A 105,805-nucleotide genomic window follows, 5' to 3' on the forward strand; every position below is an offset into this window, starting at 1 on the left:
TCTGCAGTACTTAGATTGCTATCTTTTATTCTAGCTGTTATTATTTTTTTATTAGGTTTATAACTCTCTCTTTTCCTAGCTAAGACCGGGCTCAGAACAGCTAACAGCTTTAGTCAAGTCAGCATTATTACATGAAATTTTAAAAAAAACATAATACAATTAAAACCATAAAAATAACATTACCGTATCATCTAACTGTCCTTGCTTAGTAGGCTAAGGCCCAATTTTTGTGCAGCAAATCACAGCGCCTGTTTTACTTTTGGGAATTAAAAAAAAAATTGTGTTAGTGCACAGAGTCGCCATTCTTGATGTTTCAACCCCAGTTCCTGGGGACATTTCTGTGTGCTGGGGGATCCAACGCATGTTGCATCCAGGTCACCTAGAGTCGGGCTGCGTAGCATTAACCAGCGCACAGCCAGCCATTTCATGCACCGCAGATGGCAAAGTCCATTTTGGACGGTGAAGTACGGTAACCTGTGACAAGAGCCGGCAGGCTTTCTGAGTTACCCCAGCGGAGGCGGCTTCCCTTCTTCCTCCGCACAGTAAATGCAGCGTGCTTTAAAGGCGGCCATCGTCCTAATAGGTTCAGTCGGATTCACGACAAAATGAAACATATATAACAGAGTGATTCTAAACAGGAGTCTGGCGGCCCCTTCAAAACTAACATTGCTCCCAACTTCCGCACTGAGCATCCCCGGTTGCATCTGAGCCCCCACAGCAAACACTGCTTGCTCGCCACGCGCTCTGCCCTGGGTGTCGGGATACTGCACCTTTCCGACTGATGCTGTCTATTTCCATCGACTTTAGCCCAATAGCAGAAGGGTATTCAAGAAAACAGTTTATCCTGGCAGCTGCGACCCAGAGGCCCTAATGGGCAGAAATCTCTGAGTCCCGATTGTACTGAGGAAAGGATATTTATCCAAATGCAAGTTATGACGGTACATCAACATTCTGTACAAATCTGATTGTATCACAGACAGAAAGGCAACTCAGCACAGTTGTAGTTTCATCCAGTTTCTCCTATCATTGTTTATCGTTCACTCTGACACTCCATGACTCTTAACCCACTTACTCAAAGCACACAGAGAGCAAGCCTGCACCTAGGTAGACCTTCCTTCCCCCAGCTTCCCTAGCAGTCTGGATGCCAATTATTACCGGGAGACCTTTTGGGCCACTGTTACAGTACCGCTGGACTTAGGGACGCCAGCCTCCAGGAGGGCCCGGGAGGCTCCCCCAGAATGGCAGCTGATCTCCAGACTACAGAGCTCAGCCCCATTTATTCATGGAAGGTTTTGCATTGGATTTGTCACTCTATCGATGCACATTTCCCCCATCTGAATTCTCAAAAAACTGCACGGCGGCTTATTGTTGAGTTTTGAGAATATGGACGGGGGGAAAGTGCATCTAAGGAGCGGCAAACCCAATGCAAAACCTTCCATGAATAAATGGCCGGAGAAAAGGGATGTTTGGGAGGGCGCTGGCCCCTGCTGAGGTCGCCTGCCCTCCAGCTCCAGGGGTTTCCCAACCCGGAGCTGGCAACCCTTCTTGGACTTAGGGCGAGGACGCACGGGCGCTGGAGCCTCCTTTCTTCCCTGTTCCAGCCAGGATCCAGCCAGGATCGAACGCCCGTGCGTTCGATCCCGGCTGGATCCTGGCTGGAACAGGGAAGAAAGGAGGCTCCAGCCACCGTGCGTCCTCGCCCTTCGGCTCCCCCAACAGAAACCCGGTTTGCATTTGGTGCGGGGATGGGGGGGCGCCTTTCTGCAAAGCGCGTCTTTCTGCAAAGACAAAGAACAGCGGTCGGGGAGGGGGGGGGCCGCCAAGGCTGTGCGCACGCGCGCGCCCCCCCCCCGCCCCACCGCAGGGAGGGGTCCTGGGGGGGGACCCGGGCGAGGATGGCGCGCCTGCGCGCTCCGAGGCGGGAGCAGCCCCAGCAGCAGCAGCCACCGCCCCCGAGGGAGGGGCTGCGGGCCGGCTGAACGCCCCGCGAAGGTTCCGGAGCCCGCGCGCGCCCCCGAGGCCGGCCCGGCGCGCGCTCCCCCCCCTCCCGCCACTCCCCCTCCTCCCGGCTTGGCTGAGCGAGACTCTCCGGCGAGCTTCTCCCTGCAGCGGCTGCAAGCAGGCGCGGCGCCAGGTAGGGGCTGCCCGGCCCCGGGGCGAGGGGTTCCTTGCAACGGGGGGTTGCATTGGGGCGGGGAGCGCCTGGGCGCGTGCACTTGCGCTGGGAAGGGGCTGGTCGTGGCTGGGGCGGGGGGCGGCGTGCAGGGCGGCCGGCGTGCCCTTTGCATGGCTTCTTTGCACAAGTGACGGCTGAGCGCTTTGGATGCTGTTCTGCGCAGCTAGCCTGGGTGTGTGTGTGTGTGTGTGTGTGGGTGTGTGTGTGCGTGTGTGTGTGTGTGTGTTAAGTGCCGTCCAGTCGCTTCCGACTCATGGCGACCCCCGCGAACGAAAGCCCTCCGAGATGTCCTGTCTTTGACAGCCTTGCTCAGATCTTGCCAACTGAAGGCTGCGGCTCCCTTTATCGAGCCAGTCCATCTCTTAGCCTGGGTACAGCAATTTATATAGATTCCTCCCCCCCCCTCGCTTTTAACCACCACTCCCCCTGCCTTCTGCAGGGGAGAAGCCCCTCTTGCGGAGAAATCCGCCCTTGCCCCAGGCCGGGGCTGGCCACAGTGCGAATCAGGCGCCCCTCGCCTTGTTCTTCGGCCTCCTTCGCGTCCCCGGCACTGGTGGTCCTTGCCACGCACAATGGGGGAGCAGGGGTGTGTCTCCCGGAACCTCGAGGGTAGGATGGGAAGGTGCCCAATAATGCCTCTCCGTGAAGGGTTTTTACACTTGATTCCTGTCTATTGGGGGGGGGAAAGCAGCAGCGTGGCATATTTGGGGGGCAAGGCGGTATGTCAGGGCAACGTGCTTTGCAGTCGACGAAGAGTGTCTTCTTCGGAAAGGGAGGCTGCAGGGATCTGAGATCACAAATGCCTCCCGTTATCCTGCCCGTTGCCGCTCTCCGGGCTGGGAGTGAATGGGAAGGCTGCCTCCGCTTGCCTGACCCTTCCTTCCCTCCCTCCTTGGAGACGCCCCCAACCTGAGATCTCCCGTAGCTTTGGGTCCCTGTGTGGAAGACCGATTTTCGATTGTGGAGGTGATGGGGAACGACAGGCTGTCGGTGCTGCAGTAGGTGTGGATCTTGGATAAGGAAGGATGGGCTCCCCCCCCCCCGCCTCTCCGGTGCCATGTTTTGCAGTCGGTGTCATACCTACAGTATTGCTTAGAGAATTATGGTGATATTGTGTGTGTGTGTATGTTAAATAGACCATTGAAGAAAGGATAAGGTATTTTGTGTTAATGTCTTTTCCAAAGAACTCTGCTTAAGGCTACCACAGGTCTTCTATCTATCCTGGGAGGTGTGTTGCTTTGTTACATGGTAAAGTTAAATATTATGGCATTTGTCCTTTGGGCTCTAAATTCTTGGGTGTGCCCGCAGAACCAGGCGGGTTAGTTGGGGGAGACTGAAAGCGGCTCTCTCTCCTGGCTGGAAATTGTCTGATTCTCCTTATGTGAATGAAACGACGTAACTGCTATGGACAATACATAAGATGTGGCCAGATGCTTCTTCTGGATCTAGATGTGGCGACGAAGTGCCTTTTTTTTGGCTCTGCTTTCTAGAGATCACAGCCATGCAAGGATCTTCTGCCTGATTATTCTCTGCTTTCGTTGTTTATTCCCCACCCTCATTTGAAATGATTTTTCTCGAAGAAAAAATGGACCGGGAGTGTTACAGCAGCGGCTGGTCACGCCCCTGCGAGGCTGGAATCCATGGATGCAAAGTGCAGCTCTCATTGGGTGAAGACTGTAGTATGCTTCTGTAGTTTTGGGTGGGGATGGAGGGGGGGAAATCCTCTTTTGTCTACTGACAGAATTTGCATTTTAAAAAGATGTTATGCTAGAATTAATATAGAAATACCCTTTGTTATAGATTTTTGCCATAATTGCCTTTCTCTCAATGAGACTGAAACCAATAACTAATTCTGAATAAGTGAATATGTCAATATGTAATACCATTGATGATTTGTCAGCGAAGGCAATGTGGTAAGAAGGATGAGATCATAAATTTTCAGGGTCGAAAGGCCTTGTGGGATCATCTGTTGTTCTTCAACAGATTTAAATAGCTGCTGTATGTGCTGAGATCTTTCCTAATCTGTGGATATAGCTGTTCGGTTTAGAGAGATAACCGACTTGAATAATTTGGGCTGCTTGATTATGAACATTCAGTAGTATTAAATATAGTGCTCGAAGGCTGTTTCAGCTGATTCCTATGTAGTCTGGTCAGTTGTTACCCGCATATTCTAAGGTGGAAGAGAGACTAAGGCTGCAATCCTAAGAACACTTTCCTGGGAGTAAGTCCTATTGAACAAAATTGGACTTACTTCTGAGTAGACCAGTTTAGGATTGCTCTCTAAGAAAGCCAGTGTAGGGTAGTGGTTACAGTGTCAGAACTGGGAGATGTGAGTTCAGAGTTCCACTCTGCCTTGAGATTCGCTGGGTGACCTTGGACCGATCAGTCTCTCAGCCTAATCTACTTCACAGGGCTGTTGTGAAGATAAACAGTGGAAAGGAGAACCATATGTGCTTCCCTGAGCTCCTTGGAAGAGCCATCATGGTGTAGTGGTTAAGAGCAGTGGTTTGGAATGGTGGACTCTAATCTGGAACGGTGGACTCTACTCTGATTCCCCACTCCTCCACATGAGCGGCAGAGTCTAATCTGGTGAACTGGGTTATTTTCCCCACTCTGACACATGCAGCCAGCTGGGTGACCTTGGGCTAGACTCACAACTCTCTTAGAGCTCTCTCAGCCCCACCTACCTCACAGGGTGTCTGTTGTGGGGAGGGGAAGGGAAGGTGATTGTAAGCCAATTTGATTCTTCCTTAAGTGGTGGAGAAGGTCGGCATATAAAAAAGAACTCTTCTTCTTGGAGGAAGGGTCGAAGAAAAATGTACTAGAAAGGCTACTTAATGCATTCACTGTTACAGTAAAGGTTTGAACCATGAATAGTCATTAATAGCAGCCCTTGAATAAATTGTTTACGACTTTCATATTCTGCTGTAATTCAGGCATGAATAGAGTCTAATCTAAGCCCATTGATTCCAGACTGAACTAATTCTGCATAGGATTACACATTAAGGAAGCGTAGCCCCTCTCCCCTTTCCAAATATGGCAACGCTTAATAATTTAAAATTTTCTCAATTACTGTGGTACAAATAATGGTTTCTTTAGAACACTCTTCTTGGAGCATGCTGTTTTATCTCACTGGTGGGCATGATTTGCACCTTGTAATAGGGAAGAATGCCAAAGCATTTGTAGTCTGATCTTTGTTAAATCTTGTAATTATCCAAGGAAAATGCATCTTTTTGGGAAACAAACTTTGTACCCCAATTAAGTGTTGGCTGATTCAGGGTTTTAGTCAATGAAAATAGACAGCATAAGTCAGAAAAGTGCAATCTATCTATCAGGGTTGATTCAGGGTTTTTTCTTTGCCGTTCCTAAAATAACCAAGAAGAAGAAGTTGGTTTTTATATGCTGACTTTCTCTACCACTTAAGGGAGACTCAAACTGGCTTACAATCACCTTCCCTCCCCCTCCCCACAACAGACACCCTGTGAGGTAGGTGAGGCTGAGAGAGCTCTAAGAGAGCTGTGACTAGTCCAAGGTCACCCAGCTGGCTTAGTGTGTAGGAGTGGGGAAACAAATCCAGTTCACCAGATTAGCCTCCGCTGCTCGTGTGGAGGAGTGGGGAATCAAACCCGGTTCTCCAGATCAGAGTCCACCACTCCAAACCACCGCTCTTAACCACTGCACCACGCTGGCTCTCATGTAGACTTCTGCCTCGCTGTCAGTGTGCAGGATCCGTAGGCTGTTGCCAGAAATGACTCGAGTTGAAGACTTCCTTGGTAAAGCCTCATGTGGCTTTGACAAGATGTTACGTTGGATCGTTTCAGTCTTTGCTTTCGAGCAAAATCTCTTCCAGCATGAAGAGAACCCAAAGGAGAGAAAGAAAGAAAATGTTGAGCAGTACTTGGGCACTGTGGTTCCAGTCGCAGAAACTACAATAAAAGTAGAGCGATGCGCTATTTGAGACTGTAAACAACAACAGTAACCGAAGGCCACCTTTACAATTCATGGAGAGTATAAACCAAAACAATGATATAGAGGAAATCCCTCTTTCCATTTGTGATCAGTTTTGTGGAACTGTGCCAGGCAGCAAAGAGAAACCACATACGGCTCTCATTCCATCCCTCACTTTTACAGTGAAATACTTTTTCTCTGGTCTTGCCTGCCCACTGTCTAATTCATCTGAAGCCTTCATAAGAACGTAAGAAAATCATGCTGGATCAGACCAATGTCCATCAAGTCCAGCAGTCTGATCACACAGTGGCCAACCAGGTTCCTCTGGGAAGCCCACAAACAAGACGACTGCAGCAGCATTATCCTGCTTGTGTTCCACGGCCCCTAATATAATAGGCATGCTCCTCTGATCCTGCAGGGAATAGGTATGCATCATGACTAGTATCCATTTTGACTAGTAGCCGTGGATGGCCCTCTCCTCCATGAACATGTCCACTCTGCTCTTAAAGCCTTCCAAGTTGGCAGCCATGACCACATCTTGGGACAGGGAGTTCCACAGTTTATCTTGATTGAGGAGTTAAAAAATGGTGCCACCCCAAGGAATGTATTCCTTAAGTCAAGGCCAACTTCAACCTAGAAATCTACAGTTTATTCTAATGCCCCTCAATCCTGTGTGCGCATGCGTGCAGGGAGGTTGCTGCTGCAATATGGACAGCTGAGATTTGTCTTTTCATGGCTGTTATCAGTGCTGCCCCTCTGTTCCACCACTAGCTACCCTTTCTACCCATCTTATGCCCTTATCATCATCATCATCATCATCAAACCTTTATTGGCATAGAAGCAAAATATTGACATACTACCATTTTTCACGACCCAAGCATCTCGCCGGCGAATTCCACTGATCAAACACTACATGGGAACCCTAACTGGCCGCCGGTAACAATCGATGAGGTAAAATTGCTAATTGCTAAACTCAAACCGGGCAAATGATACAGCAAATGCTGGCCAGATGATACAGGACTAGGCAGTGGTCCATGGTAGATCTACCTTTGGAAAAGCCAATTTGTTCTTGCCCAATTTGCAGTGTAGCCCAATCGAGTAGTTTGGGAAGTAAGTGGTTGTCATAAAGCTTGCCAACCACTGAAAGAAGACTGATCAGTCGAAAATTGGCCGGAATAGTGGGGTCGCCTTTCTTGAAGATGGGTGTCACTATCACCGAAGTCCAGGAGTCAGTCAGGACTCTACTCTCATCGATTTTAGTAAAGAGGGCTACTAGCATAGGTGCCCATTTGTCAGAAAATCTAGAAAGGACTTCGGATGGGAGGCCATCAGGGCCCGGGGCTTTGTTCAAGGGTTGGGTTAAACTGACTTGCAGATTTTCGCGACCTTCTGTACTGAAAACACCCTTGAAACTACAACAAGTCTAAAGTTTTGGTCTTCTCCAAATCTTGGAAACCTTTATCCTGGAAACTAAATGGACACCAAATCGAACAGGTGAAAGTTTTTAGCTATCTAGGTGTAAATTTTCAATATAATCTTAAATGGACCAGTCAGGTGAAGAGGTCAGTAAATTCACTGAGACACAAATCCGACGTTATCCCCTTCTCTAGACCTGATACTGTGCACAAAAACCTCTTGAGAGTTCTCCCTAGTCCTGTGGCCTTCCCCTTTGGTTCCTGTCCTTTCCTGATTCGTATGTATGCACAGCCAGCAGCAGACACTGCTGGGGCTCTGCCACCAACACTTTTCCATGGAATGGATTGACCCCAGAGAGAGAGAGAGAGAGGGGTTGTCTCTTGCTCCTCCTGGCTGCCTGTCCATCAGTCTCTGGCTGTGTGTGTGAGACAGTGTAGGCATCAGGAGAGCGGAAGAACCAGACGGAGGGGAAGGCTGTAGGTAAGACTGTTGTAGCCTTGGTATCAAGAGTTGACGCTGAGCCCTCTGCTGGTGCTTGGGTCTTGGCAGTGATGCTGACTGCTCAAAAACCAGAACCACAACTTTGTTCGGTCTCAAGGATGAACTTGACTGGAATCCCTCTAAGACACAATAATAACACAGAGAAGCTTTCATCTCCTCCCATGTAGCTGGATTAAGGGTGATAGGCAAGGAGGTGTCTCTCCTCCCAAAGAACTGAGGAAACTGGGTATTTTTTTTACTGTAAAGAGCCCCTTCTGCTTCTGCTTTGGTGGCCATGGAGGTGTTTATCACAAGGTTATTTCCTTGAAAGATTTGGGGTCACCCACGGAAGAAGAATACGGATGCTCCACCCAGATTCCATGGATTCCAAGTAAAGTGATACCATTCTCTGTAATTGGATGGAAATAGTTCTAAAACTGAATACTCTGGTTGCATTGATTCAGGAGACTTCAGGAATCTTGACAGACTAGTGGAAGAACGATGAAGAATGTAGGTTATTTATGTTGCCAACAGCCAAACTAAAGTGGAAGATCCAGGGTTTTCTGCATGAAAATTTCCGGAGGAAAGTGATCATCGTTTTACATCATCCTGAATATGGCATTGCAGCTTGTGGGAAAAGCCAGCCAGAAGTGGTTCCTTCCTGTTACGAGGAAAGCCTGGGTCATACCAGAATTCTTAAGACCAAGACCATATTCTTATAGATGTACCGCTCTCCATATTTCTGAAGCCAAATTAAGAAGCCTGAGTCATCCTGTCTGGAGCCAAATGAGGCACACAACTGCAGATGGTATGGAGGCTTGGTTCATCAGCAACCTTTTTTATTTGCAGTGTTGACCACCTTATAAGGACAAACATATAAGGACATTAGAAAAGCCCTGCTGGATCAAGGCCCATCAAGTCCAGCAGTCTGTTCACACAGTGGCCAACCAACGTGCCTCTAGGAAGCTGTGTTCCGCAGCACCTAATATAAGAGGCATGCTCCTCTGATCCTGGAGAAAATAGGTTTGCATCATTGCTAGTATCCATTTTGACTAGTAGCCATGGATAGCCCTCTCCTCCATGAACATTTCCACTCCCCTCTTAAAGCCTTCCAAGTTGGCTCTTTCTTTCTTTCTTTCTTTCTTTCTTTCTTTCTTTCTTTCTTTCTTTCTTTCTTTCTTTCTTTCTCTTTCTTCTGCCTTTAAAATATGTGTGTGTGTGTGTGTGTGTGTGTGTGTGTGTGTGTGTGAAGTGCCGTCAAATCGCAGCCGACTTATGGCGACCCCTTTTTGGGGTTTTCATGGCAAGAGACTAACAGAGGTGGTTTGCCAGTGCCTTCCTCTGCACAGCAACCCTGGTATTCCTTGGTGGTCTCCCATCCAAATACTAACCAGGGCTGACCCTGCTTAGCTTCTGAGATCTGACGAGATCAGGCTAGCCTGGGCCATCCAGGTCAGGGCTTAAAATATCTAGCTTTCTGTTAAAGTGAGTCTGACGGGTAGTCTTGTAGGGCAAAGTCAACTTTTCTGACCTACTGACAAAACACGCCAGGGTCTACATTTTTATTTTTAAAACAAACATCTCCCTCTGAAAACTCGCTGCCTGGTCTCTCACTCTTGGTGTGCTCGTGTGCGCACAGGCAGATGTGCTCCCCCTTGAGATTTCTGAACTCAGGATGTGAAACGGGTAGACTTTTTAGTAATGTTACGTGTGGGGAATATGCACTGAACAACAAATTGGTATTTATCCTTCTTATAGACAAATGGGCTGTGAGTTAGTGTGTCTTGTAATTAACCACTTCAGTGCTTTGAGAGCCAGCATTGTGTAGTGGTTTGGAGCGGTGGACTCTGATCTGGAGAACCGGGTTTGATTCCCCACTCCTCCACATGAGCGACAAAGGCTAATTGGGTGAACTGGGTTTGTTTCCCCACTTGTACACATGAAACCAACTGGGTGACCTTGGGCTAGTCACAGCTCTCTCAGCCTCACCTACCTCACAGGGCGTCTGTTGTGGAGATGGGAAGGGAAGGTAATTGTAAGACAGTTTGACTCTGCCTTAAGTGGTAGAGAAAGTCAGCATATAAAAACCAACTCTTCATCTTCTTTGGGGATTTTGAGATAACCCAGTCCCATCAACCATGTTTTCCCCCAAAATTTGAATGGCGAAGAAAACAATAATCGGTGGGTTTTGGAGATGCTTGAAAGAACCGAACAACAGGCTTGAACTAAGTTTGAGTACACAGTCAGATATATAGGGAAGCATTCACATACACCCAAGGATTCTTGTTTCAAATATGTCTTTGGGCACCATCTTGATTTTGCATGGTGACACAGAGGACTAAAGAAGGAAAGAAATGTGGTGGTGGGGAGGTAGTTGTGAATTTCCTGCATTGTGCAGGGGGTTGGACTAGATGACCCTGGTGGTCCCTTCCAACTCTATGATTCTATGAAATAGCCTTCATGGTTACCAGAATGTTAATGGAAGTGGTGGCAGTGGTTTTGGATGGGCGTGCGTGAGGTGACAAACAAATTTGCCCCATAGGCATTAGTCTGCTTAGCCTGACAGTTGACAGCCCATCAGTTGTTCAGCCTTACTGTTGAGAACACTGCAACTAGAAGACGTCAAATCCCTTTTTATTCTGGCACTGTGAAATCCCTTCTTATTCTGGCACAGTTATTCTGGCACTGTGTTGTACACAGAGAAACAGAGGGAAATTGCTGAAGGCACGCTATTTAAATTGGTCTTTGGGATCTCGCGCATTATGTACTACTAGTTACGGGACTGGAAAGAGGTTAAGGGGTTGGGAAGAGGAGGGGCCTCCTTTGCAAAGGCTATTCAGCTGAGTGCAGGCTTTTTTCTGTATTTCTTTGCTTCTGAAAGCTTGCATTCATTGGTGACAGGCATCCAAGAAGTGAACTGTTCATTGATTTTTTTTCCTGTTGCGGAAAGATGCAAGTGTGGCTGTTGGAGTAAATCAGAAGTGTATTTTAGTGGTATCATGAGTGCATTTTAGTGATAAAGTGCTATTGTAAAAAAATGAGGTTAAAGCCTGTAGAAATTGGTCCCCCTTTATTTTGAAATATGGATAATGGTCTGGAAGTCTTTTTGTATGAATGGTGAAATGATTTGGATTTGGAGTTCACAACTGTGGGGTAGGGTTTCTGGCTCAGATTTTGCAATCAAAAAAGCCTTATGGATTTTACTTTAAAAAAAAAGATTTTATCCATGATAATTTTATTTCTTTGTGTGTTATTTACAGTCCAGCTTTCTCACTGAGATGCAAGACGGACTGCACCGTGTAAGTTAATACAGTTAATAGGATGGGGCATACAGTAAACAGTGCAGTAGGATTTGGATTGCAGAAATCTGGAACCAAGATCTGAACAGAGCTGAAACCAAGCATAAGCTTTAACAGGTCACATTAAAACTATGGAGAGATTACATAGTAGGATCCTACTTACAGCAACAGACAGTATGAACTATCCACAGTAGTACAGTATACAGTCACTAACCCTCTCCCAAGCTAATGTGAACCTCTTTGTTACAGTATACAGCCCTCTTGTGTGTGCGTGTGCAAAGTGCTGGCAAGTCACAGCTGTCTTATGGTGATCCAGTTGGGTTTTCAAGGCAAGAGACTAACAGAAGTGGTTTGCCAATGCCTTCCTTTGCATAATGACTCTGGTATTCCTTGGTGGTCTCCCATCCAAATACTAACCAGGGCTGACCCTACTTAGCTTCTGAGATTTGACAAGATCAGGCTAGCCTTGGCCATACCAGTCAGGTCCTCTTACCTGTGTAGAAAATCACACAGGGTGGATTTGATTTAAATCACTAGTCAGTAAGACTAGATTTAAATTATGTTTTTTTACAGACAGACTCATTCTTGCTGGTATAATCTTAATATTTACAACCAGGTGAAGGTTTCCTTTTTAGAATAATAACTTTTCAGATTAGTTTTACGGTTATATCAAAAATTACTGGTTTGGTTTTACTACTAGTGCACAGATAGTTCACCTTGCAATAATTTCATACCAGTTTCATTTGGGCAATCAGGCCTTGCATTTCTTTGTTGCAATGTTTCCATTTTGTTGCGATTTTGTTTCCATTTTGTTGCAATGTTTCGATTTCTTTGTTGCAACGTTTCCATTTTGCAAGCATGCCTGCCTTGCCCCTAGGTACAGGAACTTCATTAAAATATTCCCAAACTGGGTCTCTTTTACGGTCTGGTGCCATTTAGATTTTCTCCTCCAGGGAGAGAATAATATGATAAACCTCAGGCTGCTCACACAAAGATCCCAAGATTTGTGGGGTGTTCCGCTCAAAAGGTTTCACATTCATTTTTACTGCTTGGCCCCCTCCCTCCTCAGACAGCCCTTGTGCAGATCTGCTCCTTCCCCCCCTTTTTTAAATTTAAAAACTTTATTACATACATAAAATATGGGGAAAGAAAAAGAAACAAAAAATATCAATCACTAATCCTTAGCCTATAAACTACATCTTCTTCACTAATCCTTAGCCTATAAACTACATTTTCTTTAAAAACCCAGTACTTTAAGCAATGATTTGTACATAACTACCTACTAAATGGCCCAGGCTAGCCTGATTTCATCAGATCTCAGAAGCTAAGCAGGGTCAGCCCTGATTAGTATTTGGATGGGAGACCACCAAGGAATACCAGGGTTGCTGTGCAGAGGAAGGCACTGGCAAACCACCTCTGTTAGTCTCTTGCCATGAAAACCCCAAAAAGAGGTTGCCATAAATCGGCTGCGACTTGAAGGCACTTTACACACACACAAATAATTCATTAGTGCTTTATAATTACAGATAAAAGTATTATTATTATTAGTAGTAATAATAATAATAATAGATCACAAACTCAGCTACGCATATTAAAGCCAGCAAAAACATTACTCGTCTTCCTCTCCATGTTATAGATTTTTGAAAGTTTTTTCCATTCTGGGGATTATTGGGATCCAGACAGCATCTAGATCTTCCATATCTTTATCATTTTTATAATAAGTCAGCTTAATTAATACATAAGCTTGTTTGATCTTACCTATCCAGTTATTTATATCCGGGAAACAAATTCCCTGTGCAGACTTATTCCATTCCAAATAATCTTACATGAATGAGCTTGACATTGTGAATGGATTAATGGAATTCATTTACCAAAAAAATTAAACATTGCATGAATATACAATCTCATGCTACATAATTAAAAGCGAATCCTTATTTCACAATGAATAACCTTTGGACTATAATGCATCTTAAATAGAACGGGAACCTTGACAACTTACCATGAAACTGCATGTGGAGTGTAAAATACTATTTTTTAAAATAATCTTTTTTATTTATTATCAGAAAAAAAACACAAAAAATATACTCACACAAACCAGACATATAGTATATCCATCCTTCCAAGAAATGCCGTATGTTAACTGCATTCTATATCAGCTAGGATAATAAAGGTATCAAATTTGGAAGACCCCATTATAGAAAGTTTCTAAATCTCTTAATTAATTCTCTAATCAAAACATGATAAATAACCTAATGGTTTATATGCTTAATCCTACTTATTTCACGAATCCTTAGCCTATAAACTACATCCTCTTTAAAAACCCAGTACTTTAAGCAATGATTTGTACATAACTACCTACTACCTACTACCTACTACCTACCTACCAGGCCCAGGCTAGCCTGATTTCGTCAGATCTCAGAAGCAGGGTCAGCCCTGGTTAGTATTTGGATGGGAGACCATCAAGGAATACCAGGGTTGCTGTGCAGAGGAAGGCACTGGCAAACCACCTCTGTTAGTCTTTTGCCATGAAAACCCCAAAAAGGGGTCGCAATAAGTCGGCTGCGACTTGAAGGCACTTTACACACACACAAATAATTCATTAGTGCTTTATAACCATTTAACATATTTATATAGTTACTCTAGTTATTTTCTTGTTTAATCTATCAATGATTATTACTGAATCGCTAATTATAACGCTACAAAATATTGAAATTACATACTCTAAAATACTATTGCTGGGCTAGCCATGTAGATTCTAAGGGGAAATGTTCAGTTTCGAATTCAGAGGTATATGTGGCAGAGAAAATCAGTGATCAGGGAAAAGATGTTAAGAAATGGGGGAACTGAACCTTGTTTCTTCTATTGTCTGTACATCAAAACCTGCTTAGAATATGTGGTCAAAATTCAGAGTAGAGAAATCTTGGTCTTAAGGACAGAGTGCAAATTCTGTCTTTTAAATTGGCCCCTTTAATCCAGGGAGGGCAGAGAAAATATGTGTTCATGGGTATGGAGTCCTGATGCAAACATTGGATTGTTTTCCTTCTCTGATGCATGGGTAACATCTTGCCATGCCTCCCGGTTTTTGTAGTGTATTTACACACTAACAAACCAATTTCGTCCTCTTTCATGTTGCCCGTTCTGACAGTCATGCAATCTTACGAATAACCATGAATGGATCCTTAGTAACTTGAGATGTAGATGTATTTTTAAGACAATCTATAAATTGCCTTTCATTCTAAATATAAATCTTATTTCATAGGTTTTTATTTGAGATTCTCTAGCAGTGAAATTATATACACTTAAGTCGTCCATCTGCCATTGGTAAGGCTAATGTCACAATTGTCGGGGCCTTTTAAAATGACCTTGTGCCTTAGGAAACTGAAAAGAAGAGACCTCGTCTGTTCCATAGAGGATTTCAGGGATCCTACAAAGACATTAAGTGGGATCTTATAGCTCTAAGTGGCTGATGTTGGACCTCATTTTATTCTTTCTAATTTTTGCTGAAAGGCATATCCATGGAATTACTCCCTGTCTCACTCCAGCAGGGTGGAAGCTGAAGCTAAGCCGTTACTATGCAATTCTCGCTCTGAGGGAGAGGGCATCTTCAGAGTGGTTATTCCATTTGCATGCTCAGGAGGCAGGAACCAAACTACGACTTCCTGTCTCTCTTGGTGGACTAGCCCCTCCCCCTCCTCCGTTCTGTTCCTGCCTCGCGAAGGGAGAGCAGAGTCTAGCAGCCTTTCTGCAGTTAGAGTAGTTTTTCAACCTTTTCTACTTAGAAAAACTGAAGATAGCCGAAATTCTATCGACCTTTCCCTTCTGTCCGCCTTCCACCCCACTCCTCTGTGTTTTCTATCCTTCCACCCTTCCTTTTTTCCTTTCTTTCTTCTTGGAGTGCTGAGCATTTCCCGCCAAAACAAAATGGCGGACGGATCACTTGGAGTGGACAGAGGAAGGGACAACTTCTTTGCTCCTGAAGATATGGACCCGGGGCTTCTCTCGACATTGCCGAGCCTAGCTTGCCCTCCTACAGACGATCAACATCGCAGTCAGGTGGAGGGACAGGCAAAAGGAAGCCCCGGCAGTGAAGAAGAAGGGCTCAGGAAAATCAACTGGGCAAAGACTCATACGGCGCTCCCAGCTTAAAAGAGCCTGCGAAGCAGCAAAGTCCGCTCTATCGGAGCACGCGGGCTCCAAAGACTCTAAAGGTCGGGATCCCTCCCACCAGCCCGGGTCCTCTGCTGTCGTTTCATAGGAAGCTGGTAATGTAGCTTTCTCCTAACTTGCGCCCTGAAGGCAGTTTAGAGTTCTTGCGTGCAGAACTGGTGGAGCTAGTGTGAAGGGCTTTTATGGAGGACTTACAATCCCTACAAGTTAATTCTCTGCCCCCCCCGCCACGATTAGAAGCAAGCAAGGGGTTTCCCTCTTGCCTCCTTCCCAAGCAGCTTGTTCTGCTCTTGTTCATGGCTGCCAGGAGGATTCTTGGCCACTAGAGGGCAGCCCTCAGGAGCCTGAACCACGCAGCCTCTGGCTCACTAAGGCAGCCAGGAAGGTTGTTCCATCTAGCCCTGATCTGCACGCTTCTGGCAGCGTCTCCCCCCAATCCTCAGCTGAGGAAGATAGGGAAGAGGGGGAGTTCTCATCTGAGGAGGATGATCCTAAAATAGAGGAGAAAAAGGCTAGATTATTTAACAGTGATGAATTTCAGTCTCTCCTGGCCAAGGCCCTGGCTGCCCTAGATCTCAGTGAGGAGGAGGCCCAGGCAAAAAGGGCCAAACTCAGGGGCACTACGGAATTCTTTCAAAGGCATTCCAATCCCTCCTTAACTGTGCCTTTCCCGCGTTACTTTGAGACCCTTCTCAAGACTGAATGGGAGAAATCTATGTCTAATAGACAATTCCCACCTGTTACCAAAAAAAACTTATACAACATGACTCCCCACCTTCCTGAGCTTCTCTAGTGGACGCTCCTATTGCTGCCCTGCGTTCTTCGGACTTCGTTGCCAAGGATGGCTTAGGTATTATTAGAAACACTTTAGATAGGAAAGCAGACTTTGCTATTAGAAAGGTGCATGAGGCCTCCACCTTGGCTCTCATTTCTAGAGCAGCAATCCTCTGGCCATGCAAGCTGAGTCAGCTAATTCCTCCTGAGAATAGGAGGGCCATGGAGGAAGTCAACCGCTTCTTCAAAGCAGTTACCTTTTTAGCAGACTCCACCCTGGACACGCTGTCCTTCTCCTCCAGGGCCATCTCAGCTGCCATGGCAGTTAGGCACTCCCTCTGGCTTAGTGTCTGGCAGGCCGACACCCGCTCCAAGACAGTTCTTATGGGTTACCCCTTCCAAGGTGGTAAGCTAATTGGGGATAAATTCGAGCCCCTCCTAGTGGAAACAAAAGATAAGAAAAAGGCCATGCCCAGATGTATCCAGAGGGACAACAGGAGCTATTCCCAGCAATCCTTTCGTTCCTTTCATTCCTTACCCAGATTTAGGTCTGACCAAAAGAGGTCCCACTGGTCCTCTGGTAGGGGTTCCTTCCGCAGAGGTGACCTTTTTTCCAGATCCCCTCGCTTCTCCAACTTCCAGTCGGCCCATGCTGACAAGAATCCACGCCAGAACAAGCAGTGATACCTGAGCCCCAAAGGTGGGGGGCAGGCTCAGCAACTTCCCGCAATGCTGGGAAGCTTCCTTTCCAGGCGCCTGGGTACTCAGCATCATCCAGTCCAGTTATCTTCTAGAATTCAATCCCACCAGACCGCTTCCTGAGGTCCCCAAGGTCCCTGAACAGAGAAAAAGGGTCACTACGCAGAGGCAGGCAAAGGCAAAACCACCACTGTTCATCTCTTGCCTTGACCTGGATGGCCCAGGCTAGCCTGATCTCATCAGATCTTGATGCTAAGCAGGGTCAGCCCTGGTCAGTACTTGGATGGGAGACCACCAAGGAAATCCAGGGTTGCTATGTAGAGGCAGGCAATGCCAAACCACCTCTGATTGTCTCTTGCCTTGAAAACCCCATGGGATCTCCATAAGTCATCTGTGACTTGATGGAGCATGGATTCATAAAGTGAATCTTTAAAGCTCTGCAGGCTTTAAACGGAGGGTGCTTAGAGGCCAACACATGTATGGAGTGAATTGTGGACTCCATTTCAGGTTCCAAAATCCATTACTTGGTTCTGGTGGGGCAAAATGTATTAATTCAGCTGCCTTCCAGGTACTTCTACTATGAGGTTTTGTTTTGTTCATCTCTAAGTATTTGCTCTTGGTCCTAGACTATAAAGTGGTTTCATTGACAACTCCTTGATATTTACCCTTCCCACAATCCATGAGTATAGTAGTGTTGGACTCATTAATATCATTTCTAATTTCTTGTAATGTATAGGTGACTAACTGGATCATTTTATATTCCTGAGAGTTGTTGTTGTTGTTAATGATAATGATAATAATAATAATAATTCTAGCCCCATGTGGAAGAGGAAGAGTTGTGTAGTGGTTAGAATGTCAGTTTCAAGTCCTTACTCAGCTATGACTTTGGTGACTTTGGACAAGTCTGTCTCTCAGCCTAGCCTACTTTTTGGGGTAGTTGGTATGGATAAAATGGAGGAGAGGAAATCCAAACAGGTCTCCCTGAGCCGTTGGAAGAGCAGGTTAAAAATGTAAAGTGGAAAGTGCTGAAGAATGGAAACCAAGAAGAAAATGAAGAGTTATTCTTAGGACTTCCGTTTTCCATTTATGTGGTTTGCGCATATATATGCATGTAACTAATAGGTACTCTCTGTGTGTATTTATATATAGATCTTTTTCAAGCTTGGAAGGAGTGATTCCATAGTAGATATTTTGTAGAATAAGCTCAGTACATGTAGTAAAATTATGTGCAGGTTACATTACTTTAGCTATTATGTGCAAACATATGATTTGCCCTAGGGAATGCTACTTTAGTCCTACGCACTGAATAGTTGCTCTCCCCTGCACTATACCCAAATGCTCCAGGGTACTGAATCTATGTCAAGCAGTGGTACTCCGTCTATGGCTTGCAGAGATATATATTCACATTTACCATCAACAGAAAGAGCCATAGTTAGTTCCATCACTGCCATGAGACTGCCTGAACCTCGAAGAGGCGTGCACCAAACCTGTTACCCCAACGGTGGCTGTTTCAAAGAGGGAGCGACCTGCCAACCACCAGCCCCACAGGGCAAGTGTCTGCCCACATTCCTAAAATATGGGGCAGACACCACACTGAGGAACAGTGCTCAGAAGAACCACAGGTGGGGCAAGTCAAAGAGCCACGCATGGCTCCCCAGCTACTTAGAGAGTACAGGTTGATAGTATCCCTTATCCAGACTGCTTGGGACCAGAAGTGGTTCATATTTTGGATCTTTCGTATATTGGAATATTTTGGATTTTTTGCATATATGTAATGGGATAACTTGGGGATGGGACCCAAATTCATTTATGTTTTATATACACTTCATACACATAGCCTGGATGTAATTCTAAACAATATTTTTAATTATTTTGTGTACATCAGAAAGCAAAGGTGTAACTATCTCACCAGAATACCTGTTATCAGCTGTTAAATAAGAGCAACAACAAACTAACAATGGCAGGCTTTCAGTCTCCACCTAAAATGCAGTGTGTACACTGTATTTTATTTGTTTAGGTGAGAGGAAACACTGTAAGCAGGCAGCACGTATCTGCCTGCATGCCGGCTCAAAGGGTCTGGTTTTCGGATCAGTCTGGATATGGTATATCCAGGGATACTCTACCTGTATCATTGCTGTAGAAGCTATGTGAACCACAGAAGCAGTGCCTGAAGGGAAAAGGATGACTCCAGTGAAATGTCAGGTGGCTTAATAGCTGCTGTCATATACTGCAAGAGAAGCCAGACAAAATAGTCTGTCTTCACTGGTGTGATCTTCGGAAAATTACTTCCTTTCCAAATATGTTGATCTTTTATCTGTAGTAGTTTCCCCCCCCCCCCAGAACATAGCCCATGTGGTGACTCTACAATAATTAAACGAAATGGAACACTTCAGCAACTGTCACTAGATTTTCTAGAAACGATTGGATACCCAAAGAGGAATGTAAAAAGCCATTTCTTCAAGCATTTGTTGAATATTAGACTATATTGTCATTAATTATGCCAAAGAGAGATGGGTGAACCTGTCTTCAATGTGAAATGAAATCTTATTTAAGGTCAACTTTTTAGACTTTCCATTTCCCTTTTCTTGTCTTAGTCCATTTCTTTATCAGATATCCATTACCTATTCTGGCCTTCATGGACCTCCCTGTTCCAAAAGATAACATTGTTCAATTGCTGGATGCTAAAAACAACCACCAAGTGTACAAATGTGTCTGTTTACTCTTAGTGATCACAGAGGTCATTCACAACAGATTTGAGTCCAGTAGCACCTTATATTAGAGACCAACAAGAGTTTCAGGGTGTAAGCTTTCAAGAGTCAAAGCTCCCTTCGTCAGACTCAGTAGAATTAGGGTTGCCAACCTCCAGGTACTAGCTGGAAATCTCCAGCTATTTCAACTGATCTCCAGCCGATAGAGATCAGTTTCCCTGGAGAAAATGGCCGCTTTGGCAATTGGGACTCCATGGCATTGAAGTCCCTCCCCAAACCCCGCCTTCCTCAGGCTCCACCCCAAAAATCTCTGCCGGTGGTGAAGAGGGACCTTGCAACCCTAAGTATAGAATAGAAAGTGAGATCTAAGCCCTTTTATCCTAGTCAAAAGGGGGAAGGGGTGTTGTAAAGAATGCTTGTAAAGGATGCAGAGGTACATTGTATGTTGTGATCAGCTTGATTAGAGCAGAGGGGAGATGCTTGGGGAGCAGAAAATTGGCATCTGTAGCAAGGTAAGAATCCTACAGTGGGGGGGGGAGGTCGTCCACCTGACCTTGTAAATTAACTTGAGTTCAGCAATCTCAAGCTGTAATTTCCCTTTGAAATTTCTTTGAAGACTGCCACTCTTAGGTCAGCAATGGAATGACCTCTGAAACTATCACAACTGAAACTATCACAACTCAACAATTACACTGTTTTCTGCCTAACAAAGGAAGCAGGAGCAATCTGTTTCTTAGATGTATGTCTGCTTTTGTTTCTGTTGGCTAAATAATTCCTCTTTAGTGAAACACCTGAACTAATTTGCAGACTAAGGAGGGAAGCAATAGGCTTTTGAAGTAGAGCATTGTAGTATCATCTGGAATGGTTTAAGCCTTAAATCGCCAGAGAGAGGTTGGAGACAGTTGACTTCTTTATTCTCACTGAATACACCTTTTACTCACTCAGACCTTTGGCCTATCAAAGTCAGGGTTATCTACTGTGGTTATCAGTTATTGGGTTCAGTGTGCATCTTCCCTATTGCCTACTATTTGATCCCTTAAACTGGAGATTTCAGGGATTGAACCTAGGACCTTCTGACTGCAGAGCAAATACTCTGTGCATGAGCTACTGAGGCCTGTCCCTACTGAAGTTTAGATAGGCAGTGATCAGTGTGATACCTTAAATTAATTTTTTAGCTTTTGCAGTTCATTTCAGTGAGTTTAGCCTGGAATAACTCTTTTTAGGATTGCACTGTAAACATATTGATCTGATTCTTTATTTAAATAATTATCATTCCACTTTAGTTTGTAAAAAATAAGAATTAGAGACTAACAAAAATTGTTTCCACATAATCTTTTGTGAACTTTACATTTTAGTTTTGATACTAAAAAAATTCTTCTTGAAGCAATGGAGGTGACTTTCACAGGTGAAGTAATCAAGAGGAAAGGTGAGAGTTGTTATAGTTAAATAAACTATAACATTGCCACGTGTGATTCTTCTCAAGGAGGGAAGCTGCCTACATAGAAATAGATCTGTCTAGAAAAAAGCATGTGTTTTGCAACATATGAAGGACAATGCAAGCATATTTTCTGCTGTAGATTGACAGATGGCAGCTCCCACATGTATAAATCTCCACGTAGGAAGAAAATAGCATAATTCAGCCCCTATATTGACCATGACAGAACTTCACAAATTAATCTGTTAAGCAGTGCTGGCAGCATTCTCTCATTTTGAAAAACGAAATTCTGCTGTGATGAATCCTGATGTTGACAGTCTGGATATACCGTATATTGTGCAAACCGTGTATGCATTTCTTCATTGCAGTATAGGGACATCTGCTATGTATTTTGACCAAGGACATGTGTAGTCAAGGGCAAGAGATGAAGATGTCAGGTTGGGCTGGATACTGTGGACAGTGTCTACTGAAGGCTTTTTCTTACTATCTTTTCAAAGAGTGAGAGCTTGGAAGATTTGTCACAAGAGACCGAAGACTGAATGTCAGTCACACCAGAAATTCAAGACCCATTATTGGTTCTACGTGTAACAGGCTGCATGTATTTTTCTTTTATGAATATGGAGCATTAATGTAGTGCTAATTACTATTCAGTGCTGAGCAGCTGTGCTTCTCTTTCATGTCCCTGCACAGAACTCTCCTGTGATAAATTGGAAGCTGCTTTATGTTCATTGTACTGAGCTCTTCATGCAGTATAATAAGGGTTTAATGTGTGTTGGACATGTGAGAATGTATGTATTGCAACTCTGGGGTTTCTCTACTCCTCCAGTATTCATTATTTAGGAGGTTGTGTTTATAGATTTCTCACAGATTAATAGCATTGGGGACAGATTCACAGGATTGTAAAAAGTGGCATAAAAATACTGATCTTTGTTTTCACTTTTTGAAATCCAGAGGAGCACAATTTTGCCTCTTACCTTTTTTGCTCTCTTACCAGTTGCACAAAAGCTGGATTTGTGATAGCCTGCTGAATATTGCCCCTCTTTTCAAATCAGGACTTTCTCCACGTGGGGATTTCCCCCCGTGTGGACAGCAGAATGGCCGCAGGTTTGTTGTGGAACAGCCTTACGATATGTCCAAGACAGGCATAGCTCATGCGGCTCTTCATTTTTCTGGCTCATTGAGGAATCTTTGTGGTGTTTGTGGGTGGAGCCTTGCTGCACAGCCAGTATGGGGAGCGGGAGGCATGATAGAGGTCTATAAAATGATGCATAGTATGGAGAGAGTGGACAGGGAGAAGCTTTTCTCCTTCATAATACTAGAAAGCGGGGGCAACTGCTGAAGCTGGAGGGTAAGAGATTCAAAACTGATAAAAGGAAGTATTTCTTCACACAACACATAGTTAAATTGTGGAACTCTCTGCCCCAGGATGTGGTGATGGCTGCCAGCTTGGAAGGCTTTAATAGAGGAGTGGACATGTTCATGGAGGAAAGGACTCTCCATGGCTGCTAGTCAAAATGGATGCTAGTCATGATGCATACCTATTCTTAAAAAGCCAGCGTGGTGTAGTGGTTAAGAGCGGTGGTTTGGAGCGGTGGAGTCTGATCTGGAGAACCAGGTTTGATTCCCCACTCCTCCACATGAGTGGTGGAGGCTAATCTGGTGAACTAGATTCATTTCCCCACTCCTACACACGAGGCCAGCTGGATGACCTTGGGCAAGTCACGCTCTCTCAGCCTCACCCACCTCACAGGGTGTCTGTTGTAGGGAGGGGAAGGGAAGGCGATTGTAAGCCGGTTTGATTCTGCCTTAAGTGGTAGAGAAAGTTGGCATATAAAAATCAACTCTTCTTCTTCTCTCCAGGATCAGATGAGCGTACCTATTATATCAGGTCAGGGGTGTTGAACTCAATTGTTGCAAGGGCCAGATATGACATAAATGTCACTTGTTTGGGCCGGGCCATGCCTCGCCAGCCCAGATTGAGAGTGGGTGTGTGTGGCTGCCTCGGCTGTATCGCGGGCTGCATAAGAGCTCTCAAGGGGCTAGATCTGGCCCTCGGGCCTTATGTTTGACACCCCCGTATTAGGTGCTTTGGAATACAGGCAGGACAATGCTGCTGTGGTTATCTTGTTTGTGGGCTTCTTAGAGGCACCTGGTTGGCCACTGTGTGCACAGACTGCTGGACTTGATGGACCTTGGTCTGATCCATCATGGCCTTTCTTATGTTCTTATGGGGGTGAAGCTAAGCTCTGCATTGTGTGTATGTGTTAAGTGCCGTCAAGTCGCTTCCGACTCATGGCGACCCTATGAATGAAAGTCCTCCAAAATGTCCTATCTTTGACAGCCTTGCTCAGATCTTGCAAACTGATGGCTGTGGCTTCCTTTATTGAGTCAATCCATCTCTTGTTGGGTCTTCCTCTTTTCCTGCTGCCCTCAACTTTTCCTAGCATGACTGTCTTTTCCAGTGACTCTTTTTAGCTTCTAGAGTCAGTTCAGGCTTGATTTGATCTATAACCCACTGATTTGTTTTTTTTGGCAGTCCATGGAATCCGTAACACTCTCCTCCAACACCACATTTCAGAGGAATCTATTTTCTTCCTATCAGTTTTCTTTTTTAAAAAAAAATAATTTTTATTATTTTTATAATAAGAAAAACAAAACAAAACAAATTATACAAATCATAAAAAAGAAAAAAGATAAAAAATACAGAAATACAAAAAGAGCATTAATACAACCGTCAAAATTACACCATATAATATATATTGTAAAATACACAGTGCTCTAATACCCACCACCCACCTTAACAGTGTGTCCCACCACCAATAGACTTCCGGAGAAGTGTTTTGATAGTATTTAAAATTACCTTATACTATTATTATTATAAAAAACATTACATTTTATCTATAATTCATTAACTATACTTGTAAAATTCATTTTCGCCAGTTTATCCCAAAATGCGACGGCCTTTAACCATGTTTTTTTAAACTCTTCCATATCTTTACCATGTAAAGAATCTGTAAGTTTGGCCATCCGCATATACATCCACAATTTCTCTCTCCAGTCCTTAATTGAAGGTTTATTTACTTGCTTCCAGTTTTTTGCTATTATAATTCTTGCTGCCGCAAAGCTGTATCGACATATAACTCTATCACTTCTATCCATATTCTCTTTAGGGATTTCCAATAGACAAAAAGCAGGATCTTTTTTTACTTTTATATTAATCAAATTATTAGTTTCTTTTATTATTAGTCTCCAAAATCTCTTATTTTTTTTACAAAACCACCATACATGCATAAACGTGCCTTTTTCGGTTCCATACTTCCAACATAAACCCATATCGTCTTTCTTCATTTTACTTAATAGTACCGGGGTTATATACCATCTACAAAACATCTTATATAAGTTTTCTCTTATTTCATTAGTAATTGTAAATTTGTATTCCCTCTTCCACAAGTTTTCCCATATTTCCAAATCAATATTATAACCTAACTCCTTCATCCATTTCACCATCACTGGTTTTATCCTTTCTTGTTCTAAATTGACTTCAATTAATAACTTATAAATTCTTCCTATCATTCCTTTATTTCCCTTAGTTAATATAATTTCTAGTTTAGATTTATTTTGATTAAATCCCCTCAAATTATCTTTATTAAATATATCCCTTAGTTTATAATACATAAACCAGTCATTAATTTTTAGCTCTTCTCTACTCTTCAACATCCAGACCCCTTCTTTACATTCCGTAATTTCTCTATAAATATCAATATCCAGATTGAGTTGTACACCTCTCTTCATAAAAGCTTCTACAGGGTTAATCCAGCCAGGGGTTTTACATTCCAAAAATCTTTTATATTTCTTCCAAATTTGAAGTAGACCATCTCTAATAATATGAAAATTAAATTATTTGTTTACTTCCTCCTTTTCATACCATAAGTATGCGTGCCGCCCAAAACGTAAATTAAACCCCTCTAGTTCTAATATTTTAAGATTCTCTAATAGAATCCAGTTTTTTAGCCAGGTGAAGCAAGCTGCTTGATAATACATTCTCAAATCTGGTAATCCCAGGCCTCCTGTTTCTTTTAGTTCAACTAAGTTATTATATGCTATTCTATGTCTTTCCATACCCCATAAAAAATTAAAATATCTTTCTTCCAACTTTTAAATATCTGTGCTCCTTTCAAAATTGGTAGGTTTTGGGGGGAAAAAGCATCTTAGGCAATACCATCATTTTAATAACTGAAATTCTACCCCATAGTGATAATGGTATTTCCCCCCAGTTTTTGAGATCTATTACTATCTGTTGCCATTGTTTAATATAATTATTCTGAAATAAATTAAGATTATTCGGTGATGACCATATGCCCAAATATTTTACATTGTATTCAATATTAAACCCTGTCTTTTTGGTCAATACTTGTTGTTGTGAGAGAGTCATATTTTTAACCAATAGCTTATTTTTATTTATTTTAAAACCTGCAAGCTTTCCATAAACCTCCAAAATTCTATTCCAATTATCAATTTGCTCAGTAGGATCCGTCAAAAAACATACAAGGTCATCTGCATATGCTTTAATTTTATAGTGATTTCTCCCAATTCGAAATCCAATTAATTCAGTAGATTGTCTAATCTTTTGTAATAGGGCTTCTAATACTAAAATAAACAACAAAGGGTTTAGACAACCTTGTCTCGTTCCCTTTTGAATTTCAAATTGTGATGATAATATTCCATTTATTAACAAACTAGCTGTCTGATAAGTATATACATTTTCTATAGCTGTCTTAAAATTTACTCCAAAACCCATACAGTCTAATATTTTTTTATAAACTTCCAATTCACATTGTCAAACGCTTTTTCAGCGTCTAAAAATATCATGGTTTGTTCAGCATATTCTAAAAGATCTATTACGACTCTTACATTTTGGCTAATCAATCTTCCAGGTAAAAATCCTGGTTGGTCTTCATGTATAGTTTGGTTTAATACCTTTTTTAATCTAGTTGCTAAAATCGCAACAAATAATTTGTAATCATTATTGAATAATGAAATAGGTCTATAGTTTTTAACTTCCATTAAATCCGAATTCGCTTTTGGTATTAATACTATATTCGTTTGTTTCCAAGTTTGAGGGATAAATCCAAAAAAGCTGATAGGGATTGCAAAATGGATTTATCCCTATCAGCTTTCTTCACTGTCCAGCTTTCACACCCATACATAGTAATAGGGAATACGATGGCATGAATTAATCTAGTCTTGGTGGCCAGTGACACATCCTTACACTTCAAAATCTTTTCTAACTCCTTCATGGCTGCCCTTCCCAGTCTCAATCTCCTTCTGATTTCTTGGCTGCAGTCTCCCTTTTGGTTGATGGTGGAGCCAAGGAATAGAAAGTCTTGAACAATTTCAATTCCCTCATTGTCAACCTTAAAGTTGTGCAATTCTCCTGTAGTCATCACTTTTGTTTTCTTGATGTTCAGCTGTAGTCCTGCTTTGGCACTTTCTCTTTTAACTTTCAGCAGTAGTCGTTTCAAATCTTCACTGTTTTCTGTCAATAATGTAGTGTCATCCGCATATCTCAAATTATTAATGTTCCTCCCTCCAATTTTCACTCCACCTTCATCTAAATCTAATCCAGCTTTCCTAATTATATGTTCTGCATATAGATTGAAGAGATAGGGAGATAAAATACATCCTTGTCTGACACCTTTGCCAATTGGAAACCATTCCGTTTCTCCATAATCTGTTCTAACTGTGGCCTCTTGTCCAGAGTACAGGTTGTGCATCAAAACGATCAGATGTAGTGGCACACCCATTTCCTTTAAAACCAGTCATAGCTTTTCATGATCCACACAGTCAAAAGCTTTGCTGTAATCTATGAAACACAAGCTGATTTTCTTCTGAAATTCTCTTGTCATAGGGCTTTCAAGGTAAAGGTTGGTCAGAAGTGGTTTACCAGTGCCTTCTTCTGCGCAGTACTAACCAGGGTTAGCCGTAGTGGCACTGCCGTTGTCTACGAAAGATCCTCCGCCAGTGTCACCTTCCACTACTGCTGCTGCCCAGTAGCTAACCTTCAGGGATTCCTCTGCCCCCATCCCCATTGGAACTGCCTGTTCTCTTCTGCAGATGTGGCCATTGATCCCTTAAGGGGGTGGATGCATCTTCGTCTGGTGTCTCAGCTGGGACCATTCCGTCTTGAGTGACTCTGCTAGAGGTTTAGTCTCTTGATAGAGTCTAGACCCCTTACGGTATTGCTCTCAGCTTCCCTGACACACACAAACCCCCTCACCACGTTAAGGTGTGCATCCAGAAGGGGAAGCTCTGCATTCCCCCCCCCTTTCAGCTCTTTAGCTTTCCCAGCTCAGCTTGGAAAGGGGGGAGGGTCCTGGTATGATCGTTGCAGAATCACAGATGCAGTGAGGGGTGATGTGGGACAGGTACGTGAACTTCATTTATGCCTGCTTCCATGCCTCTTATACAGCAGGGGTGCCTTTTCTTGTCGTCATGTTTAAGCAGCTCGGGAGAATCTATTTCTCCAAGCTGGGTGATGAATTAGCTGCTCAAGGGCATCTGCTAATTGATGTTTTGCCTTGAGCTGAACCGTTGAGCATCCCAGGTACTCCAATTTCATTTTTGCTCTATCCTCCCTTAAAGGAGCTCTGGGCGGTGCATGCTGTTTCCACCACTACTTTATCCTTTCAACAAGGCTTGAGGCTGCAATAACGCCTGAGCTGGAAATTTATAGTATATCATGCTGGATATTTAATCTCTGTATCACCATCCAGTTCTGGCCAAGGAAGGAAACCGCAAAGGTATACTTCAAAATTTTGCTGCAAATATTTATTATATGTATTTAGATCAGGGTTTCCCAACATGGTGCCCAACAACCCCTTTTCTGGTGTCCGGCAAGTGTTTTTAGAAAGTGGGTGGGGTTTTTTGCCCATCAGCGCTTCTGATTGGCTATTGGAAATTTGATTGGCTGCGCAGATTTTTTAAAAATGTCGCTTTGGCAGCAGCTGCCACCACAACACAAGGATCTACACTGTGTTGCTGAAATAAAGCGGTTGCAGCCATTTTGTTGCTGTGCTCACTGTGCTTTGTTCAAGTTCAAGTGAGTTGAGTCTGCGAGAGAGCGAAAGACCGAGACAGATGTACGTGACAGATTTGCAGAAGTAGTCCACTGTTAACCAGACATTGCAGATAGCTCTCTGGAGAGGCGGTATATAGACGTCCTAAATAAGTAATTGATGTGGTAACCGACTCAGCCTTATGATACCTCTGCAGTGTAGTCTGTTCCTTGTCAATATTACAGGTTGCTGGTGTGGCTGAGGCCGGGAAAAGGGCTGATAAACCTTCCTGTGTGGTGCTGTCTGATGTTGTCTTGAACTGAAGCAATAACAAAAAGCGGGGGGGGGGGGGCTTAACCCTATAAAACTAGAATAAGGTACCCAAAAGGTAAGGAATCAACATGAAACCATGGGCTAATATTGATACAAGTGATTTTGTGAATGATACATAATAAATTTAATACAAACACAAAATTAATACAAACACAAATTTAATACAAACACCTTAGGTTTCCTGTCCCAAAGGCAGCTCTTAACTGAGTGTAGATGCCTTGTTCCATTTCAGACAGTGTTTTTACCCCTCTCCCTGAAAAATGGAGGTTCAAATTCAAACATCAAATTAAGGAAGAAGAAGAAGAGTTGGGTTTTATATGCCGACTTTCTCTACCACTTAAGGGAGACTCAAACCGGCTTACAATCACCTCCCTTTCCCCTCCCCACAGCAGACATCCTGTAAGGTAGGTGGGGCTGAGAGAGCTCTAACAGAGCTGTAACTTGCCCAAGGTCACCCAGCTGGCTTCGTGTGTAGGAGCAGGGAAACAAATCCAGTTCACCAGATTAGCTTCTGCCACTCATGTGGGGGAGTGGGGAATCAAACCCTGCTCTCCATATCAGACTCCACCACTCCAAACCACCGCTCTTAACCACTACACCACGCTGGCTCACTCAAGTTGCCGGAAAGGTAATTGTAGTTAAATTGCCCCCTTAGGTTTCCTGTCCCAAAGGCAGCTCTTAACTGAATGTAGATGCCTTGTTCCATTACAGACAGTGTTTTTACCCCTCTCTCTGAAAAATGGAGGTCCAAATCCAAACATCAAATTAAGGAGGTATGGGAGTCTAGTGTTTCTGCCTTTATGTCTGCGTAACTGAAAGTGCAGCCCTATGCAGAGGGTCTGTAGTCTAAACCGCAGTGGGTTTAGATTGGTGTAACTCTGTCTAGGATCGCATTAGAAAAGAATAGGAATCCAGTAGCACCTTAAAGACGAACAAAATTTCTGGCAGGGTATTGCATTGTAGCTGTCCTGCTCTTGGTGCCTCTACCCTGACATTGCCTTATTCTTTCTCTCCCTTTGCCCCACTCTGCCATCAACTTCACACAAGCCTTACAGAAATAGGGCATTGGGTTGGTGATCTCCTGAATGCTGGCAGATCTGAGGGCCAGAGTCTGGTAGCGTAGTCAATTAGCGGTCCAAAGGTCAATACCGGGCTGTTCAAGATCTGGGTACAAAGTCAGTATCAGAAGTGAAGTCCAAATACCAAGTCAGAGTCCGTACCAAGGTCCAAGCCATGAGAGTCTTAGGGCACTTTCACACATGCTGAATAATGTACTTTCAATCCACTTTCATTGCACTTTGAAGCTGGGTTTTACTGTGTGAAATGGCAAAATCCACTTGCAAACGATCTTTAAAGTGCATTGAAAGTGGATTGCAATCCCCTCTATGGTCATGTAAGGCAGAATTTTGAATATACCATACCCAGAGAGGACCTGTTTGCTCTTCTGGCTCTATTGATTCACTAGCTCATGCCCTTTAGGAATGCCGATTTTATGAGGAACTTAGATCACATTAGATCTTTCCCCTTTTAACATATAAATCTAATGCCTCTGTGTCTGACATAATGGTTTTTTTATTGACAGGAATCCCAAGGCTACATTGTCAGTGGCAAGATTTATTTCAGTCCTTATATCCCTCAAACGTTAGATCTAAAATTAGGCTGCTCAGGATCAATAAATCAAGGAGCTTCTAAGGGGGAAAGGAAAGTGGATTGAAAGTGCATTATTCGGCACATGTGAAAGTGCCCTTAGTGTCAGAAGCGAAGTCCAAATTCATTCCAAGGTCAAGGTCACAAGACTATCAGGGGAGATCAGAGTCCAAAGAGAACACAGGGTGGTAGTAACAAGTTGTTCCCACACTGGCCAGGGTGCAGGTGCCTGCTAAAATAGGCCTAGGGTGAACCAACTGTTTTTGCTTTGAATGCTTTTATATTGTAACCCATCTGTTTTACTTTTATTAACGCTCTCTCCTGCGTGAGAGGCAGTCAACTTCTTAAATCTGTCTTTTTGCTCCTAATAAATTAGCATTGCTTAGGTTCACCTGCCTGAGCGTGTCTGTTTATGGGAAGCTAGGGATGGACGCCTGAGTTGACAATTGGCTGTTCCACAATTTTAGCTGGCGTAATTTTGCCCCAGAAAAAGTGGGTGTTCCCAGGCCGAAAGCCCTCAGGAAGCTTCCTTCTGTTGGCCCCGCCCATGGGAATGCCCCCTTTCACACCGACGTGGCCCTTGCACTGAGGATACGCAACTGCAGGGGCTGGGCCAGCGCCTGTGCATTGCGTACCTCTGCAGCTCCCGGGCATCAACATGTGTACGTTCCTGTTACCCCAGTTTAACGGGCACTTGTGCCGGCGCGGTGTCACGCTCCCCCTTCAGGATTGCCCCGTAGCTCTCCCAGCAGCCCTTCTTTCCAGAGGGGAGGAGGGAAGAGGAGAGACTCAGTCGGTGGGGCTAGGTTGGAGCAGGCCAGAAGGAGGTACATACCGAGGAGTAGAAACAGGCTTGTGAAAAGCTAGAAAAATGGAATCTAGGACCGGAAGCCTATTTATTTATTTATTATTCCCACTTATTACCCTGGCTTAACCTATTGATGGAGCAGTTCATTTATGAGTGCATTGTTGATATAAAAGCGTGCATGGAATTTGCATATATACATGGTCTTGTTTTTGGTTTTGGTTTTGACTTTGTGGTGTTACATGGCATATAAATATAAGGCTGGATACCCTCCGGCGGCCTCAAGGGGGACCACCCTCTTCTCTGAGACCTGAATGGGCCGAGCCAGGGGAGCTTCCTCGGCCTCCCGCACATCCCGCCACATCATCCGACCGACAGAGAGGCGAGGCGAGGAACCGGAGAGAGAGGCGAGGAGAGAGGCAAGGAACCGGCCGACCAACAGCCGGAAGGAGCTGGGCTGCAGAGACGCGGCGGCGCGCCGCCTCACACCAGCTGTAGCCCCGCCACCCAGCTGAGAGGCGGGCGGGCAGGCCCTGGGCAGCGGGGCTACAGCTGGTGTGCGGCAGCGCGCTGCCGCGTCTCTGCAGCCCGGCTCCTTCCGGCTGTTGGTCGGCCGGTTCCTCACCTCTCTCCTCGCCTCTCTCTCTCTCCGGTTCCTCGCCTCGCCTCTCTGTCCGCTGGCCGGTTCCTCCCCTCTCTCCTTCCGGCTGTCGGTCGGCCAATTCCTCGCCGGGATGGGGGCTGTCCCAGGACAGTGGCGGCGACCCCCCAGAAAACACGTCGCGACCCCCTTGGGGGTTGCGACCCACAGGTAGAGAACCATTGGGGTAGACTAATGCTTTCCCATATAGGCCCTGTACTGTGCTACCAGTTCCCATTCGTGCCAAAATGTAAGCACCTGTTCCCGTGGTAATCCCACAAACAACATCCACAGACGAGGAGTCCAAAAGAGAGTTGATTTATTAGAAAACCTACAGGTAATCAGAGCTAAGAGGTAAATTGGCACGAATGGGAACTGGTAGCACAGTACAGGGCCTATATGGGAAAGCATTAGTCACAACGAGTCATGGCAACCCCCCTCCTAACGAGGAGCCGTTCCCACGGGAGATAGTGCTGAACAGGAATTCCACAGTTAGCAGGCTCGGCCTTGAGATGCACCTGGTGGAACTGAAACCAAAACATTCTCAGTCTGACAGGCTGCTGAGAGCAGTGGAAAGCAGGTCTGACAAGATGCTTAGAGGTTAGGTCTATAAACGGCAGTCAGCTATGATGGCTGACTGGAACCTCTGTATTAAGAGGATAGTTATTTTACATAACATACATGGGGACAAAGGAAAGAAAATGGCCATCGGTGCTGTTCTCTTCTAGAGGGCCAGCAAAATGCACACTGTTGGAAATAAAATATTGGAGTAGATCACTGGTTCCCAACCGGGGGTCCACAGACCCCCAGGGGTCCGCGAGAACTAAATTAAGGTCCGCAAAACAAAGTTATAAACCCATAATAAATTAATATTTTCAATTAAAAGTTCTCTATTATAAAAATATATTCAAATATTATTCTCAGTTTAATGTTTAACAGTTATGATTAAAGTTTATTTCCAAATTCTCGGAATTTTTATTTTGAACCTTGGGGTCCCTGCACCGAACAAAAAAGTCCTAGCGGTCCCTGGACAAAAAAAGGTTGGGAACCACTGGAGTAGATGGACCATGGTCTGATCCAGTAAGACAGGGGTTCCCAACATGGTGCCGGTGGGCGCCATGGCACCCACCAACAACATTCCTGGTGCCCGCCAAGTGTTTTTAGAAAGTGGACTGGGCCGGTGGGTCTTTTGCCATCAAATTGGCCACTGGAGATTTGATAGGCTGTGCAGAGTTTTTCAAAAAGTGTTGCCTTGGCAGCAGCTGCCACAACAGCACATGGATCTTCACTGTGTGACTGAAGGTAGGCTGCAGAAACTGTTTTGTGGCTAGCTCCGCCTCCTCCATCCACCATGCTATGTCAGAATTCCATAGGTGCCTTCCTGCTTGCAAAAGTAGGGGACCCCTGCAATAAGGCATGATTTGATTGACTCTTGCCTTGCTCCTCTAGACAAGAAGTATGTGACTGACGTAGCAGTATCGCCTTACGTATTATGTGATACTAAAACAGAGCAGAACGCACCAGGAAAGATAACTGTTATCGTGTTACATGTTTATTCATCGTGGGTGTGATTTCCTGAAGAACTGTATATCTTCGGAACTCAGTTCTTGCACCTGCTTAAGCTCGCCTCACATTTGTGTATGTGGATGACGTACTAAGCTGGAGCGACAGCGCATTCCTGAGCCTGAAGGGTGAAAGCCCTTAGGAGGCCAGGAAGGCACTGCGCTGGCGTTCGGGCCTCCTGCGCCGGTGTTAGTGGCCCCAACGCCGGCATAAAAGCCCGCCGAGGCATCCCAGAGGGCGTTCCCAGGGCATTCCGGCATCGGACTGGGGGAGAAGCCACCTTTAGGCGGTCTCCAAAACCCTTTCAGGACGGGCACACCCCTTTTTTATTTTCACGAGATAATATTTCCTGTGCAACCCTATGAAGGAATGCATTGGTTTTTTCCACTAAGGGAAAGGTTTCGGCCCCAGTGTGTGTGTGGAGGGCAAACCTCCTGAAACCAGCGCAGCCATTCCTCTCAGGAATGTGCTGCGAGTGTTTTTTAAGGACTGTTGAAAATGCCTTTGTATGGAGAGCTGATGTTTTATCTCCGCAGCAGAGAATCTCTGTGGTATTTACCTTGTGCAAAGGTTTTGACTGTTTGAACTTACTCTAGGTGGCTTGTAATTACCTTTAAAGTAGTGTAGTAACTCTGATCCAAATGCTCTAAGTGCGAAAACTCTCTTGTGTCTCATGAGTGTATGGAACTCATTGCAACAGCAATACCCAGCTTCCTGTATTTTTTCCCCTTTGTGATGGGGCTAATAACTCTGTACTCTGTGTACTGTGGTATGATGGAATTTTGTAAGAGTCTGAATATGATCTGAAGCACATATGTGCAGGCTGAAACATCTGCCCTATTTTATCTCAAATCCCTTCCATCACATGGTCATTTTGAGAGCAAGTAGGTTTGTCATTGATTTCTATTATATGTCTTTCAAACCTAAAGAATCCATTAATCAGGGTTTAAATCCAGATTTAATTTGTGACAAAAATGGAGCCCTGCTTCTCAGGGGGAGGAAATAAGAGGCAGCTCTGGTTTTCATTTTAGGGATGAATTAGATTTTCCTCAATTAATTGCATATTTGTATGGTGATGTAAAGGTCCTCTCTGCATGTGCTAAAGAAGTCACTGCAAAATTCATTGGTCCCCACCCCCCGAAAAGCAGATGGCAGAGCTGGTGGCAGTATTCAGGCCCAGTGATCATATTGGAAATGTTATTGAAAAGGGTGGTGTGTTTGGTTAACAGCCCTATATGTGTGAAATATGCCTTTTATGCATGGCTGTTTCACTCATCGTCACCCCCCAACAACTTGGGGTCTTTGTTTGGATTATGCATGCTGTTTCTGACCCTCAGAGGTCACTGCGCTCTCCCCCTGCATTTCCTTGTGTTTTGCCTGCATTTTCAGAGACCTGTTTTATCTCAAACTTGAAAACATGGGCAAAATGCTGGGAAACTCATGGGGAGAGCGAGGCAACCTCTGAGGTCAGAAATGGCATGCATAATCCAAACAAAGACCCCAAGTTGTTGGAGGGGTGACGGCGAGTGGAACAGCCATGCATAAAAGACCATAGTGGGCAGGCTGCACAGAACACAGAAAGGGTGGTTTCACAAGTTACTCTGACATGCATTCCTCCAGCAGTCCTTAAAATGTTGAAGTTCGCACTATAAATCCAGTCTTGATTTCAACTTTTTGTTCCAGTGTAAATAGGGTTGGCAACCTCTAGGTGGTGGCAGGAGATCTGCTGCCATTACAATTAATCTCCAGCTGATAGAGATCAGTTCACCTGGAAAAAATGGCCACTTTGGCAATTGGACTATACGGCATTGAGGTCCCTCCTTTCCCCAAACCCCGCCCTCCTCAGGCTCCGCTCCATAAACCTCCCACCATTGGCAAAGAGGGACTTGGCAACCCTAAATGTAGAATCCCATGGATAATTCTTCCATTGGAGCCCCTTTTTCTTTTGAAGAGTAGTTATAGTCTGGTATGGAGGTGGAGGTCCCTGTGTGGGCAAGTAGTCTTGGGCTTGGCGTTTATCCATATTGTGACTCCTCAAACTTTTCAAAGTACGTTTCATGAGGGCGATGGGCAGGGCTTGGTCTCTGCTTTCATTATGCTTAGATCAGGTGGGCTTTGCTAGTTATGATCACATGAACACACATGAAGCTGCCTTCTACTGAATCAAATCCTTGGTTCATCAAAGTCAGTATCGTCTACTCAGACAGGCAGCAGCTCTCCAGGGTCTCAGGCAGAGGTCTTTCACATCACCTGCTTGCCTAGTCCCCTTAACTGGAAATGCCAGGGATTGAACCTGGGACCTTCTGCATGCCAAACAGATGCTCTACCACTGAGCCACAGCCCCTCACCCCAATGATGTTTGTGAGGCTTTCATTTTCCTGTTGTAATGCCTTATATGAGGGAAAGACCTAGGAAACCTTGCATTGTAAAACCTGGGAAAGTTGAAATGAAGCCTGTGGGTGCCCATGGTACCTGCTGACACCTTTTCTTCTGCCCACCAAGTGTTTTTAGGAAGTGGGTGGGGCTTTTGCCCAGCAAAGTTTATGACTACTAGAGATTTGGTTGGCTGTGCAGATTTTTTAAAATGTTGCTTTGGCAGCAGCTGCCACCACAAATCAAAGATCTACACTGTGTTACTGAAGTTAAGCTGTGGCAATCATTTTGTGGCTGGCTCTACCTCCTCCAGCAGCCATTTTGTGTGAGCCATTTTATTGCTGCGCCAACTGTGCGGTGTCAGAATTCCAAATGTACCCTCAGGCTCAAAAAAGGTTGGGGACCCCTGTGATAAATCAATCTTCCTGCATACCTTTCAGCTGATTAAAAAAGCTATATATTTTTGTTTTGTTTTGCGTAAGTACATAAAAAGTGAGAGTGGACCTAAGGCTTATAGGTACTATAAATAATGTAAATAAATACATTACTACTGATATGTGTGAATGTGGTCCTAGTTCTAGAAAGAAACTTTGAATGAAAATTCTTGAGATTGGTGGTAGGTCTAGAACAGTGGTTCCCAAACCTTTCGGCCCACCGCCCCCTTGGTTCCACAAACTCAACCCCACCGCCCCTTCCCTATCCTATCAAAAACATTATTCAAAATAGGGGTTTGCATGACTCAGTAAAGAAGATAATAACAATAAAATTTCAAAATAGTAACAATTAATTGCACATCTATTCAAAATCAAATTAAAAGCTTTAGGTGAAATTTATTCAACAAAACTGATGAACTTGGTACCAGTTGTACCAGCTCTTCAAAGAAAAAATTTGGATAGTTTCCATCAAATTTGCCGACATGGTGCCATAGCTTGATCTACTGTAAATTAGTGAACAACACAGTTGAAGGGGCCCACCTCTAGCGTCCCCCCTGCCGCCCCCTTGCCTCTTAGTGCCCCCCTAGGTAATCCCACCGCCCCCCAGGTACTGCCCACTTTGGGAACCACTGGTCTAGAAGATATGTGGTTACTTGGGCTACACAGTTCTCTCAGCCCCACCTTCCTCACAAAGTGTTTGTTGTGGGGAAAGGAAGGGGATTGTTAGCGGTTTTGACTCTCCTGAAAAGGTGGAGAAAGTCAGATATAAAAACCAGTTCTCCTCCTCCTCCGAGGAGAACATTGCCCCTTTACATATACTGAGCCTAAAGATGTAAATTTTTCAGAAATTAGTGAATGAAATATAAAGCTGGCTTTTATCAGCATACTGATGACACCTTGCCCTAAAGCTACAGAGGATCCCATTTGAAGGTAATGGTTTGAGTGCACTGTGGTGGGTGACCTAGAATTCTCCACATGAATTATGCAAGCTGTGCTTCAAAGCAACCCATTTGCTTCTGTGTGATCCACTAGGTCTCAAGCATCTTGTTGGGATGATGAATTGCAGTGAGATAAACAAACAAGACTGCTGGGGGGAAGTGAAGCAGTCCCCCAGTGTCTTATTTGCATGATAAGAATTCTTTACCTCTGTCTCCAAGGAAGGAAGCTTTCCAGTTTGTCTGCTGGACAGGAAGGAACTGGTGCTTTTGCCAACCTTGTCTACATGCAAACCAGGGAGAGGGGAAGTAGAGAGCTTTGGCTCCTGTAGACACTCTGGAATATCCCTTCTTTAGTTTTGCATTTGTGGGTTGGAAAACAAGATCTATAGGTATGCAACTTGGTTTTTTTTTTATACCACATATGTGGGTTCCAATAGCAGAAGGGGTGTTTGTCATCAGCAAAAGGATAAGATTGAAACCAGCCCTTAAAGATGCAGAGATGGAGAAGTCCTTTTCAGAGCTGTGTGGATGTTGGCCATATTTTGAGGATTTTATGCTGAACTATTACAGTCTTTTAATAGTGTCATACATGAATGACTATCTTGCATCTTAATGCTGTGTGAGATTACTGATGTAATGATAATTGAACTTTTAAAGCAGGGGTGTCGAACTCAATTGTTACGAGGGCCAGATAGGACATACATTTCACTTGGTCAGGCTGGGCCATGCCTTGCCAGCCCAGATCAGGAGCAGGGGGGTTGGCTGGTTCGCGGACCTGACAAGAGCTCTCAAGAGGCCGGATCTGGCCTGTGGTCCTGATGTTTGACACCCTTGTTTTAAATGCTCTCCTCATGCTTGTGTGGACTGAATGAAGTAGTGAGCCATCTTTTCTTCAAGCTGTAATTCAAAACAAGTTAAATTTCCTCAAGCTACAAGCTTTGGCTACCTGGGAAGTAGTTTCTTAGGAGAATACTTAAGCAACCAAAGGGCCGCTGGCTGTGTTTGTTCTCAGATAAAATGCCTTTCTGGGTGGCGAGACAGACACTGGAAACAGATAAACTGGAAGGGAGGGTCTTTATCTGTTGTTGCCAAACTGTGCAGGGGAGTCACTAACGGATTGTGTAACTGTTGTGCCAGGAAAGGGCCATGTCAGTGACTTGGGCAGGGTTTTTATTTTCTAGTAGCTCCATACTTGTTATTTTGGCTAATGAATGTGTGCCTGCAAAAAGAGGCTCAGCTATGGATGCGTAGGCAGTGGCGGACCTACATTTTTGGGGTCCTGAAGCTTGAACTGTTATGGGGGCCCCTTTGCAATCAGCAACAATAGGGCAACATCCAGCAAGGAATGTTCTTCCAGGTAACATCAGGGCCTTATGGGGGACCTTCAGAAGTTCTGCAGGGCCTGTAAAACAGAGCTTTTCCCCCAGGCCTACAATTGAGGGCAACCACAGGTTGTCATCGTTACTGGCCTCCCTCTCCTCTCCCTCGGGGCTTCTGACATGAGGATTTGGCTGCTTGGCCGGGCCTCCAATGGCCCTGTAATTATATGAGTACCATCTTGTTAGCTGCATTGAATGGTTTTATGAAGTTTATTGATTACTTATGAATTTTAGATATATATGATTTTTTTATTATTGTTGTTACCTGCTGTCAGGTAAGAGAGAGGAATGGGGATCTTCAGTAGCTGCCACCACTCTGGTGTGAGCCTAACTCAAGAAGGCCCAGAGCACCCTGCCTGCTTCTTCTCCCATCAGGGTGTACTTTCTAGGTGACCAAATGAGGCGTGAGGACAAACAGTTTATTAAAGAGGTCTATTAATAATGATAACTCAAGCCACAATAGGACGACAAAACCAGTAAAGGCAGGCAATCAAACAAACAAAAACCCTAGCACATCTATCTTTACTGTCCCTAGCCATCTCCTGGCACTAGGCCTCAGGCTAATTCACCCTGGATGACGAAGGATCCCTCCGTCTGCAGCAGCCCCTCCCCAGCCCTGCTCCCTAGGAGTGAACCCCCTTCCCTTTTCAGGCAAAGCATTTTAGGCAAGGTTAGATGGCCATCTGTCAGCAATGCTGATTCTGTGACCTTAGGCAGTTGATGAGAGGGAGGGCATCTTGACCATCTTCTGGTCACTGGGGGTGTGGAGTGGGGAGGTAGTTGTGAATTTCCTGCATTGTGCAGGGGGTTGGACTCGATGGCCCTGGTGGCCCCTTCCAACTCTATGATTCTATGATCTTCTCCCCAGGCACCACTCCCTTACCCCTGATTGGCCCTAGCCTTCCCTCCAAATCCTCTTCCACCAATCACAAGGCCCAGAGGGTACCTGGGAGATGTAGGCCTGGTAACTACTTTAATATAGCCCCCCCCCCAGGGCCTTTAGGCTGCACTTGAGGCCTAGGATCATGACACCCACCCTGAGCCTGGCTTTGACCGCGAATGGGGGTGGGCTACAAATTTAACTAATTAATAATAATAATAATAATAATAATAATAGGCAGGGGGTCATCAGAGGGGGCAAATTAGGATAAAGAGGTGAAAATCTGATCCTTTGGTGTTAAAATGCACAAGTGAGACGAGTGCAGCCTGAATTGAGAATTCAGATGTCTTTTTTATGGTTCCAATTGGCTCTAGCCTAAGGGCTGAGCTACAGAACTATTAAGCCGAGCACCAACAAAGGATTTGAGGATCCAGCTGCCAAAATGTAGGCTATGAATAGATTCTGGTGAACTCAGTGAGCCTCATACAGCTGGGGGTTCAAGCACTGCAAGCCCCCAAGAAAATTTTGAAATTTGACCAATTACAGGGATATTTTGAGGCCATGTGAAATGGGTATTATTAGAGCATATTCTAAAGTCAATATTAAGTACTTCAACCCATTGGCTTATGATTCTATCACTAAAAAACTCCATCGATATATTAGAGAAATTCACTCATTAAAAAAAAGTTACTTCGGGGCCCCCTCTAGGATTGGGGGCCCTGAAGCTTAAGCTTCATTAGTTTCACAGTAGATCCGCCTCTGTGCGTAGGTTTGCCAGATATTGTTTTAAACCAGTGGTTCCCAAACTTTTCGGGCCGCCGCCCCATTGGTTCCACAAACTCAACCCCACCACCTCCTACCCTATCCTATAAAAAGCATTAATTAAAAAAGGGGTTTGCATGACTCACTAAAGAAGATAATAATAAAATTTCAAAACAGTAACAATTAATTGCACATCTATTCAAAATCAAATTAAAACTGATGAACTTGATCCAGTGGTACCAGCTTTTCAAAGTCTGGAAAAAAATCCTGATAGTTTCCACCAAATTTGCCAGCTTGGTGCCATAGCTTGATCTATTGTAAATTAGTGAACAACACAGTTGAAGGGGCCCACCTCCAACGCCCTCCTGCTGCCCTCTAGCCTCTTAGTACCCCCTAGGTAATCCCACCGCCCCCCGGGGGTGGTACTGCCCACTTTGGGAACCACTGTTTTAAACAATACTGGACCCACTGAGGTTGGGAGCCTCCCCTTTCCAGCCTCTCCCAAGCCTGAAGGGCACGCTTCGCTGTTTGGGATTGGTAAGGTTGCCAGTTGACCCGGACAGTCCAGTATTTTCACTGACTGGGAAAAACTGGGAAAAAATGCTGGACAGTCAGTGAAAATACCAGACTGTCTGGGTCAGTACCGGACACCTGGCAACCTTGTGCATGCACCCCTCACTTTCTGAGCATCAGAACTAATCAACAGGGTTTTGACCTTACTAGAAGATGAACCGCCTCAGCCTTGATCAGTACTATTATTGCCAAACTGACTAGGTGAGAACATCAAGTTGTTGCAAGCTCATTTCTGTACAGGCATCCTGATTCAGTTTTAAGTCTAGAATGTAAATTTCCTTAGTGTGCATCACGTACTAAATCGGTGTCGGGATATTGAATGTTAACCGCTAAGCTTTCTTTGTTAGGAAAAAGGATGAATTAATTGGCCAGAGGCAGGTATTACTTCAGCTGTAGAGGAATCCACACAGTAGATTTCTGGCACTGAGGAAGACCATCATAAAATATAATTCAAAGCAAACATAACTGTCCTCCTGAAGTACCTCTTGCAATGAAGGCAATCTATTTAAATTGGAGTTTCTGCCAACCTTCAGGTGACCAAAACATTTATTGCAGCTGTCTTCATGGGGTATTTATTTAGCGCTGGCAGTGTGCTAATGTCTGTCTGGAACAAAGAAATGGTGCAGTTTTTTCCTCAGGGCTTACAAAATATATTAAATAGGTTTTGGTGGGGAGTGGATATCTGGGGAGATATAGGAAACATAAACACTAGCAGTGAGAGAGGGAAGAAGGTGAAAATAAATCTTGGAAAGACTTTCAGAAAGCACAGCATGATGGAATTGCTCCAGTCTAAGCCCGTTGAAATGAATGGGTTTAAACTGGAGTAACTCTCCTTAGGATTGCTCTGGTAAAGACCAGGGAAGTTTTTCCTCCCCTCCCCCAATTTCTTTTCAATTTGTCTAATAGAAAAACCAGACATTTTCAGGATTTTAAAAAATTTCTGTGATATGCTTTGTTTCGGAATAAGGGAAATAGTTTTTAAGACGGTTTTGTTCAAAATGATTTCTAAGAATTGTGTACTAAGACATTTTACAGCATTAAAATCTCGTGTGTGCTGAGGTTTTTCAAGGACATTTATTATTTAAATATGTTGCATTGATACTATGTGTATGATTATACTATTGATGCAGTGTTTTCAATGTTGTGTTTAGTCAAATATTTTTAAAAATCTAACAGTTCTTAATACTGTGGCTGTGAAGACTGTAAGTCTGAATAATAAATTTGTTTTTGTCTGCAACAAAATCTATGGGTTCTTCTTTCACCTCTTATTTTCCCTACTTCTCAGGTGGCAAAACCTAAGTTATGTATGTGGGATTAGGTAGTATACAGCCTTTGCAGCACACTCTTTGTGTGTCTTGTATTGTTGTACGTGCGCAGTTTTGCTTGAACAAACCAAATTTTTTGAATTTCATAAACAGGCCAAATGTGTATGCTAAGAAAGTTATAAAGTGTGCATTTTACATCAGTTCAGGTTTGGTAAGAGCTGGCATTTCACCCTTCCCCATACATCAACAGTGTCTTCTTCTCTCTCTCTTCCCCCCACCCCCCATGCACAGACAACTGTATTCACTTCCACATATCTGATTAAGAGGCTGGTTCCAGATGCAAACAGAAGCCGGATCGTGGGTGGAACTTTTTTGTGTTCTGTTGGGGCACACTGACTTGGCTAGGAGTGTGGGAAGCAGAATTGGACTAGTATGGTTAGACCTCTTGTAGGCAAGCAATCTGTTGCTTCAGGGCCACAAAGGAATCACGACTTGTGGGATTCTCTGCACATTCATAGTTGCTGTTCGGGCCCCTTAATATCTTCCACCATTCACCTACCATTAATGTGAAATCACTAGATATTCGGAAGCTCTCCTCAAGACCATACCAGCGGGTACTTCTCTGATTTCCAGCACTTAAAGTTAAAAATCTTTTCAGAAGCCTTCAAATCCTGGAGAGAAAACTCTTACTGAACCCCTTAGTAATAGTAGCCTGTGCCAGTTTGGAGATCTTACTTGGGATTTCTGTCAATGAGAAGGTGAACTTGGAGAAAGTTCATTTTATTTCCTGTTATTAAAATGGCAAAAATGTCTACAGAAGAAGTAGCCAAATCTTGTTTTTTTCCCTTCCAGAATCCAACCTTCAAATTTGATAGTTTTCCCTTTTTGCTTTGCTGTGAGCAACATGACATGGCTGTTTTTAAAAACTGTTTGCTTGACCTATAAATAGGATCAACTGACATACCACTTAAGAGCAGGCAGGAGACAGCCAGTATGAGCACACGGTATATCATTACGGTGGTTTATTTTAAGTGGGCCGTCCCCTTCCGCCTCAGTCATGTTAAACTAGGTACACACTTGTAACCTTGTGTTCAAGCCAGGCTTCAAGTGTCTACGGCAGTGGTTCCCAAACCTTTCGGGCCACCGCCCTCTTGGTTCCACAAACTCAGCCCCAGCGCCCCCTACTCTATAAAAACATTATTCAAAATAGGGGTTTGCATGACTCACTAAAGAAGATAATAACAATAAAATTTCAAAAACTAACAATTAATTGCACATCTATTCAAAATCAAATCAAAACGTTTTAGTTGAAATGTATTCAACAAAACGGATGAACTTGATCCAGTGGTACCAGCTCTTCAAAGTCTGGAAAAAATTCTGATAGTTTCCACCAAATTTGCCAGCATTGTGCCATAGCTTGATCTGTTGTAAATAAGCGAACAACACAGTTGAAGGGGCCCACCTCTAGCGCCCCCTGCTGCCCCCTCGCCTCTTAGTGCCCCCCTAGGTAATCTCACCGCCCCCCCAGGGGGTGGTACTGCCCACTTTGGGAACCACTGGTCTATGGTAACTTTCTCCCTCACCTGGGAAACCTGGGACTTAATTTAAATGTTAGCGTTAAAATACACTCATAGCCTTTAGTAGAGCAAAAACATATATTTAAGACAGGAAAAGATACATGAACAGGACTAGCTAGTGTTAATAAGATATTCCTCAAGTTTAGAATATTAACATAGAAACATAGAGCTGGAGGGGATCTCAACAGTCATCTAGTCCAACCCCCTGCACAATGCAAGAAATTCACAACTACGTCCTCCCCCCACTCCCCTAATGACCCCTGGTTTGTGCCCATAGAAAGGCAAAAAGCCTCCAGGATCCCTGGCCAATCTGACCTGGATGAAAATTCCTTCCTGCCCCCAAAGTGGTGATTTATATTACTCTGTGCATATAAGAGAGGGCCATGAGAGCCAAGCGCTTACTCATCCCTTCCTGCCCTCCCTCTCACGATCTGCCTAAGTTCACAGAATCAGCATTGCTGTCAGATGGCCATCTAGCCTCTGCTTAAAAACCTCCATAGAAGGAGAGCCCACCACCTCCCAAGGAAGCCTGTTCTACGGAAGAACCACTCTTAACTGTCATGAAGTTCTTCCTGATGTTTCGCCGAAAACTCTTTTGATTTAATTTCAACCCGTTGGTTCTGGTCTGACCTTCTGGGGCAACAGAAATACCTCATCCTTTCCTGGTATAGGGGTGATCCTAGAAGGAGTCTGGGTGGGAGACGATAGCTCTTCTAGGGTGATCTTAACAATACTGTGGTGGCCTTTGCTCTTCCCTTGTGAGTCAATTAATCACATTAATTCAGCATAGTTAGAGGGACTCCTCATCAACCTAGACCAGTGATGGCGAACCTTTTAGAGACCGAGTGCCCAAACTGCAACCCCAAACCCACTTATTTATTGCAAAGTGCCAACACGGCAATATAACCTGAATACTGAGGTTTTAGCTTAGAAAAAACAACTTCCCTGGACTCCCTGCTGGGCAGCGGAGAGTCCAGGGAAGGGGGCAGGGCCTTTGAACGCTGCCTGCTCCACGCTGCCTGCAAAAACTGCATTAGAACAAAAACTGCATTAGACCTAATATAGATGGGAACCAGACATCCATAGTGGTACCTTCACATTCAGAGGCAGTCTACCAGTTGTGGGAGGGCTGTATTCTCCATTCTTGAGGAAGTCCTGGAGAGACCTAGCAGGCATTTGCTGGAATCAGGAAAGTTTTCAGGGAGGGACGGAGGGAGGAAAAGGAAAGGAAAAAAGGAAGGAAGAGCTTTCTGGCCAGGGAAGGAAGGGGGCTTCTGGGCTGGTGAGTAGGGCGGCAGCCACCTTGTGCGCCAAGGAAAGGGGGTTTTGGTGGGGAAGGGGGCTTCTGGGCCAGCATGAGAGGCAGCTGCAGCCTCGCAAGCTGAGGAAAGGGGCTTCTGGCGGGGGGGTGGGGAGAATGAGGCTTCTGGGCCGGCGCGCTGCCACCTTGCGCGCCCAGGAAAGGGGTTTTGAAGGGAGAGGGGAAAGGGGGCTGCAGGGCAGCTGCCTTGCAACCCAGGAAAAGGGTTTTTGCCCATGGAAGGCACCGAGGGAGAAAGGGAAGGGGGCTGGAGGGCCGGCTTGCGTCGTGCGCCCTGCAAAGGGTTTTTTGGCTGGGAAGGGGGGGAGAAAGAGGGAGAGGGAGAAGGGGGCTGGAGGACGACAGCCTCCTCCTGCGCCCTGCAAAGGGTTTTTGGCTGGGGAGGGGAGGAGGGGAGGGGGGAGGGGGGGAGAAGGGGGCTGGAGGACGACAGCCGCCTCGTGCGCCCTGCAAACGGTTTTTTGGCCAGGGAGGAGGGAAGGGGGAGGGAGAGGGAGAAGGGGGCTGGAGGGCAGCAGCCGCCTCGTGCGCCCTGCAAAGGGTTTTTTGGCCGGGGAGGAGGGGAGGGAGAGAAGGGGGCTGGAAGACAGCCGCCGCCTCGTGCGCCCTGCAAAAGGGTTTTTGGCTGGGGGAGGGAGAGGGAGGCTGGAAGACGGCAGCCACCTCGTGTGCCCTGCAAAGGGGTTTTTGGCCAGGGAGGGGGAGAGGGAGAAGGGGGCTGGAGGGCGGCAGCCGCCTCTGCGCTCTGCAAAGCGGTTTTTGGCTGGGGAGGAGGGGAGGGAAAGGGAGAAGGGGGCTGGAGGGGGACAGCTGCCTCGTGCGCCCGCAAACGGTTTTTTGGCCGGGGGAGGGAGAGGGAGAAGGGGGCTGGAGGGCGGCAGCCGCCTCTGCGCTCTGCAAAGGGGTTTTCGGCCGGGGAGGGGGGGAGAGGGGAAAGGCTGGGCGGCGGAGAGTCCAGGGAAGGGGGCGCGGCCTTTGAACTGCTCCGTGCTGCCTGCAGGCAGCGCAGAGCAGTTCAAAGCTGGCGGCTGGGAGGGCAGGGGCCCCGCCGCCCAGCTGAGCCGTGCGTGCCAGCAGAGAGGGCGACGCGTGCCGGAAATGGCACGCGTGCCATAGGTTCGCCAACACGGACCTAGACGCTTCCTTCTCTAGAGTGCTTTTAGCCCAAAATAGTGTTTGAGCAGATTAGCTCGCATGAAATAACTAACAAGCTACTATGCTAGAATGTTGGTGGTTTCTTTCCTTGTCTTCTTGCGAAGACAGCTTCTAGCCTTGTCTTAGAAAAGATCAGGATCTTGTGTAGGTCAGCAAGTGATTTGCATCCAAAAAAGAAAGTCTTCCATTTCTGGGATGAACAGCTGTTTGCTCCCTTTGTCACTTGAGGTCAAGGTGGGCAGTCAGCATGTGCCAGTACAGTTGTTACAGTAGCTTGGTGAGAACCATAAATGCTAACATTTTAGCTTCATCAGTGACACACACACATTGTATTAAGGGAAATACTTAATGCCTTCCAAGCATGCAAATCAGATAGCTTTGGTTGTAAAGTACCATTTCCCACTTTGCTTGCTGTGCCATTTTCGGCCACTAGATGGCTGTATTATCTGTCTGTCTGTCTGTCTGTCTGTCCTGTGTGTGTATATATGTGTGTGTGTGTGTGTATTTCAAAATACAGAAAAATCTGAAATACGGACCACTTCTGTTCCCAAGCAGTCCGGATAAGGGATACTGAACCTGTGTGTGTGTGTGTGTGTGTGTGTGTGTGTACATACACACACACACACAGGTTCAGTATCCCTTATCCAGACTCCTTGGGAACAGAAGTGGTCCGTATTTCAGATCTTTCCGTATTTTGGAATATTTTGGAATTTTTGCATATACAGAATGAGATATCTTCGGGATGGGACCCAAGTCTAAACACAAAATTCATTTATGTTTTATGTATGTTTTATATATACTTTATACACATAGCCTGAATATAATTTTAAATAATATTTTAAATACTTTTGTGTACACTGAACCATCAGTGGCACTACTGGGGGCCTGTGAGTAATGCCTGCATGCCGGCTCAAAGGTCCTGATTTCGGATCAGTCTGGATGTCTGGATAAGGGACACACAACTTATGTGTGCGTGTTTCTCCAACGTGTGCGTGTGTGTATCTCCAACTTAATAAGCTTCCTTGTGTTTCAAATAAATGAGAGATAAAGCCCTGAGACATTAGAGGGAAGGGCTTTGGCTCAGTGGTAGAGCATCTACTTGGCATGCAGATGTCAGTATCAGGCTTCTGCCCCTAGCATTCCATAAGCAAACTCATCCAGGCAGGTAGCTCTGAAGCAGTAATACTTTATTAGGAGCAAAAAGACAGATTAAAGGACTGACTGCCTACAGGCAGATGAGGCTAATAATGGGGAACACGGGCAGGTTACATGCTTAAGACACTACGGATTGAAAAGGTAAACATTGCTAGGCAACCTTGAGATAAGCGGTTCCCAGGAAGACACACTAAACATTACCACAGCTGCAGAAAACAGGATGAGCGAAACTGTACACGGATGTTCATAGGCATGAGAACCAAGGCCAGAACCTGGCCTGACTCATGTCAAGAGCCTTTGCTCCAGCAAAAAGGCAAAGGCCTGACAGCAGAAGGTCCCAGGTTCAATCCCTGGAATCTCCAGTTAAAGGGACCAGGCAAGTAGGTGATGTGAAAGACCTCTGCCTGAGACCCTGGAGAGCTTCCAGAGTAGACAATACTGACTTTGATGGACCAAAGGTCTGATCCAGTATAAGGCAGCTTCATGTGTTCATAGGGAGAGTGCAGAAGGCACTTAATCTGTTTGTGCTGTACTGCAGTCAAAAGCTCTGCTCACAACCTGAGTTCGATCCCGACGGAAGTGGGTTTCAGGTAGCCGGCTCAAGGTTGACTCAGCCTTCCATCCTTCCGAGGTCAGTGAAATGAGTACCCAGCTTGCTGGGGGTAAAGGGAAGATGACTGGGGAAGTCACTGGCAAACCACCCCGCAAACAAAGTCTGCCTTGGAAACGTTGGGATGTGACGTCACCCCATGCGTCAGGAATGACCTGGTGCTTGCACAGGGGACCTTTACCTTTACCTGATTTGGGACAGTATACTATGGCACAGCCAACATGCACAAAAATTTGTAGCAGAGGTACAAAAATACTAAAGGTAGCAATACCAAATATGGAAAAGCTGGAGGATATATAATTGGAGATGATCTACCTGATCAGCATATTCCGCTGAACGTGCAGTCTCATCCTCCTGTACTTGAGGCTCCAGGAGAGGATTTCTTGCTTGAATGGTCCTCTTCCGTACGAGGAAGTTCCTTCTGCATGTCGGGTGAAAAGCAGAATTCTGTGCATTCTGTAAGGCCCTCCTGACCACTAAACTAGTGGTAGCTGTAGCTAAAAATGGGCAGAGCATATAATATGCTGGTACAGAGAATCAGGTGTTGTGAAAAGACACGTTTCAAGGGTTGCTTAGACATGTTGTGCCAAAGAGCTGCTTTTCTGAACACAAGACACAAGTAATTGATTGCTATAATAGGTCATGGGATGGATCCTACAATCTGTCAGTGGAAAGATTGATGGTTGTGGATCTTTCTTACAACCCCCCCCCCCCGAAGCTTCTTCCAAAGCTGTACTGGTTGAACAGAGAGGAGAGGACAACCCCCCCTTCCCACTGTAGATCCCTGACCTGCATGATTGTTGGTCCATGTGGGTCCCATGACTTCAGAAATTGACCTTCCTTGGATTAGAAGAGACTGCTGGGGAGGAGAACACAGATTCCTGATCGTGGGATCCAACCCAATAAATTTCATTTCCTGCCTTCTATAGTAAAAGGTTTCAAATTGCACCCATCCATACTATGATAGTCATAAAATTAAATACTAGTCTATTTTTTGCTTGGAACCTAGAATGCTTCATTGTCTTTAGAATGATGTTCTGTGCATATGATAATCAAACCATTCTGTGTGCCCAAAACTGCCAACTGGCAGCCCTTGGGGTGCATTCAGTTTTCCCTTCTCTGCACCAAACTTGGGAGGATCTGGTACTGCTTTTAGACCGATGGACACGTCCCCCACGGAGCTTGACCCTGAGGCCTCTAAATCATCACAGAAATCTGGGGGGTGGGGGAAAGAAATTTCACTTCCTGATTAATCTTCCTGTTTTCTTTTAGTTTGGGAGGAGAACTCTAGTAAAACTGCTAGGTGGAAAGGGAGTAGGGAGAGGCGGTTGTACTTCTTGGCTGGAAGAAATGCTCCTGAGATGTTTGGCCAGATGGACACTGCCTCTTTTCCCAAACCGAAGTAGCTGTCCATCGGTACGATGTGGAAAAGAGCAAACTTCTAACCCTAATGGTTTCCAAGCCTGGTCTGCACTTTTGGGGTGAGACCCACAGGTTGGGAAGCCCTTATCTAGTAGACAAAGTGGTGGAGTGGGCTTTAGTCTGCATTCAAATCCCCCTTATGTCTCCATCATTTGGTCTCAGTCCTTGTAATCTGTTTTCCATATCCCTAGAAAGCATGCTTATTGATAACCTGCTTGGACAATGAATGTAGACATTGGGTGCAAACCATTTTTAAAGCTAAAAATAATTGAAGAAGGCTAGTTATTCTCTGGCAATGCTTACCACCAGGATGGGCGTCAGTGAATTCTTTACTCTGTATTTCACTACTTAATCTGTAACCAAACATGTAACATTTTTGGAATAAGATGTATGAGAAGGGCATTCTGTGATTCTCTTCTTTTCTTTGCTAGATAACCTTTGTGACAGAATGGCAGATCAGCATCAGGACTTCAATATGACAGATGACCATTTGGTGAGCCAAGTCAGGCGAAATCAGACAGGTGAGCCTTACCAGGTGGGACACACCAAGCAGCTTTCTCAACAGGGTGGAGCCCCTGTGGTCCAGGAGGATGGGGGTGCGGAACACAGAACCGGTGGAGAAAGGCTGTCCATGGAGAGGGAGACTGGCAGTGCAAATGGGCTGAGGAAAGGTTAGTCGTGAGTCCTAGTCAAAGGTACCTTTGTGCATGTTTATGTTCCTTCTTCTGCCAGTGCTTTGCGTTCAGCAGTTGATCCCTGCTAAGTGAGAACCTTTTCACCTTAAAAGCAATTATCTCCATGGCTATGATCAAAAAAATGGCTGTAAAAATGGCGACTAACTTCTCTTGGTAAAAAGACAAAAAGGACTGCAGCATGTTAGAGAACACCTGGTTTATTGATATGTGAGCTTTTGGAGAGTTCACCTACTTTCATGGCTGGTTGTTTTCTGAAGAAAACACCTGACCATTTTGGGATTTCCTGGAATTACAGCTCATCTCTAGACTACAGAGATCAGTTCCCCTGGAGAAAATGGATGCTTTGGAGGGTCGACTCTGTGGCATTGTCTCTGTCCTCCCCAGGCTCCATCCCCAAATCTCCAGGGGTTTTCCAATCTGGATCTGGCATCCCTACAGCCAGCCCTCGCCTGTGGCCAGGCGGGACCTAGCAACCCTATGTAAGCCTTGGAGTTCCATTGATCAGGAGAAAGTGGGATATAAATCCTCTAAATAAATTCAAGTATTATTATTATTAACCCAAATCATTGGATATGGGCAGCAATTACTGTTCATGTTGTCATTTATATATATGATATGAACTTATTTCCTGTGGAACCTGTTTCTCTTACAGATTTCATTTACTGTAAGAAAAGCAATATCCTGCAATTACAAAAAAAAATTCTTCCTGCCTCTGTTTGCATCTGTTTGAGATGTTTTAATGGTGCTCTTGTTATTTGTTTTGAAACTTGGAAGAACTATCCACCCCTCCTTCCCCTCTTCTCCAGATGTCAAGCATAGCCTCTTTAAGTGTCCAGCTGTGTGTTTCCCATCATCTTTGTTTAATGTTGTCTGTAATCCTAGGCATTACAATGATTCTCCAGAGAAAGGTAGGCTAAAAGTGTCTTAAATATTCGTTAGTCCCCAACATGTGGGAATTAGTGATATACCTTCTCTGAACTTTATGCTTTTGGCACTACTTTTGGTACTGCATCAGTTTTTAGCCGCACAGAATTTCTTGTAACATTTTTAAAGCTGCTTTTTGCCACTGGTCTGTCTAGCCCATTATTGTTCACTCTGAACTGACTGGAGGCTTCTCAAGGTCTGAGGCCTAATTGAGATTCTTTCACCGGAGATGACAGGAATTGAACCTTGGGCCTTCTCCATGCAAAAGGACATCTTGTGCCATTGAACTGTGGGTACCAGAGCCCATGCGTGTAAATGAGATCTGCTGTAGTTCAGTTTTTATTGCATCTGGCCAATGGTCGTTGCAAAAAACAAAAACAAAAAATAAAACATCACAAAACTGGATAACAGTAGTTAATAAAAGTTACATTTTAGTAACAAATTAAAAGCTTTATGGGTATGCTTTTCTAACCCTCTGGATCTTATCAAAATACAGCACATATTTAACCTTCAGAGTTAGCTTGGGCTTAACACGAAATAAGCAACAAAAACCAAACCGAAAATTGACTCTGTAAGATGAGGGAAACCCAAAAAGTAGGGTTGCCAAGTGCCAGGTGGTGGCGGGCAAACCCCCGCCAATCCACCTGGCTGCCCGCCGACCAGCTGAGGGTTGGTGGGCAACGCCTGCAAGCACGCCATGTCACTTCTGGTTTACACCCAGAAGCGCCACATCGCAACGGGCTTTTTACTGGGAGTTTGAGTGGTAAAAGGCCCTTTGCGATGTGGTACTTCCGAGTGTAAACCAGAAGTGATGTGATCACATCGGCACGGCCGCATGCAATCTTTCCCTCATTTCCGCCCCAAAAACCTCCTGCCGAAGGAGAGGGGGGACCGGGCAACCCTTACCAAAAAGTGAGGCCTCAGGTCCAATGTGTCTTTAGCCCTGGATAATAAGAGACTACCAAGTAGAGTTCACAGTTGTAATTAGGAAAGCCCGCTTCGCATCAGCTGTTGGGTTAACTCAGTTCTTTTCAAAATGAATGGGTTGGGCCAACCTGGCTCGTATTTTCTTTGCTGCTAAAACCAACAGGGCAACTTGAAGAGACACAACTAGCTTCGTATCTGCAAGGAGAAATAAGAGATCAGCTGTGTGCCTTCTTTTTTATTGATTGATTTTATTGAATTTATACCCCTCCCCTTCCAAACCCAAGTTGGGCTCAGGGTGGCTTTCAACTGCCTATATCATACAATAATTAAAACACAGGTTAAAACAGGATTAAAACACAATTAAAAAGACCATCTAATTATACTTCCTGCAGTAATAATATTTTCCTAAAGTTTCCTAATATTTTCTAAACTCTCTGTTCCTTTCAAGATGGCTGGGGAACATAGACCTTTGGATTTTCCTCAGTAGTTACTTCTTCACTTTGCTTTTAGCTGTTGTAGACTGCAAGAACTCTTTGCTAGCGGAAGGCTCATTCTTAATATCCTAGGGATCAGATGAAGGTGATCTCCTGGTATTATCATCTGTCTGACAGATCAAAACACGGAGGTTGTGCATAGATCATCTCTGTGATGTCAAGGGTATGCACTGAGTTCCAGGTGATGGAATTTCCTCTCAGAATCCTTGCTGTGTTTTAAAGGCGCTGAAACCTGTTTGTTGGGTCTTGCTTTTACTGGCTATCAATAAAAGAAAGCCTTATTTTATCACTGTTTGTATTCTTGTATTCTAGTTTTACTGTAATATTTAACACTTGTGTGTTTTTGTTATACTGGTTGGTTTTTGTACACTGACTGGAACAGTTTAGATTGATGTTGTAAAAATCCAAAATAAATAAAGCCAGAGATACATATTTTGATTCAAAGATGGACTTCTCAGGCTTTAGCGGTGCTTAGCACCCTATGGAAAACAAGGTGCAAAATATGCTGTTATGGGGACTGGCTTTCCCTCTGGGGTGAATTAAGCTTGCTTTGCTTGTTTGGCAATTCCTCTGCAGTTTCCAGAACCCCAGCCAAAAGGCTGAGAGAGAGAGACAGAGGCAAACCAGGCCGCTGTAAGGAGATACTGAGGGGAACAACTTATTTCTATCTACTAATGACTTCTCTGTTGAAGAGCAAGGATCATCACAACATCCTCAGCATGAGCATCCATCTATAATGTGCCCAGACTCATCTTCCCATTTCTCTTCAGGCCATTCGAAAAGTGACAATGCCTTGTGGATTGCTAGATCTCTGAAGGCCGTCTTGTTTTTGCCCTAACCTGGCGGTATTGTTCTGTGTTGATGAAGTACTCCAATGCTACACCAGGCCGGTGTTGAACCTGTGGTTCTCAGGACAGCACAGAGCTGAAGCCCTGGCTTAGCTGCGTATGGTGAAAACTGATCTCCTTTGTCAGGACACAGCAGTGATAGCTGAGTGGTCAGTGTGCCAGTCAGGACGAGGCAAGCCTGACAACGTGAATGAGAATGTGAGGAAGATTGAAGCATCCTGGGCATCTGTGAAGAAACAGGCAGCATCCTTGGGTGGTATATTTCAGCTACGGTTTTTCTGCCTACGGTAGAGGCATCCATATCAACTTTAATGTGGGCCTCACAAATGGCAACAGTGATTTTTTTGTTTTAATTTGGCCAAATATTCTGCTAGCCTGGGCCATTCAGGTCCCAGCCCAGTGTAGAGTGCAGTCTTTCACAACTAGAGCACAGAACTGTGGAAGATCGTGAGACCTGAGAAGGCTTTGACAGATTTTAAATGGCACTGGTATATCTGCCAATAGGAGTATCTTCCTTCCTAGGGTACTCATACTGCTATGAACCTGGGGGTTGGTGCCAGGAGTGGGATCACTTCTTTGAGCTGCAGCAGAGAGGAGATTCTACTTGTGACCGAGTGAGGTTCAAGCAGCAGGTGACCAAATCATACCTGCCTTGGAAAGCCTAATGAAGCAGATGCAGTGGCTCACATTGTGCAGGGGCCTTTATGGACCAAATGAACGTTTTGGTTTTTAAAAACCAAATTTGGCTCAAGCGTTATAACAGAGCCAGCAGCAAGTGAGCACGTTAGGCCTGGTGGTAAAATATTCTAGGAACAGAGATGGCTAATACATCAGAACTGCTGTTGTCAGAGGAAGAGAAGGAAGAACGGCATCATATTGGCATAGAGTTAGATCAGTCGAATGATTAAATATTTCATAAAGCAAGAGGGCCTAGACATAGGCCCATTTTTAACATCTGAGGGAGCAGTTGCCCTCAGATTGTCACGATTTACCTTCTGCTGCAACTTCTGTGTCACAACTGCTGATCTTGCAAGCTGAGGCAGAGCTGCATTTTGTTCTGCTTTCAGAAATACTCCTTCAAAAGACACACACATGTTGTCATCCGCCCTGGGCTGGATGAAGACTTGGGAGGATGAACTGGAGGGGCTAGGGACTGCCCTGGGGGAAGATCGGGGGCTCTGAGGATGCCCAGCTTCACCAGTCTCGGGGCCCATGGATTCCAAGGCCTTGGTTGTGTGGCCTGCTCATAAAGCCTCAGCTCAAGAAGATACTGTCAACTTGGGGCAGCACTCCTCGTTCTTGTAGGGCTGGATCTCAGACCAGCAGTTCCACCTGGCAGAAATGGTGGAGACAGCAGGCCATAGAAGAGGCAGCACAGCAATGGAGAAATGCCAGGCTTCAAGCCTATGTCCCTGCTACCAAGCCAGATCACTGCTATGGGGTATGTGGTCTCTTGCAGGATTGGAACAGGTGAGGCTTCTTCCCCTTTCGTAGGGGCCAGTGTGTTCCTGCTAAACTTGCAAATGTGGGCCTATCTCCGATAGGGTGCCAGGACCCCCTGTCCTCTGGCGGGAGGTTTTTTGGGGGGAACTGAAGCAGGGATCGCGCCACTGCGCCAGCGCGATCCGTCACTTCCGGTTTACACTTGGAAGTGCCGCATCACAAGGGGCCTTTTCCACTCAAACTGGGAGTTTGAGTGGTAAAGGGCCTGTTGCGGTGCGGCACTTCCGGGTGTAAATGCATCGCAAGGGTCCTTTTACCACTCAAGACTCCCAGTTTGACAGGGAAAGGCCCCTTGCGATGCAGCACTTCTGGGTGTAAACTGGAAGTGATGTGGCACAGCGGGCAGGCATACATGCACACTTGCCCGCCGACCCTCAGCTGGTCAGCGGACAGCCCAGTGGACTGGCGGGGTTTTCCTCACCACCACCGGACACTTGGCAACCCTAATCTCCAAGCTGCTGTGGGTCCTGCTGCGGAGGAGTCCATAAGCAGTAGAATCACTTCCCCAGTTGTTCCCCATCAGTATCCCTCTTGAATCAGATTCGTCTCGGAAAAACAAAGGGGTTCAATCATTAAAGACATATTGAATTGTGTCCCCTTCACCTATAAAGACTTTTTTTGGGGGTGGGGGTGTCACTTAGAGTTGCCAACCTCCAGGTACTAGCAGGACATCTCCCGCTATTACAGCTGATCTCCAGCCGACAGAGATCAGTTCCCCTGGAGACAAATGGACGCTTTGGCCATTGGACTCTATGGCATTGAAGTCCCTCCCCTCCCCAAACCCCACCCTCCTCAGACTCCGCCCCTAAAACCTCCTGCTGGTGGTGAAGAAGGACCTGGTAACCCTAGTGTCACTAGATTTTTTACATGTAAATAACAGGAGAGCAGTGGATTCCTGCTGCTTTGAACACACATCCTTTTGTATTCCACAGAGTAGAGACTTTGATTTTAGAGAACTGTAATTCAGCAGACTTGTGATAGTGACTGTAACCAGCTATATTGCTGGGGCATGCATTTTGCATCTTTACTTTAATTCACTGTGGATAATTTTTGATTTCCTTTCTTCTGCAGAAGCGGTCGATTACTGTTCTGTTCTAGCACCCTGAATGATTTTTTCTTGCAAAGCAAGGCGTAACCTGCAAAATCCTTTAAATGGCAATCGTAGTGATCAATACACAGTAGTGGGGGGGAGTAGTGGGGGGTAAACGGGCTTTCCTGTAGATTTCTTCTGATTTTGCTTTCTTTTTTTTCTATTGCTTTTTGATGTTTCAGTTGCTCTTAACAGCTTGCCTTGGCCGTTCTTCTGATGCTGCTGAAACTTGTACCTGGCATTTCCAAAGCATTGCCTTCCTCTTGCTTATATCTGCCGTTACTGCCAGCTGGCGGTAGCATGCACTTGCCACCCTGTGCAACATGGGGCTTTGCAGGCTTTAGTGAGAGGACCTTTTGCATAGAGGGCAGCCCACAATCCATAGCTGAGCTCCATATGCTGAGCGCCAAATGTGTGTTTTTTCAGGCTCTCCCCTCCAGATACCTGTTGATGACGGATCCGACGAAGCCGTGTCTGAGGCCTCTGATGCTAAGAGCACCCCAACTGTGGAAGGTGGGAGCTCTTTGTCTCCTTACTTTGAAATTCATTGCAGCTAACACCCAGTGTTCAGAAGTGCACCCAAACAGGCGCCTTAAAAAAATGCTTTTCACATCTTTGCTTCCACTTTAAATTAACTGCATTTAGTTTAATAGTTGCTGTGACAAAAAAAAATTGCTGCACACAGTGTCGGTTGCAGTTCTGTTTTCTTTTTTATGCACTGAATCCTAGCACATCTAAAGACAGCCAAAGCAAGGCATCCAATGTTCTAACAAGCGGGTCTCCCATAGGCTCCTTAGATACCCTCATTTCTTACAAAGCCATTTTCTAGGCAGCATAGAAGTTAACATAGAACCCAAGTCTAGATTAGGGTTGCCAGCTCCAGGTTGGGAAATACCTGGACATTTTGGGGGTGGAGACTGAGGAGGGCAGGGTTTGGGGAGGGGAGGGACTTCAATGTGGTATAATGTCATAGAGTCCACCTTCCAAAGTGGCTATTTTCTCCAGGTGAACTGATCTATGTCTCCTGGATATCAGTTGTAATAGCGGGAGATCTCCAGCTACCCCCTGGAGGTTGGCAACCCTAGTCGAGATACAGTTATGTAAAAATCCTTCATTGTGTAGAAAGCCCTTTCGAGACTGCTGAAAAAAAATTAAAGGCTGTAGCCTTTATTTTTTATGGCTGTGTTTGTGTTAACGGACTTGATAAGAGGTCGGTGGCAAACTGAAGTTGACAATGCACAGGTCATTCTGAGGGGCCACTATATCAAGATCACATCCCAGAACAGATATTGTGGGTGTGGATGGAGGGAGCTTGAAACAGTGGATCATATGATCTTGTTTTGCCCATGGTATGATCTGTACAGAGTGAAATGATTGGATCCAATCCTGAGGAATCTAGGATCTGTTGATAGGGCTAAGATTGTACCATTTTAATTAAAGGAAAAGGATCCGAGGATTCCTTTAGCGATGGCAAAATTCTTCTCAGTGGCGGTCGCATGGAAGGAAAAGATGAATTTTTATGATGGGATTAAGAAAATGTATAGGGTTAATCTCAATTTTACAAACAAAATAGAATTTAAAATATATAGAAATATTCACATATAAGAATAAAGCACAACAAATATAATTTAGCGTAACCTGACTTGATACCTTAGGTCAAATGACTTGCCCATTAAAGGAAAGGAACGAACAGTGAATCTACAGTATGTGAACAGTTAGAGCTGATTTTCCACAAAACCTTACAAATAAATCCATAGAGCTCACTAGTCCACAAAACATTTTTGCTCATCTGGTAGTGTGTTCATATGTATGTTAGTGGCCAAATGGAAAGAACTTCCATATGAGTCGGGTAGTGATGCCATGTCTATCCAAGTGGCATGCATTCTTATCAAATTATTTGTACAGTTTGGCTTAATACAGGAGCCCCGTGGCGCAGAGTGGAAAACTGCGGTACTGCAGTCAAAGCTGTGCTCGCGACCTGAGTTCGATCCCGACGGAAGTCGGTTTCAGGTAGCCAGCTCAAGTTTGACTCAGCCTTCCATTTTTCTGAGGTCGGTAAAATGACTACCCAGCTTGCTGGGGGTTAAGTGTAGACGACTGGGGAAGGCAAAGGCCAATCATCCCATAAACACAGTCTGCCTAGTAAACGTGATGTGACGTCACCCCATGTGTCAGTAATGACCCGGTGCTTGCTCGCACCCTTACCTTTACCTTTTTTTGGCTTAATACCACTTTGAAGTGGGCTAAATTTCCACATAAAAGCTTACCCATGCGAAAAGAAATACTGATTTTTTAAATCCCTGAGTTCATTGGCCTGTCTTGCTTGTCACTGAGTACAAATTCAGTATGTGTGAAGGTGCATTCCTCAGTGAGCTTGTCTGTTGCTCTGTAAGACTGGTTTTAAATTGGTTGCCTTTTCATCATGAGTTCGTCCCAGTAATGGGAATGCACAATTGCACTTTTCTCTGGAGGTGGGGGTGGGGGATTCAAGGACAGATTTGCGGGGTGGGGGTGGCCAGACAGGCAAATACTACCCATGTGTCCTTGGAGAGAGCCCAGCTACTCCACCTGATCTGGGAGCAGGCCAAGTGCAGGTGACCAAAGCCAGTCTGCTGCCACCACTGCTCTAAGCAATGCTAGAAAAACTGTGGACCAAATCTGTAGTGTAGTTGTGCTCTTATTAGGGTTGCCAACCTCCAGGTACTAACTGGAGATCTCCTGCTATTACAACTAATCTCCAGCCGATAGAGATCAGTTCACCTGGAGAAAATGGCTGCTCTATGGACTCTATGGCATTGAAGTCCCTCCCCTCCCCAAACCCCACCCTCCTCAGACTCCGCCCCCAAACCCCCCTCTTGTAGCAAAGAGGGACCTGGCAACACTAGCTCTTGTTGTATTAAAATCAGGAATGTTTGCAAGAATGGGGCCTTTTTTGTTGGGCTCGAGTGATCAAATATTAACACCGTTCTTCCTTATAAAGTACCTGTTTCATCAGATACCACTATTGGCAATACTATTATCTCTGGCAAGTGAAACCTCTTAAAATAAATTTACTGAGTTCATTTTAAGCCATTTCATTTAGCCAGATATGTTTTATCTTGGCCAGACATGCTAAGAATGCATGCCTCAGAAAATGGAAGCAAATTTGCTTGTAGGGAAGCCGTGGCCTTCATCTTTAAAAATATTGTTATATTATTTTTTCTAAAAGGCTATGTGCTGTGTAGACTTCCTTGAATAAATGAATGTGGGGGCGGGGGAGATGGGTGCCAAGCATTTCAGCTCCTGAAATCGTTGGCATTGACTTACATAAAAAAGGGATACGGTACTTTTTTCTTATTCAAATTGTATACTAAAAAAATCCATCCCTAAAGGTATGCAATAGATCTGTAACCTAGTCCTTTAAAAAGGGACCAAAACAGGTGAGCCATTCCTTTTGCAGTCAGTTCCCATAATTGACTAATCTCTTTCAGAAATAAGGACCGGAGAGAACATTTCTGACTTGACCTCCTTGTACTTCCCTTGTTTGTCTCATTGACTGTCTTTGTTTTATGTGCTGTCTCTTGTCTTAACATAGAGTAGAAATTGGGTGGGAGGGGAGAATGAAGCATGTGGTCTACTGCTTAGTTTTGCTGTGAATGAGCAGAGCTTTGGGAATTGCTGGTGTCTGAAGACTTTGTGGTCAGCCCTCTTCTCTTGGTTCTCTTGGTCCATGCTTATCCAGACATCCGATATCTGGACTGACCTGAAAACCAGACTTTTTGAGCTGGCATACAGGCATTACTCACAGGCCCTCAGCAGCACGCCAGTTTGCTTTCTGATGGTTCAGTGTACACAAAATTATCAAAAATATTGTTTTAAAAATACATTCAGACTATGTGTATAAAGTGTATATAAAACGTGTGTGTGTGTGTGTAAAGTGCTGTCAAGTCACAGCCGTCTTATGGTGACCCCTTATAGGGTTTTCAAGGCAAGAGATGTTCAGAGGTGGTTTGCCATTGCCTGCCTCTGTATAGCAACCCTGGACTTCCTTGGTGGTCTCTCATCCAAATACTAACCAGGGCTGACCCTGCTTAGCTTCTGAGATCTGACGAGATCAGGCTAGCCGGGGCCATCCAGGTCAATATAAAACATATATAAACATAAATGAATTTTGTGTTTATCTCATTATATTTTGTGATATCTCATTATAGATGAGATATCACAAATATTCCAAAATACGGGAAGATCCAAAATATGGACCACTTCTGGTCCCAAGCAGTAGTTCTGGTACTCAACCTGTAGTTTAAACTCCACAAGCCTGTGCTACATATGCAAAGGCTTTACTTGGGCTTCCATTGTCCTGGAAAGGTCATGAGGTGAGTTCAAGAAACTCTGCCAGTTACGTCTGGGTGACTCTATGGTGTGAGAAGAAGGGGAAAGGGCTTAATTGAGGTGCAGTTTCTGCTTTGTTGGGGTGTGGGGGATAGAACACAGGGCTTGGATGTACGAGATTCTGATTCAAGTTCTTCCTCAAGTTGGATTTCACTGGGAAACTTTGAATACGTTATTATTCAGACATATCTTGCCATGCTTTGGATTGAGTTGGCTCTTGTATTGATTCCCCCCCTCAATTTTAGAGAAAATTTGGTGCTTCGAATGCTCTCAGGTTGCAACGTATCAAAAGCAGGATATTCTTCTGCTCTCTTAAAGAACTTGTCTAATTACTCTTAGCTGCATCATTGCGCCTTTTTGTTTCAGATGCTACCGCTCCGTTAGTGGAGGAGGATCGGATTGCAGCTCGGCAGAATGCAGAGATACCCGAAGGAATCACAGGTGAAGATTTGTGAAGAAAGTATTATCTCCCCCCCCAAAAAAACAACAACAACTATTAACTCTTGAATCAGGATGGCTTTACACATAACAAGATCCTTACATAGTCTGTATAGTAAATATGTGGTGTGTGTTTTCTTAATATGGCCTCCCTACAAGTACTGATCAGCCCTAACCTGTTTAATTTCCACACTATCATGCCATCAAATGCTTCTAGACCATTCACTGGGCCTAAGTTTGTTGCTTTGTATTTCCCATTTCCCCAGAGCAGCACTTTGTTTTTCTTTTGAAAAAGAAAACACTGGAGACTTAAGATGTTTGTAATATCTGTTTTGTATACAAATAGAACATAGTGGAGGCAAATACACTCTTTCAGTAGACAGCAAAACTGCTGAACCTGTATTTGAAGGAAATGGAGTTTTTCTTAAGAATGATCCTGAGTCTGATTAAGGACTAAACAAAGTGAGTGTATTCAGAAATCACAAACTTGGTAAACGACTGGGAGACAGGCTTATTTCTATCTAGGGTCCATAACTAACAGGGTAACACGTGGCCTGTTACTCCTCTCTTTCACTGTAACAAGAAGGAAGAGTAGGGGTGCATTACGGGAACGAACAAGAACACAGGAAGAGAAGGGAGAAGGATCACAACCTTTCTATCTATCCAACTCTCACACTTGCTGCCCCGTGCTGATCTTCCTTTCTTTAATCAATCTTTGTGCACTAGACATTGTTTTTCCAACAGTATTGGATATCCAAAGAAAGTAAATGCTGGGACTGCTGAAGTCTCCCCCTCCCCCCATGCTTTGGGTCAGACTAAATTGACAGCTAGAATAAAACTTGCTGCAGTTTCTCTGCCTCTCTCAGTACCTCCGATTGGTATTCTGAAGGCAGGAGGGGTCCAGACCATCTAGGAAAATCTCCACGGGGAAGGAACGCTTACCATTCTTTTGTAAGGGGAGACATGATAGAGGTCTGCAAAATTATGCATGGTTTGGAGAGAGTGGACAGGGAGACGTTTTTCTCCCTCTCCCATAATACTAGAACACGGGGTCATCTGCTAAAGCTGGAGAGCGAGAGATTCAAAACAGATAAAAGGAAATATTTTTTCACACAACGCATAGTTAAATTGTGGAACTCCCTGCCCCAGGATGTGGTGATGGCTGCCAGCTTGGAGGGCTTTAAGAGGGGAGTGGACATATTCATGGAGGAGAGGGGTATTCATGGCTATTAGTTAGAATGGATACTGGTCATACTGCATACCTATTCTTTCTAGTATCAGTGGAGCATGCCTATTATTTTGGGTGCGGTGGAACACAGGCAGGATAGTGCTGCTGCAGTTGTCTTGTTTGTGGCTTCCTAAAGGCACCTGGTTGTCCACTGTGTGAACAGACTGCTGGACTTGATGGGCCTTGGTCTGATCCAGCAGGGCCTTTCTTATGTTCTTATGTCATATCTCCTGCTAATTATCAGACAGTATTCTAGGCAGAACCTTAGTAGTGGATTTGTTCATAGTAATCAAGACATCTCAAGTTGTGAAGCAACCCCTAATGAGAGTCCTTGGGTCAAGGATGGGACAGTTGGGTGCCTCAAAAATGAAACAAAGCAAACTGTAGATTGATTTTAATCTTGCTGACTGCAGCATTGCAAGGTTTGTTTTCCTCTGGATTAAAAAAGACCAGAGACTTATGATGTTTTTACTATCTGTTATGCAAATAAAATATAGTGAAGGCAAATACACTCCATCAGCAGACAGCAAAACTGTTGAACTTGCATTGCATTATGGAGACCTATGGCAGAGGGTCATATGGACCATGTGTACTTCTAGGGCCTTCAAAGAGGCATTCCAGAGTCTGAGAGAAGGATAAAGAATTGCCCTGGTTGATGCTTAGTACGGTCAGTTAAACTAACTGCAAAGGAACGCAACTGTGGTGCATTCTGATCTTTGGCTCGCTGAAGACTTATACAAAATCTTAGTTTAAAGAAGGACAGGAAGGAGGTTGCACCTTCTTTAAACCTGCAGGCACACCTAAGCCTGGATTGATTTTTAAGTTAATTTAGTTGAACGAAGGAAAAAACAGCAATTGGTGCAAGGGGAAAGCATTTAACAATTAAATTGCCCCTACAGGTTTCGCATAAGCTTTCTCAGGGGGATCTTTCTTAACTGAAATGTCCCAAGTAATGAAACAGGTTTCATTGTTTCTGGGGACATTTGAGTTAAGAAAGATCCCCCTCAGGAAGCGTATGCAAAACCTGTCGGGGCAATTAAATTGTTAAATACTTCCCCCTTGCACCAATTGCTGTTTTTTTGTCTTCCTTTGGTTTGGTGCCACCCTCTTTTCTTTTGTAAATTAATTTAGTTGCACATAAGTCTATATAGGTCTGGCCTGTTAAGAAATATTAATTTTGCAGGGAGGCATGCTCCTGCTACCGGGGAAACCTGGAAACAAATTAATTGTATACAGTGCGTGTCAGACATTTTTTTTTAAATGGGCAGGTTCTCTTTGTATAAAAGCTGTCAACTTTGCAACATTTCCAAAAGTTGGACATGTTTTAAGGCTGAATATGATTCAAGAGTTGATCATAGATGATTTTGTTTCAGTGGGGAAATCTCCCTCCCTCCATTTAATTTCATTTTCATTCAAGAGTGAATGGGCTCAATATCTGGCATTTAGAAAATTGGTAGTACTCATAGGAAAATCAGAGGCATTTGTCTTGTACCATTTTTAATGTTGAAACCATTTTCCCATCCTCACCTTTGAAACATGTAGCTGAGGAAGCAGGAATAGGCTGTACTCCTAACCTTGAGGACCGTGCTGCAGGGGATGCTCAAGGTAAGCTCCGAATTATTGTTTTGCAGGACTTAAATGAGGAGGCTCCACTTTGCTGGGGGATGGGTCGGGTAGTTGCCATCGGATGTCAGCAATGTTTGATGTGCTGCGTTGTCCCTCTTGTGCAGTCCACAAACATCAGCAGCCCTATTTTACCTTTTAAATGGTAAATTCCCCATCATTGCATTTTGGAGGGGCGCGACCATTACATTTTTCCTTCACTAGCTTCATTCTCCCAAGAGAACTCTTTCAGCTCTTTTCATCTCTACACTGCATTAGGCAGGCCACACCTGGAGTATTGTGTGCAGTTCTGGAGGCCTCATTTAAAAAAGGATGTGGATAGAATCGAGTGGGTGGAGAGGAGAGCGATGAGGACGATCAGGGGCCTGGAGAGTGGAGACCAAGCCCTACGAGGAAAGGCTGAGAGAGTTGGGAATGTTTAGTCTGGAGAAGAGGAGGTTGGTGGTGGCGACATGATTGCTCTCTTTAAGTATTTGAAGGGCTATCAGAGGAGGGCAGGGAGCTGTTCCTGTTGACAGCAGAGGATAGGACTCGCAATAATGGATTTAAATTGGGGGCGGAAAGGTACCAGCTGGATATTAGGAAAATGTTTTTTACAGTAAGAGTTGTTCGACAGTGGAATCAGCTACCTAGGGAGGTGGTGAGCCCCCCCTCACTGCCAGTCTTTAAACAGATGCTGGACAAACACTTGTCAGGGATGCTCTAGGCTGATCCTGCATTGAACAGGGGGTTGGACTAGATTGTCTGTATGCCCCCTTCCAACTCTATGATTCTATCTTCCACAATGGTCGATTGTGCCAGTGTTCTTTTCTCTGGAGGAAATATTGTGATTAGCTCTCAGAAAACGTTGTCTCTCTGCGTGCCGGTGTTTTATTAAGTAAAAAGAAAACTTTGTATGAACAGTAGTTTAATGCAGTGGTCCCCAACCTTTTTGAGCCTGGGACCACCTTCAGAATTTTGACACAGGGTGGTGGGCACAGCCACAAAATGGCAGCCACAAAACAGCTGCTGCAGGAGGTAGGCCAGCTACAAAATGGCTGCTGTAGCTTACCTTCAGTCACACAGGAAATATCCTTGTGCTGTGTTGTCCGCAGCTGCCAAAGCAACACTTAAAAAAAAATCTGTCTAGCCAATCAAATCTCCAGTGGCCAGTCAGAAGACCTGCTGGCCAAAAGCCCCACTTGGCGTTGCCCACCTTCTAACCTAAAAGGTGTCAGCGGGTGCCATGGTGCCCCCAGACACCACATTGGGGACCCCTGGCTTAAAGACTCTTAATGCCTACAATCTGTGGTCACATCCTCAACTTCATTTTTGTGGTAGTGTTCTGATACCCTTATCAAAAAGGAAATAGGGGAGCTAGCAAAAAGTACAGGAAAGGTTGAAGTGATCAGTAAATGGGTTGAAGTTCTGGCAGCCCAAGCCCTGAAACTGTGGAGTTTTTGAAGGAAACCTGCCATTTGTAAATCGAAACCAATATTTTAATGAGAGAAATAAACCTAGCAAAACAGAAACACAAATCAGATCTGAACCAAATGCAAATAACAATCAGAATCAAATAAGGTGGAAGAGAAGTTGCAGATACTATGACTGTCTTTTATTCAAGGATGTCTATGAAGCACATAGGCTTTTAGACATATATATATAGCCATGGTTGAAATAAGTGGGAAAGAAAAACATTCAACACTTTAGGAAGAGGTGAATATTAAATACATAATTTAAAATATAGGGTTAAAATTAAATAGAAACAGAGTCACTGCATATTTTAACTAAGCACTGAATTAATAGCAGTAGCTCAAATTTTCATTGCAGCCGAGATACATTTGGCAACTGCCAGACTGATGTGATTTTCAGTTCCAGACAGAAGATTAAGTAGTAGTCCTCCGAGCAGTTCAGAAAGGTTGCAAGAAGGGGAGTTACCAGAGAAGCTCTTAAACTTCCATAGAATTTGCATGAGAAGAAAAAATGTGTTAGGGATTTGGGCACCACAAAACCACAAGAACGAATCCTTTGACCACGTGGTGTGTTAGAAAATCAAGCAGACACTATAAAAATAAAAATTTGCAGGTCTTAAACCCATGGATCTGACCCACAGGTTAACTCTCTAAAGTGAGTAACAGTTGCCTGTGTGATATGATTGTTGTGGCAGTAGTATTGATCTTCACACAATTATGATATATGTGATGGACCACCTGATGGTGATGGTGGAAAGTGCTGTCAAGTCGGCTCCAACTTATTGGCAACCCTGTAGGGTTTTCAAGGCAAGAGATGTTCACAGGTGTTTTGCCATGGACCTCCCAGCAAGACTAACGGTTGGGGTTGTGTTTCAGTGTGTCACTTCTCATATAAGAACGGGAAAGAACCTTTCAAACCAAATAGATTAGGTATGCTTGAGGACTTCTTCTAGGCTTACTGTGTTGGGGACAGCTAGTAGAACAAAGAAGGTTTGGCCCTGGCAAGTGTTGCTGTGGCACTCAGTTTTGCATCCTTCTCAAAGAGTTATAAGCACTTATTTGAAAGCGATCCAGAAATAAGTTTGCGTTACTGTATATACTCGGGCATAAGCCGACCCGAGTATAAGCTGACCCCCCCAAATTTGAGGCCAGAAAAGGGAATTTCTTATTGACCCGTGTATAAGCCGAGGGTCAATAAGAAATTCCCTTTACCAGTAATGCTGCGCTCTAAAATGGTGGCTGCCATTTCAGAGCCCAGGGATGATCTCGCCCCTGCCCCAGGTCGCCCTCCCACCGGCCTCCCGGGCCCTCCCGACCCACCCCGACCCCAGTGCCATCCGAGGGGGGGAGGGGGAAGAGCCCCTGAACCCCCTACTCACCGGGAGAGGCGGCGAATCTGCGGTGGCGCGGCCTTCCTGGGCCTGCAGGAGGCCCCTGCAGGCCGCTGCCGGCTGGGGAAAGGTGCGCGGGCCCGGCAGCGATGGCGGCGGCGACAGCTGTAAGTTCCCCCCTCCCTCCTCCCCCTCCCCCCTCCCTCCTCTACCGTATTGACCCGCGTATAAGCCGAGTTCGGCTTTTTCAGCCCTTTTTTTGGGCTGAAAAACTCGGCTTATACGCGAGTATATACGGTATATTTCTGCATATACCAATCTAAAACAAACATACAAGTAGCACTTATCTCACAATATCTGAACTGTAAAATTGGCAAAAATACAAGACAGCCCCTAAAGCTCAAAATTCACTGTGCTTTTCAACTCCAGCAGTTTATAAAATTAAAGAGTCAGAACTCGACTAAGCTGTTTTGCTGTTAATGGTACCAACCTGACAGTTTAGATTCAGGACGTTTCTCTGCAGGGGAGGCCCCTGCAGGCCGCTGCCGGCCGGGGAAAGGTGCGCGGGCCCGGCGGTGGCGCGGCCTTCCCGGGCCTGCAGGAGGCCCCTGCAGGCCGCTGCCGGCCGGAGGAAGCCGCGCTGGCCTGGCGGCGATAGCGGCGATGACCACGGTAAATTCCCCCCTCCCTCCTCCCTCCTCCCCCCTCTACCGTATTGACCCGCATATAAGCCGAGTTCGGCTTTTTCAGCCCTTTTTTTGGCTGAAAAACTCGGCTTATGTGCGAGTATATACGGTAAGTGCGTTAATTCTTCACCATGCTTTTGTGGCCTTCTCTTATATAGAACTGAATTCCCCAGGACTGTTGGAGATAGTGGAACCCATGATTTATAATCCTGTTGGCAAATGGGATAAATATACTGGAAGTCAGACATGAATCAGAATTAGTCAGGTTACATGAGAGCCCATAACACCACTCTCTCCAAGATAGAATGTGGCTGCCTTTTCCTTTTCCTGGGGCTCATCCTCTTTTGTCCTAGATCATTCACAGACTGGAGACATTAAAAGAATCTCTGCATTACTAGGTGATGGAAGAGAATCCGTAGAAATAGACAAAGTCAGAAGGGCATACAATGTGGAGTTGTCTTCCGTAGTCACTGTACTTCAGATCCCAGATTGGGGCATAGAGTTCTGTTCAGCCGAGGAGGGCTCAGAAAAGGCTGTCTTCAGAGTTTGTAATGAGTCACAGAACCTAGTGGGTGAAGTGGACATTGGAGAGCATGTTACGTCAACCTTTAAAACAGTGGGTGCAAGATCTGGACCAGTATTTGCTGAAGTATCCAAAATAGCAGGGTGGCACTTCCAGAATAAATTCCCTGCTGGTTTTGATGAGCAGCCTGTAGTAGTTGCTTGCAAGAGATACGTTTCAACAGCTGGCAGTTCCTTCTCCTTAAAAGATCCGTTGAAAGAAGATGTTATTGGGTAGGGAGAGGTTGAAGAAGAGGATATCAAAGAAACTTCTCAAGAGGACAATGTGGATGAGAGAAGGCTATCCTTATGCAGAAATGAGCTCTGCGGTGCTGTGGTTGCAGAGCTAGACCCCTCTGAGTATTTTTACCAAGCGGAACCCAATGGCCAGAAAAAGAACAAAATGGAATCTGTACCAGAAACAGGCAAACTTTCAGAGGAGAAAGTTCCCTTTTGGAGGGAGGCAGTGGAAACTGTGTGGGTCTCAGAACTGCAGAATGCTCCTGGAATGAAATCTGGCAGTTGTGCATCAGAGAAACAGAGCAGTCGACTTCCACTTCTGAAGTGTGTATGCTGGAGGCTCAGTTGTCCTGCTTAAACCTGCTAAAACCTCGAGTGAGTTTGTGCGCCTCTCCCTGAATCTCGCTGCATTGATGCTCACCTGCAGAACTGATGGGAATCAAAATGCGCTTGTGTGCTCTTGCTTGCTTTCCTTGTTTAGAAGAGTGAAATCTATTTGGGTAATGGCTGCATGAATCTTGCAACAGATACTTCTTCCCTTTCCACCAGTCTCCACTGTAAGTTGTGTTTTCATTTTGCTTTATCCTCACAGTCTGTGTAGGCAGTTAAATAGATGTTGTCAGCTGGTTATATTCACTCAGAGAGCAGAAGAGGAGCTAATTGATTTTGTCTCTAACTGAAGCATAATGGGCTGTTTCGCTTTATCCTTGGAAGTCTCTGGGCATTCCTGGTTTCCCAGATTTGAGTACCTGATGGGTGTCAGACTGTGGAGTGTGTCAGAATAAGGGGGCTTGGCTTACGCTGGCTTGGGCTTAATGTACTGCAAATGTAAAAAGCATGCTGGCTGTCATGTGCACTGTGTTTCTTGACCACATTCTCTCCATCAGCAAATGCATTTGGTAGTAAAACAGGAAGGAGAGATCCCCTTTGACTATCCAAAAAGACCACGCTGGGGATCATGAGACCTGCGTGGACAATAAGCAGGTAGGATGGGGACTGTAGTAAGGAAAGGGATTGGATGAGATCAAGTGAGAAAGCTGGCTGGATCTAACCCTCTAGAAAACCTGCAGCAATGGGACTTCCTATAATATATCCATCATCTCCTTTATCAAACCCAGAGCATTCACTTATAAAGGAACTTTGCTCCCTTTTATGAAATTCCATGCATATTTCATTCAATCATCTTATCGAGAGGTTGCATGATGAGAGAATACATACCTTGTTTTAGAATGTCTCTGCTGTACTTCATGGTATCCCTGTGTTTGGGGATTTTTAGAAGAAAAAAAGCTTTGCAAATAAATAAAAGGATACCAAATCCTGTGGAAACACTTGTCCCTCTTTTCCCATCCAAAAAGTCTTGAGAGAGTATTTGCAGTTTGCACATGAGATGAGCAGAAAAAACAGTAAGCCTGACTTTTATTTTCATATTCTCCTACTCTTCAGGATTCGTGGTAGGGTGGTTGTGAGTAAAGTAAAGCTTTCCTTCATTTTCAGCTGTGCTGCCAGTAAAACCTGCTAGCCCTGGATTGCTTCCAGGAGCAATTCTAGAAAGTACAATTTCTCTGAGGGAAATATCTGCATGTCCAGTGGCATGCCTGAGAGAAGGAAGTGCTATTGAATCCTATCAGAAGTGATAAAATTTATCTTGTGGACTAAAAGAGGCTTGTAGAGACACTGTCAATCAGCTTAAGGTGTTTGTATGTGGGAGAAGACGGTAGCCATGCCTGTGGGTCCTCAGGAGAGATGTTAGGGCCTATAACTCCACTGAGAGCCTACTTGGGGTTGAGAAGCCTCATGCTACAGAGAGGTCAGAAAACCTACCAGTGGTTTTTCTATCAGCATTACAGAGCACTGGACCTAAAGGGTAACAATTAAAGAAGCCATAAGAAGAGGAGACCCAAGGCCCAGAGGGTAAAAGTTAAAGGGTAGTCCCTAGTGCAAGCACCAGGTCATTCCTGACCCATGGGGTGACGTCACGTCACTATGTTTATGGGGTGGTTTGCCATTGCCTTCCCCAGTCATCTACACTTTACCCCTAGCAAGCTGAGTATTCATTTTACCGACCTCGGAAGAATGGAGGCTGAGTCAGTCTTAAGCCAACTACCTGCAACCGACTTCCGTTGGGATCGAACTCAGGTTGTGAGCAGAACTTTGACTGAAATACTGCAGCCTACCACTGCCCCACAGGGCCCCAAAGGGTCCTTGTAAATCCTGTCTGCAACTGAGTGGTTGGTGAATGAACCAAAAATCTTCCTGCAAACTGATCAGCTTGCAGTTGTGCCTGTAATTCTGGTAGCCTCGGTATGTAACAAGGAATGAGGGGCTGGGCACACGACAAACTGTTAGAATCTGTCACAGAAAACCCAAGTTGCTATGAAGACTCCTGCCAAACAATTGAAGAGGTTAGGCAAAAGCAAAAGAGGTGCCGTTTCTTTTGGGCTAGGCATGGGTGACTTGACTGTTCACAGAGTATGGCAAGCAGGTGTGCTCAGGGTCTTTTCATCCGTGGCTTGAGGGATTCTGCTTCATTCATTTTATTGCCCTATGAGAACTGAGTGGCAAAGTGGAAACTTCATGTGGATCCTTGTTTACAACAGAAAAAATAGCAGAAACGGACAATATAAAGACAAAGTTCTGCTGACGTCTGCTGTAATAGAACCAAAGATTGCACATTTTCATAAGTTTGGGGATAGGCAGAAATTTAATTTTCCAGTATCATCAGTATTCTCTTGGTCTTTAGGTGGATCCATCTTTAGGTGGATAGTGGAGATTGTTGGTGTGTTGTGGCTGGCCATTCTGGTTGTCTTTCAGATAAAGGCACTGGACTAGGACCAGTCTATCTTTGTTGGCTTTCCCAAGATATTAAGCCTTTGTGATCTTGGTTTTCCAGCACATCTTTCACAAAGCACTGTAAGTACAGCCTTGCCATTCAAGGCATGCTTTAGTAATAGCCCTAGTTAATGCTGTGGAACTGAACGACTTCTGTCCCCCTGCTCCAACTAGGCCAGTGTGCTCGTTTCCCTTATGCGGGACTACACAGGGGACACAAAGAAGAAAGCAGATACTTGTACAAGTAATACTTGTAACTGTTCTTCAAGTGGAATTCTGTGCAGTCCCTCATCCCATCCTCTTTTGCCTCCAAGAGAGTCTGTTAGTTAAATTTATATGGTGCCTGTCTGCTGAAAAAGAGCATGTCCAATGGGAGAAAACTTTAAAAGTGTAATTATGGAGGAAGAACTATGTGGGAAATTGCTGTCTCCACTTCTCAATTTATGCATTATGTTATGAAAAGCCTCAATATGAGGGAAGGAAAAAGTTCTACCTCCAGTGCTTCCAGGGAACTGCAGATTGCGATCTATGCAGGCACAATCCCAACTGTGTAACCACACAGAGTGCCAGTGCAAAGCTACCGGTAAGCAACTGTTTTCAATAAAATGGTCCTCCTCCGCTTCTTCTGAAAGATTCGTTTACACTAAACCCTCCTTCTTTTTCATAGTATTGCTTCATTTGTTTGTGAAAAGCTTTGTATCCTTTGTTTTGGCTTTTCATTTTGAGGTGTATTTGGTGCTTGGTTTTTAGGAAAGTTCAGCAACCTGACCTTTTCTGTAGAGGTTTTCAATGAGAATGAGAGCCGGGTGTCATCTGCATATTGGCGACATGTCCCCCCAACACTACACGGTCTCTCCCAGAGGTTTCATTGGGACGCTAAAGAGTGTGATGATGCTCTTTCCCTCTTATTCAGTTAGGGTTGCTTTAAGTTTCTTTCCGCTTGTGATCCAGCCATCTGCTTGTTCATTTTATCACTTTGTGCTCCTCTGTAAATCAAGGAACTTCTTGGGCTCTGCAAGCAGACAGGAGTGATGGTGTCCACTGTCAAAGTCAGCTTCTCATTCCACCGATCAACCAGGACTTCAACAACAATGTCAACCTTGCTTACCAGAAATTTCCCAAGAGACACCAGGAAACCATTTGGATCAATCAGTCCGCTGGGGCAGACCGTCCTCACTGGTCCTCCACCCTTGTGGAGATTCTGAGTGTCTGTCAAGGGCAGAATGGAGATTTCCCTCATTCCCAAGCTGTGTGCTTGACTCCAGGAAGAACCAAACAGAACATATGTCCCACTATATGCAGAGGAATTAAAATGTCCATGGTTGTCATGGCAGCCATGAAGTCCTTAAACTGTTCTGATTAAGGAAGCCTCAGCATGGATGTTGAAGTTGGTGAGGATCACAAACCTGAGGGAGACCATCTCCAGCAGTTTGGTAGGGAGACCAGTGGGCTGAGAAAGCATCATTAATCAGAATGAGGGCTAATGAATGGCGGACTCATTAAAACAGTAGTGAAAATGTGATGCTGAATGTGATGATAATCATATTATCTCAGTTTCTCAATAATGCCTAGCCTTTGAATAAGCTGACTTATTAGGAGCACATGGCCAGTGCTGTAATGCTTCTGTGTGTGTTGGCCATCTAACTGATAAAATATCACTTTTCCTACCAACTACCAATCCTCATTATGGAAGCTTACCTTGTACGTGGACTTGAACCTGTAATTTGAGGGGAAAGTGATGGTGAATCTTGGATTCATTTGAGAAAGAAGAGTCTGACGATGACAGGTTTGCTCTGAGTACTTTATTCATAACATTTTGAGAGTTTGGGTATGGGGATACAAATCACAATGCACATTTGTGTGTTTGTGTGTGTTGAAAATGGTTTCTCTGCTTTTGGAGGGGATGATAACTTCCTGAGGTAGCAGCAGGATTATCTTTTTTGGTGGATAGACCACAGTTTTCTAGAGAAACACATTGACCTGTGAATTATCTAGAAATAGTAGTGTTGCCTGTTTGTGTTCTCCCAAAATCATCTTTTATTTATAGGATGTATCTCAGAATCTCACAAACTGTGCTTTGTGTAAGCAAGCCTTCTGGGGGTAAGAATGTCAAATGATGCTAGTCAGTCCTAGAATGTTGTCAGCCAAAACAACATTGTTCTATTTTCTGAAGGTTATGAATGCTAGTCTGGAGACTGGAGTAATACCACAAACGTGGACACAAGCAAATATTACCCTAATACCAAAACAAGATACAGACCATATGGAAGTAAAAAAATTATAGGCCTATCTCATTGCTGAATAATGATTATGAACTGTTTGCTGATATTTTAGCAGACAGGTTGAAGACTGTATTTAATGAGATAATTCATGAGGACCAGGCTGGTTTTCTACCTGGAAGACAAATTAGTCACAATATTAGAGTAGTGCTGAATTTAATAGAATTAGCAGACCAAAAACCTGACTTGCAATTAGCATTGTTCTTTCTGGATGCTGAAAAAGCTTTCAATAATGTCCACTGGAATTTTTTGGAAAAGGTACTGCAACAAATGGATTTTGGCCCCAAATTTAGGAAGGCCATAGATATAATTCTCCAACAGCTACTTTACTTATAAATGGGGAAGAGACACATAAGATAGAGAGACAGGGTTGCCCCCTTTCCCCACTTTTATTTATCTTAGTATTAGAAATATTAAACAAAAAAATTAGGGAAGATAGAGCATTAATGGGGGTTAGAGTTGGTAAATATGAATATAAGGCAAGAGCTTATGCAGATGATATGGTTTGCATTCTTGCTGACCCTATCGAAAATGTTAAAAAGTGGATGAAAGTGCTTAGAGCCTATGGAAACCTCTCGGGTTTTAGATTGAATAGGGATAAATCTAAAATATTAGGGAAAGCCCTTACAATAAAACAGCAACAAGAATTATCTTCAATAACAGGCTGCAAAATATAGAATAAAATTAAATATGTAGGTATTTGGATTACTAAAAGTAGTATAAATTTATATCAAAATAATTATGTAAAAATATGGGGGGGGGGCGAACCTAATAAGTTGGGGGAAATTACCAATATCATGGCTAGGCAGGATTGCCATAATAAAGATGATTGTTCTTCCAAAGATGCTGTTTCTGTTTGAGAATTTGCCAATTTTGAAAGGAACCAAGATTTTCCAACAGTGGAAAAAAGTTTTGGTAAATTTCATCTGGGGCAATAGTAGACGCAGAATCTCTTATAAAAATCTTATAGATGCCAAAGATAGAGGGGGTTTGGCGCTCCCTGATTTAAGATGGTATTATGAAGCAACTTGTTTTGTCTGGTTAAGACAATGGATTACATTAGACAACCCTAGATTATTAGATTTAGAAAGATATAATATGAGATTTGGTTAGCACACATATATATGGTATGATAAAGATAGGGTGAATAAAGATTTTAAGCATCATATTATAAGGGCGAATCTATTACAAGTTTGGAAGAGATACAAGAGAGGCTTTGAAACTAAAACTCCAGGATGGCTTAGACCCCTGGAGGCTTTTTCAAGAAGAGGTCCAAATATGGACCCTCATTGTAAGACTTATAGAGAATATGTACAGTATGAAAATGGTCAATGGAAATTAAAGAGCAGGTAAGAATTAGGTATTTTAGATTGGTTTAAATATTTTCAATTAAATGATATATTTCAAAAAGATCAAAGATTAGGGTTTACAAAAAAGAAATCAACTTTGGAGATAATATTAGAATCTGAAAATAAAGGTCTGATTTCCAAAATGTACCGATTGATATTAGACTACAACCTAGAATAAGAGAGAGTTCAAAAGGTCATGATTGCACGGGCAACAGATTTAGGACATAATATTCATCTGGAAGATTGGGAAAGACTTTGGAAAAAAGAATTTAAATTTACAATTGCTAGAAGTATAAGAGAGAATATGTACAAGATGTTTTATAGATGGTATATAATCCCAGAGATATTGGCCAAAATTGACAAATCTATTTCTGATAAGTGTTGGAGATGTAAAGAACAGAAAGGCACATTTTTCCATGCTTGGTGAACCTGTAAATTAGTTAAAAATTTTTGGAAAAAGGTTATAAGAGAGACTAACAATTTGATTAATGGAAACATAAAACTGGAACCAGAACCCTTTTACCAAAAGGAATGGAGAAGGCAGACAAGATAATTTGCCATTATAGTTTTGCGGCTGCAAGAATAATAATAGCTAAAACCTGGAAGGGAGAAACGAGGCTTCTTTTAAAGGATTGGAGAGAGAAAATATTTTATTTTGTACAAATGGCCAAATTATATAATAGTCTACATGGAAATGATGTAGAAGAGTTTAAAAGAGACTGGAATAAGGCCTTTGTACACTGGGCTAACACGGCAAAGATTGATTTTATGAAGATTGTGAAAAAGTTGTAAATAAAATATTGTAGTAAAGGGAAACATAATACATAATGGATTATATAAAGTTTAAGGGTACTTCTCCGGAAGTCACAACGGGGGGTGGGTGGGCACTTGACACAAGGGAGAGAAGGGGACTTTCACTTTCAATTCTATATTAATTTTCGTTTTTTGTTAATTTGTTTTAATTTTGTTTAAGATCTTTTTTCTTTTGTTATTTTTTGTGTAATCTCTTTATTGTTAAAAAAATTTCTTGTCAATAAAAATTCTTATTTTCTGAAACAACATCACACATTTCCTGCAATCCCTCCCCATTTTCTTGCCCTGAAGAAATGCTTTAGGGTACCTAGAAAGTTTCACACTCATAAATGCTAGCTGGCCCATACTGAACTGGATCACCCTTTAAACTGGTTTGCTACTCGTATGGGAATTAAATGCAGACAACTGGGGCATGGAAGTTCTCGTTTTCCCTCAGTGCAGAAATCATAAGGGGTGGCTAATGTAATTTGTTGCTTTAGGAATAAAAAAACCCACAGTGGTGTTGCCAGTTCTTGACATCACATTGCAAACAGAGCTCCACACACAACCCTTGCGAGGGGCTGCCAGCAGTGGTACCAATCAGATAGTAACACACAGCTGGATGGATTCTTCTTCCTTTTGTGAGTGTGGTTTTTGTTTTCAGATGGTTGGAGTCACTAATATGACATCAAGCCTGCTCTTTGCATTAAAGCTGAGCATGAAATGGAGCGAGAGCAGCCAGTGAGCCTGCAAAGCAGAAGCGTCAGTTTTCTATTTACTGCTTGTAGTATGAGAGCCGAGGAGGGCTGCATGCTATGATTAAAATCCAAGTGTGACCTGCCCTCTTCAGAATTTTAACTTAGAACCTTCTCCCTACTCCCCAGCAAATGTAACTGTAATTTTCCTTTTTCATCAGCTTGTATCGACAACAAAGATAAAAACGGGACTGGGATTGAAGAAGCAAAGCCAAAGGTAAGCTGATAAATATAAGCTGGCAGATACGTTCCCTCTTACCCCTGTAATTCTTTGCTTTGTCTTAGAACATTTCTTATATTACATTGCCCAGTTTTCATTTATCTTTTCTTACCAAAAATTGCAATGAGGGTCTAGGTGTATACTTTTAAGAAGTAATCTTAAAACCATGATAAACTCAACACAATGTGCAGCTAATTCCCCACTCCCATTATTGTCATTTATGCCACCCTCCAGAGTTTCTAAACATCTGTGTACTGTTGTTCTGAGCCATTGATCTATTATAATTTCAGGGTTGGGCACTTTTTCTGAGGCTCATGAAGTTTAAGCTGAGCCAGAACCCCCTTAAACAAATATGTTTGCCCTATATACCCAAGAAGCCCACTTTGTGCATGTCCCAATGCAGTCTGAGATCTAGCTTGGATAGCTGGTTGTTGCTGTGGTATTAGGAAATCTTGTTTGCCAGGAACACCCTCCCCTCGATCTAGGCTGGCTAGCCCACTGTGGGCTTGCCAGCTGCCACTCTCCCAATCTGGGCCAGTGAACCTGCTGTGGGCTGGTACACATGGCCCAGCCCGGCCACATAACATTTATGTCATATCCAGCCCTTGTAACAAATGGGTTTGACACCCCTGCTGTAGCCCCTTCTCCTACTGTGCCATGATCCTGATCCAAATTGGACCATGCAGCACTTGGGGATATAAGGGGTAAATAACTGCACTCTCTTCCCTAGCTCTGCCATATCAAGTTCTCAGTGAGCTTTTACCCGCCTAGAGGGTCAGAATATCCCAAGAGCCCAGCCTGTTTGTTGGTAGGGATGGTCTGGCACCTTTTTTTCATAAATCCGTTGCTTCCTAGCAGAAAGGCTTTGGATTGTGCTTCTGAAATGAGTGCGAGTTTAGTTAGAAACATGTTCAGACACATAGAGGCCACCAGCCATTCCCGTTGGAATAGGTTATTGCATGAAATATCTGTTTTCCTGTGTGTATGCTGCAAGGTAATGATGGCGCTGTCATAATATTTCCTGGGCGTCTACTTTATGATAACCTCACTGTGGTGGTCAATACCATGTGTTATCTTACCACTGTACTCGGTAAGCGGGTGGCTTTCCTTCGGCAGAAGAAACTCATGCTTAACGGAGCGGAGTGATAGGACGTAACCCCATAGAGATAACCCCATACAGATGTTGGAAAGCATCTGTACTTTCAAAGTCTCATTTGATGGAGAATTCTTTGAAGGTCAATTATTTTGGTCCTTCTGAGGACAAGGGTGAATCATGTGAAGTGTGTGTCAGTGGTGTGTGTGCGGGGGAGCTAATACCTCTCAGCTTCTGATTTTCTTTTAGCAAGACTTTTTAGTCATTCTCACCGTACTTTAACCATCACCTTCTTCCATTTGCATTATTTTTGCTTCCCCCCCTTCTCACACTGATCTTTGGTTTGATTTTGTTTACATGTTTAAGACATCTGTACCTTCCTCTGTCAAAACCCTGAAAAGTAAATCCTCTGTTACCCCCAAACGAACCTCCTCTGTTAGTTCTATCCCTTTGAAAAAACCCTCTGGCCCGCCTGAGTCCTCAGTAGCAGCTTCTACCCCTAAACACATCTCTTCTGTCACATCCCGACTCACCAGTAAAGCAACAAAAGGGGAAAATATCAAGGTAAGGGCATGATTGTTAAAAAGCAGTGTCTGGGGAAACTCCTATGTTGCTCTTTGACTTGATTCGTGTTGGTCTGCGCTACTTTGGTCTGTGTATTTATCCTGCTGTTTGCAGTGCAGGTATCTATATGTGTACGTTTGCTTATTGAGAACTCATGTACCCTGCCTTTCTGCTAAATAAGTAGTGCTTGAGGTCGCTTACAAAGAATAAAAGAATCAACGTCATAAAAACCACACAGCAGCATCAAATGTTAATGGAGGCCGCATAGCATTAAACCAATTGACTAGGCACATCAGAGTAGATCCCCGTTTCACAAAACTGTCTGCCAAGTGCTTTCTGAAATGTGTGTGTCTAAAGTGCTGTCAAGTCACAGCTGAGTTATGGCAGCCCTGTAAGGTTTTCAAGGTAAGAGACTAACAGAGGTGGTTTGCCATTGCCTTCCTCTGCACAACAACCCTGGCATTCCTTGGTGGTCTCTCACTCAAGTACTAACCAGGGCTGACCCTGCTTAGCTTCTGAAATCTGACGAGATCAGGCTAGCCTGGGCCATCCGGGTCAGGGCGCTCTTTGAAATAGAAATGTCTTAAGCTGATATTTGCAGGTGGGAAGTGCTGAGGAATCCTCTGAGGAAGGGTGTGTGGGCAATTACCTGCCCGTGTACCCATTCTCCTTGTCTCCTGAGAATGGCCAGCAGCAGTAGTGCTCCTTCCTCTGCTCCTCAGCTAGGTTTGTCTAGTGGTCTTTACAGCTGAGTTAAGAACAGCTGCAACTAACAACTAAACAAGCAGCTATGTAACGGGCTACAATGCTGCTCAGTTAAGTCCACTCCCCTTTGAATGAAGCCCTGAAAGCTGTCACATTATTCCTTCGTCTCCTTTGGGACACATTAAATATATTTAAAAGAGGTCTTGGATGGCTTTTAAGCAAGGCCGTAATGTCGAGAGGCAGTGAAAGGAGCCAGTATGAGCTTCCTCTAACCCGCTTTGTCTGCTGTGCCAAGAAGATAATCAGGAAAATGAGAATGAAAGATTTAAATGACGTCTGCATCTTTTCGACATTGCAAAGGATTTATATCTGGGTTTCCAGAGAACAGAGGCGCTGGCATGTTGTCCCCCATTCTACATCTTTTGTGGAGGTTGACATAGGGGTGAAAGATGTGTTTGGCAGTCACTTGGCTTTTGTGACGCACCTTTCCCGCTCACACAGAGTGCCTACCACGCTCCATGACTTCTCTCTGTCAAGTTCAAGGTTACAGCTAGGTCAGGCTGTCACACCTCACTATCCTGCTTGCATCTTTTACAATATATAGAGAGCCATGACCATTTAACTTCTCAGGTCCTCTCTCTCTCTCTCTCTCTGAGACATCGGCAGATAGGGTAGCCAGCCTCCTTTAATAATTTCCCCTGAAACACTGCACTGAATTATTGGGGTTAGGGACTCAAACACTGTTCCTTTCACATGCTGCCACCATTGATTCATACCCAAATATGTATATATAGACCGAGATCTTAGCCTCTGTGTGTGTGAGTTTCTTTCCCTGTGACAACCAGCCCACAGGGTTAAACAAACAGGAAGTTAACTTTTATTTATAGTTTGAACATAACTCTGAAGAAAGTAAGCAAGATTTTACAAAGTTTCTTTCTCATTGAACTTTTGACTTGTTTCCCTATTCCAGCATTTGGGACCTTTTGTTACAAATTGATCCCCCACCCCCAGTTAGCTTTAAGCTGCTCTTTGCCACAGCTTTCCTCAGCCGGGAACACACCCAACTCCCTAACGGCTCTCCTCAGTTCCCTTAACTGCCATTTCCAACTGTCTCTCTCATTAACATTCCGTCAGCTCCCATTGGCTGTTCTTAGGGAGAGGCGGGACCTAACCTGTCTGTCACAGCTTTATAGCTGGATATCAGATTTTCCAGACTGGGAAAAGGGGGCATGAAAATGTGTAGTAGTATTGGAATGGTTGCTGGCATAACTCATAGGCATAATACTGATTATATAATAGCATTACAACAAGTGAAACCTCTTCTATAGCCTGTGTGTTTGGGAGCTTTACTGCAGAGTAACATTGAACTGCATCCGTGTCCCTTCCTGAGTATAAAAATACCTTCCTGGTATAAATTCACCCATTGAAATAATGGATACACTCAGGTCTAATGGAACAGTTCCAGTGCTCCCTTAGCCAAAGACACACCAGCTTGCTAGTTTTATTTCCCTGATGTGCAGAACAGCTATTAACAGTGACTTACTGATTTCTAACATCAAATCAGTGAAGATGAAAAAAAGCATTTTGTTTACTCTGAAAGCCATGTATGAGAGAGATATTAGAGCAGTGAGTCTGTTTTCAGAGGTTTTGGTTGGTGCTATATTAAGAAAGGAAGCCCTTATGCCTGGGGTTGCCAACCTCCAGATGGGGGCTGGAGATCTCCCGCCATTACAACTGATTTCCTGGTGAGAGAGATCAGTTCACCAGGAGAAAATGGCTGCTTTGGAAGGTGGAATCTGTGGCATTATACCCCATTGATATTCCTCCTCTCCCCAAATCCCACCCTCTTCAGGTTCCACCCATAAAATCTCCAGGTATGTCTCAGCTCGGAGCTGGCAACCCTACCATGCCTCCCTCTCCCACACAATTTGTCTTCCTTTTTAAGTCTCTGTGCAGTGCAGTAAACAGTAAAAGGTAAAGGTCCCCTGTGCAAGCACCGGGTCATTCCTGACCCATGGGGTGACGTCACATCCCGATGTTTCCAAGGCAGACTTGTTTGCGGGGTGGTTTGCCAGTGCCTTCCCCAGTCATCTCCCCTTTACCCCCAGCGAGCTGGTACTCATTTTACCGACCTCGGAAGGATGGAAGGCTGAGTCAACCTTGAGCCGGCTACCTGAAACCGACTTCCGTCGGGATCGAACTCAGGTCGCGAGCAGAGCTTTTGACTGCAGTACTGCAGCTTAACACTCTGAGCCACGGGCTCCTAAACAGTAAACGGTAAACAGTACCTTTCCCCAAAACCTGTCACCAGGGCCCGGATATGAAAAGTGTAACGAAGATCGCCACTCCACGTCCTGCTGGAGCACAAAATCAAAAGAGCCCAGGCAACGCTTCGCGGATCCCGGCCAAAACTCCCACCATCCCCAAGACACCGCCCAGTCTCGGTAAGTGAAGAGGTTTGTTGGGTGTGTGGAAAGTGTTCCATGTGAGGTCTTAGTTCTTTGGAGAAGGCAAAGATCTATTCAAGGGGTCCCCAATGTTGTCCTCATGGGTTCCGTGGTGCCTGCCAACACCTTTCCTGGCACCCACCAATCGCTTTTAGAAAGTGGGTGGGGCTAGATGGGGCTTTTGCCCAGCTGGGCTTCTGATTAAAAGGCATCCTGTTAAACAGAGTTTCTGCCTGAAATGTTGAGGTCCTGTTAGGTGCTTGTAGACTCAAAAAGGTTGGGGACCCCTGATCTACTCTTTTAGACTTGAGGCCTCTCTTACAGACACACATGATATCAGGATTATCTTTTACCTACCGTATTGCCAAAGAATGCATTTTTTTATGAAGAGCTGCAACTTTAGGGATAGACTTTCTAGAAAAATCAGAGGTGCCTCCAGAGAGAGTGACATGAAATAGATTTGATTTAATCCTCTAAATTGAAATTGATGTGGGTCTCAGGGCAGAGATCCTAACTAAAAGTAACATGAGAAGCAGTTTTTAGTCCATCAGCATCTTAAGAGACCTTGGTGACCTGACTTTCCTAACAAGTAGACAAGAAGAAGTGTACTGCTTTGTGTATTTAACCTTTCAGAATAACACCATGGCATTTGTCCCACGGTTACATGGAGCCAGCGTGGTGTAGTGGTTAAGAGTGGTGGACTCTAATCTGGAGAACCGGGTTTGATTCCCCACTCCTCCACATGAGCGGCGGACTCTAATCTAGTGAACCGGGTTGATTTCCCACTCCTCCACATGAAGCCTGCTGGGTGACCTTGGGCTAGTCACAGTTCTCTCAGAACTCTCTCCGCCCCACCTATCTCATAAGGTGCCTGTTGTGGGGAGAGGAAGGGAAGGAGATTGTAAGCCAGTTTGAAAAAAAGGTAGAGAATTTCTTCTGTTTTGCTGAGAGCAGGTAACCCATTTAAAATATATGGTGTCACTGATTTTAATTAAGGATTATTTTTGTTCTTTCAGTTGCCAAGAAGGAGCAGAGAAGGCCCCCAAACTCAGCAGCAAAATCTGAGAGAGGTAAAAATAAAAGTAGTCTGTTTGCTTCCTGCTTCTAAAAAATTCAAAGCCATTATTCTGGTGTTGACCTAAAAACCTGCCAGTACAAGGTGCTTACATTAGTACTCTTTACTGATGGTTAAAAATAGATCTTTTCTTACAAGGCTGCTTCTAGGGTTTGTGGTATGTGTGGCTCCATAATAAAACTTCTGCTTTGCATACAGAAAGTTCGAGGTTTAATCCCTGGCATCTCCAGTTGAAAGAATGAGGAGGCAGGTTATGTGAAAGACTTCCACCTGAGACCCTGGAGAGCCACTGTTGGTTTGAGTAGACATGACAGACTTTGATAGACCAACAGTCTGATAACACAGCTTCTTATGATCTTATAAGGGGGGAGGAAGGTGATTGTTCAGTTGGTTAATCTGCTGTCAGAGAAGAAGAATGTTCATATTAGTTAAAATGTTTCAATACCATTTTTCCAAATGAAAGTCTCAATTCAAAGCTGTTTTTAGTAATTAAAGGGAACAAAAATTAAAAGTCTTTTAATTAAAAAAAAAAAAGAGATAAATGTGCAACAGACAGAGAAACGTCCTGAATCTAAACTGTCAGGTTGGTACCATTAACAGCAAAACAGCTTAGTCGAGTTCTGACTCTTTAATTTTATAAACTGCTGGAGTTGAAAAGCACAGTGAATTTTGTGCTTTAGGGGCTGTCTTGTATTTTTGCCAATTTTACAGTTCAGATATTGTGAGATAAGTGCTACTTGTATGTTTTGTTTTAGATTGGTATATGCAGAAATATACCGTATGTGAAATCTGTTGAGTACATTGCACCTAAAAGGTGCAAAGTGGTTGTGCGCCTCCTTTGTGTTTCATAGCTGATCCCCTAGTGTTTGGCTGTTGAATCCTACTTACAACAGCTACCTTTGTGGGCAGCGTGACATACTAGAACCATATTGTTCTGACAGCAATTAAGGTGTGGACTTTTATGTGAGGCCTATTGAAGAGAAGGACATTTGGTTTTGAGTCAGTAACTAATGAAATCATTTAAATATTTTTCTTTCATCTCAAATGACAGGTGAACCAGTAAAGTCTGGCGATAGAAGTGGCTACAGCAGTCCTGGTTCTCCTGGGACCCCTGGCAGCCGTTCCCGCACACCCTCCTTGCCAACTCCTCCCAACAGGGAGCCCAAGAAGGTGGCAGTGGTCCGCACCCCACCCAAATCCCCTTCTTCTGTCAAGAACCGCCTGCAGACAGCCCCCGTTCCCATGCCAGATCTAAAGAACATCAAGTCCAAGATTGGTTCCACTGACAACTTGAAGCATCAGCCGGGGGGTGGAAAGGTAAATCCTTACAGTTCCTTGCATTTCTATATGAAAACTTCTAAAAGACAACTTTGAACTTGGCACAGCTTGACCTGCTTACTTTCCCTTCCAGGCCCTACCCCCCATGAGAAGATGTGTCTTTGATGTGGTTACTCTGAGAATCTTTGCACACCGCTGCATCTCTGTAGATCACTATTGTGTACATGAGGGTTTTTAGAGTGGGGCACTATGCTAAGATTGATGTTTGAAGAGTACCAAAAGAGGGCAAATTAGACTCCCCCCCCCCCCAGACAACCAGGGAAGGAGACAGGATGGGGAAGGGCTCTTGTGGCCTGATATCTTCTTGTGCTTCCTGTCTTTCCTAAGTTTTCAAGGGGAGTATAACAGTTCTGGAGACTGCAATGCTAAGCTTCAGCTCCTGGGAAGAAAGTCCCTTTGGCATAGCCTGCTGCTGCCTTTGTGAAACTCCGCACATGTAGGCAAGGGCCGGCGTCTTGCATTCTCCCTGGAGGGCCCAACCCACAGCTGGAGAACCACGGTACCGCTGGAAATGAAAGGATCTGTCATCTTCCTAATACCACGTTAAGTTTATTGCAGTACTTTTGTTTCTTGGTTGGAACTCCACCCTGACTTCTGTTTGAGAAGAATAAGTGGCATAGTTGTTTGATGTGATGCTTGGTTGCTTTGCCACATTGGAATGAAGGGAGTACTTAGTTTTTGCAGTGGGATGCTGGGGGTGACATCTCTTTGAAAAGCATGGCATGCGAAAGTCTGGTGCGCAGGTGTGGTGTGTGATGCAGAAAGGACTCTCTGCACGTGGGCAGAGGTACGCGCTAAGCGATGTCTGCGTGAAGACAGAACACATGTGACATCCCTGCAGGTTGATCCCTGCGTGCAAAAATAAAACATTCTCTATAAAGGTTTATGCATGCCAGTCATTTTCACTGCTAAAACACCTGGAGAATTTGCTTTAATTCTTGATTTCATCCTGGATCTGTTAGACTCCTCTGCATTTGTTTTGAAGTCTGTTGATGGGTCCTGGGCAGGCAGGGCTGAGAAATGCCGCTCCTCTGTCATTGTGCGTGTTTCAGGATTGAGCCCTAGTAATGACAAATGGCTTGTAGCATACAAACAATTAAAGTCAATGCCAGGCCTTTTACAAATAAGTTCATTTAATATCAGAGTCCGGATTGAGCTAGTTTCTGGACATAACCCCCAGGCCCTGGAGCCAGGATACTTACTTGGTCCGCAGCCATCCGCGGGAAGGAAGGGTGCCAAGGAACAGACTGGCTGCCTGAGGAACCAGCCAGCAGATGCAGTGGGACACCTGGGCCAGGGAAACAGGTGAGGCCGGGCCAGACTCAAGTCTGGGGGCTATTGGGTGAATGGGGACGAGTGGATGATTGGCTCCTCAAGGACAGAGGAGGCGGGAGTAAAACCAGAGAGGGAACTAAAAGGTGAGGAAGCAGCACAACACCAGAGAGGGGGTAGAGTGTTGTTCCATGGTAGGAAATGAGGGCCCTGTGGTGCTCAGTGAATGTCCTGCCTTCACCAATTCTGAGGCCTAAGGAGCTCCAATGTGCAAGGCGCAACGGCGGGGGTGAGGAGAGCAACCTTGTGGAAGGGGGCGCTCACAGTTAGTCAAAACTATCCTCCAGAATAAACCATTTCCTGGTTTTGAAGAGGAGAAGAAGAAGAGGAGGAGGAAGAAGAAGAGTTGGTTTTTATATGCCGACTTTCTCTACCACTTAAGGGAGACTCAAACCGGCTAACAATCACCTTCCCTTCCCCTCCCTACTACAGACACCCTGTGAGGTAGGTGGGGCTGAGAGAGCTCTGACAGAGCTGTAACTTGCCCACGGTCACCCAGCTGGCTTCATATATAGGAGTGGGGAAACAAATCCAGTTCACCAAATTCGCCTCTGCTGCTCATGTGGAGGAGTGGGGAGTCAAACCCGGTTCTCCAGATTAGAGTCCACTGCTCCAAACCACCGCTCAACCACTACACCAAACACATTTGATAAAATACACTTAAAACACAAAACCAAAATTTAAAGTCACTTCTCAGTACAGCCACTAAATGTAATCAAATGCAGTACTAAATAAAACCGTCTACAACTGCCTCCTAAAGATCAAAAGTGAAGGGGGCCAGGTGTACCTCCCTGGGGAAGTGGTTCCATGATTGTGGGGCTGCCACTGAAAAGGCCTTCTCTTGTGTACTTACCAAAAGAGCTTCTTGGATTGATCGGACAATCAGGAGAGCCTTCCCCTGTGATCTTAATTCCTGGGCAGGAACATGTGGGAGAAAGACAGTCCTTCAGATAACCGGGTCCCCAGCCATGTAAGACTGTCAGAACCCGCACCTTGAATTGGGCTCGGGAACAGATCGGTAGCCAGTGTAAGTGCTGTAATATCAGGGTCAAATGCTCCTGATAGCTGGCCCCAACCATTAGTCTAGCTGCAGCATTCTGCAGTAGCTGCAACCTCTGAACACTCTTCAAGGGTAGCCCCAAGTAGAGTGCATTGCAGTCATCCAGGCTATGTGTAAATAAGGCATGGATCACCGTGGCTAGATCTGATTGAACCAGGCATGGATGCAGTTGATGCACCAGCCAAAGCTGGGCAAAAGCACTCCGAGCCACCCGGCTTTCTAAGGTGACCGCTCTGTCGAGTAGCACTCCCAAGCTGCGAACCTGGCTTTTCAAGGGGAATATAGCCTCATCTAAGAGAGGAGAGAGCTCCAGTCCCAGGTCTGCCTTTCTACTAACCCAGAGAACCTCTGTCTTGTCAAGATTAAGTTTCAGCCTGTTCACTCTCATCCAGCCCATAATTGACTCAAAGCATCGGTTCAGAACATCAACGGCATGCTTGGAATTAGGTGGGAAAGAAAGGTGGAGCTGGGTAGCATTCACATATTAGTGACACAGCAGCTGAAACCTCCTTATGGCCTCTCCCAGGATCTTCTCATAGATATTAAATAGCATGGGGGATAAGATCGAGCCCCGCGGAACTGCACAGGTCAACAACCATGGGGCAGAGCAGGGATCCCCCAGCACCACCCTCTGAGACTGCCTCCCTAGATAGTAATTGAACCACTGCAACACGGTGCCCCCCCCCCCCCCCAGTGCCGGGAGGTGGCTCAGCAGGTTGATAGCCACTGAGAGATCCAGCAGAACTAGCAGGGTCACATTCCCATTGTCTAGTTCTCGGTAAAGGTCATCAGCCAAGGTAACCAAAGCAGTCTCTGTTCCAAAAATCCCAGCCTGAAGCCAGACTGAGAAGGGTCCAGCAAACCAGTCTGTTTCAAAAGCCCCTGGAGCTGAGAAGCAACAGCCCGCTCAAGCACCTTGCCCAAGAATGAAAGATTGGAGACCGGCCAGACGTTCTCCAACATAGTAGGGCTCAGGGAGGGTTTTTCTCAGAACAGGTCTAATCACTCCCTCCTTGAACATGGAAGGAAGTGTTTACCACTCCATAGAATCACAGAGTTGGAAGGGACCACCAGGGTCATCTAGTCCAATCCCCTGCACAATGCAGGAAATTCACAACTACTTCCCCCCAACACCCCCAGTGACCCCTACTCCATGCCCAGAAGATGGCCAAGATGCCCTCCCTCTCATGATCTGCTTAAAGTCATAGAATTAGCATTGCTGACAGATGGCCATCTAACCTCAAGGAAGCATTTACCACTCCCCTTACCTACTTGGCCCAACCCCCTCTGCTTTTATCAGTCAGGAAGGGCAAGAGTCAAGATCACAGGTGGCAGGTCTCACTTCTCCAAGGATCTTGTCCACAGAGCTGAGGTATGATATCATATCTGTCCCAAGTCTGTAAAATATGAACAGTGAGGGTGTCATTTAAGACTCCTGTGGGAATTCATGAGAGGAGGATTGCAAAGCATTTAGCTGAGATGTGAAAAATGATTCTTCTGGACTCAAAGAGTCATCCTAAGCATTTCCATTGTCCATTTGGACTGTTATTTGCTGAGACAATGGAAATCAGACAGAAGAGGTAGTTTCTTAAGGTTGGTTTTGAATGGGAGTTGCAAAGCCTCTGATCATAAAAACATTTCCAAGTCACGTGGGCTAGTTGACAAAATAGAAAATTTTAGTCGGCAATACATATCTTCCAAAGAATTCTGTATATAAGGTTAACTTAGACCCTAAAGATTGCATGAGATTGCTGCTCTATGAAATTGCTTGGAGGATGACAGTAGTAAACAGGCCTCTAAGGTCATTTATGCATGGCAGTTTTACCTGAGGCTTGTTGCTGGCTGGACCCACCCTTTCCAGTTGGGAATCTCGGCTCCAGCAGTCTCCAAGCTCAAATCAAGTCCCACCTCTTTAAATGCTGCTTTGTATTTGGCTTACTTCGCAGTGTTCACTGTGAGAGAACCCACCCCCCAAACCCAATTGCCGCATAAAAAAGCATTTTAAGAACAAAATACAAAAAACGGAGCTATCTGAAAGAAAGGGTGAGGGGAGAAATGCAAGCCTCTGTTTTAAAAAGACTTTCTTTTGCTCAGAAAGAGCTCAGAGGAAGCAGGAAGCATTTGAATGCCTGCCTCTTTACATGCTGCTTTGTGATTGTCTGTGAGAGAAGCCAAACGTCTGTGGCCAGCACTTTGCCTTCTGCATGGAGATTTCAGCTGGGCTGAGTTCAGGGGAGAGGGAAGAATCGGGTTAACAGAGGAACAGGAAGGGCTGGGATTTGTGAGGGCTGGCAACTAGGTCATTTCTAATGGACGGAAAACTCATGCAGAACTCCAAGGAACAACCAAGTCAGATGGGGCAAGCATGAGTCCAAGTATCCATGCATAAATGACCTCTATCATGGTTGGAGATCTATAGTAGCACTTGAGAAAACAACATATAGTAGCTGCCAGCTTGCTCTTTCCTAGCAAGCGCCTTGTCTTCCTTTTTCCAGTAGGCTCCCTCTTGCTTTATCTGGCTGTCCTGAAGCAGGGAGTTTTCATGTCACAATATTACTTTGATTTTCACAAGTTAGTTCTCCAAAGTTTGGAGTAATGCAGGTGTGAACAGTTCTTTCTGGACTGAGAGCCCTCTCAGAAATCTGTCATGGGCCAGAGGGCTATAGCTGATTATTTTAATTTCTGCATGTGAGCTTTAAATTCGTATTCTACATCATGGCAGATGCTACAATTGTCTTGGTCAGTTAGATTCCAAAGACTTGTTGTGAAGGTTCGTAGCGGCACCAAAGATGAAACTGCACAACTCCGTTTAGCTTGGGGAGTTGTGAAGATGGCTCAGTCTGTGCTTCAGTTGCATGATTGTTTTCACCTTGGCCACTGGGTCCTGCTTCTCCAGCGGAAAGTTTCCAGAAATGAGTAGTACTATAAACGTTTGCTGACTGGTGAGAATGCGGATAACTTCCCTAATCACAGGGTTCTGTTCAAATCAGCTCATGATTCACCAGCCTGCAAGGGGAAACTTAACCCAGAATGCTTAGGCTGTACATGAATGTCATGGAATGAAAAAAAAATTCTTGATCTCCTCCCCCCCCATGATGATCCAGACATCTTGTTCTGCATCTACATAAATGTAATGTAATAAACAACCACACCACCTCTATGTACAATGTACTGCTATCACAAATATAATTCACATAGATGAGCCAACCTCATGAAATAACATTCACAAAATCATGATGTACATATGCCAAAATACAATATATCCAACCAATACATACAACAATCATACATTAAACACACTAATATCAACTATGATCCTAAATAACTATCTGCTATACAATGAAAATCCTAAAGTTACAGAACAATTCTGCATAAAGTCAGCTCAGTGTAGCTGTAGTGACTTGAATTCACCAGAACTCAGTCCGTAGGCAAATAGCTCAATCACAAGCGTGAGCAAATGACTCCAGACGAAATATAGTCCTCTAGAGGTAATCTTGCCATTTTGTAGTCATACCTCATCAGTTTCTTTTGCCCTCTGATAAATGTTTGCATATCAAAATACAGGGGAAGACGACTTCTTTTGAAACTATTGGTAACTGCCTGTTCTGGAATGAAATGTTTTTTAAATCCCCACTATCTTCCCTGAAAGAGTGTGGGACGAGGGGTGGGGTGGGGGGTGGAGCAGGGATGGGCTGTGCCTGTCTGGTGGACCCTTCAGATCACTCATTTTAGCTGCCTCTTCCGAAACGTTCCACAGCTCTGTGTCGTTTCTGTACTTCAGAGTCTCATTTTGAAAAGAGTGGATAGTCATAAGTACCTTTACCCTGCCTTGTAGATTTATGGATTCTGACCCCACTGAAATTCCTGTGGGGTTCTGCTTATCCTTTATTTCAGAACCGTGGATAGAAAGACTGCTTATAACTGAAATGCAGAGTAAAGGTACTATTGACCCTCTGCCCATTTTAAAGCTTGATAAAAAATGGGGAGGGAATTCTGACATTTCCAGAGATTTCTTCATGGTAGCAGTTTCCATTATCTTGCCGCCAAAACTTCAGCTATGTTTAGATGCAATACCTGGACATACTTTTAACCAGTTCAGGTGTTGGCACGAATATGGTGTTAGGATTTGTCATGATAGAAATGGGGTAGCTTCAAATGTGGAGTATATGCATGCTCCCCACCCCCACCCCCATGGCCACATATTCATTTCAGCCCAGGCTGCAAGTAGTTCACCTCGGCAGAGCTGAAATTTGAAGCTATCTTCAGTTCATGGAACTGGCATTCTTGTGGGGGTGGGGTGTTCCTGCTTTCTCCGACTTAGATAGCACTTACCGCATCAAGTAGAGAATCCTTTTGCATTTGTGTCTGTGGATGGGAGTGGTTGTCACTCATGTTCTTTTCTGGCTATCAAAGGTGCAGATGATTAATAAGAAGCTGGACTTTAGCCACGTCAATTCCAGGTGTGGATCAAAGGATAATATCAAACACACCGCGGGAGGAGGCAGTGTGAGTACCTTCACACCATTCCTTGCACAATAATATATAACTTACAAGTGGCATGACGTGCATTAACCACTAAAGCGCCAATGCGATCTGCACAGCCAGATGGCTATTGGTGATGTGCCGTGAATTAATCTGTTTCCAATGAAGGTGTGGCTACACTAAACCTCCAGCGTGATCTGTGTGTGTGTGTGTGGGGGGAATGTATTGGCGGAGCTTATAGTGTATTAATTTGGAGACAAAGATTCCTTTAAGTTTGCTGTTGTCTAGATCAAGGGTCTCCAACCTTTTTGAGCCTGTGGGTACATTTGGAATTCTGACACGGTGTGGTGGGCACAGCAACAAAATGGCTGCCACAGGAGGCAGAGCCAGCCACAAAATGATTGCCACAGCTTAACTTCAGCTGCACAATGCAGATCCTTGGGTGGCAGCTGCTGTCAAAGCAGTATTTTTTAAAATCTGCCCAGCCAATCAGAAGCCTTGTTGGGCAGAAGCCCCACCCACTTCCTAAAATGTTTGGCAAGCACCAGAAAAAGTGTTGGCGAGTGCCATGGCGCCCATGGGCACCACCTTGGGGAACCCTGGTCTAGATGCCAGTTCCAGTGCAAAAAGAATGCCTTTATGCAAATGAGCTTTTAGGTGTAACTTGATTACAATTTCCAGTGTATCTTCAAAGCGGCTGTTAAGCCTGTTATGCTACCGGTAGTTTATTACTTATCTTTACCAGACAGCAGCTAGATTAAATGGTAATCTGATTTTAATTTTGATAAGTTTTTATATCGTATTTTATCTGAAATGCTATATGATTGCTACATATAGTGTGTATTTATTGGTCTTTGACCGCAAATAAAATTCATTCGTGAGAACATACAGGAACGTGTGAAATCAATGGCGTAATGAAAGATCTTATAGAAGAATATAAATCACAACTGAATAAAAAAGGGGTAAGTGTTTCTGTCTTTGCCTTTCCACATGGGCAGACTCTCTGTTTGATCGAGGTATTTAAGAATCTGCCAAATAATTCATTGAGGGGTAAGGCATTATGTCTGGCCAAGAAGAAAAGTCTTTGAAATGTTGGGAAGGTTAAGAATTAAAGATAATATGAAAGCACTGGAAAAGATGGGGTGCTCTGTCCCCAGAAGGAGGTGCACATTTCCTTTTGGCATTACCACATAGTTCAAGATGATCCCTCTGTTCTAAATCTGAGTATCTTATTCGTTACTAAAGGGAGGTCCAAGGCAAAGCTTGGAAGTCTTTTGTCTACTGTCTTTGTCCAAGAAGACACAAAAGGGTCAAGCTCAGTCCATTTTAAAAGATCAGGAAGAAAATTCTGATCTAATAGAAAAAAATCTGACTTTCACCTCAGCTTTCCATGCTAAGAGGGAGATGGAGCCAAGACCAGCCTCTAAATATAAGTTAGAGTTTGAAATACAATTAGGTGCTTGAATGATGACACATAATAAAAGAAGATCTTATAGAAGTTTCAATTTTAGAGGTAAGAGTAGGAAATCAAACTGGGGCTCCGTAAAGCAGAAAAGATCTGTTTTTTGGCTTATACACTTCCAGAGCTAATGGAATAGATTGCCCTCCTGAATGATAAAATAATCTTATAATTGCAGCTAAGTGTACGTTAGTAGACTCAAGAAGATGAAAATAAAGAGATTTCCTCTTATTGGAAGAGGCAAAGTAGAAGCTGAAGTTCGACATTGCTTAGTCCTATGCCCATCCAGAACAATGTGATTTATTTTCTGTCGTAATGGGTATTTCTAAAAACACATGATTTTTGATTTAGCATAATTAATAGTTAGCAGATTGTCATGATGGTATGAGGCAAAAGCTTGGAGAACCCCACCCTCGAGCAGGAAAGAAGGGCTGAGTTGTCTGCATAAAGTAAAATTGGTATTGAATGAGCAGCCAAACTGGGAGCGTGGAAATAGTTGGCTTGCAATTTATTAGGTAAATCATGTAGATAGAGATTGAATAGATCGGGGCCAGGATGTGTCCCTGTCTAACAACTTTTGTAACTGGGACCAGATTTGAGAAATAACCAGTCTAGATATATAGATATCAAGCTCCCTGGAGATGTCCTGACCTAACTAACTGAGATTAAAGGAAGATGCTAAAGCAGGATACGTAGCTGGTAGAAAAGATGAAAAGTCCTGTGCAGTCTTGGAGCACATGTGGTTGTTTGGAAGTGGTTAGGCACATAGGTGAACAAGCTCTATCAGTCACACACACACACATATGCACACAAAAGGTGATCCCAATTCTTCATTAAGGAAAGACAGATTCTGTGTTCCAAATCATGTGAATTAGGTTTTTTTTAACTCTGCCTTACATTTCACAACTTGGGTTTTTTCACAAATGTGAACACATGAACCTGCCTTCTACTGAATCAGACCCTTGGTCCATCAAAGTCAGTATTGTCTACTCAGACTGGCAGTGGCTCTCCAGGATCTCAGGCAGAGGTCTTTCACCTCACCTACCAGCCTAGTCCCTTTAACTGGAGATGCTGGGGATTGAACCTGGGACCTTATGCATGCCAAGCAGATGCTCTACCACTGAGCCACGGCTCTTCCCCAGAATGTGCATGAATGTCAGCGTGTGTTTGGGAAGCAGAGGGGAATGTAAAGAAGGAAAGGGTATGTGGAGTTTGATGTCTAATAGGAGGCGGTCGCCATGAGAGGAGAAAAAAAGGTAAGCACATGGCATAGAAACTCTGTCTACTGAACGCTGGAAAAGGTGGCCAGCCAAAGTCTGGCTTCTGAGCTTTCACCAGACACGCTCCTCCGGTTTCTGCACTTTCTTGGCATTCCAGAAGGCTAGAGGTTTGCTTTTAAATAACAACAGAGGGCTCTCGGAGTGCCTAATCATGTCTGAAGGACCACATTTAAAGTTTGCAGGTTTATTCAGGGGCACATGATACATACAACCATGTGCATGGTATGCCATGAACCTGTCAGAACACATGTTCCATGGTGTTCTTTGCAAAGCAGCAAGGAATGTGTAGAGAATAAATTCCACAGATTTCCATAAAATTACTTAGCTTGCGTAATTTATTCTGTTCACTATAGTCAGTTTGTTTTGTCTTGGGTGTTGACAAAACAACTTGTCTTGGATGTTGACCCAAAAATATCTCATACGTTGGTGTTTGTGTTTGGTACCCATAGGCTCAAAAAAATTGGGGACCCCTGGTCTGTAGAGTTCCCCCTTTTGGCGTATAAACTGGGTAATCCTGTCAGGACAAAGGTGGTTGTTGTTGCAAAGTACCCTGCAGCATCTAGATCCTTACTTCCTATGCCATCTTCTGGGCATGGAGTAGGGGTCACTGGGGGTGTGGGGGGAGGTAGTTGTGAATTTCCAGCATTGTGCGGGGGGGGGGGTTGGACTAGATGACCCTGGTGGTCCCTTCCAACGCTGATTCCCTTCCCCTCTCCAAAGGGCCAGATGCTAAGAACTACGCAAAGCTCCAGACACTTGGAGCAATAGCCTGCTCAGTAATTCTACTGGAAGTGCAAACTGGAAAATAATGTCAGGGATGCTGAGGGGGACTGTAGTAAGGAAGGTGGTGGCTTGATACTGAGTGAAGAAGCTGACGGGATCCAATGCACAGTCTCTTTCCTTCCCCCACCCTTTGCAAAACTTAAATTTCTGGGAACAGGACTGGTTTTAAGAGGTCTTGTTGATAGCAATTCTGTCCTACCAGTCCTCTCCTCTGAGTGTGGAGCCTTCCAATGAAAAGTACTCTGTGCTTAGCTGAGCAGAATGGTTGAGTACTGCCTGCGTACGGTCTGAATAAAAAGGTTGTTGATGCAGCTCAAACAATTTCACTGGCCACCTTATTCTTCTGAAACCTGCCTGGAGTTTTAAGCCCCCTAAAAACATACTGCTGTATCTTCTGGCAGGAGTGGTGGTCATCCACTCGTTGGTCATCCACTAGTCAAAATGAACACTAGTCCTGATGTATACCTATTCTCTCCAGTATCAGAGAAGCATGCCTGTTATATTAGGCGCTGTGAAACACAGGCAGGATAATACTGCTGCAGTTGTCTTGTTTGTGGGCTTCCTAGAGGCACCTGGTTGGCCACTGTGTGGACAGACTGCTGGACTTGATGGTCTTGGCCTGATCCAGCAGGGCTTTTCTTATGTTCTCATGGTAGAGTCTAGTGAGTATGGTTCTTCATGACCCGGCTGGTCTGGAGTTCAGACATCCCATTCCTGCTTTTGTCTCGGGAATGAGCTATTGGTCCCTTTTTGCTTTCCTTCTCCATAGCTTGCACAGTTGCTAAACGGACTTTGCCTTAGATCTAAAAACTGAGTTCCCTATCTGTTTCCTTTTCCTGGCATCTTTCCTAAAGGATAGCCCAGTCCATTGGCCCATTAGCTAGCCAGTGGGAGAGAAGCCAGAAAAGATTCTAGCCTTTCCAGGCTGCAAGTAGAAAAGGACGTCTGGAATTGGGACCTCTGAAATTACCCTCTAGACTGAAGCAGGTAGTATAGGCGTGTGCATTGGGGGACATCTCAGTTCACATTCCTGGGGATCTGGGAGAGATGCTAGGCCAGCTTCTGATAAAGCTGTGATTGATGACCAGGCACTGGGGGGTAACCAAAGACATGTGCAAGTTGCCCAGCTCAGAATGTCCAATTTGGCCATGGTGAACGGAGGAGGATTGGAGTTGGTTTTTATATGCTGACTTTCTTTACTACTTAAGGATCAAACCAGCTTACAATCACCTTCCCTTCCCCTCCCCACAACAGACACCCTGTGAGGTAGGTGGGGCTGAGAGAGTGTGACTAGCCCAAGGTCAGCCAGCTGGCTTCATGTGTAGGAGTTGGGAGATAAATCCAGTTCACCAGATTAGCCTCTGCCGCTCATGTGGAGGGGTGGGGAATCAAACCTGGTTCTCCAGATCAGAGTCCACTGCTCCAAGGTGTATCCTTTGACAAGCTGCTCCAAACAGATGGGTAGAGAGTATCTCCCCCTCCCCCACAGCCTTGAAGAATTTGTCATTTGTCTCTGCTTCAATTGTGGTGCTTTCTATGATGTTTCTCATGATTGTTATAAACCAGTAACTGCTAATCCAATTATTTTTGCGCATCTTATGTTTTGATGTTTAAGATCCATGGTACTCCCCCTCCCCCCATGTACATGCCACTAATTAAGTAACGTGGTTTGCTGCGTGTAACAGTAATTATTTTTAAATGGCTCACTCATAGCATCCCTTGTGTTTGGTGTGCAGCATATCTCATTCCAATACCTGAAGTTTGTAATCTCTAAAACATATGTAGGGTTATTTTACGGGGTAGTGGTGGTGGGGAGAGATGGATAATGAATTTGATTCATCAGAACTGACAGGCTTGCATGCATTCAGGCTTTGTTTTCTTTTGGGGGGGGGAATGAATTCTTGCCACAGTATGGTTATAATCCCCGCATTGTTCCAGATAACCTTTCTTTTACAATTTTAAAAAGAATATATATATATATATATATTATAAAGCAACCCCTTTTCATTGCACATTGACTATTTCTGTTCTTTCAGTTTTTGTGGACATAAGCCTTAAGTTTTACATCAGAAAAGGTATTTAATTTTGTTTGTTTTTTACACCCCCCGGTAGCCTCTTTTATTTGATTACACACTTTCTCCCTTTTCCCACTGTCACCTTAAGCAACTTTCGATTGCTTTTCCACTTCTGTCCTCTGGAGATGCGATTAAAAAAATTTGTGCATGCTGTGGAAATGCAATAAGGATAATGTGACTTACAGCCACATGTGGTGGTTCTGCAAGGGAAATTTTAAGTTCTTACCAATAAAAGTGGTTACAGCAATAAAACAGATGGTTTCCTCCTTACCTTTTGAAATATGCAACTTATTCCACCAATCTGATCAGTGGAAAGGTTATGTCTAACTTTTTCTTGTTAACCACTGCAGTTGAAACTACATTCCACTGAAAGCAGGAAGAAATTCCTGAAGTTGATAGTTTGCAAAAATCTGGAATAATGTGATCAACATATATTAGAGCCAAGGAAAGACTGAAATGTATTTCCCCCCTTAAGAGGATCATACTTAATTAACTTTTGGGATAGGCAATAATGCTGATTTGGAAGCTTTATATGATACCTTGTAAAAAGGCATCCACTTTTATATGCTGGTCCTTGTTACTTTGAGCTTGCAAAAGCAGTTCTTAAAAATCAGAGTCTGTGCATGCTGGCTTTCTGGGAAGAATTTCCTTCAATGCTCCACAGTTTCTGGTGAAAACTTTCCTTTTGCCTGTGCGTGGTTGATTAACTTCACAGAGGGCTTTTCAAACTGATCCAGCGTGGTGTCTGTCTCACTTTTTGCACATCTCGGCGGGCTCTTTTAAAAATTTTGAAATCCCAACCCCAAAGAAACAGTGTGTACTTCTTCTCTTTATCCTCACAGATACAAATTGTTTATAAGCCGGTGGACCTCAGCCATGTGACGTCTAAATGTGGTTCCTTGGACAATATTCATCATAAGCCAGGTACTCTTGATGTCTGCATGTCTCTCTCTCTTTTAAAGCATATGCTTACTCCAGACCCTTTTTTATTTGGGGTGGGGTGGGGTCAGAAGCATTTTTCTTTATATATATATGTGTGTGTGTGTGTGTTTATTTTGTGATTTATAGCCTGCCCTCCCCAGCCGAAGCCGGCTCAGGGCGTGTGTGCGTGTGTTAAGTGCCGTCAAGTCGCTTCCGACTCATGGCGACCCTATGAATCAATGTCCTCTAAAACGTCCTATCAAGTTCTTGTAGGTTATCCGGGCTGTGTGACCGTGGTCTTGGTATTTTCTTTCCTGACGTTTCGCCAGCAGCTGTGGCAGGCATCTTCAGAGAAGATTCCTGCCACAGCTGCTGGCGAAACGTCAGGAAAGAAAATACCAAGACCACGGTCACACAGCCCGGATAACCTACAAGAACCAATGAACTCTGACCGTGAAAGCCTTCGACAATGTCCTATCAAGTCTTGCAAATTGAGGACTGTGGCTTTCTTTGTCGAGTCAATCCATCTCTTGTTGGGTCTTCCTCTTTTCCTGCTGCCTTCAACTTTTCCTAGCATGACTGTCTTTTCCAGTGACTCTTGTCTTCTCATAATGTGACCAAAGGACAATAGCCTCAGTTTAGTCATTTTAGTTTCTAGGGTCAGTTCAGGCTTGATTTGATCTATAACCTACTTATTTGTTTTTTGGGCAGTCCATGGTATCCGTAACACTCTCCTCCAACACCACATTTCAAAGGAATCTACTTTCTTCCTGTCAGCTTTCTTCATTGTCCAGTTTTCACACCCATACATAGTAATAGGGAATACGATGGCATGAATTAACTTAATCTTGGTGGCCAGTGACACATCCGTACACTTCAGAATCTTTTCTAGCTCCTTCATGGCTGCCCTTCCCAGTCTCAATCTCCTTCTGATTTCTTGGCTGCAGTCTCAGGGCGGGTAACATCATACAATTACAATAATATAATCAACAATAAAATTAGCCAATAAACTGAATTTAAAACAATAAAATCCAAATTCAGAACTTAAAACTACAAAATAACGGATGGCTCCTAGACACTGTTCATGTTGCCAAATGTATGCAGCAGGTTACCCCTCAGTTGACATTAATATATCCACAGTGAGGGGGATAGGGAGGCCAGCAGATGATGATATTCGCTGCTGTCCTCAGCCATAGGCCTGGCGGAATAGCTCTGTCTTGCAAGCCCTGCGGAACTCTTTGAGGTCCCGCAGGGCCCTGATGTCACCACACAGAGCATTCCACCAGGCTGGCGCCAGGGCCGAAAAGTACAGCTGCACACTCTTAGGGACAGGGATTACCAGTAAATTGTTATCAGATAACCATAACGATCTTTGGGGGGTATACCAGGAGAGGCGGTTCCGAAGATACGAAAATCCCAGGCTGTGTAAGGTCCCAGGCCATGTATATATATATGTGTGTGTGTGTGTGTGTGTGTGTATTTTGCAAATTGTGGGACAGCAAAGGGGAGATGAGAGAGGAAAGGAAGAAGCAAATAGAGAAGAACAATAGAATGGCTACTGAGAGAGTGAGACACTGCTTCCCGCATAATGCTTGCCTCTGCTAGAGTGACTTCTGAGATCAAGTTGATGCCTGTAGAAAATGTTAGATTGGGTGGGGCCTTCTACAGAACCGACTTGTAAAGGAGTGAGAAGGGCTAGATTCCTGTTCCCTCTTGCTAGAAAAATACCCTGTCTGCCTATCCAATTACTTGCTGAATGGCATAGAATTATGAATTCCTCTGGCCAAAGAGACCCTGGTGGTGGTCCAGGCAGTGATGGCACAACAACCCCTGGGGATCTTCCCAGTGGACCCTGACATCCTTCTACAGGCTCCCCTGTTCTATCCTGCTCTGGGATGGGCTTCACCCTTTCTCATGGAAAATAAAAGGAGTGACAGTAGGAAAGGTCTCCAGGCAGGCTTTCTGAAAGCCCTCAACCCATGAAATCTTCCACTGGCAGAGTTGGGGGAAGAAAACCAGCACAGTTCCTGCAGAGGCCTTAGAGGTCCACCACGACCTTCAGGAGAGAATGCATCTGGTGCCAGGCACGGATGCTTCATGGGCTCCCTGTCCTGTTGCAGAAGACCCACCTGTTAGGCACAGTCAGCTACAGCCCTCCCCAAGGGAAGCAGCCCCAGCCACTTCTCACGCTCAGCATGGTCTCCTTCCATGGATTCTCCACAGGGTTCTGCTCGGTTCTACTCAGACCTCTCTTGAGACCTTGAGATCTGCTGCACTGTGAGTTAGGCATTCCAAGCAGCTTCACGTGCCCTCAGCCTCAGCAGGGAGGGCTTCAGAGCTCTTTCCTCAGGCTCAGAGATGAGCTTTGCTCCCTTCAGGGGGATTGGGTGACCTGACACACCAAGCCCTCTTTCCTGCCATCTGTTAATTCTTCGTTCCCTGGGCCCAGGACAGCTATCTGTCTTCAGTCTGTAGTCATCCCAGCCATCCTGTGGAATAGGTCTAGCATACGTCAGAGGCCCAGGGAATGCCCCATATCTACCTAAAAGTGGTGAGAGCCAGAGTGGTGTAGTGGTTAAGAGCGGTGAACTCTTAATCTGGTGAACCGGGTTGGTTTCCCCACTCTTCCACATGCAGCTAGCTGGGTGACCTTGGGCTAGTCACAGCTCTCTTAGAACTCTCTCAGCCCCACCTACCTCACAAGGTGCTTGTTGTGGGGAGAGGAATGGAAGGAGTCTGTAAGCTGGTTTGATTCTCCTTAAAAGGTAGAGAAAATCTGCATATAAAAACCAACTCTTCCCCTTCCCCTCCTCTGGTTAAAGGAGAACGAAATATCAGATGTGAAGGTTTCTTCGCATCAGTGGATTGGAAGGTCGGGAGAGTTCTGTCAGTCTAGACTTAGGGGGTTACCGCACTTTGTATTCCCAGCGATGTATTAAGAATTTGAAAATGTTATAAAAAACATCACTTTAAAAGGGTTTTTGGATACTACGGCTTATAAATGGTTGGAAAACATCTTCACAGCTAAAGGGGCCAAACAAAGTGCGAACAATATTTTTTAAAACGTTTTCAAACTCTTAATACATCTCTGGGAATACAAGTGCAGTAACCCCCTTAGTATTTATGACCTTAGTAGATGTGGTTCCTGCAAGATTGCTGTCACTTAAATTGCAGCATGTTCAACTGTCAGCATTAACTTTTGATGCAAACGGAATTACACACCAAAGTCAATGTTAGTGGCTGACAAAAAGAAAGGGGAAATTCCTTCCCCGTTACAGCTCTAGCTTACATGAGAGGCATCCACTAAATCGCTGCAACTGAAATGTTTCTGTTACAAGCCAATTTTGTCCAGCGTGTTCCGGCACTCCACTGTTGTCTACACTATCCAACTATTGCTTTACTATTTCAGAACTGGTAGAGATGGCCCTGTTTCAAATAGACTATTGCTACTACTTTTGGTGATTGATGCTGTAAGGAATATGGGTGTATAATTCAATTTGATCAGTCTGTGATGGGGTCCCCAACATGGTGCCTGTGGGCATCATGGCACCCGCCGACACCATTCCTGGTGCCTGCCAAATGTTGTTAGAAAGTGGATGGGGCCAGGGGAGGGGCTCCTGTCCAGCAGGGCTTTTGATTGGCCATTGGAGATCTGATGGGCTGTGCAGATTAAAATTGCATTGTTTTGGAGGCAGCTGCCACCCAAGTGCTGATTTTATTCTCTCTCACACTCCTTTTTCTCAGTGTATTTTTTAAAAATTCCTCCTCTTGTCCCCTGCACGGGAGTTTCCTCTGTGTGTGGCTTCTCCTCCTCCTGCAGTGGCCATTTTGTGGCCGCACTCCCCACCCGCGGATAGAATTCCAAAGGCGTCTAAGGTTGGGGCCCCTGGTCTATGAAATACCAAGTTGGGTGAGAAATTTTATTCTGCTCAGTGAATTTGCAGGGTGTTTTTTTTTTTTTGTCTTCTAATGTGGGCTTTAGGTTTAGCACACAGGGGTAACTCCGTTACCGGCTCCAAGAATAAGAAATGCATTAAAAAGAGACAGGGGGCTTTCTGCAGCAGGCAGTGTTGCAGTCTGATAATCCTGCCCTGGTTTCTGCCCTAGGTGGTGGGCAGGTGGAAGTGAAATCAGAGAAACTGGACTTCAAAGAGAAGGTGCAATCGAAAATTGGGTCGCTAGATAACATCACTCATGTTCCTGGAGGAGGAAATAAAAAGGTAAAAGTTAATCTCTTTTGGTTCTCTGTGAAGGAGGGGAAGGGCTCCCCAAAAGTAGTTAAAAGGTGAGAGATTGCTTTTTGCTGCACACTGTGATATCTCTTTCAAATCTCCTCTGTGCCTTGGGGCCTTGCTGATGTGGATCTTGCATTTTTTTAAAACAATCTGCTTTTTATTGCCCTTGTAGAGACCCCAGTTCTCAACAAGTGTGATTCTTTAACCTGCCTACTGCCTGCTAGAGACCTTGGCAAACACACAAAGGCCCAAAGTCACATTTTAGAGCCCTGGTGCTGACTTCTCCCCCAATGGGGGCAGTTGGGAGAAGCAAAGTTATGTGTAAAGAGGTGCTTTTTTTTCTTTTTGGGTATTAAAGTGCATGTTTTGTATTTGTACAGCTGGTTCCTAAAGTAGCAGCAGCTGTTGAAAGGGCTGGCTGATAGTTTTTATTGGTTTTTATCATCTCTAAATTTTCCCTGTTTAAGTGTGTTTGGTCCTGCCTGATCAAACATCCCCCTTCAAACTCACGTGTATCCGAAAAGGCAGCTGAAGGGTACATAGAGATGTACCTAAAAGAAGAAGAGTTTTCTACACACTGGAGGGCACTTTCACACATGCCGAATAATGCACTTTCAGTCCACTTTCAGTGTACTTTAACGATTGTTTGCAAGTGGATTTTGCCATTTCACACAGTAAAATCCAGCTTCAAAGTGCATTGAAAGTGGATTGAAAGTGCATTATTCAGCATGTGTGAAAGTGCCCTGAAAGTAATGTGGCTGCCAACCATTCTTACTCCTTTCCAAGGCTGAGCTCAAGGAAAACTTGTTCTGAGAGTGAAAAGCAGATGTTGGCTCTGCGTCGTCTTGATTGGATATCTGGGGACTTTCCACCTTGGCCCTTCCCCAGAGCATTTTTGCAAGTTAAAAAATTAAAAAGACTAAAGGAACTTTGGATCACTTAAATGTGCAGGAGGCTCTTGGAGATATTTTTTCCAAGGCAGCCAGTCCATAGAGTTGGGGGTGGGGCTCAGGGAGCTGCTTCACCTCCAAACACTGATTAAATTGATGTAAGTTTGATTTGCAGCCTTAAGGAAGAGAGGAGGGGGGTCTCCCTGCTGGATCATCCCCTGAGCCGCCACCTGCGTTTAGGTATTCTTGTCTGCACCCAAAAAGAGGTGGGGGCTCTGACGTTTGAAATGTGTGTGAGAGGCGGTCATTTTTCTGCCCCTCTGCTGCATGAGATTCCATAGCCAAGTCATAAGTCTGACCTTCCATTTCCTATATATTCTTGAGATCCATTTCAAATATCAAGCCCCTGCCTCACTCTCCAGCTCTGGAGAGATTGAAGATTAATTAATTAATTGAAGAATCTGAAATGAATAAGCAGGAGAGGGAGAATTCCTCCCATGCCCCCCCCCCAACCTGCTTCCCAGATGGGCAAGGAAGCTGGAAGGGCCAGAGCAGCCCATTCTGCCCATTGAGGGCAGCCAATGGGAAATGGGTGGAGCCCTGGACCGGCACAGGTGCTCAGTCACGGTGCTGGGCCCCTCCTCAGGGAGGTCACTGGGCTGTGCCTAAAAGTAAGCTGCGCGCATAAGCCTGGTCTCGATTCACATTAGGATTGCTGACTTTTCAACTGGGCACCGGAGCTCTGCCGTGACCTGCAGCTTGAGGTGAAGATGGTAGCTGGAGGTGCATTTATCTCCCCGACGCAAAAAGCTTCAAGCTGCTGCAAAAAGCACGAGAACAGTTGCAGCCGTTTCTTTCTTTCTCCATTCAGAGCTTTGTTTTTTGGCACAATGGTTTTGAAACACCTTTCTGTTTTTAACCGGGTTGGGGGGGAGTGATCTGGGGATGCCAGCAGTTCTTTTTCTCTGTCTGTATCTGCCTCATCTGTTGTGCCTGCCTCGGGGAGGGAGGCTCTACTCACGTGCATTTCAGCCCTTTCCTGTCAGACACATCTCATTGTGATAACCTTGGAAAACTTTCTAGCTCTCATTGGCTCCTTCCAGGAAGTGCACTGGCTTCTGAGGGGAGAACTTCTCTGCTTCCTTATCCTTCTCTCACTGCCATCCACACATCTTCTGGACCTGAGCATTCTTCTGAGCATCTTTCACCCCTCTTTGCCGCTTTTTTCTCCTGTTTCCATTTCCTGGACCAAAGTTGGACAATCTTGGGTATCTGAGGAAGAAAGTCGTTGTCAGGGCCTGTGAGCAGGAGAGGACGTAAACATGATTTTGGACTCCAATGTGTTGTAGACATAGGGAGTAGGAACAAGTGAAAGGGGGCAGATGAAAGAGAGAGGGTGGGGAAATTCATAAGGATGGCTAAGTTAACGTAGATGATAGAAAATAGGAAATTGCTTTTTTTCCCTGAGGGAAGTTAAAACTTTGAAACATTATATTGGTGAATACATGAACACATGAAGCTGCCTTATACTGAATTAGACCATCAAGGTCCATCAAAGTCAGGATTGTCTACTCAGATTGGCAGCAGCTCTCCAGGATTTTAGGCAGAGGTCTTTCACATCACCTGCCTGCCTAATCCCTTTAACTGGAGATGCCAGGGATTGAACCTGGGACCTTCTGCATGCCAAGCAGATGCTCTACCACTGAGCCACGGCCCTTCCCCAATGTGAATGTGGTGTGGCTGACCTGTCAGAGCTGAGGCATCCAGAATGGTCCTGGCTCTCCTCAGCATGAGTCAGAAGACCTCATCTGGAATCCTGTGTCCAAATCGGTGCTATACTTCAAGGAAGCGGCAGACAAGTTGAAACTGATTTAGATGGTCATGGTCAGGACATGAGACATACAAGACAAAGGTTGAAGGAGCTGGGTGCATGTTTAGCCTGGAGAAGACTGAAGGGAGACATGATTGCCCTCTTCATGGAAGAGGACGACGACCTACTCTTTGCTCCTCCACAGGGCAAGGCTAGGTCTAAGGAGCTTGCTGTAAGTGGGTAGATTTCAGGTGAACATTAGGAGAAACTTCTTAACTAGATGGCCTAAAATGAAACTAATTATTGGGGGGTTTACAGATTCTGAAGGCAAAAGTGTAGGAGGGTAAATTGCATGACCTTAACCCTGCTTTGCTCTCAGCTAAACTGAGCAAGCCATATATACCATTCAGATGTGTGTAGAAGTGGAAAAGCTGCAGCCAGTCCATGAGGGATGGGGGGCTGATAGACATCTGCCTCCCACTCCCAACCTGCTTCTGGGAGAAACTGCTTCTATGTTTTAAAAGAGTGGTATGTAGATCCTCAGAATACTTACAAGTTCCTCAGACTGTTTACTTGCAAAACCTTATAAATGCTGCAAGCATCCTCTACATTCTAGTTAATTATAGCTGCGGGTTAATGACCCCTGGTCAGACCAGCAAGGTGGATTGGCGAGTGGGCCTCCACAACCATTCTGTAAGTGGGTTTGTTTGTTTAGTTCCAGATCTGTCCTTTGGATTGCTCCAAGTACACACCAGTGCTCTGTAGATCTGTCCCTAGCTCTGTCTCTCTCCATCTCCGGGTTTCTGTAGTCTATACACAACAGTTGTGTTTCTGATGCTCCTCCTCCAGTTCTGAATGTCCCTCCCTCCCCATTGAAGATATTTGATTTCATGTCATCTTATTTGACGATGCTATTTTGCATCCCACTGACCTTCTCCACCCACATGCAGAGAGAGAAGGGCAAGGAAGACAAGAATGGTGCACAAAACTGCCCCCATAAGGCTGGGCTTCCTTCCCCCATCACGGAGCCCCCCATGCCTGAGGAGAGCCCACTCCCCGACTTGCACCCATGTGATGCCAGTAAGTAGTTACCTGTTGTCATGAGCTTTGTGAGAGCAGGAGGGGAACTGGAAACCCTAAAGGTTGAGGGTGTGGGGAGGGAAGGCACCGTACCAGATCTTTGGGATTGGTGTGGATAAGAAGATAAAGCTTTGTACTGCTGATGGGAAGAGTATTCCTCAAAGGTTCTGTGGGATTTCACCTTTCTTCCCATTAGTAATCTAATCCATTGCTGGCTGCTGGAGGTTTCTTCTAGGACATCATGGCTTCTAAGTGGGGCCTCCCAGATGAGTAAGACATTATGTAGAATTTGAACAGGTTCTATTTCGCCTGCTGGTTATATTGCAGTGGGGGGAAGAGGCTGCTTCCATCTTCCTTTTAGGAACAAAGATCTATGTTTATGCATGTTTAAAATTGTTGTTGTTGTTATTATTATTATTATTATTGCTGCTGCTGCTTATAACCTGCCCTCCCCAGCAATACCGGGTTCAGGGTGGCTTCCAACAGAATGTATACAATCAATCATATAAATACATCAACATTAAAACATACAAGTAAAAGCTTAAAGCCAAGACCAATTTATGGAGTAGTTAAACACAACCTGGGATTTCCACTTCAAGTACTCATGTTTTTACTTAAATGAAACTACTCATTTGCTCCAATGGCCTGGAGCAGCAAGGAATCGAGTCTTGTCTCACAGTGGCAGGAAAGCAAGTTCCTTTTCAGATCTGGGTGGGGATCACACACTGACATTTGGGATCCTGGATCTTCCTCATTCTGAGCAACCATCAGCATGTTTTGCCAAAGCGGCAGCCCACGGAAGAGGAGCTGCTGCGTGAGCCACTTCGGGGTGCCAAACAACTGCCGGCTGTGATGCGGGGCCATGGGGGTGTTGTGGGTGGGGCACGGGGAGAGCAAAAAGGCGCCGAGTCCCTCTCCTTTCTGACCTCCTTCCTTGGCCTCATCTGCCATCTGGTCTCATTCCAGATTGAAAGCCACAAGCTGACCTTCCGCGAGAATGCCAAAGCCAAGACTGATCACGGAGCTGAAATTGTCTACAAGTCACCCACCATTTCTGGAGAGGCTTCCCCGCGTCGCCTTAGCAATGTCTCCTCCACTGGAAGTATCAACATGGTGGACTCCCCGCAACTGGCCACGTTGGCTGACGAAGTGTCTGCTTCTCTGGCCAAGCAGGGCTTGTGATTGCGATAAATGGGCGGAGAGAATTAAGAAGAGAAGAATCCAATCTGGCCTTTCTTCCTCTGTTCCTTTTATATCTGCATCTCCCCTTCCCCAAATCATTCCTTTTTTCCCCCATTGACAGGCTCTTTTAACTTGCTCTCTTCTCTCCCCCCACCCCCTTTTCCCATTCACTCATCTCTAGCCCAAGGACTTCAAAATTAGTGATGGCTTGGAAACCATGATTCATACTCTGTTTCAAATTACTTTAGCCTAGACTAGGGTTCTCCTCTGAGCTTATCAGAAAGTGGGCAGGGCTATTGTAAGGTAGGGCTTGTTATTGGCTTCCCTCTTTCAAAGGAAAGGGTTTTCCATGGCTGTAGTAGCATCTGCAG

The 105,805-nt window shown here is 44.6% G+C and overlaps 1 protein-coding gene across 6 annotated transcripts; it reads left to right on the forward strand.

The window, feature by feature from the left end:
* The first annotated feature begins 2,059 nt into the window (after positions 1-2,059).
* On the forward strand, positions 2,060-105,548 carry MAPT (microtubule associated protein tau). Of its 6 annotated transcripts, XM_056863921.1 has the most exons (13): positions 2,060-2,134; positions 49,421-49,510; positions 55,897-55,983; positions 60,208-60,282; positions 63,050-63,112; positions 75,565-75,620; positions 80,297-80,429; positions 81,449-81,502; positions 82,559-82,824; positions 89,651-89,743; positions 96,159-96,240; positions 100,345-100,457; positions 105,219-105,548. In XM_056863921.1, exons 2-13 carry the CDS (start codon positions 49,438-49,440, stop codon positions 105,432-105,434), a joined length of 1,311 nt encoding a protein of 436 aa, XP_056719899.1. In that variant the 5' UTR covers positions 2,060-2,134; positions 49,421-49,437; the 3' UTR covers positions 105,435-105,548. The 6 variants fall into 6 exon arrangements, with proteins under 6 accessions (XP_056719899.1, XP_056719904.1, XP_056719900.1 ...); XM_056863926.1 differs by lacking the exon at positions 89,651-89,743; XM_056863922.1 differs by lacking the exon at positions 63,050-63,112.
* Positions 105,549-105,805: the final 257 nt, after the last annotated feature.

Source organism: Euleptes europaea, chromosome 18, assembly GCF_029931775.1.
Source record: "Euleptes europaea isolate rEulEur1 chromosome 18, rEulEur1.hap1, whole genome shotgun sequence".
Lineage (NCBI taxonomy): Eukaryota > Metazoa > Chordata > Lepidosauria > Squamata > Sphaerodactylidae > Euleptes > Euleptes europaea.

Coding starts and splice junctions, on each gene's coding strand:
- MAPT (XM_056863921.1), top strand. CDS start 49,438: ATGGCAGATCAGCATCAGGACTTCAATATGACAGATGACCATTTGGTG. Junction 80,430..81,448: donor CAAGACACCGCCCAGTCTCG/GTAAGTGAAGAG, acceptor TTGTTCTTTCAG/TTGCCAAGAAGGAGCAGAGA. Junction 81,503..82,558: donor AGCAGCAAAATCTGAGAGAG/GTAAAAATAAAA, acceptor CTCAAATGACAG/GTGAACCAGTAAAGTCTGGC.